The sequence below is a fragment of the Elephas maximus genome, chromosome 22 (genome assembly GCF_024166365.1).
Source record: "Elephas maximus indicus isolate mEleMax1 chromosome 22, mEleMax1 primary haplotype, whole genome shotgun sequence".
Classification (NCBI taxonomy): domain Eukaryota; kingdom Metazoa; phylum Chordata; class Mammalia; order Proboscidea; family Elephantidae; genus Elephas; species Elephas maximus.
In genome coordinates, this window is record NC_064840.1 from 39437321 (window position 1) to 39581499 (window position 144179).

Consider the following 144179-nt stretch of genomic DNA (forward strand, 5'->3'; position numbering starts at 1 on the left):
CCTTCCATAACACTTTCCCATAACCCACCCACCCTCATAGTACAACCACCCCCATAACACCCCATTCCTCCATGACTCACCACCCCATGACACAGCCACTCCTTCGTGATATACCCAATCCCTCTTTGATTGTTTCCTGGACTCCTGGGGGGGGGTATGGGAGCTCCCCATCACTTTCAACTGCCCTGGAAAATGACCCAGGCAGAGTAGAGCAGAGTCATCCCTGGAATCTGCAATAATTAGGAAGTTGGTGAAATTTCCCTAAATCAGCTCTTTCAAGTACTGATTTTTGTCCCCAAGGTCTAGGGGACATTGGATGAGAGCTTTCTAAGTGACAAATCCTTTTTATAAGTGTTTACAATAACCTTAGGACATAGAATTATTGTAATTTCATAAGAGAAAACTAAGGCATAGAGAATTTATGTAACTTGCCTGAAGTCACACAGAGGTTGAGCCAGGGATCTGATCCCAGGCAGAAGAGATTAGGGAACTCTGAGCCCTCCAGCTCTGATAGTCTAAGGACCCTTTCTGCAATGAAGCCTGGAACAGCTTCTTCTATTCATAAATGGTACCTGAACCCAGGAGGGAACTACGGTTTCACAACCAAGTAGGACAAAGCAAAGCCAGATCTAGACAACAAATCTCTGAAAGCCCAAGAGATTTTACCCAATTTTTTTCAAAACTCCAAAAATCCTAGGCTACCATACAACAGAGCCCTCTTCCTTTGCAGTCCTGCCAATGCTTTTGAGAGAGGTGAAGATGAGCCTGGGTTCATGGAAACTTTGTGTTGCAAAGATTAAGATTGGAAAAGTGATTGTCCCCGTCACTTTCGGAAACATAAAGTAACTCAGTATAGGTTAACTGAGCATTGTCAGGAGATTGCTTTAAAGAAGATTTGCAGTGAGCACATTCTGTAGGTTTTTTAGGTTCTCAGAAGCTGGTATGGATTGAATTGCATCATGATTCACAGTATTCCGTGATTGTCCACCATTTCATCATCTGATGTGATTTTCCTATGTGATTTTGTAAATCCTACCTCTATGATGTTAATGAGGTGGGATTAGTGACAGTTATTTTAATGAGGCAGGACTCAATCTACAAGATTAGGTTGTGTCTTGAGCCAATCTCTTTTGAGATATAAAAGAGAGAAGTGAGCACAGAGACATGGGAACCTCATACCACCAAGAAACAAGAGCCAGGAGGATAGCGTGTCTTTGGATCTGGGGTGCCCGCGCTGAGAAGCTCCTAGACCTGGGGAAGATTGATGACAAGGACTTTCTTCAGAGCCGGCAGAGTCAGAAAGCCTTCCCCTGGAGCTGACACCTTGAATTCAGACTTCTAGCCTCTTAGACTGTGAGAGAATAAATTTCTCTTTGTTAAAGCCACCATTTGTGGTATTCTTATTATAGCAGCACTAGATAACTGAGACAAGAAACCTTTGCAAATGGTTCTCCTACTCAGATGAAATATTTCCCAGCAGCCTTATTTACACTGGTTTGGCAAATCCCATTTTCTCAAGAAGAGTGCTACCTTGGCTTGTTAGAATTACAGATGGAGTTGAAAGAGACCTAAAATATCATCAAATCTTTCCTCTTAATTTTGCCAATGAGGGAACTGCGGTTCAGACATTGGCACCAATAATAATATCATTAATAATAATAATGATACCATAATTCTTGAGAACTCACTATGTGCTAAGCAGCCATCTAGGTGCTTGACTTCAATTTACTTGATACTTAAGGGCTTGACATGTATTTGACATCTTATTTACCCCCACGGATACTATCATTACACTTACTTTACAGATGATAAAGTGAGGCTGGCAAATGGCACAATTGAGGTTCCACGAAGACCTGCCAGGCCTCTGATTCCATAAACTGCCATTTCCACATGATCCACTGCCTCAGAAAGGCAGGAGACATAGCTTTTCAATTAATGGGGCTCAAGTTACTGTCGTTTGTGTGAGAGTTTCTTGGTCACCCCAGTGGAGAAGATCCATCACCACTGCCAAGAATGAGACGACAAAAAAGTCACTGCTGGAATGAGGGACACCTGGGGGAAAATCCGACATAGGTCCACCAGGACCTCCTGCTTTCCAGGTAAAATTTTGTGGACTAGCCATGTGCTTTGCAGCCACACAGCTCTGGGTCCAAATTCTGGTTCTGCCGCTAGTTTGACGGTGACCTTCATCACTTAATATTCCTGAATGTTTCTTCATCTGTGCAGTGGCCACCAGTACCTACCTACCTGTTAGAATGGTCTTAAACATTACAAAAAAAGCATGCCCACTACCTAGCACAGTGACTAACTAGCCTGTAGTAGGTACTCAGTTAATGGTAGGTACTGTTGCTGTCATTAGAGAAAGAAAAGAAGGTCTGAAGAACATCTATTATTGGATTTCATAGTTTTTGAGGGGCCACTAGTGGCCAGGAGTTATTCCTTCACTTCCCAATTAGGAAATGGGGCTGGGCTGAAAGGAGGTGCTTGGTTCACCCTTCAACAGTGCAAATTCCTCTTTAGCCAGTGGGTTGCTCTTGTTGGTGCGTGGTCCGCGACCTCCCACATCCGCCTTCTCTCCAGGTATTTAGTCCCTGCAAGTGCTTGTATACAGTGACGATAAACAGCATGATGGACTGTCCCAGGAGTGGCCGCCTCGGGTAGATGAAAGGCTTTGGTCAGGGCCTGGCCTGGCCTCTGCGGAGGGCTCTGATAACAGCCCGTGCAAGTAGGCAGCTGAGCCCTACCTGGGGGAGGGCGCTATTGGAAGAAGAAATGGACTAGAATTGGGGTTGGGGGAGTAGGTAAATGAGACCTAGCATCAGGAGGCCACTTGAAGCTCCAGGGCAGGACCCCACCTCCGGGGGTTAAGTCATCCATTCTCTGCCACCAGGCACAATTGCACCGAACAATCCATCACTGATGGGCTCGTCTGACTTTTTTCTTCTCCGGAGGCACTAATGCATTCTCATTCTGAAAGGTTCAAACAATACCGAAGGACAGAGTAAAATGCCAGCGTCCTCTCTATCAATCTCTTCCCCATTGCTCCCACCCACTCCCCTCCCTGGAAGCAACCCACAGCTCTGTTAGTGGATATCATTCCGGTCCCTTTTCTGCACATTTACATACATATAAATGTGTGGGTGTGCCATGAATATAAAATCTTGTGTGTGTGTGTGTGTGTGTGTGTGTGTGTGTGTGTGTGTGTAAGATCATGCCATAAGTATCCTTCTGCCTCTCCCCACCCCCCTCCCCACATACACTTTGTATATCTTGGACATGTTTCCATATCAGTACTTATAGATGTGCTCCATTCGTTTTAACGGCAGAATTTGTTGTCGTTATTAATTGCTGAAGAGTAGATTAAGACTCATGGCGACCGCATGTGTTGCAGAGTAGAACTGCTCTATAGCGTTTTCAAGACTGTGACCTCTTGGAAGCAGATCACCAGGACTCTCTTCTGAGACACCTCTGAATGGGTTGGAATCGCCAGCCTTTCAACTAGTAGTTGAGCCCTTAACTGTTTGAGCCACCCAGGGAATCCAATGGCAGAATAGTAGTCTATAAAATAAATATGCAATAATTTATTTAAATCTTCCGCATTGTTGTACTTTTAAGTTGTTTCTAATTTTTGTGATTACAAACGTGTTGCAGTGAAGATTATTACAATGAAGGCATGTTTTACTGTGGGCTAAATTTCTAGAAGTGCAATTTTTCTGGCAATGAATATGTACATCTAAACATCTAAAATTTTGAGTAGTACTACCAAAAAAGAAAAAAAAAAAAATTCTTCTAAAAAGGCTTTACTGAAGTGTGCTTACATCAATGATAGTAGCCATTTTCTCATCTCTTCCCCCAATATTGGATATTCTGTGTTATTACATCTTAATATCACCAATATTTGATATTAACAGTACTGCCATTTTGCCATGCCAATGGGCAAAAAAAATCCTGCGTTACTATTTAATTTACATTTGTCCAATTTCTGTATTTATTAGTCTGTGTTTCTCTTTCTGTGTAGTACCCATTCTTATCATTTGTCCATTTGTCTTTTGTGTTCTTGAGGAGCAGGAAGAACTCCTTAGGTTTTCTCCACAGTAATCCTTTGACTGTTTGTTACACAGGCACTGCAAATGTTTTCTCTGGTCTGACACTTACTTTTAACTTTATTTACAATGCCCTTCACTGAGGCTTTCCTCTGCAGGATTAGCAGCTATCCTATGATGTACTATGCTTTTAAATGCTTCCATCGTGTCTCTCCCACTCAAATCTGGTAAAAGTAATAATAACCAGTCCTAACCAGTCCTAACCAGTTGCTGTTGAGTCAATTCCGAATCATGGAGACCCCACATGTGTCAGAGTAGAACTGTGCTATATAGGGCTTTCAAGGTTGTGACCTTTTGGAAGTAGATTGACAGGCCTTTCTTCTGAGGTGCCTCTGGATGAATTTGAACCTCCAACCTTTCAGTTAGTAGCAGAGCACTTAAACATTTGCACAATCCAGGAACTCAAAAAATAGTTTATTGAATACCTTAGCATTCTGCTAAGGACTTGTTAGGCATCATGTCATCCATTACAGGCAAGGCCTCTGATTAGCACATGCAACTGACAAGTAGGGGAACAGGTTCAGGGAGTTGACCGACATGCAAGAGGTCACATGGCAGAACAGGACTAGAGCCCAAATCTGTCTGGCCCTGGTGCCCTGATCACTGTGCTCCAAGTTCTGTCAATCTCAACCAGCTTTTCTGATATGTGGAGAGAGGGTGAGATAGTGGCCTATCTCCATTTTACTCAGGTATTCAACAAATATCCATTAAGCACTTTCTGTGTACCTGGCCCTGTACTACAGTGTACAGTCTGGCCAAGCCGTTCTTTGTTTTGCTTTATTATTTGCTCACTCACTAGATAAATATCTTTGGATCATCTGGGATTCAGGAAGCACTGTATGTTTTTCTTAATCTCAGGTATGGTGTGTGGGGGTGAGGTGGTCCTGTTTTACGGCAGGGCTAGAAATCAGTAAGGTGATGTCATCAGATTACATGGGGAGGTAAGAAAGAAACAACACAATCAAGGAAGGACACCAACAATGAAAAATTTTGCAATTCTATGATTGAGTTTCTTCCCCAAATGCCCAGGTTTGGTTAATTACACATGCAGGCACATCCGTCTATGCACACACCCCACTCCTCACCCCACTCCAGAACTGTGGGCATGCATTCTATTTGCTCTCTGGAGAGCAGAGGGCCCTCAACCCAGCCCCTGCCTGTGCAAGGCCAGGTCCTGGAGGTTCATGAGAAAGGCCATTCACCATCCAGAGCAAAAAGCAGGGGGTTAATTTTAAATGAGAGCAGCAGAGTGACCTTGGCACAGGATGGGAAAGCTCCAAAAGATGCCCCCAGATGGTACGTTCCGCCTTCCAGAGACATCAGGTCGAAATTAGAGGACTCCTCTTGCCCTTCTACCTCCCTTCCTCCCAGGTGATTCTGTCAGCTCACAGGGCAGCAATCCCTTTTCGCCTCATCAGTCCTCAGTAATCTGCCTTCAGACCTGTTGAGACTGGCTCCTGTCAGCTCCTGTCAGCCTCTGCTGCCCACAGGGACTTGGTGGCCCAGGGAGCCAAGCTGCTGATTGGAAATAGAAGAGGGTGGAGTGGGGGTGGGTAGGGGGTACAGGGATTCTGGCAGGCAAGGTTCTCACACCAACTCCCAGGTGGCCCTGGGGAAGGTGTTGTCTGGCTTGGCTTCTGAGCATTTGGGAGAAAGGAGCCTTACATGTGTGGACACCCTACTCCATGTGGGACATTTTACCTGAAGCTTTAGATACATTGTCTCAGTTTATCCCCAACTTTTCTTTGTAGTAGGTATGATTGTGTCCATTTAAAAGATGATGAAACTGATGCTCAGAGAGATTAAATAACTTGCCAGGGTTTCCAAAGTCAGAAACTCTCCTGGGAGAGGAGTTTCTCCAGAATTGTGGGGAGGAGCTCAGACCTAGATGTAGACAGGCCTGGGTTTGCCTCCCAGTCTGGCCACTCCCTAGCTGTGTGACCTTGGCAGATGACTTTACCTCTCAGGGTCTCAGTTTTCTCATGTACAAAATGGGCATAATAAGAGAATCTACTTCTGAGTGTCATTGTGAGGACTAAGTGAGACTGTACACCTGAAGGGTAGCACAGTGCCTGGCATATAGCCAAGTTAGGTGACACTATTATTATTGTCACTAGTCTCCGTCTTTGTGAGCACAAGTGATACTTACATTTCTGTTGAATAGGGACAGATTTAAAAGCTCCTTGGGAGTAGGAGCCTTGTCTTATTCATTGCTGTATCTCTTCAGAGTCAAGTAAGGGCCTGATAGATCAGCAAGTCCCTTAGTGTGTCAGTTAGACTTTCTCAGTATGCACCTACCATCCTGCTCACAAACTAGTTTTCCCCGTTAATCTCCTGGACATTCCCTGATAGCTATTTTTAGGTCTTTGACATGTAAGGCAGAGTTGTTACCACATGAGTCATCAACAGAGGACCTGATCTCATGCATAGGGACCCTGAGGCCACTTCCCCTCCCCAAGAGCCCCTGTGACTGTCTAAAGTATGAGAATCCAATAAGCCTGGTGGCACATAACAATGGCAGATGTTTCTTTTCCTCACTCCTTTTCCACCAGGCTTTCACAAATCCAGTCATCCTCTCTGGACGATTTGCTTAACATTATGAAGAGGATTGCCCTGTAAGCAGACCCTGTGCAGGCTGTGTCCACTCTGTCCCTCAATGTCTCAAGAGCACTTTTCATCTCAGTGCCATTCACTGGGTCACTCAAGTGCTGAGCGCATAGCAGCAGCCCAGGATTAGTGTTCTGGCTCCTCCACTTTCTAGGGGTGTGAGGGTAAGCTGCAAAATCACCTTTTCTGCTTCCCTTCTCTCCAGAATGAAGATACACAAAGACGGTCGCACAACCAAGAGGTTACTGTGAGGAGCAACTGAGGCTGCACATGTAGAATCCCGTTGTAAGCTGTCAAGTGCCGTATCCATGCAAGATGCCATTCTTAGGAGTAATTGTTTTAAAGACTCTACTCTTACTCCATTAAATAAATGGCTGTTCTGGCATGGCTGGGGAATGGGGTTCTCCAGTGAACCAACTGATCTGATTGGGAGAGTTCTCAAATACAATTCTATTTACAGACAAACCTGGAATAAATTAACATCTGCTCACCAGGAAACCAAGGTGAGGTGGCATAGACAGAAGAAGAGCTTGGCCACGGACCTGGAGCTCTGGTCTCTGAAGCCAGCTTCCCCTGCCACCCTCTCCCCATGTGGCTATGTGTCCTTGGGCAAATCCTTTTCTAGGCCTCATTTTCCCGCTTGGAGGTGGAGGGAGATAATGGACTAGATAACCGATTTTCAAAAAAAATTAATGCCACACTCTGTTCTAAGAAACTCTTAAAAGGCAGTAGAATATGTAAAACATGTGAGAGGAACCGCTGCTTTTGAAGTGGGGTGGGGTGGGGCTTGAAGCCCACCTGCTAGTTCTCCCCACTCCTATCCTACTGTGAGCTTCTTACTCCTGAGGCTCTACCATAGAGTCCCTTAAGCTCTGAGGAGCACAGTTTGAAACATCTAGACCAGATTCTTTCTAGTAGAGTGGTTAAGAGGGGTGAGTCCTCATTCCACAATTTACCAGCTGTGTGGCCTTGGACAAGTTACTTACCCTCCTTTATGCTCCAGTTTCCTTATCTGTAAAATGAGGAAATAGGACTTACTTCTGAGGGTTGATACAGTCCTTGGCACTTTACATTCAATAAATATTTACTGGTTATTAAGGTCCTCTCCAGCTTTCTAATGTTCTAAACTTGGTAACAAGGTTTATTATTTCTTTAATAATTCAGAAGACTTTACCAGCTCAGCTTTGTGTGCAAAGTGCTGACAAGCCACGTGTCAGAGGCCCAGTTATCTGTTGCGTTCCCTGACCTGACTGTAGGCCATGGTGGCTGCTGCATTCTGCTCTTTCCCCTCCCTCTGCGGCTGGAGTGACCAGAACCAGACACAGTTCTTGCATGCCTCTCTTGATGTGATGGCTGTGTTCCTGGGATGCTGTGTGTTAAGCAAATCTTTGTGAATGTTTTCAGGTGGGGATCCATGCATGTGCCACCTATATCTACTTTTCCAGACCCTCAGACCCACCGAGGATGCCTGGTGAGAGCCTTGGTCAAGTTCCATGAGGCTCTGAGGCAGCACTGGGATAGACTTATCCATGGGGAAGACTGACAAGGTGGTTTTACAAACAATGTTCTGTAACACACGGGAACTAAGCATCACCACAGGGAGGCTCTTCCAAAAGATTATTACAAAAGAGGGTGGAATCTTTCCTTCCCCGGGGTTCTCCATGCAGTTGTGACTTCTCAGGGGTTCTGTGCCTCTGTCAGGCACAAGAAGCCCCCTTGTGGGAAGCAGCAGAACTGCAGAGGCCTCAGGCCTGAAGAAGCTTGTTACCAGTTCACCAGCCACACCTTCAAACTCCAGAAATACTAAGGGCATTTCAAAGAGGGCTGAGGTCTGGTGGGGACCAAAGTTGAAGAAATTTGTTATTACTATTAAAAGGACACCATGAGGCCTGGGGGGAAACTTGAGTTTTAGTTTTATATATTCCTAAAAGAATATATAGTGGAACCTTTTATAAAATATATCATTAAAGGCAGTGTTGTCTTTTGTATAAATCTTCATATGTGAGTTTGCTTAAAGGTGATATTCCAGCTTTGAAATCTTAGCTTTAGATCTTCCTCATTTGTAACTGGAAATTTTATTCACCCTAAATCATTCTTGTTTTGGAAACTAGTTAATTAATTACAAGAATACATTGACACCTACTATGTGCCTAACTCTGGGTGGGTATGGTAGAAGACATGAAAGAAGACATAATTGCTATGTTTAAGTGTTACTCTCTTTTTTCAAAGTACTGATATGATCTCTTTAAATCCTCAAAACAATCTGCAAGGGAAGCATTACCATCCCCTGTTTATAGAAGTGGAAAATGAGGCTCAGAGGAGTTGAGTTACTCACGCCAACACACAGCTAGAAAGTGAGGGGCAAACATAGGCCTTTGATTTCAAACTGTGTTCTCTTTTCACAATTCTGCCCTGAGGGTAGGAGGAGTATGAAAGCAGACAAAACAAAAATCATAGCGACAAATAGAGAACAGAGGGCCGAATGGCACAAATGCCTGAAACGGGCAAGATGTCACAGAGGAAACCCAGGCAAGGTAGTTGGAGGCTCTTGAATCAGGGTCTTTGGAGACCTTTCTTTGCGGGCTATAATAACGATAGTCAGAACTAACATTTCTGAGCATTTAATATCAGCCAGGCACTGTGTTAAATGCCTCATGTGCATTATTTCATTTAAGCCTCACAACAATCCTGAGATTTTTACAGATTTTTACAGATGAGGAAACTGAAGCTCAGAAGTTAAGGGTCTGAAGTCACACATGCTGTGAAAGAATTTGAAGCCAGGTCTATCCTACTCTGAAGACCTTACTATTATTTATGTCACAGTAATGCTGCAAGTGTGTACTGGCTCCAGGGACAACAAGAGGAAGGGAAAGCAACATTCCATTGCAGTCAAGAAGGGGCCTGGTCTCCCGAAGGCCGGTGCCCACACTCCTTGCCAGAGTGCTGGGTGAGGATAGCAGAAATTACGTATCCCAGATGTTTCAGGCATGGGTCCCTTCTCCAATGTCTTCACATGGTTGGGAGAGTACAGCCTCTAAGCCATAAAAATCTCCCTTCTAGCTCAGAAGACAAACTCCTAGAGCAGGAATGTTGCTACTTGTTGGTCTTCCAGGGAGCTGGGCCTCTTTGGCCCATTCATCCTCTATCTCGGTTTCCCTCTTTTTCCCCTCTCTACCTCTCTTGCCTTCCCAACCCCCCTCCGCCCCCCCTTCCCATGCTCATACTTTCTGGGTGGAAATAAGAAGGCTCTTTGTCCTTTTTAAACTTATTTATATGCCCAACAAAAGAAATCAGAAACTTTAAGTTCCAGTTCTGGAACCACTAAGGCAAGTGTGCCTCCTAGTGAGGAAAATACTCACTTGGACTTCAAGATTTGACTCTGGCCTCACCTTCCTCAGGAAAACTTGAGGAGTGGGAGGTGGAGGAGGGGAGTATTCGTGCCTTGCCTGAGAATGTGCCTCTGAAGACAGGTCTTGTGGGGTTTATTTCTAGTTTCTGGAGGTTGTCACTTGTATATCAGAGCTAGAAAGGACCACAGGCATCAGCTAGTCCTGGTGGAGCATCAAACTGGCAGGCTATAGTGTTAACAAGGGCTCTAGGTGATGAGGAGCAACCCTCCTGGGAATGCTACCTCCAAACCTCACGCAGTCTAACCCAGTGGTTCTCAACCCGAGCTGAACATTAAGTCCAGCTGGTACCCAGGCCCTACCCTAGACAAGTGTCAGTGATGTCCCAGCACTGGTATTTTAAAATGCAGCTCTCTCCCCTACCCCGTACTCTTGTAATTCTAATGTGCAGCCAAGATTGAAAACCATTGGTTTATGTTGACAATTGCCTACACTGGAATTTCAGGTGCTTATGAAAGATGGTTTCTAGATCCTGCCTCAGACCTACTGGATCAGAACCTCTGAGGAGTAGGTCTAAGAACTTGTATTGTAAAACAAGGATTCAAGGTGATTTTCATGAATAGTAAGGTTTGCAAAGCTCTAGATGACCCCTTCATCCTCAGAGGAAGGCAGAAGGGTCCTGGGAGGTGATGAGCCTGCCCCAGGTCTTGCAGCTATTGGACAGCAGGACAGGCCTAGGGCCCAAGTCTCAGAAGGCCCCTCTGGAGGCCCTCCCACCAGCTCTGGAGCAAGGGGAGGCCAAGGGTGGTGATGCCCAGGCCTGAGTTCCAGGCTTATAAGCCAGAAAGAGGGACTCATTCTTCCTTCTGTTGCTTATAGTCCCCTCTCCCCACAAGGAGCCTTTGGGTCCTCTCAGAGCCTCTGGGCAGGTCAGCTCAGCCCCTCCCAGCCATGAGCTTGGGTTTGTCTCTGTCTTGTGCATGGCCCCCACTGGCAGAGGCAGTCAATACTGGTGTCCTACAACCAAAAATCCAAACCTGGTGCCATCAATTTGATTCTGACTCACAGCAGCCCTATCAGACAGAGTAGAACTGCCCCATAGGGCTTCCAAGGTGGGGTTGGTGGATTAGAACTGCCAACCTTTTGGTTAGCAGCCCAGCTCTTAACCGCTGCGCCACCAGGGCTGATGTCCTATAGTCCTGCTTGATTCCCATAAGCTGCACCCCACTGCTTCAGGTTCTCGGCCAAGCAACCTAGTTCACAGAGATTCCCTTCTCCCAGCAACCTTGTCTGACCCGGAGGTCTGAGGGCATTGGGACTGAACTGTGTTCTTCTGAGAGACTAACCACCTCCATAAAGAAGCTTTAGTCCTGGAAGTGGACAGAGGCCCTGGAATTCTTTGGAGTCACCAATGCTTGGGGATTCCCTGCCTCTAGAGACCTCTATCTTCAGCATCCTTGACCAGCTGCAAGAAGACTTGTCTAAAACCGGATCTGAGTGGAGGCTCCAACTAGGAACTCATCAGGGAGGCTCACCTAGCTTGCTCCAACCTACCTTTCCAGACCCATCTCCTGAAACCTCACTCACTCCTCCTCCCAAGATCTCTGTGCTCTCCTATGCAGATGTTGTCCCTCTGTGAGCTTCTTTTACCCCAGCCCTCCCCTGCTCCCATACTCTTTAGCCACAGTCCTACCTAGGCACTTCTTGGGTTCATACTTAAATCCCACTACTTACTAGCTGTGTGACTTTGGGAATGCCTGGAACCTCTTTTTGCCTCTCTATATTTCCAACATCTTGTTGTGTTACCACAAGTATTAAAAAAACAAAAACAAAAGAAAAAATCAGTTGCCATCAAGTTGACCCCAACTCATGGCGACCCCAGGTGTGTCAGAATAGAATTGTGCTCTACAGGGTTTTCAATGGCTGATTTTTCAGAAGTAGATCACCAGGCCTTTCTTCCAAAGCACTTCTTGGTGGATTGGACCCTCCAACCCTTCGGCCAGCAGCTGAGAGTGGTAACTGTTTGCACCACCCAGGAACTCCTTCATAAGGATTCTAAACAAAAACCAAACCCATTGTCATTGAGTCAATTCCAATTCACAGCGGCCCTATAGGACAGAGCAGAACTACCCCACAGGGTTTCCAAGGAGTGGGTGGTGGACTCGAACTGCCAATCTTTTGGTTAGCAGCTGAGTTCTTAACTACTGTGTTACCAGGGCTCCTCACAAGGATTAGAGGAGTCAAAACACGAAAAGTGGAAGATGCCAGTGAATGTTCCTTAGTATTACCATCCCACGTCATCTGTTCTTTATGCACCTAGTCTCCAGAGACTTGGAGGGCAGAGAGCTTATTTCCAGCATCTTCACATGATGCAGCACACAACACTTGCTCCCATCATTAGTTTGGAAATGCTGAGCTAAGGATTCCCAGACTCAGACCCAGAGATTAAGCATTTCTGAGGTGAAGGCGCCACCTATTGGCCCAACTCAAAGGCCAGTGATGGTTCCATCTGTGCAGATGTATGGGAGATTCGGTGCTACTCGGGGATTCCCTGGCAGCATCATTCATGTATATCACATACATTATGTATGCAATGTTCAGGATCATCACCAGTAAAGGCACTGAAAATATCAGACTCACGTGACTTCATTACGAAAAGGTACCAAAGTGCTGAGAGCAGCCTAGGTCCGGTCTGTTTGCCCCTCCCAGAGCCAGAAACAGGTGGATGCTTCTCCTACCAGATGTCTTGGAGGACTCAGTACTGATCTTGAGGCTACTTCTGGAAGTAGCAAAAAGGGAGCCACATAAGGGAGGAGGTCCCCACAGTTCAGAGGAACAGGGACTCCTGGTCACTTGCGGCCCAACTTCTCAGTCTTGGTACCACTAGAGGGAAGCCTTTATGACAATCACTTAATAGTGTTTAGCACGTGCCAGGCACTTTTCTGGGTTAACTAATTTAATTCTTACATCAAATGTACAAGGTAGTCACTGTTACTGTTTGTCATGGATTGAATTCTGTTCCCCCCCCCCCCCAAATATGTGTCAACTTGGTTAGGCAATGATTCCCAGTATTGTGTGGTTGTCCTCCATTTTGTGATAGATGCAATTTTCCTATGTGTTGTAAATTCTAACCTCTGCCTGTGGTTAATGAGGTGAGATTAGGTTATGTTAAAGAGGATCAGGATGGGATGAAATACCTTTACCCAGGTCACATCCCTGATCCAATGTAAAGGAAGTTTCCCTGGGGTGTGGCCTGTAACCACTTTGTAATCTTACAAGAGATAAAAGTAAAGGGGAGTGAGGAGAGGGAGGGGACCTCATACCACCAAGAAAGCAGTGCCGGGAGCAGAGCATACCCTTTGGACCTGGGATTCCTGCACAGAGAAGCTCCTAGTCCAGGGGAAGATTGATAGCAAGGACTTTCCTCCAGAGCCGACAGAGAAAACTTTTCCGGGAGCTGACGCCCTGAATTTGGACTTCTAGCCTACTAGACTGAGAGAAAAAATAAGTTTCTCTTTGTTAAAGCCATCCACTTGTATTTCTGTTATAGCTGCACGAGAAAACTAAGACACCGTTCCTCCCTGTTTTACAAAAGAGGAAGCAGAGGTACAGAAAGGGTAAGTAACTTGCCCAAAGGCACATAGCCAGTGAACAGTGGAGCTGAGATTCAGATCCAGACAGTCTGGCTCCAAACTCAATGCTGTTACTGACCACTACTATGCCACCTCTACCCTCTAGTTTCCTCATCTGTGAAATGGGGATAATAATCCCTCCAGTGGTGTCACTAGGGTTGGTGTCATCCAGTGCGGCAACTCATGGTGTCACCCCCTTCTTAATTACCACAACATTCTAGCTAAAACACCAGAAAATTTGACAAAATCAGTGACTATAGCAGCAAGGAAAAGAGCCATGCTTGTAGCCAGACTGAAACCGTATGTTTTGAAGCATCACTGTAATTGAGTAATAAAGACAGCTCTGATCAGAGCACATTAGAAGGTTCAAAAGAAAATTAGCATAGTTTTAGTCTTGTAGGTATATTGATACATGTAAGCTGGGCTTACAAAAAAATTTTTTTATTGTTATAACTAACTACAGGGATTTTTAAAAAAATAAATAAATTTCTGCTGAAACACTGCACAAAAATTTCATAGACCGTCATTTTGGTGTAACACCCTCTGACAGTGCCACCCGGTGCAGTCCGCACCCCGCACCCCCTTAGTTACACCACTGAATCCCTTTGATTTTCAGGTTATCATGGGGCCTGAATAAGAGCCAGATGGGAATATGCGTAGGCAATTCTGTCTGCCCAAGGATTGTGGACCACCCCCCGGTCACTGGAAGCTCAGACCCAAGAGCACCCGAGGCTCTGGCTGCATCTCCTCCAGGTGAGCATCCCTCTGAGAGCTGGAGGACCAGGGCAGCTGGTGGGCGAACCTAGGGCTGGACTCATACTGCCGCTCGGTGGCCGTGTAGAAGTCCTGGAGCACCGACTGCAGGAACTCGAAGGTGGGCCGCTCCTCCCGCCGGCTCCTCCAGCACTTGCTGATGACGCCGCTGTACAGCTCGGGAGGGCACGAGTCCGGGCGTGGCATGCGGTAGCCCTGCTCCAGGCTGCGGATGACCTCCGGGTTGCTCATGCCTGGTTGGGAGGGGGAGAGAGCCAGCGTGAGCTGCTGGGGCAGCTCGGACGGGCCCCCCAAAAGAGGGTGGAGTCAGAACGACCCTTTGGGAGCACCATATTGAGGAAAGAGGGAGACGCACTCTTGTTAAAGGCACAGACCACTGTCTCCTCCTTTGCAAGACACCAGTTTGCTCCGCTGGCGTTGTCTTTTAAACATCCATCCATCCATCCATCCGCCCACTCACCCACCCACCCACCCAGCCATCCAGCCACCCACCCACCCAGCCATCCATCTGTTCAACCACCCACCCCATCCATCCACCTACCCACACACCCATCCATCCATCCATCCATCCATTTTTATTGCATGCATCTATTCAATCAACCGTGGTGGCGTAGTGGTTAAGTGCTACGGATGCTAACCAAAGGGTCGCAGTTCAAATCCGCCAGGCGCTCCTTGGAAACTCTACGGGGCAGTTCTGCTCTGTCCTACAAGGTCGGTACGAGTCGGAATCGACTCGACGGCACTGGGTTTGGTTTTTTGGTTTATTCAATCAACCAGATTTAGTCAACTTTGGAGAACAACTGGAAAAAACAGTTGCAGATGTTCTTCTGAATACAGGACAGTTCCTCAGTGGATGGGCCTGTGTTTTGATGACCTTTGATTCCTCAGGACCCAGGCAAAACCCCTTCTGATAGGGGGCTGGTGGACTGGGTGGTCTGGATTTGACGATTGTACTAGCTCTGAATGCGGCTTTTGGGAACACACTGTGCGGCCAAGGTATGACAACCTGTTCTCAACTGGGAATAAGCCAATGGGAGTAAACTTGAATTCAGACCCTGATCTTTAGCTTGATTCCAATTTTGAGGCTCATTGAGAGGAAGGGGACATAAGCCTGTTGCCAAGATTGATGTTGAGAAAAGGGGTAGAACCCTCCCCCGAGTGGTGTGCATACACAGGGTAGAGACCTCATTTTGACAAGTAGATGAATAGCCATGGGCACCAAGGAATGGTGTCATGGATTGAATTGTGAACCCCCAAATATGTGTCAACTTGGCTAGGCCATGTTTCAGTATTTTGTGGTTGTCCTCCATTTTGTGATCTGATTACCCTCCATTTTGTGATGTGTTGTAAATTCTAAACTCTGCTTGTGGTTACTCAGGCAGGATTAGGTTGTGTTAAAGAGGAGTAGGTTATGTTTGTTATGGTAATGAGACAGGATTAGGGTGGGATGCAACACCCATACTCAGGTCACAGCCCCGATCTGACATAAGGGGTGTTTTCTGGGGTATGGCCTGCATCACCTTTTATCTTACAAATCATAAAAGGAGAGAGAAGGCAGCAGATTGAGAGGGACCTCCTACCACCAAGAAAGAAAGGCTTGCAAGAGGCCCCCCGATGAGCAAAGCATTACTGAAGAAAAAGAACAAAGTGGAGGCCTCATACCACCTGATCTCAGAACCTACTATACAGTCAAGGTAGTCAAAACAGCCTAGTACTGGTCCAAAGACAGACACATAGACCAACTGAACAGAATCGAGAACCCAGATGTAAATCCATCCATCTATAAGAAGCTGATATTTGACAAAGTGCCAAAGTCCACTAAATGGGGAAAAGACAGTCTCTTTAACAAATGATGCTGGCATAACTGGACATCCATCTGTAAAAAAATGAAACAGGACCCATTCTTCACAGCGTACACAAAAACTAACTCAAAATGGATCAAAGACCTAAATATAAAACCTAAAACGATGAAGATTATGGAGAAAAATAAGGACAATGCTAAAAGACAAAACAAAACAAAACAAACCCATTGCCATCAAGTCGATTCTGACTCATAGCAGAGTAGTACTGCCTCATAGGGTTTCCAGGGAGTGGCTGGTGGATTCCAACTGCCAACCTTTTGGTTAGCAGCCGAATGCTTAACACTGTGCCACCAGGCACAATGCTAGGGGCCCTAATACACGGCATAAATTCAATACGAATCATAACTAACTGCACAAATACCAGAAGATAAGCTAGATAACTGACAGCACCTAAAAATTAAACAATTAGCTTATCAAAAGACTTCACCAAAAGAGTAAAAAAAGAACCTACAGACTGGGAAAATATTTTTGGCTATGACATATCTGACAAAGGTCTAATCTCTAAAATCTATGGGATACTTCAACACCTCAATAACAAAAAGAGAAAAACTCCAATGAAAAATTGGGCAAAGGATATGAACAGACACTTCACCAAAGAAGACATTCAGGCGGCTAATAGACACAAGAGGAAATGCTTGCATTTATTAGCCATTAACCAAAAACCACTGCAGTCAGGTCAATTCCGACTATAGGATAGAGTAGAACTGTTGAGTTTCCAGGGAGTGGCTGGTGGACTTGGACTTGCTGACCTTTTGGTTAGCAGCTGAGCTCTTAACCACTGCACCACCAGAGCTCCTATTAGCTATTGTTGTTGTTTGTTGTTTAGGTGCCATCAAGTCACTTCTGACTCATAGCCACCCTGTGCACAACAGAACGAAACACTGACGGGTCCTGTGCCACGCCCACAATTGTTATTATGCTTAAGCCTATTGTTGTAGCCGCTGCATCAATCCGTCTCATTTAGGGGCTTCCTGTTTTTTGTTGACCTTCTACTTTACCAAGCATGATGTCCTTCTCCAGGGACTGATCTCACCTGACATATCCGAAGTATGTAAGATGTAGTCTCGCCATCCTTGCTTCTAAGGAGCTTTCTGGTTGTATTTTTTCCAAGACACATTTGTTCGTTCTTTTGGCAGTCCGTGGTATGTATATTCAATATTCTTTGCCAACACCACAATTCAAAGGTGTCAATTCTTCTGTCTTCCTTATTCGTTGTCCAGCTTTCACATGCATATGATGAGATTGAAAATACCATGGCTTGGGTCAGGTGCACCTTAGTCTTCAAGGTGACATCTTTGCTTTTTAACAATTTAAAGAGGTCTTTTGCAGCAGATTTGCACAATGCAATGCATCTTTTGATTGTGGAGCCAAGTAAAATGAAATCCTTGACAACTTCAATCTTTTCTCCATTTATCGTGATGTTGCTTATTGGTCCAGTTGTGAGGACTTTTGTTTTCTTCATGTTGCGCTGCAATCCACACTGAAGGCTGTGGTCTTTATTCTTCATCAGTAACTGCTTCAAGTCCTCTTCACTTTCAGCAAGCAAGGTTGTGTCATCTGCATAACGCAGGTTGTTAATGAGTCTTCCACCAATCCTGATACCCCGTTCTTCATATAGTCCAGTTTCTCAGATTATTTGCTCAGCATACAGATTGAATATGTATGGTGAAAGGATACAGCCCTGATGCACACCTTTCCTGATTTTAAACCACGCAGTATCCCCTTGTTCTGTCCAAACAATTGCCTCTCGATGTATGTACAGGTTCCTCACGAGCACAATTAAGTGTTTCTGAGCTCCTATTCTCTGCAGTGTTATCCATAATTTATTATGATCCAGTGCCTTTGCATAGTCAATAAAACACTAGTAAACATCTTTCTGGTATTCTCTGCTTTCAGCCATTGCTTTCTGACATCAGCAGTGATATCCCTGGTTCCATGTTCTCTTCTGAATCCGGCTTGAATTTCCGGCAGTTCCCTGTCAATATACTGCTGTGGCCATTTCTGAATCATCTTCAGCAAAATTTTACTTGTATGTGATATTAATGCTATTGTTCCATAATTTCCACATTTGGTTGGATCCCCTTTCTTGGGAATAGGCATAAATATGGATCTCTTCCAGTCAGTTGGCCAGGTAACTGTCTTCCAAATTTCTTGGCATAGACGTGTGAGCACTTCCAGCACTGCATCCGTTTGTTGAAACATCTCAATTGATATTCCGTCAATTCATGGAAACTTTTTTTCACCAATGCCTTCAGTGCAGCTTGGACTTCTTCCTTCAGTACCGTCAGTTCCTGATCAAATACTACCTCTCGCAGTGGATGAACATTGACCAATTCTTTTTGGTATAATGACTCTGTGTATTCCTTCCATTTCTTTTGATGCTTCCTGCGTCGTTTAATATTTTTCCCATAGAATCCTTTAGTATTGCAACTCAAGGTTTGAATTTTTTCTTCAGTTCTTTCAGCTTGAGAAATACTGAGCATGTTCTTCCCTTTTGGTTTTCTACCTAGTTCTTTGTGCATGCCATTATAATACTTTGTCTTCTTGAGCTGCCCTTTGAAATCTTCTGTTCAGTTCTTCTACTTCATCATTTCTTCCTTTTGCTTTAGCTACTCAAAGTTCAAGAGCAAGTTTCAGGATCTCTTCTGACATCCACTTTGGTCTTTTCTTTCTTTTCTGTCTTTTCATGTATGATGTCATTCCACAACTCATCTGGTCTTTGGTCATTGGTGTTCAACAGGTCAAATCTATTTTTGAGATGGTCTGTAAATTCAGGTGGTATATATTCAAGGCCATACTTTGGCTCTCGTGGAGTTGTTCTAATGTTCTTCAGTTTCAACTTGAACTTGCATATGAGCAATTGACGGTCCGTTCCGCAGTTGGCCCCGGCCTTGTTCTGACTAACGACATTGAGCTTTTCCATCATCTCTTTCCACAGATGTGGTTGATTTGATTCCCGTGTATCCCACCTGGTGAGGTCCATGTGTATAGTTGCTGTTTATGTTGGTGAAAAAAGGTATTTGCAGTGAAGAAGTCATTGGTCTTGCAAAATTCTATCATGCGATCTCTGGCATCATTTCTATCACCAAGACCATATTTTCCAATTACCAATCCATTTTCTTTGTTTCCAGCTTTAGCATTCCAATCACCAGTAATTATCAATGCGTCCTGATTGTGTGTTCAATCAATGTCAGATTGCAGAAGTTGATAAAAATCTTCAATTTCTTCATTTTTGGTCTTAGTGGTTGGTGCATATTAGACGTTAGAGAAATGCAAATCAAAACTAAAGTGAGATACCATCTCACCCCAATATTACTGGCACAAAAAGAAAAAAAAGAATAGAAAATAACAAATGTTGGAGAGGTTGTGGGGAGATTGGAACTCTTATGCACTGCTGATGGGAGTGTAAAATGTCACAACCACTATGGAAAACGATATGGTGCTTCCTTTACCTAGGAATATATCCTAGAGATATAAGAGCCATCATGCAAATACATATATGCACACACATGTTCATTACAGCATTATTCACAACAGCAAAAAAGATGGAAGCAACCTAAGTGTCCATCAATAGATAAATGGATAAAAAAATTGTGGTACATACACACAATGAAATACTACACAACAACAGAGAAAATGATGAATTTTCCAAACATCTCACAACATGAATGAGCCTGGAGGGCATTATACTGAGCGAGATAAGTCAATCACAAAAGGACAAATATTGTATGAGACCGCTATTATAAAAACTCAAGAAAAGGTTAACATGCAGAAAGAAACACTCTTTGATGGTTAGGAGGGAGAGGAGGGCTGGGGAGGGGAAATCACTAACTAGGTAGTAGACAGGTGTTAAGTTTGGTGAAAGGAAAGACAACACACAATGGGGAAGTCGGCACAATTTGACCAAGGCAAAGCCATAGAAGCTTCCTAGACACATCCAAACACCTTGAGGGACCAAATTACCGGGGGTGAGGGCTGTCTCAGGGAACATCTAGGTCAATTGGCATAACAGAGTTCATAAAAAAAATATTCTACATCCTACTTTGGTGAGTAGATTCTGGGGTCTTAAAAACTTGAGTGGATGTCTAAAAAACATTTATGGTCCCATCACGTTCAGAGCAAAGGAGAATGAAGAAAACCAAAGACTCAAGGAAAATATTAGTCTAAAGGACTAATGGACCACGTGAACCACAGCCTCCACCAGCCTGATCCCAGAAGAACTAGATGGTTCCCAGCTACCACCACTGACTGCTATGAGAGGGACTACAGGGGAGGGCTCTGGAGAGAATAGAAGAAAAATGTAGAACAAAATTCCAATTCACAAAAAAAGACCAGATTTACTGATCTGATAGAGACTGGAGGAACTCCCTAGACTATGGCCCCCCAGGCACTCTGTTTACTCAGAACTGAAAACCCTTTCGAAGTCTACCGTTCAGCCAAAGAATTGACAGCTCTATAAAGCAAACAATAACATATGTGAGGAGCACGCTTCTTAGTTCAATCAAGTGTGTGAGACCAAATGGGCAACACTTGCCCAAAAGCAAAGACAAGAAGGCAGGAAGGGACAGGAAACCTGGATGAATGACATGGGGACCCTGAGGTGTAAAGAGAAAGGGGGAGAGTGCTGACACATTTCTGGGATTTCAACAAATGTCACAAAACAATTTGTGTACAAATTTTTTAATGATAAACTAATTAAGAAGAGCTGGGAGCAGAGTTTGTCCTTTGGATCTGAGGTCCCTGAGTTGAGAAACTCATAGACTGAGGGGAAGATTGGTACAAAGACCTTTCCCCAGAGCCAAGAGACAGACAAAGCCTTCCCCTAGAGCTGGTGCCCTGAATTTGGACTTCTAGCCTCCCAAACAGTGAGAGAATAAATTTCTGTTTGTTAAAGACATCCACTTGTAGTATTTCTGTTGTAGTAGCACTAGATAACTAAGACAGATGGGAATCTGCCATCAGAGCTGTCTCAGAGCAACAGGGACCATGGTGATATGCTGCAGGGTGCAGCTGCCTACCTGGGTATGGCACACATCCATAAGTGACAATTTCCATTAAGAGGATTCCAAATGACCACACGTCTGCTTTGATGGTGAACACTCCAAAGTGGATGGCTTCTGGGGCTGTCCACTTGATGGGGAACTTGGCACCTATGGGAATAGCCAGGAGCAGTTTTGTGAGGTGTTGACTGCACATCATCCTTCCCCCCTCCCCACACACCTCCACTCCCTGATCTTACTGACTTTCCATCCTGCCCCCACTGCACAGCCTTGCAGGACTTGGCTGGTGGGACTTGATAGAGATGTGTCCAAGGAGGTACTAAGGCACACTAAGAAACATGACTAGGCAAGTGTAGACACTGTTTTTCACCATGAAAGGATCATATGGACAACAAATACCACTCCCCTGAAGACCCTATGGAGCACAGTTCTACTCTGAAACACCTGTGGTCTCCATGAGTCTGAATCCACTCGATGGCAGCAGGTTCAGTTTTGGGTGGTCATCCTCTTGAGTGCTCTAAAAAGAGAGCAAATAGGCCTCACTGGGACAGAAGAGTCCTTTCCCACCTCATATGACCTTGTTTAGTAACATGGGACCCATAACTTGGACAAGTCATTTTAACTTGCCTGAGCCTGAGTTATTCCTCTCCTGCCAAATGGAAATGATGATACAAGACTTGCATACCTCCTAGGGTCATTGTGAGGAAGGAATTAAAATTCTACTGCCTAGGGGAAGCCCTGCTGATGGTGCTACCCCCCAGAGACCTCCTGCTTTGTAGATCCATGTCAACATCATGAGTAGACCACATAACTCAGTTCTTGATTGCCTCCCACTTTGCCTTGCTTTCTTGGTCTCCTCAGCCAGCCTGAAGTTCCCAGAGGAAACAAGCTATACCTATTCTCCTGAATCAACTGATTAATATACTCAACTATTAGTTGAACCATGGATAAATTTTTTGACCACTTCAGATTCTCTTGTGAAGGGGATTTTACCTCAGTTGTACCAACAAAATGAAACAGAAATGCTCAGTGAAAACTCTAATTCAGATATAAGGTTTTGTTGCCCAAGATTTGCAGCAGCGTTTTCCAAAATGTGTTGTATGAAACTCTTCTTCTGTGGGACATTAATAAGAGCTCAGTAGAAAAAAGGAGACCTGGCGGTGCAGTGGTTAAGTACTCAACTGCTAAATGAAAGGTTGGCGGTTTGAACCCACCAGTGGCTCTGCGGGAGCAAGATGTGGCAGTCTGCCTTAGAAACCCTATGGAGCTCAAATTAGTTTGGGAGATCCCAGGTAAAACAATGGCAAACTGTTTCTTTGCTGCAGGATTTCTCAGTGCCTTTAACATGCTGATGTTCACTGGGCATCTCCAGTCTCCAAGAGAGAATGAAGTATGTAGTATCTTCTAACCTACTTCATTACAGAACCATTCCTCAGTGGAACATCTTGAGGCACTATTGCTCTGCAGAACACATTTAGAGAAATGCTGATGTAGGTTGGAATAAGGCCAGAATTGTAAAAACCACACAGCTCTTAGATCTTTTTATATAGGACTCAAGGAAAAGCCAACTGGAGCTTTGAGGAGTTAGTGGAGGTAAGGTGTTCCTTGTGTTGGGGGTTCTGCTCACCCTCTTGGGCAATGTATTCACTGTCAATGATCCGGGCTAAGCCAAAGTCAGCAATTTTGCAGCACAGGGCCTCAGACACCAGGATGTTGGCTGCCCTCAAGTCACGGTGGATTGAATTCCTTTGCTCGATGTACGCCATTCCTTCTGCAATCTGAGGAAACAGGTCACACAGTGAAGAACAGTGTGATGTCTTCCACACAAGGACTGAGCCTACCTATCACCCCCTGCACAGTCCTTTTGGGGTGAGAGGAATGGCCTGCCCTGCCCTCTTTCATACCCAGCAGCCTGTCTGTAGAACCAACCTTTTCCCTCTTACAAAGATGGGAGAGGAAGGCTCAGGAGTATGTATTGGGGGGCGGTGGTGTTGCTGCTGGGGAAGTAGCACTTTCTTTGGTAGAGTAGAAATATGGCTTCAATTTCTCATCAACTGAATAAACCCCAGTCCCTCAGAAGGCCAGAATGGGAGGAACCCAGCCCCTTTTCATCAGAGACTCAAAGGCTCCCTGTAGCCCCTCACCATACCTCTCCTTCTCTTCTTTCAGGTAGCTGCCCACAAAGTGTCTGCAGGGGAGTGAGATAGCACAGTAAAGGCAGGAGAAAAGGAAAGTCTCTTGGGAGGGAGAAGGAAGAAAAGAAGGGGGGGCAGGAAGGAGACAGGAATGCAGGAAGGAAAGGAAAGAATTTCATCTCCTTGGAAAGTTGGAAGCACACTTCTTGGAACCAGGATTTGAAAACTCTGACCTCAAGCACATTGCTTGACCTCCCTGAGGGGTTACTGTCCTGATGTAGAACATGAGGGAAGCAGTCTCTAGGGCGTAGAGTTGAGGTGACGGTTGGATGAGATGACATGTGACAAAGAGCCCAGCCCAGCACCTGCCCCATGACAGGCACTCGGTGACCGTGAGCAGAATCTGAATAGAGTGAAAGATGTGGAGACCTGCTTCTGTTCCCTGGATCACCAACACTGCTCTTATGTTTCTTAGCCGAGGTACTTTATTCACTGCATTCCTAATGATGGATGAAGGAAATTAGGCAAAGAATAGAGCATCAATTTACCTCCACGGACCTTCAATAAGCCTGCATTGGAATTGATCCCACTTCTGGTTATGTTCCTAGTTGCATTGCTTTATTCATGCATCACTAAATTTATTAGCTACTTCATTCATTTATTTCTCCATTAAATTATGCAATCAATATCATTTATTAGTGAGGTGCTATGGGGAATATAAAGCTCTATAGTACTTATTCTGTTAATAAATATTTACTGAACAGTGACAGAAATTAAAAAAAAAGAAATTGAGTAGGGTCCAGATCTGCTTTCAAGGAGAAGAAAGTAACATGCACAAGGAGAATACTCAAGCTAAGTGCTCTGTATAAGTTTCCTGCCCAGGGAAAACTTAATAGAAATGACATCTGGCTTGGGTCATGAATGTTGATTAGGCCAGATGGAGAATAGAGTCAAGGCATGCTGGGCAGAGAGGACAGCCTAAGCAGAGGTTTAGGGGATGCAACGCATAGGGCATCGGGGAGCAGGGAACAATGCCATGGGACTGTAAAGTAGGACATATGGGGTTGTGGTTGGAGGGGCCTCCTGGGGCAGCCAGGGTGGCCTTGGAGAAAGGGCCTTGGGAGGCTTTGCATCTCATGCCACAGAGTAGGAAAAAGAGCCTGGAAGGACTTTGAGCTGGTGTGTGTGTTTGGGGGGCGGGGAGTCTCTGCGTGGTGCAAATGATTAATGCACTCAGCTACTAACCGAAAGGTTGGAGGCTCGAGTCCACCCAGAGGTACCTCAGAAGAAAGGACTGACAATCTACTTCTGAAAAATCAGTCACTGAAAACCCTGTGGAGCACAGCTGTACTCTGACACACATGGAATCATTGCAACTGGTTCTGGTTGGTGGTGAGGCATTACCATGATCAGAATGTGGTTTGGAAGCTGTTCACTTGGGAGGCCCTGAGGTTCTAATTTTCTGGTTTCCTAACACCCAGACTCTTGACCACATCTAGGTACTAAACTCAGATGGCTTTTCATATCTCTTGCCTCTGGGTGACCCAAGATTTCCCAGGCATTGTAGTGGGGATTGAATAAGAGACAGGCAAGAATGACAGAAGGAAAAGAAAGGAAAAAGAAGGCTTATCACTGTCACATGGTTTGAAACCAGTTACCAGTGTTAATTTTCTGAAACCATCTTACCACCTGCTCAGCCCCCCTGCTTACCTCAGTGGAAAAAAGGCTTGGTGACATCAAGCATTGATACTAATACCAGATAAAGCCAAATGAGGTGGGGAAGGGTGTGGGAGTGAGGCAGATTTCCTCGCCATAGCCGGATGTGTGTGCACGCGCACGTGTGTGTGTGTGTGTTGATGCATCTCTTAGGCTGACCGCAAACCAAAGTTTTCCTGCTGAGAGTCCCAGTATTAACACACACACACACTCAGGGTCATCAGATGAGTTTTCTTGCCAGTTAGAACCCTCAGCTAAAATTTGCTCCTCTCCACTTTGAACTTAACTCATGACGCCTGGGAAGCCTTGCACATGAACCCAAGGAACACACAGAGGATTAGTCCACGAGCTGAGAAGTTCTGATAATTGATATTCCCTGATGTTCAAAGAGGATTCTTTAGCTCCGAGAGAAGAAACAGTGTCCCTAGCACTTGTGTGTGGCTCATGCCTGCCCACCATGCTGGGGCCAAGTCCCAGGGTTGCAGCAGAACTTAGGGCTCCTGGGATCAATGTTTTCTGGATCACCTACTGCAGAAGGCATTTGTGGACACCATCTAAGAACCAAATGAGGTCACAACAAAACACATTTGCCTACTATGTTAAATGGAACTCTTGCTAACTTTCTGTGGCAAAGGAGACTGGGTATCCCACAATATCCGTGATCTCTTTCTTCCTTAGTCACATCTCATTCTATTATGGCTGCCCAGAATGAAGACTACATTTCATAGGCTCCCTTGCAGCTAGGTATGGCAACTTGACGTGGTGGCAAGTGGGATGTAAGAGGAAGTATAGTGGGTAACTTTAGGGATATGTTTCTAAATGGAGGAAGGTGGACTTTCTTTCCCCTTACATCTTCTTGTTGGCTGCAAAGAGGCTATGAAGGTAAAGCTTAAGCTGCCGTCTTGGACAATAAGATGACCTGCCAAGATATTCAGCAGGGTGGAAGAAATCTGGGTCCCTGGGGCCTCCGCTGGGCAGAGCTGTGTACCTGCCCCGGACTGCCCACCTCAGGGTGTTTATATACTTAAGCCATTATTAATTTGGGTTCTCTGTCCCTTGCAGCCCAAACTAAATCTAACTGGTACAATATCTAAATGGTTGATTATTTTGTTAAGCCACAGAGCACAGAGAAAAGGGCCTGGGGGTTCAGCTCTCTGGTTCTCTCTGCACTTGGTAGTTTACAAACCTGGGCCGACATGTCAATCAGTCTTGGGAGGGACAGTCTGCTACCTTCATCTGTCTTCAAGAAATCCAGAAGGCATCCTGAGAAGAGAGACGTTGCAACTCTACTTCTGCAAAATGATCCACCCCTGCTGTGCCAGCCTCTCCAGAAAGTAGGTGGTTGCTCTCTCAGATCGCTTGGTACACTGAGAAGGAACTTATCCACAGCTCCAGAGTGCCTTATACTTTATGAAGAGCCCAAACTCAATCCTTAGAGCACTCCAGGAGGCAGCTAATATGCTCCCGGCTGCCCAGGGGGTGTTAGGTCTCAGCCAAGTTGTCTGAAGTTGTACAGCCAGAGGAGCTGGAAATAGAACCTACTGATCTGACCCTAAATTTGGTGCTCTTTCCTGACATGACTTTCCCATGTTAATACCTTACTTGCTCCCTTGATACTTTGTTGACAGAGGTGTTTCCCTTAGCAAGAAAACACCAGAATGGAGAATTGTCTCTTGGGGGTTGATACAAGGGACAAATGCAGCTTCTCCACAGCATTAAAGAACTAGGAAGGAAGCTTGCCTGAAGTGCTGCTAAGAGATGACCAAGGTGGCCATTGTGACCCCCAGCATAGTCTCCCACAGTGGCCACCTTTCCAGAAAATTTTAAGGAAATATAGTAGCATAGTTATGGCTATAAGGAAGCAGTATGGAGTTAGGGCCATTAGAGAGGTGGGAAGGTCAAAGGTTGAGACCATAGTTAGGGGCTTATTTCCCCTCAACCTCTACCAAAGACACAAGCCTGATCCCGGGGTCACTACTCCCATGAGCACTTGGCTACACCACGACCTCAGAGGCCATCTAGCCCAATTTCTCTTTTCATGCATGTTGTAAAATGTTCACACAGTTGTAAAGGGTCCCGTGGCTCGTTAGTGTTAGAGCTGGAACTAGAACCCTATCTTCAGATGCCCAGCCTACTGCTCTTTTGACTTTGCAGTGCTCTGTCTTCCCCAGTAGGCATGAAATAAGGCTGGGCACGGAAGAGACACTCCAAAAATGTTGGTTGAACTATTCCTGAACTGAGGACAGAGCTCTATAAGAATTTACCCCTCTGTTTCTCTTCCTACTCCCATATACTTGCAACTCCCTACATCTGCCCATGGCACAGCCATCCCCCTGGAGATCCTCTGGCCAGCCAAATCCATGGCAGCTGGATCATACTCAGACTTCTACTCCCCCAAGCTTGGACGCTTCCCCTTGCCTCCCAGCTTCAGTAAAGGAATAAACTCCTGTGGAGTGTACCACCTCTGGCCATGTACTCGGTCACTATGTAGATGGGCTCCTTGGTGACCACGGCGTAGAGACGGACCAGTCTCTCATGCTGGAGGGTTTTCATCATGTTGGCCTCACCCAGAAAGGCTTCAGGAGACATAGTTCCCTCCTTCAAGGTCTTGATGGCCACCTTCACATTGTTTTTGTAATAACCTAAGCCCAGGGGAAGAGAGAGAATTAGGAAGCCATTAAGAAGGCTGACAGGTTGCTCAGAGGCAATTCCTGTAACCAAAATCTACAGAAAAGCTTCCAGGTGCTGTCTCTATTCTATAGATCAGGAGACTGAAGCCAGAGAGGCCCACTATGGAAGTAGTCCTGGGTTGAATGTGCAGATTCTGAAGGCAGGGGTAGGGGCCAGGCTTACGCTGTGTGAGATACCAAAGCTGTTTCAGGCTTTCTTGATATATTGGTGCCTCAGGCAGTCGAGGAATTTACCTTGCCTTTTTACTTCTTTGTCCCCATATGCAGGGCCTGGGCTACATCCTTCATGTAGCCTTGCTCTTACCCCTTTCACTATCCCCTACGTAATGAATCTCTTCTATCTCATAATAGTTTGATTATGGAAAAAAGCATTACGGCCTGTGGTAACATTATGAAGGAGGCAGAGGTGGCTTGTGGGTCTCATTAACTTCTTTCTATGCCTCTGTGGCATTCCTTTCTGCTCCTTAAACTACTTATATCTCCACACTCCCTCCTCACCCCATTCGGGCCCCCATTCACACCCTCCCAGCCTTAGTCAAGTTGGGAAGATGAATAACTTCTACTTTCCCTTCTCAGGGTAGCTGAACTTTAACAGGGACCCAACACCCCAGATAAAGAGTGGAGCCCTTGCTAGAGGCATCTCAGGCCTTGGCCATGTGGTGCTTGAGGGTATGGGGAGGCATCAGGATCCTATCCTGAAATCATGCCCCAGAGACATGGACCATTCCAGGAATAAAACAAAGCAGAATGTTTTACGTTCTGATAGTGCCAATGGTCAGCAGGGGAGCAGTCATCAAATACAATTTAAATGTGAAAATGTGGGCACCTGGGAGTTAAGTGACTTGGCCAGAGGCACTAATTGGCCAGTGGTTGGCCTTGAACAGACGCTTGAACTCCTAGTTCACTGTTCTTCCCTGTATAACATTATCTACATATAGAAGAGCCACAGCTAAGAAAAGTTAGCAATACATTCAAGTTCACACACAAGTCAATGGCAAAGCTAGCACTGGGCAGAAAAGAACAAAGGGGGGAACTAATTTAGGGGCGGAGAGAGCTGCATTCTATTCCTACTCCACCACCATGACTATGGGATAAATTATAGCAACTGTGGGCAAGTCACTTCAATGTTCTCTGCCTTGATGACTTCATCAGTAAAATGGGTATCTGAGCCTCTGTCCTTTCTTCCTCACAAGTCTTTATGCAAAAAGTATGATGTACTGTGCAAATACCAGGACTTTTGTCTTCAGTTGCCCCTTCTATATTTAAGGACGTAGGGTAGGGAGAGAGGCTTCTGGCATGCCATATACTTACCCATCCAGACTTCTCCAAACTGCCCGGATCCAAGTTTTCTGACCAGTTTGAGAGACTGCCGGGGAATTTCCCATTCATCCTGGACCCAGGGCTTCTGAGGAGCCAGGCTCACACAGGGCAGCATCAGCCTCTGGCACAAACCATTCCCGTTCTCTGCATTAGGGAAAAAAGAGATGGGGCTGGAAGTTACCAGAGCAACCAAAGATGCACACCTCTCCTAGTCATGTTGCCACTATCATCTCCCCTACCCCCACCTGTCAGCACACACACATTCAGCTCTTTTCATTAGTTTTGCATAAAGCAGTACATCTATCAATGACTTGCTCTCTCTAAGGACATTTAGATGTAAAATACTTGTCACTTTCCATGTGGTCGCATGTTGAGCTGTTAGATGGGATCAGGGTCACCAACATTGAATCATTATTCTGAGAGTTGCCAACTGCCTTAGGTCCAGCTTTGGGATAATCCTCCCTCCTTATGTGGCACAAATGATTCACATAATCTTGGGATCTTAGCGAGAGATAAAAGGGGTCCCTTGTCACAACCCTCCCTCTGCCACTTGGGATGCCTGCTCTTACTAGAATAGTGCTGCACCAGGTCTTGGAGCGAGGGAAAAGTAATGCTGGGAGAGATGTAATAGCCTCCTTCATCCAGCACTCGGATCTTATAGTGTTTGATCACCTCCCCCTGGGTGGTTACATCCTTCACAGACAGGGAAAAGGCACCTAGAGGGTTAATAAAACACACCCATAAGAAAAGTAAGATGAACTATTAGGATTGGTATTTGGGCTTCATTTCAATTCACTGAAAAAAGTTCCTCAAATTCTACTTTCCATTTTGGCCACTACCATTGTAAGTTTCCTCACCTGACCTCAGCCCTCCTGGAAGTCTTCCCTGTCGTCTTCACCTGACCCTGTCCTTGATATTGCCCCCAAAGCTTGCAAAACTCAGGTATGGAATCACAGAACTCCGGAGCAGGTGGGACAGCCTCTTAGTAATCACACAGGCCCTCCACTGGGGCACCTGGTCTCTCTGGACCCCTTTGCCACGAAATATTGAGAAATGTAGGGTCATTGTAGGGCCTAGAAGTTTAATTTATTTATTTTTGGGCTATACTCCCACATACAGTAGCAAATCACAACCTCAAGCACCCACGTCCTTGGAAGAAAGTATAATAAATGGTTTCCAGTATATCTGCTCATACTCTTTTGCTGCTTGTCCATTTATATTGTCATCTATGCTAATGTTTGCCTGGAGACAAGTGGTAGGAGAAGCCAAGGGTTAAGAACTAGGTGGCAAATTTTCATATTGAGAAACTTCTTTCATTATCTTGATGTTTTTATAAAATGCCTCTGTGCAGCTCTCTGGGTACCATGGATGCACTTCAAACTCTAATTTGAGAGATGAGGAAGCTGAGGCCTAGAAGGATGATGTTGCTTGCCAAAGGTTACTCTGCTAGTCAGTGGCAGGTTTGGGGACTGAGCTGAGGGCTCCCAGGTCCTTTCCTTGAGGATGAGCCTACCATGATCAATTCCACACTTTCCCACCAGGACTCAGGCTTGGACATCTCTTTTTCTGGGGTGTGGACACTCCATTTTGTTCTGTTGGTCTTAAGCCATCTTTCCTCTCCTGTCAGAACCACCACCCCTATTCAGACCCTTCTCCTGTCCTGTTTCTCTTAGCCAATGTGTCTTTCTCATCACCTACATGCAAAAGAGAATGCTGAGAGGCTGTCCGCTCAGTCAGTGAACCTTGCTGCTGCCACAGTCCATCCACATCCCTGGCCCCAGTCCAAATGCTGCAAACTATTCCCTCCCAAACCCCCTACCACCCCAGGTTGGTGCAATTGTGCCCTCCAGCCTATAAGGAACAAAAGAGCTTGGCTGTGGTGAGTTCCTTCATCCGTACCACTGTAGTGAGCAAAAGAACTTCTCTCCCCATTTCATAGGCTGCAAACTGAGCCAAGTGCCCAGCAATAAGCCAAGAAAACTTGGCTGGCCTCCACATAGTCATATTTTCTGTGAAGCTGCTTAAGCTTATAATTTAGGGTCCCTCACTTGCCTGGGCTCTTCTAAGATCTTATCTCTCATATTTGTTCCTACAGTTTTGTATTGCTCTTAAAGAGGGCCTCCAGAACCTCAGGTTCACAAAACCTGGATCCACCTGCCTCCATGGTCCATCTGGGCTGCGCTGTGCATACAGGGCTTGGCTCTCAGAAATTATGAGTTCTTAACATGGAAAGGACCACCTGCCTTTAGGTTGGTAAACTAGTTTGAGCTTCATGTGCAGTTGCCATACATCAACTGTGACTCATGGTGACCCCATGTATGTCAGAGTAGAACTGTGCCCCTCCATAGGGTTTTCAATAGCTAATTTTTAAGAAGTAGATGTCTTAGTCATCTAGTGCTGCTGTAACAGAAATACCACAAGTGGATGGCTTCCAAAAAGAGAAATTTATTCCCTCGCAGTCTAGTAGGCTACAAGTCCAAATTCAGGGCATCAGCTCCAGGGGAAGGCTTTCTCTTCTCTGTTGGCTCTGGAGGAAGCCCCTTGTCATCAATCTTTCCCTGGTTTAGGAGCTTCTCAGTGCAGTGGCTGCAGGTCCAAAGGACGCGTGGTTCTGGCTCTACTTTCTTGGTAGTATGAGGTCCCCGTGTCTCTCTGCTTACTTCTCTCTTGTATATCTCAAAAGAGATTGGCTTAAGACACCATGTGATCTTGTAGGTCTCATCAACATATCTGCTGCTTTTCCATCTCATTAACAAAATGGTGGAGGAAAGGGGCCCTCAGACCTCCATGTGGGGGAGGAAGGGGCTCTTTAAGAGTTGGCCTATCTCTTCCTATCTTCTTACCCCAGGGAGCTAGCCCAAGCTGAGAATTGGCCAGATGGAGCCAGGGTTGCAAGGCTGTTCAAGCAACATCACCCCTCACGCACATGCACATGCATACACATACATGTATGCGCACACACACGCACGCACACACGCACACACACACACACTCTCCTCAGCACTCCAAAACAAGACCTCTCAGTGTGCATCTCTAAGCTACAGCCAGTGGGTACAAGAGAGGGCCAGGAAGCGACACAGTAAAGGGAAGGAATGCTGCTCTCAGAAGCAGGGGTAGCAGGTTCATACACTGACACTTTGAGCTCCGATATTTACTCACTGTTGGCCTTGGGTGAGCTATTTCCTCTCTCTGGGTCTCAGTTTCCTCATCTTTCACATGGGGATGTTGTCCTAGTATTTCAGAGGTCTAAATCTTAAATCTAGTGCAAATGTGTACCAAAAGGCATACATAATAAGGTTCATATAGCAGTGTGTTTATAGTCTTAAATGGAAATAATCCAAGGTCTGTCAGCAGTAGAATGGATACATAAATTATGGAATACTTACACACTGGATTCTATATAGCAAGGAAAGTGAACAGACTAATAACATACTCAACAACATACGATTGTCACAATGTTGAATAAAAGAAGACACGCAAAAATAAAAACAGTATGACTCCATTTGCATAAAGCTAAAAAACAGAAAAAACACAACTGGGCTGTCCAGGCAGGGTCTATATTGAGAGACAGGCTTGGGGCCCAGAAGCTTTGAGGTTCTCTGGGCTGGTGTTCCCTCCATGGAAGTAGGGCCTCTGGTGTGGAATTACTGGGGGCAGTGGCGTAGCAAGGGGGGGCACACTATCCCCTGGGCACAAGTCCAAGGGAGCACCAGATGAGACACAGAATGACATTCCAGGGTGCCACAAATGTGAAAGATGTCTGACTGAGACAGCAAACAAGAGGGAGAAGGCGTTTCTGCTGACTCTTCACCTTTACTGCTATCAACACCTATTCATCTTGAAATTGAGGGGGGGTGCAATTTAGAGATTGCCCCTGGGTGCTCATCACCCTCACTAAACTCTCCTGCCTGGGAGACACACAGAGAAGAGGGTGTGTGGGCTACCATGCTTACCTTTATTTGTTTCATTCTCTCTAATAAGGAAAGAGCCAACCTTATTGATTGGAGCCAGAAGCTGCCTCTCAGCATCTTTCCGGCTAATTGATCTAAAGAACCACCTGGAAAAAGGAAAAGGCAGGTAAACCTCAAATAATGGCTGTGCTTCTTGGAATACTCTTATCCAAACCTCCCTCCTAAGCAATGCCTCTTTCACCAAGAAATCAAATATCTTAGTAAATTAAATGCCCCTCTGGCCCCTGTACCCCCTTCCATTTTTCTACCAGCATGTGGATTTACTGTTTTCTTTAAAAGAAAACGAGAACATTATTTGGGTGACTTTTGTTAATTTTGCTTTGGAAAAATGCACCTGAACACCTTCCCCACAAGGTACTCATTGTTGCCTCCTTAGGCTTGAATCTCTGAAACAAACTGCCAGAGACTCTCAGAGTAGGGGTTGCCACTATGTTCCCCACTTAGGATGCCCAGGCTGCACATGATTCTTCAGTATAGCAGTGCCACATTGTCCTGTACACTGTCCCAGACTCACATGGAAATGCTCACACTGGGGCACCAGGCAGGGCTGGGTGTGGGCAGACAAGAAACCCTCCCACAGCAGACATCACTGGAGGCCTTGGAAGACTGTTTGGTGATCACACCACCCACTGTTGGCTCTCAAGCCATCCTGACACATGGGAAAAGTCCCTGGGTGGTGCCAACAGTTAACATACTCAGCTTCTAACAAAAAGGTTGGAGGTTCAAGTTCATCCAGAGGCACCTTGAAAGAAAGTCCTGGTGTTCTACTTCTGAAAAATCAACCATTGAAAACCTCGGGGCACAGTTCTACTCAGACAGAGATGGGGTTGGCATGAGTCAGAGTCAACTCAATGGCAACTGGTTAACCCAAGGAAAGAGCAGTTCTCATTTTACAGATGGTAAGAGTGAGGTGCAGAGGAGGGAAGGAACTCCTTCAGTATCACACAGTGATTCAAACTCAGGAGTGTTGTTATCTGGGACCAGTAAATAATCCTTTGCCAGCAGTTTCAGTTCCCTGCCTTTTTTCTGCTCCCTCCCTCCTGGGTTCACAAGGGTTCACTTTTTAGCCCACTATTGATTCCACCTAAGAGTAACCTTCAGAGCAAAAGCAGTGATTACTACCTCTGCTTAGAAGGAGACTCAAGCTTGTCTACCTACTTTTCCACTTCCAGGGTCTCTACTCGGGCAACAAAGTTACTGGGCACATAGCCTTCTCTTCCAGTGATGAGTGATTTGGCCAACCACCAGTCTCCAGTTCTAAGAGGGAGAAGGGAGAAAACAGAAATAGGATAATGGCTCACATGGGCCTTTCCATGGGACAACTCACAGTCCTTCACAGTATGACTTCATCTCTGGGAGGCAGAGAATTCATGAAAATAGACAGTCTGGCAGATAAGATGTAACTTATCCAAATTGCTCACTGATGCGGTGGCTGTCTGGGTTATTTCTACTTTAGTGAGCATCCACAGACTAAAGGTACTCCTGGTCCAGGGCAGGAAGGGGGATGATGCAGTCTCTAGAGGGAAGAGTTTACCCAGACAGTCTGACAAACCCAAGAGGCACCTGTCTTCTAGTGAGTAGGCTTTCCTCTTGATAAAGGGGACAAAATTACAGATACTGTTTAGAATTTAGTGAGTGTGTTGGGACTGGCCTGGGAAAGACAAAAACAGGAGGAACTGGGCAGCTCATGTGTGGTCTAGAGGTTGGAGCTTTAATGCTCTTGGCCCAACACCACTGCACGACTTCAAAAACAAAATCAACCCCTCAGTGCTCTAAGGACAAATCCAGCATTTGGAAGGCAGCAGACTTTGGTGGAATTTCTGAGAAGGAACACTAGAAATAAGCTAAAGCTGATTTCACATGTGGAATCCTGTGTGAGACTTCTGTCCAGCAAGAGAGACAAAGATGGACATGACTGATGCAAATACAAGACTCTAATGGAGCAGCAAGCAAGTGCTGTAGGGGCAGATATGGGAGGCTTACACTGCCTGAGGGGTCAGGAAGGCTGCATGGAGGAGGTGACATTTGAGGTGGGTTTTGAAGGATAAGTAGGATTTTAACAGCAAAGCAGAGGATAGCAAATGGAAACTACCTCAGCAAAAGACTTTGGACAATATATGGAAGGAATACAATTAGGCCAAGTTGAAGAAAATGCTGGCCGATTGGGCTAGGGAACAGGACAATGAAGAGGATATTCTGGAGACAGCCATGGAGGGGGGGTGGGGTAAGGTGAGGTAGATGGATGGGTGGAAGTACTGCTGGGATGGACAGCTACAGAGGCCTCTGACTAAGGGGTGACATTAAGGAAACTTACTCCTTCAAGATCTGCAGCTTCTCTCCCTTCAGCATCTGTAGGTCCTGGTCGTCCACTGCGTTGTAATCATACAAAGCCACCACAAAATGCTCCTCTAGAATGCACAAGGAAAAGATGGCCACCACTTGAGCCTACTGAAGTGATGGCAGGAGTGGGATAAGTTTCTTTTCTGAGCCATCTTCTGGCTACTAGGAGAGTTAGGAACTAGCAGGGACAGAAGGGTAGCATGGTGCACCTTCTCACTCACCAATGCTGTATAGGAAATTCCTGTCAGGAAGACTGACCTCCTGACCTTGCTGTCTGCCACTCAGAGCCAACCCTGTCTTTCCTTCTGGACCCCACTTAAAAGCCCTGAGCACTGGACAGGGCTGTTGTGTACGGGAGTCAATAATCAGAAGATCTAGAAAGATCGGCAGCACTACACAGGTGTTGCTAGGCATCTGATGGCTGCAGACTTAAGTTTGGGGAAGCAGTGTTGGCTTATTCCTCATCCTGCCCTTTCCCTTCACCCTATCTCTGAGGCAAGTGAGCTTCTCCTTTTCTTTCCCTTCCCTATCTGCCCTATTTACTTCTCTCCCAAGGGACAGTAGTCCTGTAATTTGACAGCTTTAGTCCTAACCTTTCCATACAGTTGGAGTTGGAGTGCTTTTGACTGGCAGCACCTCTGGGCCTGTCTGGCCCTCTGACTTGCTGGTGGTGCCCTGGAATAGGTGGGTGAGGGCTCAGGAAATTGGCAAGTAGTCTTTCAAATGACCACTGCTAACAGGAGCGGGGGCTCTTCTGCACAGCTCTGCGGACCCAAAGGACACCACTTAACTTCTCTAGGAGAATATGGCCAGTGGTATAATCTTGGGCTAATCACCTCACCTCTGTGTGAAATAGGGGGTTGGAATAGATGATGGTGGTCCCTCTGGTTCTAATATTCAAGTTCTTGCTCCAAAATGAAATTAGTTTATTTTCTTGCCCTGGGCTTCTTTGCTGGAGATGTAAACCAAGACCCTTGATGGAAGTTAATGGTGATCACCAGCAGAACAAGGAAAACCACGTGAAGTCACTAACTGGCCACAGCTCTTTGCTCATGAGTTCCCTAGCCTCTGAGCTCTTTCAAGGGAGGACTCATATCTTACTCATTTTTACTCCTTCCTCAGTCCTTGAGCAGAGCCAGGCATATAGTAGTGCTCCATGTGTGCTGTGTGAATGAATTAATGAATGAGGCCCTGATTGTTGAAGACCGACCCTTCCAGTTGCTATGTATAAGCTGGGTCATGAGAAAGCTGGGGGATTAAAAGGTTGGGATCATGCTCTCTTGTAAGCTAATGCTGAACATCAGGTGAGTGGCCTCTAAGTGGGCTGAGTCTCAGCTGATGCATTGATCCCCTGGGTCAGGAAAAGTGAAGACATTCATTGGGTCACCATCAGATTAGAAGCTGGATACTGGGGTTGATGGGAGGGTGGTGTGGGTGGTTAGAGGGTTGGCAGGTAACCTTTTGAAAGTGGGCTGGGAAAGTGTTGGGAAACAAGATGGTACCCTCTACAGGGAACAAACTTAGGGCTGGGAGGTAATGACACATAGCAATTCGTTCTACCCTTTTGAGGTCAGGAGTTAGAATTTTTAAAGCTTGGGTTTGATATGATGTTTATATTTCCTATAACTCTTTACTTTTTGTTCTCTTTTATAGTTGTAAAGTCTTTTTTCTTTTTTTAATCCTATCTAGAAAATTGAGCTTGGAGGACAAGCACAGGAGGACCTCAAGGGGGCAGGTGAAGCCAGGCATAGAGCTAAGCCACTTCCCAGATTCCCCCCACCTAATCTTCACTTCTCTGACCACGGAGGGCCTTTTCCTTGTTTTATCTAGGAAGGCTGGAGGACCTCAAGGGGCAGGTGGAGCCAGGGATAGAGATGAGCCACTTCCCAGACTCCCCCCACCCAATCTTCACTTCTCTGACCACGGAGGGCCTTTGCCTTGTTTTATCTGGGAAGGCTGCTCTGACTCCACAAAGCATGGTCTGGGAGAGAGTGCGTATTGAGCCACAGCTTTTCAAACCACCCCTTTCTTACCTCGGTCCAGGTGCTTGTCTGCAGGTGGAGAAGCAAGATGATTAAAGACGACCTTGAGCAGAAACACTCTATGTTAGTCCAACACCCTGCATACTGGGCAAGGCCAAGTAAAATGAACCTGTTGAGCATGTCACCTAGATTCCTCTCGGGATCTTCTGTGTCCGACAAAGGCAGCCACATTTGGTATTTGCACAGGTAAATTCTACACATACCACAGCAATTCCCCAGGGTCTCAATGCCGCCCTCATACCCCTCCCTGCCCAGACCATACACCATCTCTGCACTGACCATAAGCATGATTAGAAGAAGAATATGTGGGGTGCCCCAACTTGCAAGAATGCTGGAAGCTGTTTGATAAGAGACAGTTGTGAAGTGGGGTGGAAAGCCCACGTTATAGATTAAAATCTAGATCTACCATCAAAAGGTAAAGTTGCAAAAGGGAATTTATTGGTGTGGGAAAATTTTTAAAAAAGAATGTTTCCCTAAAACTGAAGAAATATATTCCTAGGAATATAACATGTAGAGAAACTTTTGCATAGGTATACAAGAAGATATATACAAGAATGCACCTTGTTTTAATAACACATAAAAATATTTAAAAGATGCGGAGGCAGGACCAAGATGACACTTCCAGTGATCCCTCTTACAACAAAGACCTGAAAAACAAGTAAAATGATTATATTTATTACAAGCTAGGAGTCCTGAACATCAAAGGCAAAGTTAGAAAACAGACTAAGTGGCAGGTAGGGAGAGATGGTTCAGAAGCAGAGAGGAGTTACTGAACCTGAATCACCAGGAGCCCTCAGGCACCATTCCCTGAAGCGAACACGGCAGGGCTGGTGGTGGCATTCTGGACGCAGTTTCCTCAGGGAGAGACAGCCAGTTGCACAGCCTAATCACACCTCCAGAACCAAGTAAAAACGGCACTCTCGGCAGAAGCTAAGTACTTGTGTATATTTTACTGGACCCCCAGCCCCCAAACCAGCTTCAGTGGCTGTGGATTTCCCTGGGCCTGAGATAGGTCCTGCTGAGTATCCTGAGCCATTTCCAGCCTTGCAGAAGGAATAAATTCACAACTGGGGGAAAATATAATCTGCCAGCTCCACTAAGCTGGGGAGCTCAGGACAGAAGCGGCTCCCGTCCAGGCATAAATGGTCCATGGACTTTCAATGCCTTTCCCCCCTGCATGGACCTGTCTAAGCCTATTTCAGGAGAATAGGCCCTTGTTGGCAGACTGCAACTGTTTCAGCTGTGAGGTGGAAAGGTGGGTGTTTGAAGTTTGACACTGCTTTGCCTATTAAACAGGGTCCTCACCCACCCACATCAGGGGCCTAAGGACTGGTGGCTCCACCCATGTCACCTAGCCACCCACAACAGAGGTCCAAGGATAGCTGGTACCTCCCAGTACTTACAACTAAAAGCATTGTGTGCCCATGTTCCATCTGCAGAACCTACTTATCTGTGCTCTGTAGGGAACAGGGACTTGCTTTCCTCACAGATACTCAGGGAATGGTTGTCAGCCCCCTGCCTTGTTAAGAGCATGATCCCCTGCAGCAAGCAGGTACCTGTACCTACACAAATCACCCCAGTCCCTCTAAGACAGTAGGACAGAGCCTGTACCACACACTTGATGATCAGCTACCTGGACACCTGAGCTGAATCCACACAAGAAAAGTCAATGAACTCATAAGCTCATACACCTGACAACAGCCCTAGCTGTCTGGTGACAGGATGTTAGAGCTCCAAAGGCAAAAATAATCAAGCTTGCTCACTCAAGCAACCCATCTGGGCATATCAAAACAAAACAAAGCAAGAAGCTAGGATACAGTAAGCAAACATAAAATAAACTAATACAATAACTTATAGATGGCACAGAGACAACAGTTAATATCAACTCACATAAAGAAGCAGACCATGATCGTGTCAACAAACTCTCAGAACAAAGAATCAAGGAATCTTCTGGCTGAAGACGCTTTTCTGGAATTATCAGATGTAGAATACAAAAGATTAATAACAGAACTCTTCAAGACATCAGGAAGGAGATCAGAAAGAAGATCAGGCAAAACACAGAACAACCAAAGGAACACACAGATAAAGTAGTTGAAGAAATTAAAAAGGTTATTCAAAAATATAATGAAAAACTTAATAAGCTCTGAGAATCCATAGAAAGACAGCAAACAGAAATTCAGAAGATTAACAATAAAATCACAGAATTAGACAACTCAATAGAAACTCAGTAGAACTGAGCAAGTCGAAGGCAGAATTAGTGAGACTGAAAATAAAACACTTGGCATCAATATATTCAAAGAAAAATCAGATAAAAGGATTAAAAAAAAGAAGAAACCCTAAGAATCATGTGGGACTCTATCAAGAGAAATAACCTATGAGTAATTGGAGTAGCAGAACACGGAGGGATAACAGAAAATACAGAGAGAATTGTTGAAGATTTGTGGGCAGAAAACTTCCCTGATATTATGAAAGATGAGAAGATATCTATCCAAGATGCTCATTGAACTCCACATAAGGTAGATCTCAAAAGAAAGTCACCAAGACATAATCAAACTTGCCAAAACCAAAGATAAAGAGAGAATTTTAAGAGCAGTTAGGGATAAACCACAAAAGTCACCTACAAAGGAGAGTCATAAGAATAAGCTCTGACTACTCAGCAGAAACCATGCAGGCAAGAAGGCAATGGGATGACTTCTATAAAGCATTGAAGGAAAAAAAAATACCAGCCAAGAATCATATATCCAGCAAAACTGTCTCTCAAATATGAAGGTGAAATTAGGACATTTCCAGATAAACAGAAGTTTAGGGAATTCGTAAAAACCAAACCAAAACTACAAGAACTACTAAAGGAAATTCTCTGGTTAGAAAATCAATAATATCAGATATGAACCCAAGACTAGAACACAGGACAGAGCAACCAGATGTCAACCCAGATAGGGAAATCACAAAAATAAATCAAGATAAAAAAAAAAAACACTCAAAACCGGTAAACAGCAATGTCATTATGTAAAAAAGACAACACTAAAACAATAAAAAGGGACTAAGAAATGTAGTCATAGGTGTTTCATATGGAGAAGGAGACAAGGTGATATAAAGAAATACAAGCTAGGTTTAAACTTAGAAAAATAGAGTAAATATTAAAGTAACCACAAAATAAAATACAAAAAAAAAAAAAAAAGACCCTGCAGAAACAAAATCAACAACAACAAATAAGAGGAAAAAATATATATATATATTTTTATATAAACCACTCAGCACAAAAAATTAAGTGGAAAAAAGAAACCATCAACAACGCACAAAAAAAGACATCAAAATGACAGCACTAAACTCATACCTATCTATACTCACACTGCATGTAAAAGAACTAAATGCACAAATAAAGAGACAGAAAATAGCAGAATGGATTAAAAAAACAAGATCCATCTATATGCTGCCTGAAAGAGACACACCTTAGACTTAGAGACACAAACAAACTAAAACTCAAAGGATGGAAAAAAATATATTAAGCAAACAACAATCAAAAAAGAGCAGGAGTGGCAATATTAATTTCTAACTAAATGGACTTTAAAGTGAAATCCACCACAAAGGGCAAGGAAGAATAGTATGTAATGATTAAAGGGACAATGTACCAGGAGGATATAACCATCCTAAATATTTACACACCCAATGACAGAGCTGAAAGATACATAAAACATACTCTAACAGCATTGAAAATTGAGATAGACAGCTCCACAATTATATTAGGAGACTTCAACATACCATTTTTGGTGAAGGACAGAACATCCAGAAAGAAGCTCAATAAAGACATGGAAGATCTAAATGCCATAATCAACCACCTTGACTTCATAAACATATACAGAACACTCCACCCAACAGCAGCCAAGTATACCTTCTTTTCCAATCCACATGGAATATTCTCTAGAATAGGCCACGTATTAGGTCATAAGGCAAAGTTTAGCAGAAACCAAAACATCAAAAAATTACAAAGCTTCCTCTCTGACCATAAGGCTATAAAAGTAAAAATCAATAACAGAAAAAGCGGGGAAAAGAAATCAAACACTTGGAAACTGAACAATACCCAGCTCAAAAACAACTGGGTTATAGAAGAAATTAAGGATAGAGTAAAGAAATTCATAGGATCCAGTGAGAATGAAAACACTTTCTATCAGAACCTTTGGACACAGCTAAAGCAGTGCTCGGAGGTCAATTTATATCAATAAATGCAAACATCCAAAGAGAAGAAAGGGCCAAAATCAAAGAATTATTCCTACAACTTGAACAAATAGAAACAGAGTAACAACAACAACAACAAAAACCCCTCAGGCACCAGAGGAAAAAAAAAAAAATAAAAATTAGAGCAGAATTAAATGAAATAGAGAACAGAAAAACAATTGGAAGAGTTAACAAGACCAAAAGCTGATTCTTTGAAAAAATTAACAAAATTGATAAATCATTGGCCAAACCCACAAAAGAAAAAAAAGAGGGGAAGTAAATAACCTGAATAAAATGTGAGATGAATGATATCATAACAGACCCAACTGAAATTAAAAGAATCGTATCAGACTACTACGAAAAATTGTACTCTAACAAATTTGAAAACCTAGAAGAAATGGATGAATTTCTAGAAGCACACTACCTACCTAAACTAACAAAAACAGTGTTAGAACAGCTAAATAAACCCATAACAAAAGAAGATATTGAAAAGGTAATTTAAAAACTCCCAACAAAAAAAAGCCCTGGCCCAGATGGCTTCACTGGGGACTTCTAAAAAACTTTCAGAGAAGAGTTAACCCCACTACTCCTAAAGGTATTTCAGAGCTTAGAAAAGGATGGAATACTCCAAAACTCATTCTATGAAGCCAGCATATCCCTGATACCAAAACCAGGAGAGGACACCATAAAAAAAGAAAATTAAGACCTATGTCCCTCATGAACTTAGATGCAAAACTCCTCAACAAAATTCTAGCCAATAGAATTCAACAGCATATCAAAAAAATAATTCACCATGACCAAGTGGGATTCATACCAGGTATGCAGGGATGGTTCAACATTAGAAAAACAATTAATGTAATGCATCATATAAATAAAACAAAAGACAAAAACCACATCATCTTACCAATTGATGCAGAAAAGGCATTTGACAAAGTCCAACACTGATTCATGATAAAAACTCTCAGCAAAATAGGAACAGAAGAAAAATTCCTCAACATAATAAAGAGCATGCATACAAAGCCAACAGCCAACATCTTCCTAAACGGAGAGAGTCTGAAAGCATTCCCCTTGAAATCGGGAACCAGACAACAATGCCCTTTATCACCACTCTTATTCAACATTGTGCTGGAGGTCCTAGCCAGGGCAATTAGGGTCGATAAAAAAAATAAAGGGCATCCAGATTGGTAAGGAAGAAGTAAAAGTATCTCTATTTGCAGATGAGATGACCTTATACACAGAACACCCTAAAGAATCCTCAAGAGAACTACTGAACTAATAGAAGAGGTCAGCAGAGTATCAGGAAAGCAGATAAACATACAAAAAAATCAGTTGGACTCCTCTACACCAACAAAAAGAACATCAAAGAGGAAATCACCAAATCAACACCATTTACTTAGAAACAAATCTTACCAGACACATAAAAGACCTATACAAAGAAAACTACAAGACACTACTGCAAGAAGCCAAAAGAGACCTACATAAGTGGAAAAACATACCTAGCTCATGGACAGGAAGACTTAACATTGTAAAAATGTCTATTCTACCAAAAGCAACCTATAGATACAATGCAATTCTGATCCAAATTCCAATGACATTTTTTAACGAGTTGGAGAAACAAATCACCAACTTCATATGGAAGGAAAAGAAGCCCCAGATAAATAAAGCATTACTGAAAAAGAAGGACAAAGTGGGAGGTCTCACACTACAGATTTTAGAAACTATTATATCACCTTAGTAGTCAAAACAGCCTGGTACTGGTACAGCAACAGATACATAGACCAACGGAACAGAATTGAGAATCCAGACGTAAATCCATCCACATATGAGGAGCTGATATTTGACAAAGGCCCAAAGTCAATTAAACGGGGAAAAGAAAGTCTGTTTAACAAATGGTGCTGGCATAACTGGATATCCATTTGCAAAAAAAGAAACAAGATCCATACCTCACACCATGCACAAAAACAAACTCAAAATGGATCAAAGAGTAAATATAAAATCTAAAATGATAAAGATCATGGAAGAAAAAATAAGGACAATGGCATAAACAGTATGCAAAACATTACTAACAATGCACAAACACCAGAAGAGAAACTAGATAACTGGGAGCTCCTAAAAATCAAACACCTATGCTCATCCAAAGACTTCACCAAAAGAGTAAAAAGATTACCTACAGACTGGGAAAAAGTTTTCAGCTATGACATTTCCAATCAGCATCTGATCTCTAAAATCTACGTGATACCACAAAAACTCAACAACAAAAAGACAAATAACCCAATTAAAAAATGGGCAAAGGATGTGAACAGACACTTCACCAAAGAAGACATTCAGACAGGTAACAGATACATGAGGAATGCAAATCAAAACTACAATGAGATTCCATCTCACTCCAACAAGGCTGGCATTAATCCAAAAAACACAAAATAATAAATGTTGGAGAGGTTGTGGAGAGATTGAAACACTTATACACTGCTGGTGGGAATGTAAAATGTACAACCACTTTGGAAATTGATTTGACACTTCCTTAAAGAGCTAGAAATAGAACTACGATAGGATCCAGCAATCCCACTCCTTGGAATATATCCTAGAGAAATAAGAGCCTTTACATGAACAGATTAATGCACACCCATGTTCACTGCAGCACTTTTTACAATAGCAAAAAGATGGAAGCAACCAAGGTGCCCTTCAACTGATAAATGGGTAAATAAATTATGGTATAGTCACAGAATGGAATAATATGCATCGATAAAGAATGATGATGAATCCCTGAAACATTTCATAACACGGAGGAATCTGGAAGGCATTATGCTGAATGAAATTAGTCAGTTGCAAAAGGACAAATATTGTATGAGACCACTACTATAAGAACTTAAGAAATAGTTTAAACAGACAAGAAAATATTCTTTGATGGTTACGAGAGAGGGGTGGGAGGGAAGGAGAGGGGTATTCACTAATTAGATAGTAGACGAGAACTATTTTAGGTGAAGGGAAAGACAACACATAATATAAGAGAGTTCAGCACAACCGGACTAAACCAAAAGCAAAGAAGTTTCCTGAATAAACTGAATGCTTTGAAGGCCAGTGTAGCAGGGGCAGGGGTTTGGGGACCATGGTTTCAGGGGACTTTTAGGTCAATTTGCATAATAAAACCTATAAAGAAAACATTCTGCATCCAACTTTGGAAAGTGGCATCTGGGGTCTTAAACGTTAGCAAGCGGCCATCTAAGATGTATCAATTGGTCTCAACCCACTTGGAGCAAAGGAGAATGAAGAACACAAAGGACACAAGGTAATTAAGAGCCCAAGAGACAGAAAGGGCCACGTATACCAGAGACTACATCAGCCTGAGACCAGAAGAACTAGATGGTGCCCGGCTACAACCGATGACTGCCCTGACAGGCAACACAACAGAGAACCCCTGAGGGAGCAGGAAAGTAGTGGGATGCAGACCTCAAGTTCTCATAAAAAGATCAGACTTAGTGGTCTGACTGAGACTAGAAAGACCCCAGAGGTCATTGTCCCCATACCTCCTGTTAGCCCAAGACAGGAACCATTCCCAAAGCCAACTCTTCAGACAGGGATTAGACTGGACTATAGGACAGAAAATGATACTGGTGAGGAGTGAGCCTCTTGGATCAAGTAGACACATGAGACTATGTGGGCAGCTCCTGTCTTGTGGCAAGATGAGAAGGAAGAAGGGGGCAGGAGGTGGTTGAATGGACACAGGGAATACAGGGTGGAGAGAAGGAATGTGCTGTCTCATTACGAGAAGAGGAGCTAGGAGTACATAGCAAGGTGTGTATAACTTTTTGTATGAGAGACTGATTTGCAAGCTTTCACTTAAACTACAATAAAAATTAAAAACAAGAAAAAATATTTAAAAGATGTAAATAACCCTGATGAACAGTGTGAAGAGAATAGACAAAGTGAGGGATAGTCAGAGAATGAAATACCATGCAACTGTGGAAATGAATGAACTATAGCTGCGTGCATCAATTTGGATAAATCTCACAAACATAAAGTTGAGGTGAATATCAAGTCTCAGAAAAATACATGCTGCTTGAGCTAATTAATTTAAAGTTCAAAAAATGCAAATTTAGACTAAATATTGTTTAAGAATATACACATGTGATAAAATAAAAACACAAAGGCAAGGAATGATAAACACTTTTGTAACAATGGCGCCTAGGAGTGAAGGGGATGGCGGGACAGGGAGCAAAGTGCTTCAAAGAGCTAGTCACTTTCTATTTCTTCTGATGGCACAGGTATTCATTTTATTCTTATTCTAACTTGATGACCTATGTGTCACAAATATTCTATTGTTTGTGTTCTATGTTTATTGAACACAATTTTGAAGTAGCATTTTGCAAAATGGTATGTTTGGTATGATTCCATTAAAAATATAAACAAATAATACAAAAAATGTATTGAAAAAGGGTCAGGAGGCAGGAGCTCTGAAGTGCTAACTCTGGTTATGTCTGGGTAGTGGGATAATGAGTAATTATTTTTCTCTTAATTAATATACAATATGACTTTTTAAAGTTAAAAAAACCCAGGCTATGCTACTTATTAGCATGTAACTTTGGAAAGATTAATCTTCCTAAGTCCGAGTTTTCCCAATCCATCATTCATTCATTAACATATATCTAGTTGTTATGTAGGAGTGGCACAATGGCACAAATAGTTAAGCACTGGACTACTAACAGAAAGACTGGAGGTCCAAACCCCTCCCCAAAGGCACCTCAGAAGACAGGCCTGGTGATCTTCTTCCAAAAGGTCATACAGCCTTGAAAACCCTACGGGGCAGTTCTACTCTGCACACACGGGATTGCCATGAGTTGGAATTGACTCCACAATGTCTAACCACAAGTTGTTACATGCCGAGCCTGGTGCTAACTTGGGAAGCAGGTAGATAAAGTGCCTGGGCTTATCTATGAAATGGAATTAACAATCGCCACCCACGACAAGCCACTTGGACATACATGTGGAGATAGAGTGGCAGGAGAGGGGATGCCAGACATGACTCTCAACTACTCCAAAGCAAAAGGCGATAGGTAGGTCAGCAGTAGTGGCAGTGGAGGACATGAACAGTCATCTAAAAGTGCATGTTTGGGGAGAGCCCAGGCTGCCACAGGGTGCTAACTGCATTGTAAATAAACCAGAGCTGCATGATAGGAAAAATGAATCCCCTAGTGATAAAACTTTCTTTTTCTTTTGAAATTTTACTTTTTTTCTTTCTTTGGAAAGTTTTCCGTGTTTAAAATGCCTATGGCGTTCCGTGAAAATCCAAGGGTCTGCTCTGGAGGTGAGGAGAGACACCTTCCAACCCGTATGCTTCATAGCCCAGAGAGGAAGCTCTTTGAAATGCTGGTAACAATGCCACACAGAGGACAGTGCTATCCAGGAGCTTCTGGGTAGGGGTTGAGGCAAAAGATGTTGCTAAATGCCCCAAACCCTTCTCCAACACACCTTCTCCTCAACTGATCACTTTGATTTCTTTCCCCTGTCAAGGTTGCCCTTGGGAAATGAAAAATGGGCAAGAATTATTGGGGGCTAAAAAAAAATGGCAACAGTTTTTTTTTTTATAACCGTGTACCTGGTCCTGTGCTAAAAGCAATACACTATCTCGCTGCAACTTGTTAAAACCCTGTCAGGGAGGTACTTTTATTATATCCATTTTACAGATGCAGAAACTGAGGCAAAAAGAAGTTAAATGACTTACTTCAAAACATGCAATTAATAGATTGAAACTTGGGCACTCTGGCTCTAGAGCCCATGCTGCTAAACATTCTACTGCACTGCCACACTGCTGTGTGTTGGGAGAGTCGAAAGGGGCCTATTTGTAGGAGCCCTGAATTATCTAGAGATGGCACTGGGGCAGGGAGGAAGCATGCAGCAGACTCCAGGGAACCACATGTTCCATGCTTTCCCTCCTCCTCCTCTCCAGCTAGGAATGGGGCTGATCACTCACCAGGGGTGGCAGTGGTGGGGGAGCCTTGCTCTGGGTGCTGATCCTCACGGGGCTCCATCGGCCCTTATCCTTCTCCTTGACCTGCTTTTTGCTGCTCACCACTCCCATCCTGTTGGAGAGTAAATAGCAGATTGATGATGTAAGACAAGTAGGTCTTCAAATCTTCTGTACGGAAGAGCTCCCTAACCCCCTTTTTTTTCTTTTTATTTTTATAATTTTTATTGTGCTTTAAGTGAGTTTACAAGTCAAGTCAGTCTGTCACGTATAAGCTTATATACACCTTACTCCATACTCCCACTTACTCTCCCCCTAGTGAGTCAGCCCGCTCCCTCCTTCCAGTCTCTCCTTTTGTGACCCTTTTGCCGGTTTCTAACCCTCTCTACCCTCCCATCTTCCCTCCAGACAGGAGACGCCAACACAGTCTCAAGTGTCCACCTGATACAAGTAGCTCACTCTTCATCAGCATCTCTCTCCAACCCATTGTCCAGTCCCTCCCATGTCTGATGAGTTGTCTTCGGGAATGGTTCCTGTCCTGGGCCAACAGAAGGTTTGGGGACCATGACTGCTGGGATTCTTCTAGTCTCAGTCAGACCATTAAGTCTGGTCTTTTTATGAGAATTTGGGGTCTGCATCCCACTGTTCTCCTGCTCCCTCAGGGGTTCTCTGTTGTGCTCCCTGTCAGGGCAGTCATCGGTTGTGGCCAGGCACCATCTAGTTCTGGTCTCAGAGTGATGTAAGTCTCTGGTTCATGTGGCCCTTTCTGTCTCTTGGGCTCTTAGTTATCGTGCGACCTTGGTGTTCTTCATTCTCCTTTGATCCAGGTGGGTTGAGACTGATTGATGCATCTTAGATGGCTGCTTGTTAGCATTTAAGACCCCAGATGCCACACTTCAAAGTGGGATGCAGAATGTTTTCATAATAGAATTGTTTTGCCAATTGACTTAAAAGTCCCCTTAAGCCATAGTCCCCAAACCTCCACCCTTGCTCTGCTGACCTTCGAAGCCTTCAGTTTATCCCGGAAACTTCTTTGCTTTTGGTCTAGTCCAGTTGAGCTGACCTTCCTACTAACTAATCAGTAAATAACCCTCTCCCACCCTCCCTCCCTCCCCCCTCATAACCACAAAAGTGTGTGTTCTTCTCAGTTTATACTATTTCTCAAGATTTTATAATAGTGGTCTTATACAATATTTGTCCTTTTGCATCTGATTAATTTCACTCAGCATAATGTTCCCTAACCCCTTTTAAGGGGACCAATTGGGGGGGGTGGGAGTGGGGGCAATGAAGGCCTCAAAATCAGAACATGGATTTACAAGTGGTTGGGTGATCTAACCTTGCTTTTGTCTTTTTTCCAGAGCAGAGTGAAGCGCTCCAGGGAGAAGAAAGGACTGAATTTAGGACAAAGAGATCATCTGGCCTGAGGCAACTGCCAGAAACTGCTAGGGAGCATCCTAGTGCTCTGGGGACAATAGCCTTGGCAGGAGGCCATGTGTTTTTCTAGAAAGAACCTCACCAATGTCTCTGGCGGTCTGGGTTTTAGTCTTAATTTTGCTGGTGGCAGTGTTACTTGGAGGAGCCCTGGTTGCACAGTGGTTAAAGCATTTGGTTGCCAACCAGAAGGCTGGGGGTTCAAACCCACTTTGGGAAGAAAGATGTGTGAGTCCCCTTCCAGAAGATTTACAGCCTTGGAAACCTTATGGGGCAGTTCTACTCAGTCACATGTGGTCACTACAAGTTGCAATCATCTTGACAGCAGTGGGCTTCTTTCCTTAGCTTCACTTGGGAAAGTCATATTTCCTCTCTGAGCCAATGTGTGCTCCTTCATAAATGGCAAGGGCTTTGTTAGAGCATCTCAAGTTCTTTCCAGCTCAGATTTTCAGGTAAGAGGCTATAAATTCAGGGCAGACTGACACAGGCATCCAAGGCCTACTGTAGCTTCTCAGTAATATCCGGGATTCTTCTTCAGGGGTGGGAAAATATGGTAAAGATTTTTCTTGGGTAAAGAATCTTTAAGATCATCATCGTCATCATCACCTTCATCTCTGGAGCTACTGTTTAGGAAGTGCTCACTCTTTGCTGGGTACTTTATGAACTGTATCTCATATAATCTTTTCAATTCTATAAATTAAGTATATAAAAAAAAAACCAAACCCGTTGCCATTGAGTCAATCCTGAGTCATAGTGATCCTATAGGACAGAATGGAGCGGCCTCATAGAGTTTTTAAGGAGCAGCTGATGGATTCAAACCGCCAACATTTTGGTTAGCAGTCAATGTCTTAACCACTACAGCACTAGGGCTGCAAGTTAGTATAAAAAAAGTAGGTATTATTACTGTTCCAGTACTGAGGTTTGAGATGTTAAATAAATTTTTCATGGTCAAAGAACTGGGCAGTGGCAGAATGAGGTCTGGGGTCCAGTCAGTCTGACCATAGAGCCCCCATACTCTACTACCTCACAGCTGACCCATCCTCAAGACTGATAAATTTATAAAGCAAGAAGGGAACTCACCACTCTTGTATGAAGAGCCATGTTGTTAGTTAATGGTGATATTTTCACATCTCTGAAATTGGGATGTCTTGTAATTGATGGTCATTCACAGTGTAACTGGCAGCATCCCCCCCCTCATTTTAATGATATATGCTAGTCATCTAAATCATCCAGTAAGTGATGTCTTAGATTCAATGAGACACAATAATGCATTTCATCCAGAAAGTTTAAAGCAAGTACTTCATGTCATTTCTCCTCAAACAAATCTTGAAAAAAGAAAAGGCTTATAATAGTTTTGAATATAGGTCAGAGAACCACAGCAACAAATAATTCACAAGTATTTTTGAGTATGCCTTTATATAAAACATCTAATACTTTAAGTTTGTAAAGAACAATACTTTTTGTATTTAAGTAGTTCTTTCTTGTTACTTTAAACAGCTTTACCACCAAATTTTGGTGTCAAACTTCAAGCAACATTTCAATTTTCAGAGACTTCTGCATTTTGGAATTTTGGATAAGGGATTATGGGCCTATATTAGGAAAGGCTACTAAATTTTGTTGTTGTTACCTGCTGTTGAGTCAGCCCCCGACTCATGGTGACCCCACGCACAAGTGAAAGAAATGCTGCCTAGTCCTGCATCATCCCTAAGATTGGTTGCAGATGGGACTGTTGTGATATGTAGGGTTTTCATTAACATTTTTGGAAGTATGAGTCAGAATTGACTCAATGGCAACAGGTTTTCTTTTTGGAAGTAGATCACCAGGCCTTTCTTCCTAGTTGGTCTTAGTCTGGAAGCTCCACTGAAATGCATTCAGCATCACAGCAACACACAAGCTTCCACTGACAGACATGTGGTGGCTGGCATGAAGTGCATTGGCTCGAAATCAAACCTGGTCTTCTGCATGGAAGGCGAGAATTCTGCCACCGAACTACCACTGCCCCCTAATGAATTTTATCCAGTACTTATTAAAAAAAAAAAAAATTGATGTTGATTCTGACTCATAGAGACCCTATAGAGGACAGAGCAGAACTGTCACATAGGGTTTTCAAGGTTGTAAATCTTTATAGAAAAAGACTGCCACATCTTTCTTCCATGGAGCAGCTGGCGAATTTGAACTGCCAACCTTTTGGCTAGCAGCTGAGCTCTTTAACCACTGTGCAACCAGGGCTCCTAGTGCCTATTTAGCATCTATAATATGTTAATTCCTCCTTTAATTTGTTGGCGTAATGAATTATGTTGATAAAATTTCTCATGGAAACATTTTTGCATTCTTGGAATAAAGCTATTTTATTGAGGTGTATTATTCTTTGTGACGGCACTGGGTGGTATTCTTCGTGACACTTGGATGGACCATGCTTGCTAATATTTTATTTAGAATTAAAATCTGTATTTCCAACTGTGGTTTGTCTGTGAAGTGTTAGCATTAATATGATGCTGGCTTCATAAAATACATTGGGGAGATCTCTGGATCTTTTTCTTTTTTCTATGGTCTTGAATAGTTTAATAACATTGGAATTATCTGTTCTTTATAGTCTAGATAGAACTCAGCTGTTAAGTCGTCTGTTCCTGGGGCTCTTTTAGATAGTAGATCTTTAAATACACTTCCAATTTCTTCTATGGAAATTGATCTATTCATATTTTTTCTTCTCTTTGCATCCATTTTGATGATTTATATAATTTATAGATTTTCAATTTCCTTTACATATTTCAATTTGTTGCCACAAAGTTTTATGTAGTGTTGTCTTAAAATTGTTTTAATTTCTTCTCTTTATTGACTGACCTTCTGATTCCTTATATATATTGACTGTACTTTCAATTATAAGTACAATTTTTAATTGATAAAATTATCTTAAGGTTCACATGACTGTGTAAAGTCTGAATTTAGATTTAAGGTTATGAAAAAGAAGACTAATCAAGACAGCATAAAATTGGAATAGGAATAGACAAACAGTGGAACAGAATACTAAATATGCAACAGATTTTACTATATAAAAAAAATATAGGAAATACATATATGACAAAGGTGGTATTTTAATCTTGTGGAGAGTTGATTATTTTAATAAATGGTATTGGAAAAATGACTATCTATCTAGAAGAAAATACAACTGGACCCTACCTCATACCATATTAAGAAAATAAATTCCAGATGTACGGAAGAAAGAATACTAAAAAATGTAAAAATTAATTGGAAGAAAGTCTAGGAAACTATACATATGCTACACATATATACATAATTGTACATATAACAAAGAAAACAGCCGAAAGCTAAGAGAGAAAAAAAGACATACATAAATTATTAAACATTAAAAGTATTATATAGTAAAAAAAGCATTCATAAAGTCATTAGATAAGCAATATATTGTGGAAAGATTTGTAAAACATATGACAAACAAATATCTGTAATATACACAAAACCAAACCAAGCCCGTTACCACTGAGTCGATTCCAACTCATAGCGACCCTACAGGAAGAACAGAACTGCCCCACAGAGTTTCCAAGAAGTACCCGGTGGATTAGAACTGCCAAACTTTTCATGAGCTCTGTGTATACATATACATATAATATACACAGAACTCATGAAAATTGACAAGAAGTATGGGTCTAGCATGAAAAGACAATTCACTCAATAGAAAAATGGGTAAAGACTATAAATAAGTAGTTCACCCAGCTGAAATCTAAACAGCTAAATAAACCTATGAAAAATGTTCAAAATTCCTAGTAGCTGGAAAATGCAAAAGAAGATAATAAAAGGTGCTCTGGTGGTGCAGTGGTTAAGCACTGGGCTGCTGACCAAATGTCAGCGGTTCAAACCCACCAGCTGATCCATGGGAAAAAGATATGGTGATCTGCTTCCATAAAGATTACAGCCTTGGAAACCTTATGAGGCAGCTCTACTCTGTCCTATAGGGTCACTATTCCACTAATAAGATCGGGAAAAATATTTTAAAAATAATACCAATTACAGATGGTAAAACAACGGAAAAGTATGTTTTCCTTCATTTTTGGTAGAAAATTATTTTTTGTTATTTCATTTATTTTTCCTCCTTTTTTTTTCATTGTTGAACCCACATTCCTAAAACAGTGCCTGAGAGTAAGTGCTTAATAAATACTTATTGGAAAAATAAAATATGAAATATTATAGTGTTTTTGGAAAGCAATACAATTTGAAATTTAATTTATAACTCCACTTCTGGGAACCTCTAAGAGTAATAAAAAGCCGTTACAAAGGAATACATGAAATATAAAAATGCTTATTTTAGCATTAGTAGTAGCAGCAAAAAAAAAAAAAAAAAAAAAAGAACCTGGAAAGCAGTGTAACTGTCCACTAATTAGTGGTTGAATAAATTGCTGAATAAACCTATACTATTAAAAAAATACTATTAAAGTCTCTAAAATATTATACAACTATTAAAAAGAATGTGCCGGATCATAAGTGGTGAGGCTGAGAGGAATTTTTGCAACAGGCTGTTATGTGAGAAATGTTTGTTATATGACTGGATGAACACAGACAGAGGCTTGGTAAGGTGAACACCAAGTTGCTTACTTTGGTTATTGGTTGGGGTGGTAGAGGTAGAAAAGAGAGTTGGAAGATAGTAGGGGTGCTAAGCAAAAAAAAAAAAAAAAATTGTGTATGTGTGTGTAAATACAAAGCAGCTCCTAAAAAAGATATTTCATAAAATGTTAATATTGTTTATCTTGTGGGTGATAGGCTATCAGATGACTTTAGCTTTCTTTCTTGTAATTTTATATATTTCTTGAATTTTTTAATAGTAAAAAAAAGCATATATTATTTGTACAATAAGAAAAATAAAAAGAGAATGTGAACGGCTTTTCCAGCAGCAGAGGGGTCATCAGGTGTGGAGCCAGAGCCAGCCCCCAGATCCTGAGAATGGCCACAGAGGGCTGGCCCAGGTTGTCTGAGCCTCAGGCCTTTCCTGACCTCTCCCAGCCTCCCTGGCTCAAGGGAGTAGGGAGCAGCTGCAGAGTTTTCCTCATTGCACCCCTGCGCCTGCCCAAATGATGAGCCCTACTGTCTTCCTCAATCTGGTCAGCCACATTGCCTCTGATTTTAAACTTCCTGGGTAAATACTTATGTTCACTTAAACAACATCAGTGAACATTTAAGTAACTTTACAGAAAGGAAAATCTCAAAAATTATGTCACCCACTACTTTTACTTCCTTGTCCTTTGACTCATTAGTAGTGTATACACAGATGATTTTCCATGAGGATCCCTCTACCCAATGGTTCTGACTGGACTAGAGTTACTTAGGTGGCTGTGTAACAACTAGAGTTGTGACTGGGGCTCTGGCTGCTACGTCTTTGTGATATTTTAGTAGTTTCAGGTTGGGTGGAGCCGGGAAGTACAGAAGTCCATGCAAAAGCATTGGTCAGCCTGGGATGGCTCCTACTTGCCTTGCTGTGTTGAGCAGACACTGACCTCCTTTCCAGTGGTGAAAGATGGAAGGGTGTGAGTGTAAGTGTGTGTGTGAGAGACAGAGAGCTCATGTGCACGCTCATGTATGTGTCTGACTGTGTGTAGTGGGGGAGCTGCAGTTGTTAGAAGCCATTGAGTCTATTCTGACTCGTAGCAACCCCATTCGACAGAATAGAACCTCCCCACAGGATTTTCTAGGCTGTAAGTTTTACGGAACCAGATCACCAGGTCTTTCTCCCAAGGAGCCGATGGTGGGTTTGAACTACTAACATTTTGGTTAGCAGCGGAGAGCTTAATCGTTGTACCACCAGGGCTCCTTCAGTTGGGGAACTAGCAAGGGAGAAAGGGAAGGTGGAGGAGGGGAGTTCTATCCATTTATTTGAAATGGATTAGACCCCCTACACAGACCTTTACCAGGGCAGGAAGGTCAATGTCCCAGGGGAAATGTTCAAAGCCTGAAACAGCCTTGGCCAAAGAGGGAATGTCGTGGAGGTGCAAAAAAAAAAAAAAAAAAAAAACAGAGAGAGAAACTAGAAATCCTTTATTTAATTTGCCTAGCATTTCACAGGTCAAAAAGAACTTGACATATATGATCCCTTTGATATCAACGATAATATCTATAGGTTGCTTACAATTATCCTAATCTTACAAATGAAGAAAAGGGGCTAGGTGGCTTGCTAAGGTCACTCTGAAGGAGGCAGAGCCGGCTAGAACCCCAGAAGCCCAAGTCCAGAGCCACATCTGTCCCTGTGGAGGGAGCTGGAGGGTGTTGTCTATCCCCAATCTTCCTAAGGCAGGTACATGCCCTTCAGCCCACAGCTCAGGTTCAGCGTACACTGTACTATCCTCTGTGGGGGCGCTGCCTACCAAGGGCAGGTTACCCAATAAGCAAGGGAAGCACAGACTTACTTGTGTGAATTCACCAATCAGTAGTGAACAATTTAACATGGGTTTCTGTGAAATTGTTCACTACAGATTAGTAAGTAAGTACAAGTAAACCTGTGCTTACCTTGCTTAATGGGTAATCCATCCCTGTCAGGGATTGTAAATTTGAAAAGAAGCTTTGATTCTGTAGGAAGGTGCTGTGGGGTTGCGAGAGAGACAGACTAGAAGCAGAATCGTTGATGTGGTGAAAAAAATGTGAAATTGTTCACTACGGACATTCTGATAAGCAAGGTAAGCTGTGCTTACCTTGCCTATTAGATAATCTGTCCCTGCCACCTGCTCTGTCCAGAGGAGGAATCTCAGGTAGAGCTGCTATAGGCTGGGGATCTGGGAGCTCGTGCCACTCTGGACTTCTGGGAAGACTAGGCAGGCTTCTCCTCCTTACTCCCTGGTCCAGTGGGTGTTGTGGTTGTTTCAAGAACCTGGGTTCGAAATAAAATCACTAAGTGAATTTGGGCAAATCACTTAACATCTCTGAGTTTCACTTTCCTTATTTATAAGACAAGGAGATATGGAACGGTTCCTGTTTGGCACATAAAGCATTCCTGGAAAAACATACTCAAAGGTGAATGCCAAAAGTCAAATTATTGACTCTCCTGTCTGGAGTGAGGGGATCGGAGTTCTGCTTCTGCAGAGTTAGACTGTATTATAAAAATTTTCAATTATGTCTTGCCTATTTGGCAAATCTTCACAATAGGTTTTCAGCCTTTCATAGATGTATGTTAATTATGTACTTTTCCTGTTTCTATAGGCTTAATTCCAATGACTATCTATCTGTGTAAAATAAAGGGAAAATAAATGAAATTATTAAAACAATTGTGTAAACACTACTTACTACACAGACTGCCAGAACTGAACTGTTGGCAGATGAGCAGTAACCAGCACGGGATGGCTGGAAATGTTCATTTGCTACCTGATGCGTTTAAGTCCAAATTCAACATATGGAAAATATTTTTGGATGTTGACATGTAATGTACAAATGTATTTAAAAAACAAACAAAAGAAAACCAAATCAGTTGCTATTGAGTCAATTCTCATTCATGGTGACCCTATGTGTGTCAGAGTAGAATTGTGCTCCACAGGGTTTTTAATGCTTGTGATCTTTCAGAAGTAGATCACCAGGCTATTTTCTGAGTTACCTCTGGGTGGACTTTGAACCAGCAATGGTTTCGTTAGTAGCTGAGTGCTTAACCATTTGTATCACCCTGGGATTTTGAGCAAATATCTAGATTTTATAAAAGTCAAGGACTGACAGTTTGTATGCAATGCACACGATTGTCATGTGAATCTAACAAGATGTGGGTGATGAAGAAACAAAGAACATAGAAGGCACTAAATAAATACCATCTAAAGGATGGGTTGTGGAACTTGGGTGACTCTTTCCTTCCCCAGAGCTTCATGGTGCCCAGAGTTGGTCCTGGGATCCACTGGGCTTTCCTATCATTCCTTTTGGGGCTGAAAGCCATGTGGTAGGAGCCAGAGTGTGTGTTTGGTGGTGGTGCTGGGGGCAAGGTAAGGGCCAATGTGAAATAGCAAGTTATCGTGTGGCTCAGAGGAGTGTTTCACTTTCTGAGTCCCCCCGTCTGCACTAGCAGCTACACAAACCCAAGTATGGCATTTTAGAGGCAGAGGGATGATTTGGTTGAAAAAATATCTCACCATTAAATCAACCCTGGAATGGTTTCATGACAGAAAGGTCAGTTTTAATCTGGTTTATTTATTAAAATAACAGTTGCAATCATGTGTTGTTTCCCATGTGCAAACACTGACCCAGATGCCCTGCAGACACTGCCTTGTTTCAGTGAGGCCGCAGGGCACCATAGACAAGAATGAGTAGGCTTTTACCCTGGCTTTGCTACTTTCCACCTGCATGTCCTTGGGTAAATTACCTAACTCTGAGTCACAGGATAATAACGGTGCCCTAGAGCATTGTAAGGATTAAATTAGTTATAACATGCTAATAGAATATTTTAGAAAAATGGCTGTGTTTTAATAGTTCACTGTCTTAGTCATCCAGTGCTTCTATAACAGAAATACCACAAGTGGGTGGCTTTAACAAAGAGAAATTTATTTCCTCACAGTAAAGTAGGCTGAAAGTCCAAATTCAGGGCATCAGCTCCAGGGGAAGTCTTTCTCTCTCTGTCAGCATTCTCATCAATGTTCCCTTAGTGTGGGAGCATCGCAGCGCAGGAACCTCAGGTCCAAAGAACGCGCTCTGCTCCTGACACTGCCTTCTTGGTGGTATGTGGTCCCCACTCTCTGCTAGTTTTCCTTTCCTTTTATAAAAGGTGGTACAGACCACATCCCAGGGAAACTCTTTAGGTTGGATCAGGCATGTGACCTGGTAAGGGTGTTACAATCCTACCCTAATCCTCTTTAACATAAAATTACAGTCACAAAATGGAGGACAACCACAGAATACTGGGAATCATGGCCTAACGAAGTTAATACACACATTTTGGGGGGGGACATAATTCAATCTATGCCACTATTGTTCCACTTATACAAGTAATTTAGTAGTATATTATCAATACTAATTTCTTCAGTAACTCTGTGAGATAGGCATTACCACCGCTACCTTTCTAGAGATGAGACGGGGTTTGGAGAGATTACTAATTTGCGTAAGTCATCATGTAGCTAATAAACTGTACAGCCAGCCTCAAATCCAGTTCTGGCTGACTCCTAAGTCTGCTGTGATTGGCAGACCTTGCCATATTGTTAGCTGAAATATTTGCCTTTCTGACTTGAGCTGCCAGACACAGGGTTATAGACAGGTTGGGCAAATGACATATCTAGCACCCAAATATGGGGCGAGCCTATCGGCAAAGCTTATCATGGCCATCTCAGAGCACCATGTGAGACACCAGCTTCCCACCAGTGAGATTACTTATGGAGCATATTGCCATCATCCAGGCATTCTAGGTCCTAATCCCATACAAACCCACTAGTGCTTTACCCATTTCTCAGATGAGAAAAGTATAGTGATTGGCCTATGATTCTGAATTTAAAGAGGTCAAAGAACTTTGTTATTAATTTGACTGACTCTACCTTACCTTTTTTTTGCAGGGGAGTTTCATAGGAGTTGAGATGTGCTCCATTCTGCCTCCTGTAAAGCATATGAAGTCTGGCTGCACCATTTTTATGATGCTAAAATAGATCTGGGTTTAGGTGGTGCCAGTCTGATCCTTCGATGGTAAAGTTCCTTGTCAACATTTCAGCTAATGGTTTCATTTTAAAAAAAAGTTACTGTTGAGTCAATTCTGACTCATGGTGCTGACTCATGGTGACCCCATGTGTGTCAGAGTAGAGTTGTGCTCCACACGGTTTTCAGTGGCTGATTTTTCAGAAGTAGATCACCAGGCTTTTCTTCTGAGGTACCTCTGAGTAGACTCGAACCTCCAACCTATCAGTTAGCAACTAAGCACATTAATCATTTATACCATCTAGTTCCATTAAGGGTTTCAAGATACTGATTTTCTAATTCCATCATTCCTTGCACATCCGTTAGTTGAGAGATTTAGGGAGTAAAGGATGAGGAAGAGAGAACACCAGAAAAAATGTCATGCATAATTCCTTCAGGGTTGGGTAGTATTTGGACATAGAAAAATACTTGCTTTCCCAAAGACATGGAGATAGGAAACTTGTTCAGAAAACAAAGATAAGTTCCATTGACTGGATTGTAGGGTTCATGATAGAATTATTCAACAAATCACACTTAATTCCTTTTGCAGTAATTTTAAAAGCTAGTAAAATATTTGCCCAGCACCTAGCACAGGACCTAATAGGTAGCTGCTGCTCCTTAACTCCTGACTGAATGTGCTGAGCACGGGTGGTCCTCTGCAAAGGGGCCAGCTAGCAGTGACATTTGTGATTTGTGTGTGCCCTCGTTTGAAGTGGCTGCTAATTTAGGAACGGTGTAGAGGAGACACACATATGGCTATTTCACTTTTTTAAAGTGAAAATACTTCCACTGTGGAAATTCACCCCCATGTTAGTAAAGTTGATGGAAGAAAAAAGATTTTCAGATGGTAAACAGTTTAAGGGTGCTGAGCAAAACCTCAAGAAGGAAAATAGCATACTAGTGAAGCCGAGTCAAGTAAAAGACAGACATATATTTACTGAGTCACCTACATCTGATTCTGCTGGCATTGAAAAACTTGAAATTTATTAGGCAATAAAGGGGACAAGTGGCAACATGTCATTTTTAAAATTCTTGTGATAATTGCTAGCCTGAGGATAACACTTTTTTTAAAGGCACGATGTAAATTTAAATATTTTTTAAAAACCCTCATAGTAGTGATAATTATAGTACGTTGCTGATATGTCAAAATGTTAACCGGAGATGTATTTTGTTTGATGTAACTATGGGGCCTTTAATCTACTTTAATGTTTTTACATTTTTGTATTGTTTTCATTTAGAAAAATTAAATCATCAGTTCACTGCTTTTCAATGGAGTCAATTGTGATTCCTTAGCACAATAATTCTCAAACTTTAAACCAGTTGTCGTCAAGTTGGTTCTGACTCATGGCAACCTGATGTGTATCAAAGTAGAACTGTGCTCCTTTTTTCAGAAATGGCTGATTTTTCAGAAGTAGATCACTAGGGCTTCTTCCGAAGCACCTCTGTGTTGGCTCAAACTCCTGCTCTTTGGTTAGCAGCCGAGGTCTAACCATTGGCCCCACCCAGGGGTTCTTTCTCAAACTTTTCTCAAACCTTAAAAAAATGAGGAACCTGTACATAAATCAAGAGGCCATCTTTCAAATGGAACAAGGGAATACTGCAAGGTTTAAAGTCAGGAAAGGTGTGTGTCAGGGTTGTATCCTTTCACTATATCTATTCAATCTGTATGCTGAGCAAATAATTTGAGAAACTGGACTACATGAAGACTAATGTGGCATCAGGATTGGAGGAAGACTCATCAACAACCTGCTTTATACAGATGACACAACCTTGCTTGCTGAAAGTGAACAGAAGTTGAAGCACTTACTGGTGAAAATCAAAGACCACAGCCTTCAGTATGGATTACACCTTAACATAAAGAAAAAAAAATTCCTCACAGCTGGACAAATAAGAAACGTCATAATAAATGGAGAAAAGATTGAAGTTGTCAAGGATTTCATTTTACTCAAATCCACAATCAACACCCATGGAAGCAACAGTCAAGAAATCAAAATGTGCATTGCATTGGACAAATCTGCTGCAAAAGACCTCTTTAAAATGTTAAAATGCAAAGATGTCATCTTAAAGACTAAGGTGCACATGACCCAAGCTGTGGTGTTTTCAGTCACCTATTAATGCATGCAAAAGCTGGAATATGAATAAGGAAGACCCAAGCATTGACACCTTTGCACTACAGTGTTGGCAAAGAATATTGAATGGACTGCCAAAAGAATGAACAAATCTGTCTTGGAAGAATTACAACCAGAATTCTCAAACCTTAGTCTGCATTAAATCCAGCATGGGATTTGCAGAGTTCTGAGCCTCAGCCCCAGCAGTTCTGAGATATAGGTCCATGGTGTGACAGTGGGGTCTGCAGTTTTAACAAATGCCCCAGGTGATGCTGAGGAAGGCAGTTAATGACCCCATTCCCAAAGTCCCTTTCTTTTGTTTGCTATGGAATATGATTTGTAAAAAGGACTAAAAGATAGTCCTGCAGTGACATTAGATATTTCTTCCTGTGAGTCCATCACAAATAATGCTAGTAGATTTTATTGCCAATGATCCTCTTGTCTCTAAATGAAATGATTTTTTTCTGCCCTTTATACAAAAATTCCTTACATATTAATATATGTATGCATAGCTTTTGACATAAGGAAGTAAGTTGCTTTTTTGTAGTAACAACTAGCACCTCTATGGTACTGACCAGTTTACAAAGCATTTTCCCACACTGTATCTTATGAGGTTCGAAACAATCCTGTGAGTCAGAATCATCATCATCATCAACAGAGAGGAGACCAAAGAAGTGGTAAAGAAACTTTGAAGCATGGAACTGGAATTTCAATCATGTCTCTGACTTCAAAGCCTTATGCCTTTTTCACTGAGGCTCACAAAGTATCTTACCCCAGATACACAACTATCTGTTTTCATTACATGAATCTCTTTAAAAAAAAGGTACTCTCTATCATTCAGTCTTTTTGAGTCACCTTTCCAATGTTTATTAAGCACGAACCAGAGACGGAGTTTATATATATATATATATATATATATAGGAGGCTTGTGAAAAGCAGCAGCCTCTACTAGGTTTGAGGGTGCAGGAAAAATTTGGATTGAAAAAGCTGGCTCTATTATGCTTCTATTCACATGAAGAAAACCCTGGTGGCATAGTGGTTAAGTGCTATGGCTGCTAATCAAAAGGTTGGCAGTTCGAATCCAACAGGCATTCCTTGGAAACTCTATGGGGTAGCTCTATAGGGTCCTATAGGGTCGCTATGAGTCGGAATCGACTTGACGGCAATAGGTTTTTCCCATGAAATTTGGAAACTGAAGAAGAAGAAAACAAAACAAAACCAGGTCCTTGATCTTTGACATTTCTGGGTTAAATCAAAGTACTGAGTGGATCTAGAGGCATGGATATCCATCTAGAGAGAAACAGAGATTCAGAATTAACTTACAAAACTCTTTGTTATAGGATTCATTCATTATATGAAAGCAAGAATACTAATGATTGCTGCTTGCACTCAAGGCTAGGTACTATGCTATGTGCCTCACATGTATTATATCTAAGCTCTAACAATAAACATATTCCTTCCCATTTTACAGATGAAGAAATTGAGGCTCAGTGAGGTTAAAAGACTTGCTCAAGACCACATAGTAAGTCACAGAGCTGACAGTCTAAAACCAATTCAATCAACTCTGAAGTCTGTTTGGTTCTAATCTGTGGCAAAGTACGTGAGATAATGAAAATGTAGCACTTGTGATGACATCTATGAAGAATATGAAAATGACTCAACAATTATATATAAGTGATAAATAAGTAAAACTCCATTAGACTGGCAGGATTTTAGAATAGGATTAGGGTCTTGGAGATTTTCAAGTGATTCAAGTATTTATTATGACTGTCATAATTCTCATTCGGGATCAGTTTCATGATCTCAGGGCCAGGCAAACTTATATGTGTAAGTAACCTTAATGAAAGATGCTGAATAATAGATTAATCTCATATGGAGAAAGGCCTGTGGTGGTCTGCTATCTTCAGCCTTTCTTGGTCACTATTTTATCAGCAATTTGTATGCAGACATAAAAATCTTGCTTATTAAATTTTAAGACGATATTAAGAGAGAGGAAAGTGTAATAGAGCCAGAATTTTAAAATAGCCTTCAAGTTGGAAGGATTCCTTGAAACTAGCAAGTTGAATTAAAATAAGAGTAGAAAAGTATGCAATTTAGAATAAAAAATCGACCAGGGAGGTACATTGGAGAAAGGCCTGAAGCAATAGCAGTCTGTGAAAGACAGGACAGTGGCTGTAGTGGAAAGAGTACGCCTTGCTTTTGGGATCTCACAGAACTCATTTGAATCCTTGCATTGTCTCTTAATAGCTGTTTGACAAAGATAATGTGAATTAGTCACTCCAAGCCCCTATTTCCTGGAAATAATATGCCTATCTTGCAAAATTACTATAAGGAGTAAATCAAAACCAAACCAAACCCACTGGCGTCAAGTCGCTTCTGACTCGTAGCAACCCTAAAGGACAGAGTAAAACCACCCCATAGAGTTTCCAAGGAGCACTTGGTGGATTCAAACTGTCAACCTTTTGGTTAGCAGCTGTAGCATTTAACCACTTTACCACCAGGGTTCCCAGGGTTTCTAGGAGTAAAAATAGTCTATATAAGGTGCAGACATTTAATGGGTGCTTTGTAAGTCTGAAAAAGACTGAAGAGTACCAGTAGTTGATAAGTGTACAAATCTGGGTACCACCATAATCACCACCACCATCAACAATTTTGTCATTGTTAGTTGCCATTGTGTTGGCTCTGACTCATTACGTGTAACAGAATGAAATGTTGTCTGGTTCTGTGGCATCTTCACAATTGTTGATATATTTGAGTCCATTGTGCCAATCCATCTGACTGAGGGTTTCCCTCATTTTCACCAATCTCTACCAAACATGGTGTTCTTTTCTAGAGATTGGTCTTTCCAAATGAGGTGTCCAAAGTAAGCAAGATGAAGTCCTTGTTTCTAAGGAGCATTTTGGTTTTATTTCTTCTAAGGTTCATTTAGGAGCCCTGGTGGCACAGTGGTTGTGTGCTTGGCTGCTAATTGAAAGGTTGGTGGTTCAAACCCACCAGCAGCTCCACGGGAGAAAGATGTGCGAGTCTGCTTCTTTAAAGATTTACAGCCTTGGAAACCCTATGGGGCAGTTTTACCCTATCCCATAGGGTCACTGTAAGTTGAATCCTTCCTTCTTCAATATTCTTCACCAACAGTAAAAATAACTCAGTTCCTCTTCTGTCTTCCTTTTTCATTGTCCTGCTTTCGCATACATATGAGGCAATTAAAAAGACCACAGCTTTTCAATAGCCTCATCAAAGTGACATCTTTAGTTTTTAAAATTTTAAAGAGATCTCTTGCAACAGTTTTGCCCAATGCAATACATTGTTTGATTTCTTGCCTGCTGCTATCATGGCCATTGATTATTGTTGATCCAAGTGGAATGAAGTCATTGGCAGCTTCAATTTCTTCTTCATTTATCATGATGTTATTAGTGACAGTAGTAGGAGCTAGCGTGATTATTGGTGCCAGGCACTACACTCAGCATTACATACCTTATCTCACTTTTTCTAAAATCCAGCCTTGTTACCTTCTTATCTACTTCTCACACTTTCAGAAGAGCCCGCATATCTAACACAAAATGTACATTCAGGGAAGAGGCCTGCACGGCTGCAAAGGAAACCTACGTTAAATATCAATACAGAAAAATACAGTCCTTTATCCATAAATATGCACAGTCAACAAAGTGTCAAAAGAATTGGAAGAAAATGAACATTAAAGAGAAGAACCAAAATGAACAAACAGAACAGTTCAGGAGGAAGCAGAGATAGAGTGCAGAAAATAACTTTGAAAAAAAATCCCCAAATTAGTATCTGCAGAGAAGATGTAGAAGGTAATAGGAATAAGTTGATGAGAAAAAGAAATAATTGGGAAATAAAAAAGGAGTTTTAGCAAATTTTAAGTGCGGTTGAGAAATAATAAGATGGACATGGCTGAAGTTCAAGTTGGCAATCTGGAATGTAAATTTTAAAAAATCCTAGAAAATAGTGTAAAAAGATGAAAGTTTGAACAATTCATATAAAAGAAATTAATAAACAAGGAAAATAGCTCTACAGTTCCACCAAAAATCTAATAAGAGTTCCAGAAAAAAGAAAATAGATAAAAGGAAATAATAGCACAAATAATAAAAGAAAATTGAATGAATTAAAAATAAGTGTCTTAAAATTGAAAAAGCCCTCTGCTGACTGAAGAGATTTTTTTTTTTTAAAAAGACACATTTGATACAATTTCAGAACTCCAAGGATAAACAGAAAATCCTAAATTTTTTTTATAGAAAAAAATGTTTCCTACTAGGGAATCTGTATCAAATGAGCATTAGACTTGAAGCTAAATATTCCAACTAAAAGCAGAAATTATCAAATTGGATATGTCTACAAGAAACCCATTTTATATATAAGCACGCAAATAGGTTAAAAGTAAGGAGATGGAAAATTATATACCATGCAAAAAATAATCAAAAGAAAGTTGGAGAGGTTATAATATGTGAAACAGAGTAGACTTCAAAAGAAGAAATATCAACAGGGATAAAGAAGGACATTTCATAAAGATAAAGGGGTCCATTTGTCAAGAGAAAACAATCTTAGATGTGCATGCACCTAACCACAGAGCTTCAAAATGCATGAAGCTAAAACATAAATGAGAAGAGAAATCCTTCAACTCTCCTCTTTCAGTAAGTGATAGAACAAATGCTCAGAAAATCAGTAAGGATATAAAGACCTGAAAAACATTATCAACTAACTTGATCTTACTGACATTTTAGAACATTCCACCAAACAATGCCCCCCCCCAAAAGCAAATACCCATGGAACATTTACCAAGATAGACCACTGTGATCATTAGGGTTGTGTGTCAACTTGGCTGGGCCATGATTCTCAGTGGTTTGGCAGTTACGATGTAGTTTGGCAGTGGTATGATGATGTAGTCACTTCCATACGAGATTTGATATGTTATCACCTCCATGATGGGATCTGCTGTGAGTAGCCAATCAGTTGAAAAGGAGTTTCTGTGGGTGTGTAGCCTGCATTGAATGTAAGTGGACATTCTAGCTAGGCTTGTGACTTTTGCTTGCTCTGAATTCTGCAGCTGGCTCCTGTTTGTCTGACCTCCAATTCTTGGGACTTGAGCTAGCAGCTTACCTGTGGTCTTGCCTGCCAATCTTTGGACTCATCAGCCTTTGTAGGGTGTGAGCAAGAGCCCACCCCCTGTGGCTACATGAATCAGGAGAAGCCTCCAGCCTGATTCACGGATTTGGGATGTTCCAGCCTCTACAACCGCATCAGCCATTTCCTTTGTAAAAATCTCTGGTCACTATGAGTCAGAATTGACTGGATGGCAACAGGTTTTTTTTTTTTTTTTTTTCTTTTTTGGTATGCAGATATTTATATGCTTCACTGGTTTTTTGCTAAGACAACCTAAGACAGCCTAAGACAACCCCATTCTGGCCCATAAAACTAGTCCAGATAAAATTAAATTAGAAGTCAATAACAGAAAGATATCTGTAAAGTCCTCAAACATTTGGAAATTAAGCAACATAATTCTAAATAATCCATAGACTAAAGAAATAATCACAAGGGAAATTGGAAAACACTTGGGACTAAATAAAGCTAAACAAACAAAACAACAACAAAAAACAACAAAAGGACATTTTTGGGATCCAGCTACAGCATACTTAAAAGCATTTATAACATTAAATGCTTATATTAGAAAAGGAGATAGAGATAAATTAATGATCTAAGCCCACATCAGGGAACTAGAAAAAAAAAGCAAATTAAACCCAAAATAAGTAGAAGGAAGGAAATAATAAAAGTAAGGAATGAATGAAATAGGAGACAGACAATAGAGAAAAATCAATGAAACCAAAAGCTAGTTCTTTGAAAGCATCTATAAAATCTCTAGCTGAAATAATGACTGAGAGAGAACACAAATTACCAATATTAGGAATTACACAGAGGGAGGCACTATGACTCATTAAAATAATAATGAGGAAATATTATATCTTCATGGCAACAGATTTGAAAAGTTAGTTGAAAAGAAGAAATTTCTTGAAAAGTAGAGAACACCAAAGATCATTCAAGAAGAAATGGATAACCTGAATAGTCCTATTTCTATCAAGGTTTTGAATTCATAGTTAAAAATCTTCCCGCAAAGATAACTTGAGGCCCAAATGTCTTCACTAGTAAAATCTGTTATCTATTTAAGGAGGAAATAACACCATTTCCATATTAACTCATGCAGAAAATAGAAGAGAACACTTCCTAAGTCATTTTATGAGGCCAACATCACCAAAATCAGAAAAACATTTCAAGAAAATAGAGTATACCTCATGAATGTAGACGCAAAATATCTTTCTTAACAAATTTGTTATAAGTGAACATGTTTGTAAAAACTCATAATTGTACACTTAATATGGGTAAATTTTACTTAATGTTATTTATACTTCATTAAAGCTTTTTTTTTTTTTTTTTTAAAGAGCAGTTGGGAGTCATAGAAGGGTGTTGAGCTTTGCATATTCTTTGGTATGCTGAGTTTTGTAACATGATAGAAAAAGTTTATTTCTGTCTAGACATTGTAAATTAAACCTTACAGCCAATGCTGCATACATGTGCAAACACAAACACACACAAGGGAAAATAAATTACACTAGGGTGTACCCCAGAAAAATGAAAATAAAGTATCCCCCAAAAAGGATAGCATGAGATAAAAGAAATAGTGGCAGCTGTGAGTGACCCCAATTAAATCAGGGAAAATAAAACAGACTCAACTTAACCTTGATATTTGTTAATTCTCCCTCGATTGCAAATTCTAATGACAGAGTATATATTTCCTTTTCTTTGTATTTGATTACTGTACTTGATTCTATGCACAAAAAAATTACATAATACAATTTCATGCCTGGTTTTTAATATTTAAAAATATGAGTATTACCTATTGATGAAGTGCCTACACCCACTACTTTTGAGTCGATTTGGCACACACAGCAACCCTATAGGACAAAGTGAAAACTGTCCCGTAGGGTTTCCAAGGCTATAATCTTTACGGAAACAAACAACCACATCTTTCTCCAGTGAAGCAGCTGGTAGGTTCAAACCACAGACCTTTCCGTTAGCAGCTGAGCGCTTAGCCACTGTGCCACCAGGGCTCCTCTGATGAAGCATAGTAAAGGTAATACAGTAATAAAGCAGAATATAAATGTTCTAAGCCTTTTTAAAAAAATTTTTATTGTGCTTTAGGTGAAAGTTTACAGCTCAAGTTAGTTTCTCACTCAAAAATTTATACACATACTGTTTTGTGACATTGGTTGCAATCCCCACTATGTGACAGCACTCTCCTTCTTTCCACCCCAGGCTCCCTGTGTCCAGTCATTAGTTCCTGTCCCCTCCTGCCTTCTTTTCTTGCTTTTGAGCAGGAATTGCCCATGTGGTCTCCTGTATTGACTGAACTAAGAAGCGCGTTCCTCACCTGTGTTATCGTTTTATAGGCCTATCTAATCTTTGTTTGAAAAGTGGGCTTCGGGAGTGGTTTCAGTTCTGAGTTAGCACAGTGTCTGGGGTGTTCCACTAAGTCTGTCAGACCAGTAAGTCTGGTCTTTTTTTGTGAATTTGAATTTTGTTCTACATTTTTCTTCCTCTCTGTCTGGGACTCTCTGCTATGATACCGGTCAGAGCTGTCTAATTCTTCTGGGCTCAGTCTGGTGGAGGATCTGGTTCATGGGGTTCTTTAGTCTTTTGGGCTAATATTTTCCTTGTATCTTTGGTTTTCCTCATTCTCCTTTGCTCCAAGTGAGATGGGACCAATCGATGAATCCTAGACGGCCACTTGCAAGCTTTTAAGACTCCAAACGCTATTCACCAAAGCACGATGTAGAACATTTCCTTTATGAACTATGCTATATAAATTGACCCAGATATCCCCCAAGACTATGGTTGCCAGTCCTCAGCTCTAGCAACTCCATCCCTTGAAGTGTTTGGATGTACCTAGGAAACTTCTGTGACTTTGCTTTGGTCAGGTTATGCTGACTTCCCCTGTACTGTGTGTTGTCTTTCCCTTCACCAAAGTTGACACTGTCTACTATCTAGTTAGTGATTTCCCCTCCTTCTTCCTCCCCACCCTCATAACCATCAAAGATTGTTTTTTTCTGTGTGTAAACCTTTTCTTGAGTTCTTATAATAGTGGTCTCATACAATATTTGTCCTTTTGTGATTTACTTATTTCACTCAGCCTATGCCCTCAGATTCATCCATGTTGTGAGATATTTTGCAGATTCACCACTGGTCTTTATTGTTGCATAGTATTCTATTGTGTGTATGTACTATAATTTGTTTATCCATTCATCTGTTGATGGGCATTTTAGGTTTCCAACTTTTCACTGTCATGAATAGTGTTGCAATGAACATGGGAGTGCATATGTCTATTTCTGTAATGGTTCTTATTTCTCTAGGATATATTCCTAGAAGTGGAATTGCTAGATCATATGGTATTTCTATTTCTAGCTTTTTAAGGAGGTGCCATATTGTTTTCCATAGTGGTTGTACCATTTCACATTCCTACCAGCAGTGCATAAGAATTCCAATCTCCCCACAATCTCTTCAACATTTGTTATTTTTGTTTTTTTGATTTGTGCAAGTAATGTCGGGTGAGACGGTATCTCCTTGTAGTTTTTGCATTTCCCTTAAGGCTAACGATAGTATTTCTTCATGTGCCTATTAGCCGCCTGAATGTCTTCTTTGGTGAAGTGTCTGTTCATATCCTTTGTGCGTTTTTAAATTGTTTTATATGTCTTCTAATTGTTATGGTGTTGAAGTATAAATTTTTAGATATTAGACCATTGTCGGATATGCTGTAGCCATTTTTTTTTTTTCCCAGTCTTCAGGTTCTATTTTTACTTTTTTTGTGATGTCTTTTAATGAGCGTAGTGTTTAATTTTCAGGAGCTCCCAGTTATCTAGTTTCTCTTCTGGTGTTTGTGTATTGTCAGTTACGGTTTGTGTTCCATTTATACCATGTATTATGGGCCCTAGTATTGTCCCTGTTTCTTCCACAATCTTTATCATTTTACGTTCTATATTTAGGTCTTTGATCCATTTTTAGTTCAGTTTTATGTATGGTGTGAGGTATGGATCTCACTTCATTTTTTAACAAATGAACATTCAGTTATGCCAGCACCATTGTTGAAGATACTGTGTTTTTCCCATTTAATGGATATTGGCCCTTTGCCAAATATCAGCTTCTCATACATGGATGAATTTACATCTGGGTTCTGGATTCTGTTCCATTGCTCTATGTGTCTGTCATTGCACCAGTACCAGGCTGTTTTAACTACCTTGGCTGTATAATGGGTTCTATGATCAAGTAGTGTGAGGCCTCCCACTTTGTTCTTCTTCAATAATGCTTTACTTATCTGGGACCTCTTTCTTTTCCATATGTTTTGCCATCTTATTAAAGAAGGCGGTTAACAGTTTGGATTGGATTTGCATCATATCTGTACATCACTTTGGATAGTGTTGACATTTTCACAATGTCTTCCTATCTATGAGTGTGGTATGCTTTTCCACTTAAGTAGGTCTCTTTTGGTTGCTTGCAGTAGTGTTTTTTAGTTATCTTTGCATAGATCTTTTCTATCCCTGCTTAGATTTATTCCTAAGTACTTTATCTTCTTGGGGGCTATTGGAAATAGTATTGATTTGCTGATTTCTTTTTCAAAGTTCTCTTTGTTGGTGTAGAGGAATTCAACTGATTTTTGTATGTTAATCTTGTATTCTGCTACTTTGCTGAAATCTTCTATTAATTCCAATAGCTTTCTTGTGGATTCTTTGGGATTTTCTATGTATAAATCATGTTTTCTATGAATAGGGATAGTTTTACCTCTTCCTTAGCAATTTAGATGCCCTTTATTTCTTTTTCTTGCCTTATTGCTCTAGCTAGGACTTCCAGCATGATGTTGAATAAGAGTGGTGATAAAGGGCATCCTTGTCTGGTTCCTATTCTCAAGGGCAATGCTTATAGTCTGTTGAGAATGATGTTGTCTGTTAGTTTTGTTTAATATTGCAACATATCTAAGATGCCTAAGATGAAAATATAATTTATTCTCTTTTATTACGTGATTATTTCTCATGATCCAAGGTGTTTTTCCCTTTAGCAGTTGTCAATTTTCCATAAGTGCTTAACTTAGCAAAGATTCACAGGGGAAGCAAGAATAAGTGAAATTGAATTATGCCCCATCTTTTTCACCTTTAGGCATGCACATTTGAGCTTAGGGAGATTTAGGACAGGATTGCTGAGGAGAAAGGAAAGGAAACACTTTTAGGAAGTTAAAGTCACTCACTGGTGCCAAACAGTTTGCTTTCAGGAAATCAAAGGGCTGAAGTCTCCCACCTCATTCTGGTTGGTCTCTTCAATTTCAAAGTTTCTTAAGTCTTAAGCTATAGCATCTCAGTCTGAGAAATACAATTCTTCTCTTATGGGCAATGCAGGAGGAAAGAACAATTAACCAGTCACAAATATTTCTGTATCAGCTGATTCTATGCCATGAAATGCAAGGCTTGTGGGATCAATCTATTTAAAAAATACCAAATATTTCCTTTTGTTAAGAACCACAAATGGCCATAAAGAGTAAATAGTTTAATTTACAAGGACAGTGGGAGAAACATATTATGGATTGAATTGTGTCCCCCAAAACTATGAGTCGTAAATCCTAAGCTCTATGCCTGTGGTTATAATTACATTTGAAAATGGGTTGTCTTTGTTGTATTAATGAGACAAGATTAGTATAGGATGTGTTTTGAGTCAATCTCTTACAAGATATAAAAGGAGCAGGTTAAGCAAGCTGAGATGGGGAAAGTTAGACATGGAGCCACGTGGACACCTCCAAGGAACCAGGAAACAGAAGCTGAAAAGACAAGGATCTTCTCCCAGAGCCAACAGAAAAAGACAGCCTTCCCCTAAAGCCCATGCCGTGAATTTGGACTTCTAGTCTCCTAAACTGTGAGAAAATTAATTTCCGTTTGTTAAAGCCATCTACTTGTGGTATTTCTGTTGTAGCAGCACTAGATAACTAAAACAGATGACATTTATAACAAAAGTCAGTTATTCTAAATACTGATTATTTATTGATCATTAACCAATATTTTGGAGCCAACAAAGCATAAAATAAAACCTCTTACGTTAACACACTAGCAATTAGTTTTGGTTAAAGAAGTAAAAATAGAAGAACCCTCTTAATGATGAGGCGGGAGGCACCTCAGAAGACAAGCCTGGCAATTTGCTTCTGAAAGGCCACAGCCTTGAAAACCCATGGAGCAGTTCTGCTCTGCATATGTGGGGTCACCATGAGTCAGAATTGTTGACAACAACAATGAGGCATTTTGGCATACTGATTCTGCGCACAGACACTGCAGTGAAACAGATTAGAGTTCAAATTCCAGGTTCCCTACATATTGGCTATACCTCCTTTGTCAAGTACTCCTGAGCCTCAGTTTCCTCATCCTTAAAATGGAGATATGTTTTGCATATCATTACTGGACCTCTGTATGTAGACATAGATATTTAAATTTTTTTCATTTCAACGCTAGGCTCCCAAAAGAGGCAGAGAAGAGAGCTAGCTGAGTTGTCTTGAACACTTTGAAGTGTAGTCCCTTTTGAGAATCTGATGAAACCTACAGCTACTACACTATTCTCAGAAAATACACTTGTACACGTACATACCAAATTTTGCACCCTGTTTCAGGACCCCCCTAAAGCCCCACATAATTCATAGAACTCTGACTGAGATCTTCTGGTTTAAACTCTAGGAAAATGAGGCCAAGGCCATAGCTTTGTTTGCTTATGAGTCATTTCATTTTACAGAAAGGAAAGTGTATTCTGTGGCCAAAGACCACATCAGTAACCCTGGCCAGTAAATATGGTTATCAGGGAGCTAGATGAGAGAGTTAGAAAGACTCAGGGCCACTATCACTGCTAAACCCAACCCGGTGCCATTGAGTCGATTCCGACTCATAGCGACCCTACAGGACAGAGTAGAACTGCCCCATAGAATTTCCAAGGAGCCCCTGGTAGATTCGGACTGTCGACCCTTTGGTTAGCAGCCGTAGCACTTAACCACTACGCCACCAGGGTTTCCACTTATCACTACTACTTGAGTGCAATTCAGAGTCCATCCCATTCCACCCCAGGAACAATCATTTCATCTTTGAATATAATTGTCATTCCTTGGTGGTATTAGGAAAGAACAGCCTCCAGCTGCACAGTGTAGCTCAGAAGTGCTTTTCAAGTAGCATGTCGTTTCGTTTTCAAGCATAGTCCTCTAGTGGTAAAATAAATAAATAAAAACAAAGACGCAAACTAAATGTCCAACTGAAATGGTTAAAAAGCAATAACACAATGAAACAGTAGGCAATCTCTAAAACGATCTTTGTGAAGGTCATGTAGTTTAGTTACAGTAAAGATGCTTATGTTATAATGAAAAAGAAAGGAAAAAACGAAACAAAACAAAAGCAGAATCCCTTATGATCCCAGCAATAAAAAACCATGCCTCATATGAACAAAGACCAGTAGCTCTAATGTAAAAATGTTACTTTAGCTGAATTATTGATGGCTTGTTTTCTTTTTTCAATTTTTTTTGTTTTATATAATTTTTACAGTTTTAAAGTAAGGAGACAAATGATAAAACTGTAAAATATCAGCTTGTTCTTCCAAATGGCTGTGGCTAATCTCCCTCCTCTAACCAGCCAGCTCTTTCTGTGGCTTCTCTCATGATTAGGCTAAGGGGAGGCAAGCCTGGAGCTGTGGCAGACTGGGTCAGAGCTCCCCCAGGCCCAGACAACCACAAAACACATGTCTGAATGATTTAAAAGAGTAGGGAGATCACAATAATCATTTCCAGCTCGTGGCCTGGTTCCTATCAGAATTTGCCCTGCTCAGATCCTCAGCATCCTAGTCTGGCTGACTGAGAGACTGGCTCATGCTAGCAGGGCAAGGCATTTCCAGGTCTAAATCTATCTAAGCCTCTGATTTTTGGATTCGTGTCATCCATGAATAAGCTGATGTGGAGTCAGAAGTAAGTGACCTGTTAGTGGTTGGATGGCTGGGCTTTCTGCTAGTATGTGTTGATGCTAGAGGCATGTCAAGGTGCACTGGCATTCCCATGAGTGCTGTGTGGTCAGCTACTCCCAGAGACCAGCAGGAGCCACAAGGAGAACATTATTGAAAAGTTTCCTGCAGCTTAACCTGAGGGAGGTTTAGCCATTTCCAAAGTCCAGAGGTCACTGTGACCTTCTTAATGCCTAGATCAGTGCCGCAATCATTACTATGAAGCTCCCTAAGTAAAAGCAGTGCAAGCTACATCACAGCTCTAACCTCAGAGGCCCAGTTCACTTTCCCTAGGCCATGCTTCTAACTGCCTCACTCTTGTCTTGAGGCTCCAGCACTTGCAGCTGGAAGAATATGAATAGTAAGAGCAGCTGGAGGGGCTGCATTCTGCACACAGCTGCATTTCCTCCCCACAACACCCAGCAGACAGAAAGGCTTTTGTGAAAATCCTGTGAAACCCTCTCGTCCTTCAGCGCCTCTATGAAGACTTCTCTGGCCGCTGGATAAATTAACGGCTCCCTTCTCTGCAGGCCCCAAAGCACATTGTGGAACTTTTGGGAAAACTCCCATCACAGTCTGATTTGTGTAGGAATGATGTGTTTATGGGTCTGACTTGAATCGGCTGTCTCTTTGGAGCCTAGCACGGTGTCTAGCATATACACAACACTTAATGATGGACTACTGACAATCCCAGGGAACAGAGGGGAGAAGACTGATCCCAAAGGTACCTCAAATGTAGAATTGACAGATGTGGAAAACAATGGAGGAATCAAAGGCAATATCAAGGCTTGAGCTACTGGGTAGGCAGGAAGATGTTCATTAAAAAAGGAAAAACCGAAGGTTAGAATGTACCAAATTGTTGCTGTTAGGTAGGTGCTGTTGAGTCGGTTCCAACTCATAGCGACCCTGTGTACAACAGAATGTACCAACTTAGACCACAGAAAAAGAAAAGAAACATACTCTGGAAACCATTTCTTCAGGCACATTTGGTGCCAGAGCCTTCTAGCCGAACAGAAGCTTCCTTAGTCATAGACTTTCCCAGATGCCTTCCAGTCACCTAAGACATGGTGCCTTTGTGAGCATGCTCAGAGCGCCTCTGTTCTTGGCTCTCTATTTCCACTAGGTTGCTGTTCATATGTCTTCAAGCTATGGAAGATTTCATGGCATGCGTTTAGCCCTCATCTCAGTGAAGGGCTTCTCTGGCCTTACTATAGTACCTGGGGCAGGGCTCTGCACATAGCAAGTGGGTAAGGAAGACTGACTAATGGAGAGTTAAGGAGCACTGGCTTTGGAGTCAGAATCTCGGCTCTGCCCTTCACTAGCCCTGGGGCCTTGGGCAGGTTCCTGATAACTCCATCACAGGATTGTTGTGGAGATTATGCACCTAGTACTTTTGTTGGCACAGACTCTCTTCTCCCTCTCTTCTTGTTTCTTCTCCATCCTGGGCTCAGGCTTCTCCTCTAATTTGAAGTCACTGTCCTGTCTTGCTAGTTCCATCTGCACACCTCATCCTGGTTGATCTTTGGCACCTTCTCAGCTTTATCTCCACATGGCTGTTATGTCTCCCTCTCCAACCCCCCAAACCCTCATCTCTGCCCACAGGGATTCTCCCATCAGCCATTCCTCAATTCCAAGTGCTCAGCTGGCCTCCTTGGTGTAACGAGGTTCCTGGCCCTTTAAAGTTCCTCCAGAGGATTGACTTATCCAGCCCTTCCTCTTCAAACTCCCAGTGCCTGGCAGTGTGGGTGGTATCTTCACCTCCAGTCAGGGCAGCCTTCACCTCCTTTAGGCCAGGGCCCCGTCCCTCAGCAGGGCCTACTGGTGCCCACCTGCAGATCTACAGTCTTCATTCCCAGGGACAGGTTTTCACTACAGGTAAGAAGGCAAGAATAGCTGAAACAATGGGCTCAAACATACCAATGGTCATGAAGATGGTGCAGGATCAGGAAGAAAGTTTTGTTTTATTATATACGAGGTCACCATGTGTCAGGTCTTTGCACATGTCATTATAATATTGTATTATTATTATTGCAATACCGAAGGATTCTATGGGCAAAATACTGAATGACGCAGAAAGCAACAAAAGAAGATGGAAGGAATACACAGAGTCACTGTACCAAACAGAATTGGCTGATGTTCCAATTTCAGGAGGTAGCACATGATCAAGAATCGGTAGTATTAAGGGAAGAAGTCCAAGCTGCACTGAAGACATTGGCGAAAAACAAGGAATACCAACTGAGATGTTGCAACAAACAGATGCAGTGCTGGAAGTGCTCACTCATCCATGCCAAGACATTTGGAAGACAGCTACCTGGCCAACCAACTGGTATAGATCTATATTTATACCTGTTCAACTGAATGCAGAAATTATCGAACAATATCATTAATATCACATGCAAGTAAAATTTTGCTGAAGATCATTCAAAAGCAGCTGCAGCACTATATTGACAGGGAGCTGCCAGAAAATCAAACCAGATTCAGAAAAGTACATGGAAAGAGAGATATCATTGCTGATGTCAGATGGATCCTGGCTGAAAGCAAAGAATACCAGACAGATGTTAACCTGTGTTTTATTGACTATGCAAAGGCATTCAACTGTGTGGATCATAACAAATTATGGAGAACATTGCGAAGAATGAGAATTTCAGAACACTTAATTGTGCCCATGAGGAAGCTCTACAGAGATCAAGTGGCAGTCATTTGAACAGAACAAGGGGATACCGTGTAGTTTAAAGTCAGGAAAGGTGTGAGTCAGTGTTGTATCCCTTTGCCGTACTTAGTCGATCTGTGTGCTGAGCAAATAATCCGAGAAGCTAGACTATATGAAGAAGAACGGGGAATCAGGATCGGAGGATGACTCATTAACAACCTGTTATGCAGATGACACAACCTTACTCTCTGAAAGTGAAGAGGACTTGAAGCACTTACTGATGAAGATGGAAGACGACAGCCTTCAGTATGGATTACAATTCAACAAAAAGAAAACAAAAATCCTCACAACTGGACCAATAAGCTATATCATGATAAACGGAGAAAAGATCAAAGTCATCAAGGATTTCATTTTACTTGGATCCACAATCAACGCTCATGGATGCAGCAGTCAAGAAATCAGATGACGTATTACATTGGGCAAGTCTGCTGCAAAAGACCTCTTTAAAGTGTTAAAAAGCAAAGATGTCACTTTAAAGACTAAAGTATTCCTGACCCAAGCCATAGTGTTTTCAATCGCCTCATATGCATGTGAAAGCTGGACAATGAATAAGAAGACTGAGGAAGAATTGACCGCTTTGAATTACAGTGTTGGTGAAGAATGTTGAATATACCATGGACTGCTAAAAGAATGAACAAATCTGTCTTGGAAGAAGTACAGCCAGAATGCCCCTTAGAAGTGAGGATGGCAAGACTTCGTTTCACATATTTTGGACATGTCATCAGGAGGGATCAGTTCCTGGAGAAGGACATCATGCTTGGTAAAGTAGAGGGTCCGTGAAAAAGACAAAGGCCCTCAACGAGACGGTTTGACACAGTGGTTGCAACAATGGCCTCCAGCACAGCAATGATTGTGAAGATGATGCAGGAACATGCAGTGTTTCGTTCTGATGTACATAGGGCCTCTATGAGTTAGAAGTGACTCGAGAGCACCTAAAAACAACAAAATGTGTCAGAGCCAACTTGATGGCAACTAACAACAAGAAGAAAGCAGAGTGGAGAGAACTGACATAAGAAGGCTGAGACATTAGGACCTTCAAGTATAAATAGTCCTCCAGGGGACTGGGCTTTTCAGGCAGAGAGAAGGGTGTGCAAAAGCTCTGAGGTGTAATGGAGCTCCAGAGACTAAGTAGTCTGAGACAGGTGGGCCCAAGGTACCTGGAAAGGGATACTGGGACAGAAGCTGGAAAAGGAGACCCAGACTATCTGTCTCTGGAGGACTTGCTAGGACTGGAGTGGAAGGGCCTGAAGGCAGAAAGATTAGTTCAGAGGATATGTAAATTATCTAGTCTAGGGTAGAAAAATCAGTTGCAGTCTAGTTGACTCTGACTCATGGGACCCTGTGAGTAGAACTGTGCTCCACAGGGTTTTCAATAGCTGATTTTTTGAAAGTAGATCACCAGGCCTTTCTTCCTAGGTACCTCTGTATGGATTCAAACCACAAATATTTGGCTAATAGTGAGTGCTTAATTGTGCCACCCATAGGCTCCAGTCTAGGATAAGGAGGATTTGAACTAAGATAATGGAGATTTAGGGATACATTTAAGAAAGGAGGGGACACATATTATCACAGTATAATCACTCAGGAAAACTAAACTAAGGCTGTGGTCAGGTTCTCCACTTAGATAAAAGTATTCTAGTCTTTAGAAAGATTCCTGCTTTCCCCACACTTCAGGTTTCTTATGTAGGGAATACAGCCTTCTCCCAGACATGCCAGAGCAATTAGTCACTCATAGCAGGGGAAGGGGGTAAAAGATGAGGCAGGAATCTCAAGGAATTCAGATCCAGTCTCTCCTGTGTTGATTCAGGCAAAGGAATGCCAACTACCACCTGAGAGGGAGAGAGGCAAAATGGAGAATCTCCTTATGATGTCCAGTTTCTTATGATGTTCTGTTTCTTTGTGTTATGGATTGAATTGTGTCCCCCAAAGATGGCTGTTGTAAATCCTCACCCATATTTACCTGTGATATAATTCCATTTGGGAATAAAGCTTTCTTTGTTATGCTAATGAGGCCATATCAGTGTAGGGTATGTTTTAAGCCAATCACTTTAGAGAATATAAAAAGGGCAGATCAGGCACAGAAGCAAGCAAGCACCTGTTGCCATCACCATCAATTTGATTCCGACTTATAGTGATCCTATAGAACAGAGTAGAACTGCCCATAGAATTTCCAAGGCTGTTTTTTTTTTTTTTTAGTCCTAGTCCTGGTGGCACGGTGGATAAGTGCTTGGCTGCTAACCAAAAGGTCAGTGGTTCGAACCTACCAGCCACTCTAGAGGAGAAAGACGTGTCAATCTGCTCCATTAAAGTTTACAGACAAGAAAACCCCACGAGGCAGTTTTACTTTGTCCTATAGGGTTGCTATGAGTTGGAATTGACCCGATGGCACACAACAGTCTTTATGGAAGCAGACTGCCATATCTTTCCCCTGTTGGTAGGTTTGAACTGCCAGCCTTCTGGTTAGTATCTGAGTGCTTAACCACTGCACCACCAGGGCTTCTCAAGGAAGCACCTTGTTGTTAGGTGCCGTCAAGTCTGTTCTGATTCATAGTGACCCTATGTGCAGCAGAGGAAACACTGCCCTGTCTGCACCATCCTCAAATCGTTGCTATGTGTAAGCCCATTGTCCCAGCCACTGTCAATCCATCTCCTGGAGGGTCTTCCTCTTTTTCACTGACCCTCTACTTTACCAAGCATGATGTCCTTCTCCAGGGACTGATCCCTGTCCAAAATGCATCTTGCCATCCTCACTTCTAAGGAGCATTCTGGCTATACTTCTTTCAAGACAGGTTTGCTCATTCTTTTGGCAATCCATGGTATATTCAATATTCTTCACTAACACCATAATTTGAAGCCATCAATTCTTAAGTCTTATTCATCGACCAGCTTTCATATGCATATGAGGCGATTGAAAATACCATGACTTGGGTCAGGCTCACCTTACTCCTCAGGGTGACATCTTTGCTTTTTAACACACTTGAAGGAGGTCTTTTGCAACAGATTTGTCCACTGTAACATGTCATCTGATTTTTTTTTTTAGTTTTTATTGTGCTTTAAGTGAAAGTTTACAAATCAAGTCAGTCTCTCACACAAAAACTTATATGTGCCTTGCTACACACTCCCAATTTCTCTCCCCCTAATGAGACAACCCACTCCCTCCCTCCACTCTCTTTTCGTGTTCATTTCACCAGCTTCTAACCCCCTCTACCCTCTTATCTCCCCTCCAGGGAGGAGATGCCAACATAGTCTCAAGTGTCCACCAGATCCAAGAAGCTCACTCCTCACCAGCATCCCTCTCCATCCCATTGTCCAGTCCAATCCATGTCTGAAGAATTGGCTTTGGGAATGGATCCTGTCCTGGGCCAACAGAAGGTATTGGGGCCATGACCACCGGGGTCCCTCTAGTCTCAGTAAGACCATTAAGTCTGGTCTTTTTATGAGAATTTGGGGTCTGCATCCTACGGCTCTCCTGCTCCCTCAGGGGTTCTCTGTTGCATTCCCTGTCAGGGCAGTCAACAGTTGTAGCTGGGCACCATCTAGCTCTTCTGGTCTCAGGATGATGTAGTCTTTGGTTCATGTGGCCCTTTCTGTCTCTTGGGCTCGTAATTACCTTGTGTCCTTGATTCTCCTTTGATCCAGATGGGTTGACACCAATTGATGGCCGCTTGCTAGTATGTTTAAGACCCCAGACGCCTCTTTCCAAGGTGGGATGCAGAATGTTTTCTTAATAGATTTTATTATGCCAATTGACTTAGACGTACCCTAAAACCATGGTACCCAAACCCCTGCCCCTCTATGCTGGGCTTCAAAGCATTCAGTTTATTCCAGAAACTTCTTTGCTTTTCATTTAGTCAAGTTGTGCTGACCTCCCCTGTATTGTGTGTTGTCTTCCCCGTCACCTAAAGAAGTTCTAATCTACTATCTAATTAGTGACTACCCCCTTCCACCCTCCCTCCCTCCCCCCTCTCGTAACCATCAAAGAATATTTTCTTCTCTGTTTAAACTATTTCTTGAGTTCTTACAATAGTGGTCTTATACAATATTTGTCCTTTTGCAACTGACTAATTTCACTCAGCATAATGGTTTTCAAATGCCTCCACGTCATGAAATGTTTCACAGATTCATCACTGCTCTTTATCAATGCGTAGTATTCCATTGTGTGAATATACCATAATTTATTTATCCGTTCATACATTGATGGGCACCTTGGTTGCTTCCATCTTTTTGCTGTTGTAAACAGTGCTGCAATGAACATGGGTGTGCATATATCTGTTCGTGTAAAGGCTCTTATTTCTCTAGGATACATTCCAAGGAGTGGGATTGCTGGGTCATATGATAGTTCTATTTCTAGCTTTCTAAGGAAGTTCCAAATCGATTTTCAAAGTGGTTGTAACATTTTACATTCCCACCAGCAGTGTATTAGTGTTCCAATCTCTCCATAGCCTCTCTAACATTTATTGTTTTGTGTTTTTTGGATTAATGCCAGCCTTGTTGGAGTGAGATGAAATCTCATTGTAGTTTTGATTTGCATTTCTCTAATGGCTGATGATCGTGAGCGTTTCCTCATGTATCTGTTAGCTACCTGAATGTCTTCTTTAGTGAAGTGTCTGTTCATATATCTTGCCGAAGTTTTTAGTGGGTTATTTGTCTCTTTGCAGTTGAGTTTTTGCAGTATCATGTAGATTTTAGAGATCAGGCTCTGATCAGAAATGTCATAGCTGAAAACCGTTTCCCAATCTGTAGGTAATCTTTTGACTCATTTGGTGAAGTCTTCGGATGAGCATAGGTGTTTGATTTTTAGGAGCTCCCAGTTATCTAGTTTTTTTTCTGCATTGTTAATAATGTTTTGTATACTGTTTATGCCATGTATTAGGGCTCCTAACGTTGTCCCTATTTTTTCTTCCATAACCTTTATCATTTTAGATTTTATATTTAGGTTTTTAATCCATTTTGAGCTTGTTTTTGTGCATGGAATGAGGTTTGGGTCTTGTTACATTTTTTTGCAGATGGATATCCAGTTATGCCAGCACCATTTGTTAAAAAGACTACCTTTTCCCCGTTTAACTGTTTTGGGGCCTTTGTCAAATATCAGCTGCTTATATGTGCATGGATTTATGTTCGGATTCTCAATTCTGTTCCATTGGTCTATGTATCTGTTGTCGTACCAGTACCAGGATGCTTTGACTACTGTGGCAGTATAATAGGTTCTAAAATCAGGTAGAGTAAGGCCTCCCACTTTGTTCTTCTTTTTCAGTAATGCTTTACCTATCTGGAGCCTCTTTCCCTTCTATATGAAGTTGGTGATTTGTTTCTCCATCTCATTAAAGAATGTCATTGGAATTTGGATCAGAATTGCATTAAATCTATAGATTGCTTTTGGTAGAATAGACATTTTTATAATGTTAATCTTCCTATGCATGAGCAAGGTATGTTTTTCCACTTATGTAGGTCTCTTTTGGTTTCTTGCAGAAGTGTATTGTAGTTCTCTTTGTATAAGTCTTGTACCTCTCTGGTAAGATTTATTCCTAAGTATTTTATCTTCTTGGGGGCTACTGTGAATGGTATTGATTTGGTGATTTTTGATGTTCTTTTTGTTGGTGTAGAGGAATCCAACTGATTTTTGTATGTTTATCTTGTAACCTGATACTCTGCTGAACTCTTCTATTAGTTTCAGTAGTTTTCTGGAGGATTCCTTAGGGTTTCCTGTGTATAAGATCATGTCATCTGCAAATAGAGATACTTTTACTTCTTCCTTGCCAATCTGCATGCCCTTTATTTCTTTGTTTTGCCAATTGCTCTGGCTAGGACCTCCAACACAATGTTGAATAAGTGTGGTGCTAAAGGGCATTCTTGTCTGGTTCCTGTTCTCAAGGGGAGTGTTTTCAGGCTCTCTCCATTTAGGCTGTTTGCTTTGTATAAATGCCCTGTATTATGTTGAGGAATTTTCTTTCTATTCCTATTTTGATAAGAGCTTTTATCATGAATGGCTGTTGAACTTTGTCAAATGCCTTTTCTGCAACAATTGATAAAATCATGTGATTCTTGTCTTTTGTTTTATTTATGTGGTGAATTACATGAACTGTTTTTCTAATGTTGAACCACCCCTGCATAACTGGTATGGATCCCACTTGGTCATCGTGAATTATTTTTTTGATATGTTGTTGAATTCTATTGGCTAGAATTTTGTTGAGGATTTTTGCATCTACCTTCATGAGGGATATAGGTCTATAATTTTCTTTTCTTGTGGTGTCTTTCTTTACCTGGTTTTGGTATAAGGGATATGGTGGCTTCATAGAATGAGTTTGGGAGTATTCCGTCCTTTTCTATGCTCTGAAATACCTTTAGTAGTAGTGCTGTTAACTGTTCTCTGAAAGTTTGGTAAAACTGCAGTGAATCCGTCAAGGCCACGGCTTTTTTTTGTTGGGAGTTTTTTGATTATCTTTTCAATCTCTTCTTTTGTTATGGGTCTATTTAGTTGTTCTATCTCTGTTTGTGTTAGTTTAGGTAGGTAGTGTGTTTCTAGGAATTCATCCATTTCTTCTAGGTTTTCAAATTTGTTAGAGTACAATTTTTCATAATAATCTGTTATGATTCTTTTAATTTCAGTTGGATCTGTTGTAGTATTGCCCATCTTATTTCTTATTTGGGTTATTTGCTTCCTCTCCTGGTTTCCTTTTGCCAGTTTGGCCAGTGGTTTATCAATTTTGTTGTTTTTTTCAAAAAATCAGCTTTTGGTCTTGTTAATTCTTTCAATTGTTTTTGTGTTTTCTATTTCATTTAGTTCAGCTCTAATTTTTATTATTTGTTTTCTTCTGGTGCCTGAGGGTTTCTTTTGTTGCTCTCTTTCTATTTGTTCAAGTTATAGGGATAATTCTTTGACTCTGGCCCTTTCTTCTTTTTGGATGTGTGCATTTATGGATATAAACTGGCTTCTGAGCACCACTTTTGCTGTGTTCCAAAGGTTGTGATAGGAAGTGTTTTCATTCTGATTGGACTCTATGAATTTCTTTATGCCATCCTTTATATCTTCTATAATCCAGTCTTTTTTGAGCAGGGTATTGTTCAGTTTCCAAGTGTTTGATTTCTTTTCCCTGATTTTTCTCTTATTTATTTCCACTTTTATGACCTTATGGTCAGAGAAGATGCTTTGTAATATTTCAATGTTTTGGGTTCTGCTAAGGCTTGTGTTATGACCTAGTATGTGGTCTATTCTAGAGAATGTTCCATGTGCACTAGAAAAGAAAGTATACTTGGTTGGTGTTGGGTGGAGTGTTCTGTATATGTCTATGAGGCCAAGTTGGTTGATTGTGGCATTTAGATCTTACCTGTCTTTATTGAGCTTCTTTCTGGATGTCCTGTCCTTCACCAAATGTGGTGTGTTGAAGTCTCCTACTGTAATTGTGGAGCTGTTTATCTCACTGTCCAATGCTGACAGAGTTTGTTTTATGTATCTTGCAGCCCTGTCATTGGGTGCATAAATATTTAATATGGTTAAATCTTCTTGGTGTATTGTCCCTTTAATCATTATATAGTGTCCTTCCTTATCCTTTCTGATGGATTTAAGTTTAAAGTCTATTTTGTCGGAAATTAACATTGCCACTCCTGCTCTTTTTTGATTGTTGTTTGCTTGATATATTTTTTCCATCCTTTAAGTTTTAGTTTGTTTGTGTCTCTAAGTCTAAGGTGTGTCTCTTGAAGGCAGCATATAGACGGATCTTGTTTTTTAATCCATTCTGCCACCCTCTCTCTCTTTATTGGTGCGTTTAGTCCATTTACATTCAGGGTAATTATGGATGGGTATGAATTTTTTTTTTTTTTAGTGCTGTCATTTTGATGTCTTTTTTTGTGTGTTGTTGAGAGTTTCTTTTTCCTACTTAATGTTATGTGTTGAGTAGATTATTTTTATTTATTATCTTTTCCTTATATTCATTGTTGTTGATTTTGTTTCTGCTGAGCCTGTTTTTTTCTTGTATTTTATTTGGATGACTAGGATAGTTTGTCTCCTTCATGGTTGCCTTATTATTCACTGCTATTTTTCTAAATTTAAACCTAACTTTTATTTCTTTGTATCGCCGTATCTTCCTTTCCGTATGGAAGGTCTATGATTCCATTTCTTAGTCCCTCTTTATTGTTTTAATGTTGTCTTCTTTTATATAATAATATCACTGTTACCCTGTTTTGAGTTTTCTTTTTTTTAACCTTGCTTTTTTTTTTTGATTTCCCTGTCTGGGTTGACTTCTGATTGCTCTGCCCCGTGTTCTAGTCTTGGGTTGATACCTGATATTATTGATTTTCTAACCAAAGAACTCCCTGTAGTATTTCTTGTAGTTTTGGTTTGGTTTTTACGAATTCCCTAAACTTCTGTTTATCTGGGAATGTCCTAATTTCACCTCCATATTTAAGAGACAGTTTTGCTGGATATATGATTTTTGGCTGATAATTTTTTTCCTTCACTTTTTTAAATACGTCATCCCATTGCCTTCTTGCCTGCATGGTTTCTGGCAAGTAGTCCAAGCTTATTCTTATTGGCTCTCCTTTGTAGGTGACTTTTCGTTTATCCGTAGCTGCTCTTAAAACTCTCTCTTTATCTTTGGTTTTGGCAAGTTTGATTATAATATGTCTTGGTGACTTTCTTTTAACATCTACCTTACGTGGGGTTTGATGAGCATCTTGGATAGATATCTTCTCATCTTTTACGATATCAAGGAAGTTTTCTGCCAACAAATCTTCAACAATTTTCTCTGTATTTTCTGTTATCCCTCCCTGTTCTGCTACTCCAGTCACTCATAGGTTATTTCTCTTGATAAAGTCCCACATGATTCTTAAGATTTCTTCATTTTGTAAAATTCTTTTATCTGATTTTTCTTCAAATATGTTAGTGCCAAGTGATTTATCTTCAAGTTCAGAAATTCTAGCCTCCACTTGCTCAATTCTGCTCCTCTGACTTTCTATTAAGTTGTCTACTTCTGTAATTTTATTGTTAATCTTCTGAATTTCTGATTGCTGCCTGTCTATGGATTTTTCCAGCTTATTCAATTTTTTATTATGTTCCTGAATAATCTTTCTAATTTCTTCAATTGCTTTATCTGTGTGTTCCTTGGCTTATTGTACATATTGCCTCATTTCCTTCCTGATGTCTTGAAGAGTTCCATATATTAAACTTCTGTATTCTGCCTCTGGTAATTCCAGGAATGCACTTTCATCTAGAAGATCCCTGGATTCTTTGTTTTGAGAGCCCGTTGAGGTGATCATGGTCTGTTTCTTTATGTGACTTGATATTGACTGTTGTCTCCAAGCCATCTATAAGTTATTATATTAGTTTGTGTTTGTTTGCTGTGTTGTAGCTTCTTGCTTTGTTTTGTTTTGATATGCCCAAATGGGTTGCTTGAGTGAGCTAGCTTGATTATTTTCGCCTTTGGAGCTCTGGTGTCCTGTCCCCAGACGGCTAGAGCTGTTATTAGATATATCAGTCTAGGGGCCCATTCACTTTTGTTGTATGAATTCAGCTCAGGTGTCTAGGTAGCTGATCAGCAAGTATGTGGAACAGGCCCTGTCATACAGTCTTAGTGGGGCAGGGGTGATTGGTGTAGGTACCGGTGTCTGGTTGCAGCAGGGGTCACGCTGTGAACAAGGCAGAGGGCTGAGAAACGATCCCCGAGTGTCTCTGAGGAAATCACATCCCTGTTCCCTAGAGCGTGCAGGTGGGTGGGTTCTGCAGATGGACCGTGGGCACCCAATGTTTTTGGTTGTAAAGACTGGGAGGTACCAGTTATCCTTGGTCCCCTGTCATGGGTGGATGGGTGACCTGAGTGGAGCCATCAGTCCTTAGGCCCCTGATGTGGTTAGGTGAGGATCTTGTTTAATAGGCAAAGCAATGTCAAATGTCAAACACCCACCTCTCCACTGCACAGCTGAAACAGTTGGAGTCTGCCAACAAGGGCCTAATCTCCTGAAATAGGCCCACACAGGTCCACGCAGAGGGGAAAGGTGCTCATAGTCCACAGACTTTTTATGCCTGGAGAGGAGCTGCTTTTGTCCTGAGCTCCCCAAGTTAGTGGAGCTGGCAAATTATCTTTTCCCCCAAAGGCAAGCTTTTTCCTTCTCCAAGGCTAGAAGGATGGCTCTAGGTGCTCAATAGTGCCTATCTCAGGCCCAGGGAATTCAGCCTCTGAAGATGGCTTGGGGGTGGGGGGAGGCGCATTAAAATATACACAAGTACTTACCTTTTGCTGAGAGCGCCGTTCTTGTCTTGTTCCGGAGTTGTGAGTAGCCTGTGTGGCTGGCTGCTTCTCCCTAAGGAAACTGCAGCCAAACGCTAGTACCAGCCCGCTACCATGGCTCTGGGAATGGTGCCTGAGGGCTCCCTGTGATTCAGGTCCAGTAACTTCTCTCAACTTCTGAACCATCCCTTCCTCCCCCTGCCCCTCTGTTTGTTTTCTAAGCTTGCCTTTTATGCTCAGGGCTCCTAGCTTGTCATAAATATAGTCATTTCACTTGTTCTTTTGGGTCTTTGTTGAAAGAGGGCTCGCCGCAAGCGTCTGTCTATTTTGCCATCTTCGCTTCTCCTCGTCATCTGATTTCTTCTCTGCTGCTTCCATGGGCATTGACTGTGGATCCAAGTAAAATGAAATCCTTGACAACGTCAGTCTTTTCTCCATTTATCATGGTGTTGCTTATTGGCCCAGTTGTGAAGATTTTTGTTTTATTTTTGTTAAACTGTAATCCACAGTGAAGGCTCTAGTCTTTCATCTACATCAGTAAGTGCTTCAAGTTCTCTTCAGTTTCAGCAAACAAGGTTGTGTCACCTGCATATCCCAGGTTGTTAATGAGTCTTCCTCCAATCCTGATGCTGCATTCTTCATATAGTTCAGTTTCTCTGGTTGTTTTCTCAGCATACAGATTGAATAAATATGGTGAAAGGATACAACCCTGATACGCACCTTCCTGATTTTAAACCATGGAGAATCTCGTTGTTCTGTTTGAACAACTGCCTTTTGGTCTATGTACAGGTTCGTCATTAGCCCAATTAAGTGTTCTGGGATTCCCATTCTTTGCCATGTTCCCTATAACATGTTATGATTCGCACAGTTGATCTTCTTTGCATAGTCAATGAAGCACAGCTAAACATCTTATTGGTATTTTCTGCTTTCAGTCAGGATCCATCTGACATCAGCAATGATATCCCTCATTCCAAGTCCTCTTCTGAATCCAGCTTGAATTTCTGGCCATTCCCTGTTGATGTACTGCTGCAACCACTCTTGAATGCTCTTCGGTATAATTTTACTTGCATGTGATATTAATGATATTGTTTGAAAACTTCTGCATTCTGTTGGATCACCTTTCTTTGGAATAGGTATGAACATGGAACTCTTCCAGTTGGTTGGCCAGGTAGCTGTCTTCTATATTTCTTGGGATAGATGAGTAAGCACTTCCAGTGCTGCATCCATTTGTTGAAACATCTTAACTGGCAATCTGTCAATTCCTGGAGACTGATTTTTTGCTAATGCCTTCGGTGCAGCTTGGACTTCTTCCTTTAATATCACCAGTTCTTGATCCTGTGCTGCCTCCAGAAATGATTGAACATCAACCAATTCTTTTTGGTACAGTAACTCTGTGAATTCTTTCCATCTTCTTTTGATGCTTCCTGCATCATTCAATATTTTGTCATACAATCCTTCAATATTGCAACTTGAGGCTTCAATTTTTTCTTTAATTTTTTCAGCTTGAGAAATGCTGAGTGTGTTCTTCTGTTTTGGTTTTCTAACTCCAGGTCTTTGCACATTTCATTGTAATACTTTACTTTGTCTTCCTGAGCCACGCTTTGAAATTTTCCGTTCAGCACTTCGTCATTTCTTCCTTTTGCTTTAGCCGCTGTATGTTCAAGAGCAAGTTTCGGAGTCTCTTCCAATATTCATTTTGGTCTTCTTTTTCTTTTCTGTCTTTTTAATGACCTTTTGCTTTTTTCATGTATATGTCCTTAATGTCATCCCACAACTCGGTCTTGAGCCATTAGTGTTCAGTGCATTAAATCTATTTTTGAGTTGGCCTCTAAATCCAGTGGGATATGCTCAAGGTCGTACTTTGGCTCTTGTGGACTTGTTTTAATTTTCTTCAGCCTCAAGCAAGCACAGATGAAGGAAAACTGATATCAGGCCAAATGAAATTATCAAGGAGCCAAGGAACAGAAGTTGAAAAGAGACAAGGACCTTTCCCTAGAGCCAGTGGAGAGAGAGAGCCTTCCCTAGAGCAGGTACCCTGAACTTGGATGTTAGCCTCCTAAACTGAGAAAAAATAAATTTCTGTTAATTAAAGCCATGCTGTGGTATTTCTGGTACAGCAGCACTAAGAAACTAAGACACTCTGTTAATGTTACTATGTCTCTATCTCCCCCAATACCACCCCGGTCCCCATTTGAGTCACCAGGTACAAACACACTCTGCTGGGTACACTCTTCCTTTTCAAGACCCATTATGAGTAGGAGAAGACAGAGTATCTTGCCATTTGACAACAGGAAACTTTGGATAATAGAAATAAAGAGGAAAAACTTCGGGAAGGATTGTGCTTCTCCAATTGTATTTCTACAAGATGGATAAAGTTTGAGAATCTCTTTATAGCACAAAATTTATTTGTTCATTTTGTTGCAGTGGTATTTGTTGCTGTTATTGTTAGCCGCATAGAGTTGGCCCAGACTCATGGTGACACCATGCACAATGGAGGAAAACACTGCCTGGTCTTTCCATCCCCATGATCAGTTGCAGATTGAACCGTTGTGATCCATAGGGATTTCAATGGCTGAGTTTTGGAAGTAGATCACCAGGCCTTTCCTCTTAGTCCATTTTATTTGTTGTAGTAGGTGGCTTTGTTGTTTTTGATAGGGGTAAGTGTGTTTGTGTGTGTGTGTGTGTGCACGTGCACACACACGGACCCATGCACCCTACATCAGTAAATCCCAGTCTGGTATATGGCTGCAGGGATGCCTCTGTTTTGTTTTTCTAATTACAGACCCCCTAAGACAGGCTCCCAAATGAACCTATTTACCCCAAATACCACATACTAGTGCAACTCCTTTGTACTCAGTGTGAAAACTGCAACCATTCCCTTTTCAGGTCTAATCTAACCTGGGGAGTGGGGGCAAGGGACACCATTCTCAGTCACTATGACCATTCCTCAAATACCAAATCACCATCATCAAAAACATTTTTTGAGCACTTTTTCTGGTGGGTCCTGGCTACTAGCCACAACCACCAGCAATTAACGAAAAGTATTTAGACATTTGTTGTTGTTAGTTGTTGTGGAGTTTACTCTGTCTCAAGGTGGTTCCATACGTGCAGAGTATAACTGTTCCATAGAGTTTTGAGGGCTTTTGGAAGCAGATCGCCAGGACTGTCTTCCAGGACTGTCTTTCAAGGCGCCTCTGGGAGCATTCAAACCATCATGTTTTTGCTAGTAGTAGAGTGCTTAACTGTTTGCATCACCCAGGGACTCCATTTGACCATTAAGATTCATAAAAGATTTTAAACACAAAAGGTATTTGGCAGCATTATACGTATGGACAAAACCAGCTCTTAAAGGCTCATATTTCTCCTTTGTTCTTTATTTTATTTTATGCCTTTTTCTTTACTCATTTGCCGGCAGATTACCAATCAACAAGAGAAAGGAGACGAAATGTGAAAAACATAAATTTTCTTACATGTAGGCAGGCTTTTTATGTCAGCTTTGACAGTCCAAAAATAAACAGGAGGAGTGGAGTCAGGAAGAGGGTGGAGTACACATAGGAAGAGAGTGACTTTATGTGAAGGCAGCAAGCAGGGGAACCCATTTTAAAACAGAAGGTTTCATGCCACTGAAAATGACTGCTGCAGAATCACAGAACCCACTGCAATCTTCCACTTAACCTCCTTAAAAAGTCTCATGGAGACAGATTTTAAACCCTTTCCTGCTTCACAAAGAACTGTGACCTTTCTGTGATGCAACGACTATTGTGCAATCAAATTCCTAAAGGCCAGGACCCAGACTTTAGAGGGAGGTCAGGAAGACACCAATCATAGGCATAGTCCCTCATCTCTGGGCCAGAGCCTCTTTGGTGGTATTATTTTTTCTTTCTTTTGGCTAGTTCTCAGAAGGCACGTGTCTTGGTGAGAATGTGGAGAGAAGGAGCCTGGGAAGATTCATTTGCTCTGGAGGGGAGGATGAGAGCTGGTCCCTTTCATTGACAGCCCAGGGCAGGAAGCAGCTTCAGCTGAGTTGAGCCCTCTTTCCCCCTCTGCACCTGCAAATAGGGCCACTAGGCCTGGTCATCAAGAGGAGATACAAACAGGTCTCAGACAGTTGCCAATAAAGAGCAGTCTTTGCTTACTTCAAACGCTGTTCCAGTCCATTCTGGGAAACATCTTGGCCTTGTTCCTTGAGCTGACATAGGTTGGAACATGCATGCTTCCTGGGCACAGGATGGAGCAGGAAGGCGAATCCCACATTGACTTAAGAGCACCTTTCTCCACTGGGGACTTAATAGAAGTCAACACTTTCAGTGCCTGCAGGCTTAAATCTTCCCTGTTAAGAGCTAGGTCTCACGCTGGTCACAATAGGTGTAGGATTATGATGGCTGTGGGAAAAGAGTTCTCCATACAGTTCTGTGGACCCTCTCCACTTTCCCTGCCACCAAGCACACAGCAGGACCACCAGGTACCTGGGCCTCCTTGCTCAGGCTCAGGACTCAGGAGAGCCCAGGATGCAGGGGATTTTCCACTCCTGCTTGCTCAGCAAAGCCAAGAACAGAGCAGACCCTTATCTACAGTTCGGCATAAAGATAATTTTGCCTGTCAGGCAATGGTGTGCTGGGGCCATTTGCACCAGTTCAAAAGAGTCAGTTGTTAAATTTTCCAGAATTTTATGAGCCAGTTGTTAAATACAACCATTATTAACAATTAAATGATGTAACATTACAATTAAATAAGTTATATTAAAAACAAAGGAAACAAATATGCAAACCTCATCAATTCCTCATTTTTCTTTTCTTTTTTTTAACTGAACTTTAGATGAAGGTTCACAGAACAAACTAGATTCTCATCAAACAGTGCACATGTTGTTGTACAACATTGGTTAACAACCCCATGACATGTCAACAGTCTCCCTTCTCAACCTTGGGTTCCCTATTACCAGCTGTCCTGTTCCCTCCTGCCTTCTGGTCCCTGCCCCAGGGCTAGTGCGCCCCTTTATACTTGTTTTGTTCCATGCGACTGTTCAATCTTTGGCTGAAGGATGAACCTCAGGAGTGGCCTCATTACTGAGTTGAAAGAGTGTCCAGGGGCCATACTCTCAGGGTTTCCCCAGTCTCTGTGAGGCCAGCAAGTCTGGTCTTTCTTTTTGAGTTAGAATTTTGTTCTACATTTTTCTCCAGCTCTGTCTGGGACCCTCTATTGTGATCACTGTCAGAGCAGTCAGTGGTGGTAGCCAGGCACCATCTAGTTGTACCGGACTCAGTCTGGTGGGGGCTGTGGTAGATGTTTGCATTAGTCCTTTGGACTAATCTTTCCCTTTTGTCTTTAGTTTTCTTCACTCTTCCTTGCTCCTGAAAGGGTGAGACCAGTGGAGTATCCTAGATGGCCACTCACAAGGTTTTAAGACCCCATATGCTACTTACCAAAGTAGAATGTAGAACATATTTTTTATAAACTCTGTTAATGCCAATTGAGCTAGATGTTCCCTGAGACCATGGTCCCCACAGCCCTCAGCCCAGCAATTCAGTCCCTCAGGAAGTTTGGATGTGTCTATGGAGCTACCATGGCCTTGCCTTGTACAGGTTGTGCTGGCTTCCCCAGTATTGTGTACTGTATTACCCTGCACCAAAGTTATCACTTATCTATTGACTGTTAAGTGTTTTTCCATCCCCACCCCTCCCCTTCCTCATAACCATCAAAGGTTGTTTCTTTTTGTATTTAACCTTTTCAGGAGTTTTTACAGTAGTAGTCTCATATAATATTTTTCCTTTTGTGACTGACATATTTCCCTAAGCATAACGCCCTCCAGGTTCATCCATGTTATGAGATGCTTCACAGATTCGTCATCGTTCTTCAGCATTGCTTAGTAAATAATACTTCATTATGTGTATGTACCACAGCTTGTTCATCCATTCATCTGTTGATGGGCATCTAGGCTCTTTCCACCTTTTAGCAGTGAACATGGGTGTACAAATATCTATTTGTGTGACAACTTTTATTTCTCTAGGATATATTCCTAGGAGTGGGATTACTGGATCAAATGGTATTTCTATTTCTAGCTTTCTAAGGAAGCAAGATATCATTTTCCAAAAAGGTCATATCATTTTGCATTCCCACCAACACTGCTTAAGAGTTCTGATCTTCCCCCATCCTCTCCAACATTTGTTATTTTCTGTTTCATTGATTCGTGCCAGTAATGCTGGGGTGAGATGGTATTTCATTGTGGTTTTGATTTGCATTTCTCTGATGGCTACAGATCGTAAGCATTTCCTCATGTGTCTGTTGGCTCCTTGAATATCTTCTTTGGTGAAGTGTCTGTTCATTTCCTTTGCCTATTTTTTGATTGGATTATTTGCCTTTTTATTGTGGAATTTTTGGATTTTCTTCTAGATTTTAGAGATTAGAACTTTGTCTGATTTGTAATAGGTGAAATTTTTTTCCAAGTCTGTAGTTTCTCTTTTTAGTCTCTTTGTGAAGTTGTTTGGTGAGCATAAGTGTTTAATTTTTAGAAGATCCCAGCTATCCAGCTTATCTTCTGGAGCTTGTGTGTTGTTGGTTGTGATTTGTATCCTGTTAATGCCATGTATTAGGGCCTGTAGTGTTGATCCTACTTTTTCTTCTATGAACTTCGTGGTTTTTGGCTTTATATTTAGGTTTTTGATCCCCTTTGAGTTAGTTTTTGTATATGGTGTGAGGTATGGGTCCTGTTTCATTTTTTTGCAGACAGACATCCAGTTTTACCAGCACCGTTTGTTAAAATGACTGTCTTTTCTCTTATACACAGAAAACCCTAAAAAAAAAAAAAAAAGGAATCCTCCAGAAAACTACTGAAAGTAATGGAAAAGTTCAGCAGAGTATCAGGATACAAGGTAAACATACAAAAATCAGTTGGATTCCTCACCAACAAAAAGAACACTGAAGAGCAAACCACCAAATCAATACCATTTACAGTAGCCCCCAAGAAGATAAAATACTTAGGAATAAATCTTACCAGAGATGTAAAAGACTTATACAAAGAGAACAACAATACACTTCTGCAAGAAACCAAAAGAAACCTACATAAGTGGAAAAACATACCTTGCTCATGGGTAGGAAGACTTAACATTATAAAAATGTCTATTCTACCAAAAGCAATCTATAGATTTAATGCAATTCCAATCCAAACTCCAATGACATTCTTTAATGAGATGGAGAAACAAATCACCAACTTCATATGGAAGGGAAAGAGGCCCCAGATAAGTAAAGCATTACTGAAAAAGAAGAACAAAGTGGGAGGCCTTACTCTACCTGATTTTAGAACCTATTATACTGCCACAGTCAAAACAGCTGGGTACTGGTACAACAACAGATACATAAGCCAATGGAAGAGAATTGGAAATCCAGACATAAATCCATCCACATATGAGCAGTTGATATTTGACAAAGGCCCCAAAACAGTTAAATGGGAAAAGACATCCTTTGATTTTTTAAATAAATTTGCATCTTTGATTCTAAGTTGTGTTTCTTGTAGACAGCATATTGATGGATCCTGTTTTTTAATCCATTCTGCCACTCTGTGTCTCTTTATGGGTATGTTTAGGCCATTTACATTCAGTGTAATTATTGATAAAAAAAAATTATTGATAGGTTTGAGTTTATTGCTGTAATTTTGTAGTGCTTTTTTTTTTTCTTTTTCTTTTTCGTTTTCTTTGTTCCTCTTACTCTCCTCTGCTGAGTTCCTTTTGTTTTTGGATTTCTTTTTCATTTCTTTTGTTTTTGTTTTTATTGAGACTTTATGTTTTTCTTCTTTATTTTGATGAGTAGGTTTGTTAACTTTCTTTCTGGTTACCTTGAAATTTATACTTCTCTTTCTAGGTGTGAACAAGTCTATTATTACTTGGGGTCGCCTTGCCTTCCTTTCCTATACCTACACCTTTTGTTTCCTCTTTTATTGTTCTGATGTTGTTATTTACAGATTAACCTTTCTGGTTCCCTGTTGCAATTGTTTTGGTGGATAGCTCTTGAGAGTTCATTTCCTAGGTTGGTATTTGGCTGGTGCAATCTCGTGTCCTAGATTCAGGCTGTGGTCTGATGGTGTATGTTTTCAGATTGAAGGACTCCCTTTAATAATTCTTGTAAGTTTGATTTGGTTTTTACATATTCCCTTAATTTCTGTTTATCTGGAAATGTCCTAACTTCACCATCATATTTGAACAAGAGTTTTGCAGGACATATTATTCTTGGTTGGCAATTTTTTTCTTTCAAGGTTTTATATATGTTATCCCATTGCCTTCTTGCCTGCATGGTTTCTACCAAATAATCAGAGTTTAGTCCTATTGTTTCTCCTCTGTATGTGACTTTAGTTTTTCTCAAGCTGCTCTCAGGATTTTTTCTTTGTCTTTGGTTTTAGGGAGTGTAATTATGATATGCCTTGGTGTTTTTCTTTTCAGTTCTATCCTACATGGAGTTCATTGAGCTTCCTGGATGGTCAGCTTTTCATCATTCATGATACTAGGGAAGCTTTCTGTCAGCAATTCTTCAGTGATCCTCTGTGTTTTTTCCATTTTCTCTCCCTATTCTGGAACTCTGACCACTCAAAAATTTTTGCTTTCCATTTTATCCCACATAGTTCTCAGGGTTTCTTCATCTTTCTTCTTTCTTTTTTTCTGGTTTTTCCTCAAACAGAGTTTTATCCAAGTGTTTGTCTTCAATTTCGCTGATTCTTCCTGTCATCATTTCAAACCTGCTCCTCAGCCCTTCTATGACACTGTCCATTTCTGAAATCTTGTTGTTTATCTTTTGGATTTCTAATTGTTGTTTTTGAATGATTTCTAGTAGTGAATTTATTTTGGGGTTTTGTTCCTGTATTATTTTCCTGAATTGTTCTGCTCTTTGGTCCATATTTTCCATGAATTTGACTGCCTTTTCCACAAATTTGTCTATTTTTTCCTCCTGTTTGCTTTTTGCTTCAACTCTTGGATTGCTCTGAATATTAAAGATTTGAATTCCCTATCAGGTAGTTCTAGTGCCTTTTCTTCCACAGGAAAGTCATCTGGTGTTTTATTTTGGACACCCACTGGAACCATCCTGTCCTTTTTTTTATATGTCTGCTGTCTTTGGGACATTCAGTAGTTATTTTCTTCATTTCCTGACTATAGATTTGTTTGTTTTATCTTGCTTTTTTGTTTTATTTGTTATGTCTGACCAGGCAGGCTGTGCCTTCTTTGTTGTTTACTTGTCTGTAGTTCTGGTACTTTTCACCTCCTTGTCCAATGGGCAGGACCAACCATTCAGCTATGGTGCAGCAGGGCAGATCCAGCTGAAGGGGAGGGGCTGAGATGGGTTGTTTGTGGCATGTACTGAGACCAACAGGGTGGGCCAGGAATCGGTGGTGGGCAGGTTCCAGTAGGCCATGCCTGTGCTGCTCAGGGTGTGATGCTCAGTGCATGGCACAGGTAGGGAGGAAAGAGGGGGGAGGTTGTGGTGTGCGGAGCTAATAGGGGTATGGGAAAGAAGAGAGAGAGGAGAGAGAAACAGGAACCAAAAACTAACAAGCAAGCAAATAAAGAAAAAAAAAAGGAGTGCTAAGCAAGCTTGCCATTCGAGTAGATAGATGAGAAACCAAGAAATGGAGAAAAGCAAGAAGAAAAGAAAGAAAAAGGGAAAAAGAAAGGAAAACTAACTAGATAAAAATTTGGAAAAGAAAAGCCCCAGGAGTCCTAGAGTCCCACCCGTGGGGCTGCTAAGACTGGGGACATGGCTCTCAGGCTATGCAGTATAGCCTGGCTAGAGGGGGTATAGATGTCACACAGCACCAGGTATTCAGGAGACAGGAAAAGAAGATAAGCATACAGAGATGAGAAATGGAGAAAGTGAGAAAGGGAAAAAGAGAGAGAGACAAAAAAAAGCAAAAGAAAGAAATGCCCCCAGGGATCCCACCTATGCAGCTGCACAGATTGGGGGAGTGGCTCCTAAGCCATGCAGTGCACCCTGGCTAGAAGGGGTTCCCAAGCTGTGAAAAGAAAAAGAAAACACACAAAGCAAAACAAAAGAGAACAAAGCAAAACAAGGGGAAAAAAAGCCCCATGGATCCCACCAGCATGGTGTCACAGGCTGGGGGAGTGTTTCCCAGGTCGAGCGTGGCTTCACAGCCTTTCAAGAAAAAGCAAAGATGGCACACAGTGCCAGGTGTTCCAGAGAGAGGAGGGGGAAGTGGTAGGAGGCTCAGAAAAAACCAAGGAGACAGAAAGAACCAACACCAGCTCAGGGCCCCAGCCAGTGTGGGCAGGGAGAATCCAAGCAACCTGAGGCCAAAGCAGTTGCCTCTTGCCCCAGAGACTGAGGCTGGCGGGAAGCAGAGGAGGCCGAGGTGGGGGCGGGGGGGGGGGAGGAAGAAAGAGGGGCTAGGAAAGCATATATCCCTTGTTACTTGTGCCCTGTCTCCTGCTGGGAACTCCGTGAAGCTGCTTTCCTGTACTCCCTGTCTGTCGGTCTCTGACATGGGTGGGGCTAATCCAGGCGGGATGGACACTGCACTTCCCGGCAGGCTGAGCCACCACAGCCAGCCAGGAAGCTCAGAGGTAGAGCAGCGGGGAGAGAATGGGGTGTGGGAAAGTGTGTATCACTGGTTGTCGGGTACTCTGTCTCCCGCTGGGAGGTCCGTGAAGCTGCTTTCCCATGCTCCCTGTCTGCCGATCCGGCAGGAGTCCGAGATGGCGGATCCATGCTGCATTAGGTGATGGGGCCTTCAGCACGTATCTCTCCTTGCTGTCTGTCCTCTGTCAGTTTCTTATTCCTTTTGGTGGTTGGCTGAGTTCTTTATTTCTTCATTTGACACTTCAGGTTCCAGGAATGACGTTTGTCTCTGTTTTAATTAGTTTTTTGGGTCTTTGCTGTGGAGCTGTGGCATGGTGCTTCTATCTATGGTGCCACGTTGATTGGAAGTCCAATTCCCTATTTTTCTATATTTTACTGTTTTCTATGCTAGAGTTTTTTTTATTGTATGTGTCTGGTGGGAATACTATATACCCAGAACCCAGTGCCATCCAGTCGATTCCGACTCATAGTGACCTTATAGGATAGGGTAGAACTGACCCTTGGAGTTTCCAAGGAGCGCTTGGCGGATTTGAACTGCCAACCTTTTGCTTAGCAGCCGTTAGCAGTTAACTACTACACCACCAGGGTTTCCAGGAATACTATATAATGGATGCTATTGTGCATCTCTTCCCAACTTTATGTTAACGATGTTGTGTTGGTAGTTTGAAATTGGCCAAGGTGGGAGTATTTACATCACAGAAATAGGTAAATGCTACAAATCTGGGCTTGATTTTTTTTTTTTTTTTGGACTTAAGAAAGTGATGGAGAAAATGTTAATGCAGATTAAATTTAAACATGTGTCCTGTCTGTAGCTGCCACACTATGAATAACACAAAAGAATTGAGGGGATTTTTTTTAGTATTTTTAAAAATTATTATCCAATTTTGCAAGGAAGTTATTCACATCATTGACTAATGAGCATAGCTCTGATATACATCTTCGTTGTTTCATTTTGGTCTTACTCTTTAACTTATATGAAAATATAAATCAGTGTTTATACCAACACTACCCTTGATCATCAATAGCAATCCATTGGCTATGGAAGCAACCGATTGGCAAAAGTCAATGAAAATATTCTACGAGAATAAATTTGCTATACCTAATTTATAATACAGAATATTGTGTATTTTCTTTTTTGTAAATTCTGTGATGTATGCCCTTTGTATCAGTAAAATTATTATGTAGGGAGATCCCGGTTTGATTTCCAGCCAATGCACCTAATGCACAGCCACAGACATCCAGACTAAGATAGCCTAGGAAGAAAGGGCTGGTGATTTACTTCCAAAACTCAGCCAATAAAAATCCTAGAGATCACAACGGTTTGAACCAAAGTGATCATGGGGATGGTGTACATATTGTGTTGCACATGGGGTCACCGCGAGTTGGGGGCTGGCTCAATGGCAGCTATCAGTGACATATGTGTATATTTTTCCCTCAGAAAGTTGGTTGTTAAATGTTTACCAGTATGTCTTTGCTCTCAGTATATGAGATACCTATCATGACCTAACTCATTCCCCTTGCCCCAATCGGTGCCAGAGAGATCATTAGATAGATAGATACCACAAAATAGAAATGATTATTTTTCCACATTAATTTGGAGAAGAACGAGAGTTCAGTCTTTCTCAAGAAGCCACCAAAATGAAATTGTGAGAAAGGTTGTTATTTTTATCCTATCTTCATGAACAATATTTTTTAAGAAAATTGTTTTTTTTAATCTAATTTTTCCATAGAAGTAGAAGAAATAAAACAAATCTTAAAACAATTATGTATAATGTTTGTAGCAATACAACACAGAATATTTGTAAAAATAAGCAGTTGAAACTTAGGCTATTTTTAGATCCACGATAAATTCCAGCTATACAATCCACCATAGGTTGGCCCCCTTGGTAAGGAAATAAGGAATTTCTCTGTGTTTTGGACATGGAAAGTACTAATTCTTATTGCACACCCACACAATGCAACAGGCTCTTTTAGAAATGCTGTGCTGTATTTGTTTTTACCTATTCATTTCCTATGTTTTAAAAAAGATTTCAGGCTACTTATAAAAAAATAAACACCAAACATACAATAGAAGAGACAAATAGGCAAAGAAATCAGACCAAAGGATAAGGTAGGACAGAAAAACAAAATGGGGCATACAGCTGGTACACAGAAATACAGACCATGAGGTATTGTACAATTGCTAAAGGTTAGGTGCAAATTTGGCTCTAAGTTTCCTGGAATCCAGAGCGTAGGATAGAAAATTATCAGTTTGAAGAGTCACAGCGTCCGTAAGGCATCCATTTCTAGAGAGAAGAGTGGATTTTCCTGATTTGGAGTCTCAGAGAAATTCTCTCATGGCTCCTTGCAGAGGAGGCCCTGGGTAAAATGGTGGGCAATGGTCTCAACAGGATCTCAGCAATAAATTCCATAGTGAGTGTCCTTTCTCTATTTCTCACAACAGCCTTCAGCATAACCCAAGGATGGTGTGCCCAGGCCAAGAAAGGATTACCCAAACCTGATTCAGTAAACATGATTTCAAGAATAGCCCAAGTATTCAGCTCCAAACACAACTCTCTGATTACTAGCTCGATCCAGTGGAAAAATCCAAACTCTAGATTCACATTTCTCAATCTTATTAAATTCATTTCCTCTTTTGAGAAAATAAAATTATGGTCTCCTGTTTTGAGATTCCAAAATAAATATTGTGAGTAAAAATAAAGAAATTATCATGTTCAACATGGCTTTCAGACTACAAGCACTCCCCTGGTGATGCTTATATACCCTATTATGAATTGGCAGAGGGGATGTGACAGGAAAGGTACTTCAGGCCCAGATGTAACAAAAACTCTTTAGTTTTGATTTTCATCTCAGTGTCGTGATTTTCATCTAAATAATTCTTTCTTCTTTCTCATCTGCTTCTGAAGCATTTCTCTAATCTGTATGTGGCATCACCTTTGAACAAAGACACACCTACTCTGCTGAGGCCTGGTGGTGGAGGTAAGGAGAGGTAGGGGTTTAGCCCTGTCTCTCTGATATCTCTAGAAACACCTGAACCTTACAAGCAAGGATATTGGCTGCTGATGTCCTGGTACCCACTGCTGCAGTCTCTAGGACCAGGGTTATCACTCAAACAAGTGCTAGCTCTTTGAGTGCCTATTCCATATCCCTGAGGCCAAAGCTTCACTCAACAGGAACTGTTTTCCAGCAGCTCTTATCTTTTAGCTTACAGATGTTTGTCTGGCCACAGATTCTGTGTGGTTGGTTGAACATAGAGGATGGCAGATTACATCCTGGTGGGAGGCATACTCCATGTGGGGTCTGGGCCCTCACTTGCCTCCATTCTTGGCCTGCTTCCTTACTGCAGAAGGGTCAGGTTTGGGTGGTTAAGCATGTGTGTGGGGACCAAGGGCCTGCACCAGCACAGTGGGCTTTATCTCCTAGCAGAGAGCTCAAAATGTGTGCTATGTGAAAAAATAAATGAATGATAAGAAATATCCATGAAGGGAGAAAAAAAAAAGCTATCCAGGAATAAGATGGGGGCTGGGAGAGAGAATGGTTAAAAATGCAAATGGCCTGCTATGCTCTTCTGGAATGTTCAGAGAGAGGACCACTGGGCCTCAAATGTCACATTTCCCAATAATGCTCAGATTTTGACCATTTCTGCTGCAGGGCAGGATAAGTATAATTTTAAAATTTTAAACTTTTTATTTTGGAATAATTTTAGACATAACAGAAAGTTACAAAGATAGTACAGAGAGTTCCCATATGCTCTTCACACAGTTTCCCCTACTGTAAACATCTTACCTAACCACAACACATTTGTCAAAATTAAGACATTAATATTGGTACAACACTATTAACTAAATTATAATTTTTATTCATATTTTACCAGTTTTTCCACTAATGTCTTTTTTTTTTTCTGTTCCAGGATCCCATGCAGGACACCACATTGCATTTAGCTGCCATGCCTCCTTAGCTTCCTGTGACTTCTCAGTCTTTCTTGTTTTTCATGACTTTCACAGTTTAAAGGTCAAGTACTTTGTATAATGTCCCTCAGTTTGGGTTTGTCTGATGTTTAGACGGGGGTTATGGGTTTGGGGAAGAATACCACATCATTCTAATCAATCGAATGCAACATCACTTTCAAATCGCATCATTATCAGGAGTTACACAATAGTAACATGACTTATCACTGGTGATGTTAACCTTGATCATTTGGTTAAGGTAGTGTCTGCCAGGCTTCTCCACTATAAGGTTATAATTTTTCCTTTCCATATTTTATTCTAAATCCGGTCTATACCCCAGAGGAGAGGAATTAAGCTCTACCTCCTGAATAGAGGAGTATGTACTTATACAGAATTCCATATAACTATACAAGCACAGTTACCACAAATCTTTATTTCCTTGGTAATGTGAATAGTTGAGGGTGACATCAATGACCAATTACAAAATGACTGGAAAGTTGTCAAAGCCTGAGAATTAAAAAAAATTATCTCAAAATATGTTATCAACTGTTGTTTCCTTTCACAGTTGGCCTTTCTTGGTTAAACAGACTTCTTAGCCAAAAAGGTCATCATTAAATCTATTTCATCACCCCACCCCCGGATGTCTGAAAAATGAAACAACCTCATTAAAAAACAAAACAAATAAAACAAAAACCAACAACCATAACAACCCAATTGTTTACCTTGAGCCTGGCCCTCCGAAAAGTTAGGGCTAACCCTCCATCATGTGTGCAACCTTCTGTTGTAGAGAGGTTGAGTAATTGCCTCAAGCCCCACAGCTGGTAATTGGCAGAGCCAAGATTCTGCAGTCTCTCTGTTCCACAGTCTATGTCCTTCCCTTCCTCTGTAGCACATTCACTGCTTTTTCCAGCTTAGGAATCCCATGAAGCAGAATCTGCCCTATATAGAAGAATTTTTATGAATAAACAAAAAAGCTCCCTAAAATAAAAATGAACAAATGATGGGGCAATTCATTCACCACTGTGGCACTGTTCATGCTAATTCCTTCTTTCTCCATCCCTAATACCCATAGCAATGTTCTTGCTAGGCTGTCCTAGCTGTAGGCCTTACAGCACAATTTGCACAACTTAAAGAATTAAGAGGGTCCACAAACTGGAAGGTTCAGGGCCTTACCTTAGCAGTGCTTCAGTGACTCTTCACCATAGCTTTTCAAATCTTGATGCCCTTCAAGGGGAAGGGCTTTCTAGTGAGCAACTCCTGATGCAATCCTAAAGAAAAAGCGCATCCCCAGATGAATTCTTCTCATCTCAATCAGTGTGCATAGCCCGTTGTTTCCTGCTGACAGTGGTGACAGGCAGAGATGGCAGCCTCCCCGTCTCTGATCAGAGCTTCGCAGTCAGCTGCCTCCAAGCAACAAGCTCAGTGCTCAAAACGATCCCTGCCTCTCCAGCTGAGAGTTTCCAAAGTTTCTATGGGTCTCACTGGGTACCTTGGGTCACTCTGCCCAAGAAAAGCTCCTGAGGAAAAGCAACCAGCAGCAGACCTTTTCCTGGCCCTGAGCCAAGTTGGTCAGGCTGCTCCTCTGCCACCAGATAGTTTCCTCATGGGGTTTTGGTTTAACAATGCAGCTGGTGTTTTTCCTGCCCAGGGTCTTGCAGAGTTAGCAAACCTTCAGAGTTAGCAAACCTCTGCTGTTAGTCATGGTGACCCCATGCACAATGCAACAGAACACTGCTCCATCCTGTGCCGTTCCCATGATTGCTTGTAGATTGAACCACAGTGATCCACATGGCCTCCACTGTCTGATTATTGGAAGTAGATCGCCAGGCCATTCTTCCTAGTCTGTCTTAGTCTGGAAGCTCCGCTAAAACCTGTTCTACATCATAGCAACACACAAGCTTCCACTGAGAGGCCAGTGGTGGCTGTGCATGAAGTGCATTGGCTGAGAATCAATCCCAGGTTTCCCACATGGAAGGTGAGAATTCTATCAATTACCACTGTACCCTCAAGCTTTTTCTACAAGGTATTTATCTATCTCTGCCTTTCAGACAAATGCTGCCAGGCATCATGGAAAAAGGTTATGCTCTGCCAGTCTCTCCGCCTTATTGGTTTTGTTTTACCTTTTAAATGATGCTAATATTATCTATCTCATAGCATGCTGTGAGCATTAAATGGTAGGATGCGTGTGAATGGTGGGCACAGAATTATCTCTCAATAAATGCTAATTGCTCATTTTTTTATACCACTTGTATACGTTTCCCAGTGCTGCCATAACAATATACCACAAACTGGGTGGTTTAAAACAACAGAAAATTATTCTTTCACAGTTCCAGAGGCTAAAAGTCTGGATTCAGGATGTTAGCAAGCCCATGCTCTCTCTGAAATCTCTAGTGGAGGATCATTCCTTGTCTCTTCCAACTCCTCGTAGCCCCAGGCACATCTTGGTTTGTGACAGCATAACTCCAGTCCGTCTTCATATGACCATTTTGCCTCTATGTCTGCCTCTTTGGGTCTTTTCTCTTTTTAGAAGGACCCCAGTCATACTGGATTAAGGCCCACCCTACTCTAGTATGATTTCATATTAATTTGGCCAATTAACTAAGTTACACCTCTAAAACTATTTCCAAACATGGTCAAAATCACAGGTTCTGGGGCTTAGGACATATCTTTTCAGAGGATACAATTCAACCCATAACACCACTCTAGCCAATAGCTGACTTTGATCTCAGAGCCTCTTCAATTGTGTCATTTCACTTGGCTATGAGAACTCAAAGAAGCAGGCAACAATGGAGGTGATGGGGAAAGGGACCCAACATTTACAATGTGAGATCAACAAGACTGAGAAGGGAGCTGAGATGACTTAGGAGACTTGCTGTCCAGCTAAACACTGTGAGCCACTGGACAACTGCTTTCTAATCCAACTGGAGCAAAGAAACCAGTTGGTGGGTTCTTCTCCCTTTCTGTCCCAGGAATCTTGAGGGTGTGTGTGGGAGTCAAACATGCCTGCTTTTCCTCCTGGCCTTGTGGCCTTGGACCACAGTCCAGAATCTCAGCTTCCTCATGGAGTTCCTTCCCTCAGATTTTAAGACCAAGACAATAATACATTGTGGGTTTCTGGTAAGAAAAAATTTTTGACAAATGCTCAGAGCAATAGTAACAGCAACATAGAATTCTTGGGTTTTAAGGCACCTTGGAAACAATCAGCTTCATTACACCAAAGGGTTTTTGTGAGAATAAATGAATTAAAGTATATAAAGTACGTATTACAATATTTAGCATATTTAAAAAAAAACCTACTTGTCAAGTCAACTCTGACTCATGGCAGCCCCATATGTGTCAGAGTAGAACTGTGCTCCACAGGGTTTTCAATGGCTGATTTTTTGGAAGTAGATTACCAGGTTTGTTTTCTGAGGGGACTCTGGGTAGACTCCAACTACCAATCTTTTGGTTAGCAGCTAAGCAATTAACTGTTTGCACCACCCAGGGAATTTGTTTCTGTAAAGATTTTTTTAAAAATCCCAAACCCATTATAGTTGAGTCAATTCTGACTCATAGTGACCCTATAGACTGCTACATACTTCTCCCGCTGAGTGGCTGGTGGGTTCGAACAGTCGACCTTTCAGTTAATAGCCACGTGCTTAACCGATGTACCATCAGGCTCCTCCTGTAAAGATTACAGCTTCAAAACCCTATGGGGGAGTTATACTTTATCCTATAGGGTCCTTATGAGTTGGAATTGACCCAACGGCAATGCGTTTGTTTTTTTTGTAAGCTCTAAATAATGTTTAAAGTTTAATGTTAATATACCAGTATTAATATATCTAACCTAAGTCCCAAATCTAACCTTTAAAACTTCTTTATCTTTTTCCGTCTATGGTAGCTAAGTGCTCAGAACAGAGTCCAGAACACTGGGTATTTTCCTATGTGGCAGCTATTATTAATTTATTATTATAGACATCTGCTGACACCCAATATTTGGACCTAAGCATCAAACACAACTTTAAAGAAGCCCCAAACTTCTTAAACTTATGATTCAAAAAGATATCGATACCAGATTCATTTAACATAACACATTTTCTGGAAACCTTCTCTGTGCAATCACAACACTAGAGGCTGCAGACACAGATATAAACAAACATGGTTTTTCTCTTAGGGGCTCAGCCTAAGGGGACTTGGGGAAGAGGGTCTAGGAAACACAGTTACACTGGGATATGGTAAGTGCCCAGGATAGCACAAATTATTTTCTTGACTACTAACCTAAAGTTTGGCAGTTCAAATCCATCCAGTGACTCTGTAGGAGAAAGGCCTGGTGATCTGCTTCTGTAAAGATTACAGCCAAGAAAATCCTATGGAGCAGTTCTACTCTGTAACACATGGGGTTGCCATCAGTTGACTTGACAGCAATTGGTTTGGTTTTTGGTTTGGTATTATAGTGCAGCCACAGAAGCCTCCAGAAGCCACAGCATTAGCACAGAGGAGGGAGAAATGAACTCTTTCACTCAAGGGAGATGGCTTAGAATGTGGCTTGTGACAAAGAGTTCTGTAAACTCTCAGAGGCAGATACCTGGGCTGAACATTTACTGACAAGGATCCTATGATGTTGCTTGAATTGCCACTAATGTTTTATCAGTGTTCCCTGAACACACGGCTTTTGGACTTTTATATACTTCAACCTGAGGACATAGAGAAGGTAGTGGGGCACAGGTAATCCTGCTTCCTAAGGATGAAATTCCATTTCCCTCTGGCTCTGGCTCTGGCTCAACTATTCAAGGTTGGAAGCAGAAGGGGTGTGAGAGTGGTCTGGGAAAGAAACCTCACCTTTATGTCCACCACCCCCAATGACAGGGGATGGAAAAAATAAAAACAAAACCAAAACGGATCCCAGCAGTCACTCAGAAAAGAACAAGGAAATGGCCTTGCTCTTGGGTCCCGGATGTGGGGGCAGAAGTGAAAGCTAATTTCAGCCATCTTCACTCACACAGAGTGACAGAGTCCATGCGACAGGTGACAGGCGAGGGGAGGTAGGAAAGGACCCAAGGGAGCAGGTGTGAAGCAGTGAGATGTGTTAGGGGGCTACAGGTGTTTCTTGTCAGAGAACTCTGTTAGAGAACTTCTGAGAGGCCTCTCGGGGCTGGACGAGACTCAGCCCCCGGCTATGAGACTCTCAGTTCAGTGTTCAGCCTCACTGGCTCCCCATTTATTTTTGCACATTTGAGGTGACTTATGCAAAATTCACAGCTCTCCTTTCATGTCCCTACATCAGCCTCCTCACATCAGTTCATCTCTGATCAAAGTCAAAAGCTGTAGGTGATAGAATATTTGAGTGGAAGAAACATTGAAGTAATCCAGCCCAAGATTCACTTAAGGAATGGTGTCATGAGAAAGTTGGGCAAGTTGACTCTGAAGAAGAGAAGTATAAAACTATACAAAATAGTCTAAAGCAACCGTTTCAGTGATTTGGAAAATGCTCAAAGGCAGACAACAAATTGACAAGTGTTTTAATCTTAATCTGCTACCACAGAGATTAGCCCTGAAAATCATAGCTTGAGTCGAGGGAATAGTGGACTTGGTTTGAGGACTGTCAGTGAAACCAGCAGCAGCTTTGCCAGCTGGAGGTGGCAGATCAATCCAGGGTGGGGAAGTGAAAACCTGCAGTTGAACAGGTTAAAAACTGTGGTCTCAGTCTTAGGAAATGAAAAACCGCAGCTTTACTGGCTTCAGTATGTAGCCTTAGTTTGTGGTGGGCAGATGATGAGCCAGAAACTTAATGAGAGATTCTGGAGATGACAGTCATGAAAACCTGAGAAAATAAAGCCTCCATCCAGTCCTGGCTGACTGCTAAAAGATGCATGAGTAGGAGCAAAAAGTGAAAGCCAAGGAAGACCTGAGGACCTGCTGTGGCTTTGAGCTTGTTCCTCTCGGGTGGCAGAGGGTTGAAGATTTACCTGTTCAAGGTGTCTGAGTAAACCTCTGCCCGAATCATTTTCTGACTACTTTAAACAATGCAGGAACAGAGAAGATTCCTTAGAGACCAAGGTCCAATCTCTGCATTTGTCTTTACATAGTCATTGTCTTAGTTTCCTAGTGCTGCTGTAACAGAAATACCACAAAGTGGGTGGTTTTAAAGAACAGAAATTTATTTTCTCACAGTTCAGGAGGCTGAAAGTCCAAATTCAGGGCACTGGTTATAGCGGAAGCCTCTCTCTCTGTTGGCTCTGGGGGAAGGTCCTTCTCTCAGCTTCTGTAGTTTCCGTGTTCCTCGGTTTCTTGGTAATCTTCACATGGCATCTATCTTCTTCCATTTGTGCTTGCTTTTCTCTATGTCTTTTAGACTGATCTTTATATATATATATATATAACTCCAAAGTGATTAGGTTTAGGACACACTCTACACTGATATGATCTCATTATCATAACCAAGAAAACCCTATTTTCAAACGAGATTACATCCACAGGTATCAGGATTAGGATTCCAACACATATTTTGAAGGGACACAATTCAGTCTGTGATGGTCATCATCCTCCTGTGTCTGTCTATCTGTCTCTGGATCTCTTGTCTTTTTATAAGGACATCAGTCACGTTACATTAGTGCCCGCTGTACTCCAATATGACCTCATGTTAACTAATTACATCTGCAAAGACCCTATTTCAAAATAAGGTCAATTTCACAGATACAGAGGGTTAAAAAATAAACAAAACAAACTCATTGCCATTGAGTCGATTTTTGCTTTTTTCTTTTTAGCACACCAGAGTTAAGAATAAGTATTAGGAAAAAAAGCATCTAACAAATCAGACAGAAACCAAACGAACAGAAGAAACACACACACACAAAAAACAAAACGAAACCAAAAAACAAACCAACTTGGAGAAAACAACCTATCTGGGAAAAGGACAACTTCAGAATAATGATTATTGATATTATCAGACACTTAATAGATAACGCTGAACCATGAGACACACAAACAAGATGCTTTTTAAAAAAGGAACATTCAGAGATGCTAAAAAAGGGTCACAAGAATTCATAGGAAAAGAAATGGAAAGGTTGGAAGATAAAACTGAAGAAACCTCAAACAAATAGAGCAAAAAGAAAAAAGAGATGGAAATTAAAGAGAAAAGAAATGACAATTAAAGGACCATTCTAGAAGGTCCGACTTCTAAATAATAAGTTTCACAAATATAGAAGGAAGGAAATTAAAAAAGAACTAGTTAAATAAAAGTTCTCATGTTTGAAAGACATATAGTTCCACACTGAAAAGGACCCTTGGGTGTTTAGCACACTGGATAAAAATAAACCTATACCAAGGCAATGCATCATGAAATTTCAGAGCAATGAAGCAAAGAGAATATTCACAAGCTTCCAGACAGAAAACAGGTAACAGAGGATCAATAATCAAAATATGTTTGAGCTTCTCGAAGTAACACTGGAAGCCGGAAATAATGGAACAATATCTTCAAAATTCTAAAAGTTATTTTCAACCTGGAATTCTGTATTAAGCCAAACTATTAATTAGGGATGAGAATAAAATAAAGACATTTAAGACATGAAAGATTTCAAAGCATTTGTTCCATGTCCCCAGGCTACTGAAAGATGTGTGTTATCAAAACAAGGAAATAAACCAACAAAGGCCTGGGATCTAGGAAACAGAACACTCAATATGAGGAAGGTGAAGGGGATTCCCAAGAAGATGGTGAAGGGAAATTCTGAGATGATGGCTGTGCAGCAGCCTAGAGAGCAACCAGTCCACACTGGAGAAAGTCAGAGGGCTTACGGTGGTGGTATTTTTTCCAGAAGGTGATACGATACCATACAACCTAATGTGTTTGAATGTATGGAGAAGAGATTTACATAATTAGGAGCAACTTTGGCAGTTGAATTAGTGCTGAACACATAGATACTTAAACAAATGAAAAAAACAAGTCAGTTATATTCAGGGAAAACTTAATATTATGTTTGAAAGAAAAGCATGGAGTACTATATGGCTCAGCTGTGAATAGACTTTATACAGTGAAATTTCTGAAAGCTGGAACTTGAGGGGACTATCTTATTTTTCCGGGTCTTACAATTTTCCATCGTTGACAGGGTACAGCCTTTCCACTTTTCTATCACTCTTTATTAGTGAAAAATATTTGAGTTTTCCTTCTCTGATGGACTTCTGCCTTATGCAGGCCCTGGCTTTGGCAGGTTTTATTGTATAATCATAATGATACAAACACTGAATACTGATCTACTAAAAATAATTACATAGCTACACTGGGAAGATGATGAATTAGATGTATGTGCTGGAAAGGGTGAAAACAGAGCTAAATTCATTTCATAGTAGGAAGTAAAAGTATTATGCCTAAAACTGAAAAATCAAGAAGTAGCAATCTCAGCATGTGAATTGGTGAAATGGAGACAAATATATCAAAAGTATCAGCTGAAATACCATTACTAATTTTTTTTATCAGCTGAAATACCATTACTAAACGTTTTGATCAAAGATTTTATGGAAGAATCCTGTTCGAAAGGGAGCAAAAATGAAACAGAATTTCAATTCTCGTGGAATCCAGACTTTATGGATCCATTGAGTCTGGATGAACCCTGAAGCTACTGCCCTGAGATAATCTTTAACCCTGAAAACATAAACCAAAAATACTCTTTGAGGCCTTCTTTAAAACAGTAGTCGAGCTTAATTAGTAAACAATGCCTGCCGTGAACATTATTGTGGTTGTTATTGTTGTTATGTGCCATCAAGGTGGTTCTAGATCACAGCAACCCTATGTACAACAGATTGAAACACTGCGTGGTCCTGCTCCACTCTTACAATGCTTGTTATGTTTGAGGCCATTGTTGCAGTCACTGTGTCAGTTCGTCTTGTTGAGGGCCTTCCTCTTTTTCACTGACTGTCTACTTTACCAAGCATGATGTCCTACTCCAGGGACTGGTCCCTTCTGATAACATGATAGGATGTCTTGCCACCCTTGCTTCTAAGAAGCATTCTGGGTGTTCTTCTTCCAAGACAGATTTGTTTGTTTTTCTGGCAGTTCATGGTATATTCAATATTCTTGGCTAACACCATAATTCATAGGCATCAATTCTTCTTTGGTCTTCCTTGTGCATTGCCCAGCTTCAGCATGCATATGAGGTAATTGAAAATATCATTGCTGAGTCAGAACACCTTAGTTCTTAAAGTTCTTAGTTATTGAAGTTCTTAATTCTTAAAGTCCTTAGCTCTTAAAGTTCTTAGTTCTTTATTTTTTAACACTTGAAAGAGTCTTTTGCAGTAGATTTGCCCAATGCAAAGTCATTTGATTTTTTGACTGCTGCTTCCATGTGCACTGATTGTGGATCCAAGTAAAATGAAATCCTTGACAACTTCAGTCTTTTCTCTGTTTACCATGATGCTGCTTATTGATCCAGTTGTGAGGATTTTTGTTTTCTTTATGTTGGGTGCATTCTGTATTAAAGGCTATAGTCTTTGATCTTCATCAGTAAATGCTTCAAGTCCTCTTCACTTTTAACAAGCAAGGTTGTGTCATCTGCATAACACAGGTTATTAATGAGCCTTCCTGTACTCTGGATGACACTTTCTTCTTCAGGTAGTCCAATTTTTCTGATTATTTGCTCAGCATACACATTAAATATGTGAAAGGATACAACCCTGAAGCACACCTTTTCAGATTTTAAACCATGCGGTATCCCCTTGGGTTCTGTCTTAGTCATCCAGTGCTGCCATAAAAGAAATACCAAAAGTATTTAATTAACAAGGAGAGATTTATTTTCTCACAGTCTATTAGGTTACAAGTCCAAATCCAGGGGGTCGGCTCCAGGGGAAGGCTTCCTTTCTCTGTCGGCTCTGGAGGAAGGCCCTTGTCTTCAAAGGAAGGCCTTGTCATCCAAAGACTTCACCAAAAGAGTAAAAAGACTACCTACAGACTGGGAAAAACTTTTTGGCTATGACATTTCTGATCAACGCCTGATCTCTAAAAATCTACATGATACTGCAAAAACTCGACTACAAAAAGACAAATAACCCAATTAAAAAATGGGCAATAGATATGAATAGACACTTCACTAAATAAGACATTCAGGTAGCTAACAGATACATGAGGAAACGTTCACAATCATTAGCCATTAGAGAAATGCAGATCAAAACTACAATGAGATTTCATTTCACTCCAACAAGGCTGTCATTAACCCAAAAAACACAAAATAATAAATGTTGGAGAGGCTGTGGAGAGATTTATGCACTGCTGGTGGGAATGTCAAATGGTACAACCACTTTGGAAATCGATTCGACGCTTCCTTAAAAAGGTAGAAATAGAACTACCATATGATCCAGCAATCCCACTCCTTGGAATATATCCTAGAGAAATAAGAGCCTTTACATGAACAGAAACATGCACACCCATGTTTATTGCAGCACTGTTTATAATAGCAAAAAGATAGGAGCAACCAAGGTGTCCATCGATGGATGAATGGATAAATAAATTATGGTATATTCACAGAATGGAATAGTACCCATCAATAAAGAACAGTGAGGAATCTGTGAAACATTTCATAACATGGGGGATCCTGGAAGGCATTATGCTGAGTAAATTAGTCAGTTGCAAAAGGACAAATATTGTATAAGACCACCATTATAAGAACTTGAGAAATAGTTTAAACTGAGTAGAAAACATTCTTTTGTGGTTATGAGAGGGGGGAGGGAGGGAGAGTGGAAGAGGGGCATTTGCTAATTAGACAGTCGATAAGAACTACTTTAGGTGAAGGAAAATACAGCACACAATACAGGGACGTTCAGCACAATTGGAGTAAACCAAAAGCAAAGAAGTCTCCTGAATAAACTGAATGTTTTGAAGGCCAGCGTAGCAGGGGCAGGAGTCTGGGGACCATGGTTCCAGGGGACATTTAAGTCAATTGGCATAATAAAATCTATTAAGAAAACATTGTGCATCCCACTTTGAAGAGTGGCATCTGGGGTCTTAAATGCTAGCAAGCAGCCATCGAAGATGCATCAATTGGTCCCAACCCACCTGGATCAAAGGAGAATGAAGAACACCAAGGGCACAAGGCGATTACGAGCCCAAGAGACAGAAAAGGCCACATGAACCAGCGACTACATCATCCTGAGACCAGGAGAACCAGATGGTGCCTGGCTACAACCGATGACTGCCCTGACAGGGAACACAGTAGAGAGCCCCTGAGGGAGCAGGAGAGCAGTGGGATGCAGACCCCAAATTCTCATAAAAAGACCAGACTTAATGGTCTGACTGAGACTGGAAGGACCCCAGTGGTCATGGCCCCCAGACTTTCTGTTGGCCCAGGACAAGAACCATTCCCAAAGCCAATTCTTCAGACAGGGATTGGACTGGACAATGGGATGGAGAGGGATGCTGGTGAGGAGTGAGCAACTTTGAACAGGTGGACACTTGAGACTATGTTGACATCTCCTTTCTGTGGGGGGAGATGAGAGGGTAGAGGGGGTTAGAAGCTGGTGAAAGGGACACAAAAAGAGAGAGTGGATGGAGAGAGCGGGCTTTCTCATTAAGGGGAGAGCAATTGGGAGTATGTAGCAAGGTGTATATGGGTTTTTGTGTGAGAGGCTGACTTGATTTGTAAGCTTTCACTTAAAGCACAATAAAAAAAACAAACCTATGGAGCATAGTTCCACTCTGACACACATGGGGTTGCCATATCCTGAGCACTCTGTTAACCTGTTGGTGTTGAGTCAATTCTGACTCATAGCAACCCCATAGGGCAGAGTAGAATTGCCTCATAGGGCTCCCAAGGCTATAATTTCTGCCGAAGCAGGCTGCCACATCTTTTTCTCCAAGGAGTGGCTACAACTTGAACAAATAGAGAACAGCAAAAGAAGCCCACAGCTACAAAAATAAAGGAAATAAAAAAGATTATAGCAGAACTAAATGAAATAGAGAATAGACAAACAATAGAAAGAATCAACAAAACCAAAAGTTGGTTCTATGAAAGGATCAAGAAAATTGACAAATCACACTGGCCAAACTGACAAAAGAAAAACAGGAGAGGCAGCAAATAACTCAAGTAAGAAATGACATGGGGAACATTACAACAGGCCTAACTGAAATAAAAAAGGTCATAACAGATTACTACAAACACTGTACTCCAACAAATTTGAAAACCTAGAGGAAATGGACAAATTTCTAGAAACACACCACCTACATAAACTAACGCAAACAGAAATAGAAAATCTGAACAGACCCAAAACAAGAGAAGAGATTGACACGGCAATTAAAAAAAAAAAAAAAACTCCCAACAAAAATAAAGTCCTGGCCCAGATGGCTTCACTGGAGAACTCTACCAAACATTCAGAGAAGAGCTTGCACCAGCGCTACAATTTCAGAACATTGAAAAGGTAGGGATACTTCCAAATTCATTCTATAAAATGGGCAAAACCCTGATACCAAAACTAGGCAAAGATGTCACAGAAAAAAAAAATTACAGACCAATATCTCCATGAATATAAACGTAAAAATTCCCAACAAAATTCTAGCCAATAGAATTCAGCACCATACAAAAAAAATAATACACTACAACCAAGTGGGATTCATATCAGGTATGCAAAGATGGTTCAATATTAGAAAACCAATGTAATCCACCACATAAATAAAAGAATCACATGGTCATCTCAATCAACACAGAAAAGGCATTTGATAAAGTTCAACATCCATTCCTGATTAAAAAAAGTCTCAATAAGATAGAAATAGGAGGGAAATTTGTCAACATAATAAAGGGAATCTACAAAAACCAACAGCCAACATCTTTCTCAATGAACAGAGGATGAAAATAATCTCCTTGAGAATGGGAGCAAGACAAAGATGCCCTTTATCACCACTCCTATTTAACATTGTGCTGGGAGTCCTAGCTAGAGCAATAAGGCAAGAAAAAAAAAGGGGGGGGGGCATCCAAATTAGTAAAGAAGAAGTAAAACCCTCCTTATTTGCAGATGATATGATACTGTATGTAGAAAACACAAAATACTCTGTGAGAAAACTACCGAAACTAATAGAAAGATTCAGCAGATTAGCAGGATACAAGACAAACATACAAAAATCAGTTGGATTTCTATACACCAATAAAGAGAAGGATGAAAAGGAAATCAGGAAAACAATACCATTTACAAGAGCACCTAAAAAAAATAAAATACTTTGGAATAAATCTAACCAGGCATGTAAAAGACCTACACAAAGAAAACTACAAAACACTACTGTAAGAAACCAAAAGAGACCTACATAAATGGAAAAACATACCATGCACATGGATAGGTAGACTCAACATTGTAAAAATGTCAATTCTACCCAAAAAAAAAAAAAAAAAAAAACCCAAAGGAATCTACAAATACAAAGCAATGCCAATCTGAATACCAACAGCATTCTTCAACAAGATGGAAAAACTAATCGTTAACTTTGTATAGAAAGAGACAAGGCCCCAGATAAGTAAAGTATTATTGAAGAACAAAGTAGGAGGCCTTGCATTACCTGACCTCAGAACCTACTACCCAGCTATGGTTGTCAAAACAGCCTAGTACTTGTACAGAGACAGACACATTGACCACTGGAACAGAATCGAGAACTCAGATGTAAAGCCACCTACTACCTGATGTTTGATGAAGGCCCAAGGTCCACCAAATGGGGAAAAAACAGTCTTTTTAACAAATGGTGCTGGCAAAACTGGATGTCCATAGGGAAAAAAATGAAAAAGGACCCATACCTCACACCATACACAAAAACTAATTCAAAATGGATCAAGGACCTAAATATAAAACCAAAAACTATAAAGATCATGGAAGAAAAAATAGGGGCAACACTAAGGGCCCTAGTATGAGACATAAACAGCATACAAACCATAATTAACAATACAGAAACACCGTAAGATAAGCTAGATAAATGGGATTTCCTAAAAATTAAACACTTATGCTTATCAAAAGACTTCACCAAATGAGTAAAAAGAGAACCTACAGACCGGGAAAAATTTTTTTGGCTATAATATCTCCAGCAAATGTCTGATCCCTAAAATCTATAGGAAAATCTAACATCTCTGCATTAAGTACAGAAATAATCCAATTAAAAAATGGGCAAATGATACAAACAGACATTTCACCAAAGAAGATATTCAGGCAGATAACAGACACATGAGAAAATGCTCATCGTGATCACTAGCTATTAGAGACATGAAAACCAAAACTACAATGAGATACCATCTCACCCTGACATTATTGACATGAATCAGAAAAAAACCAAAACAAAACAAAACAGAAAATAACAAATGTTGGAGAGATTACGGGGATATTGGAACTCTTACGAACTGCTGGTGGGAATGCAAAATGGTAAAATCATTTTGAAAAACAATACCGTGCTTCCTTAAAAAGGTAAAAATAGAAATACCATATGATCCAACAATCCCACTCCTAGTAATATATCCTAGAGAAATACGAGCCATCACATGAATAGACATATACACACCCATATTCATTGCAGCATTAGTCACAATAGCAAAAAGATGGAAACTATGTAAGCGGCCATCAACAGGTGAATGGATAACTAAACTATAGCACATACACATGATGGAATACTACTAAAGAACAATGACGAATCTGTGAATCATCTCACAACATGGATGAATCTTAGAGGTATTATGTTGAATGAAATAAGTCAATTACAAAAGGACAAACACTGTAGGAGACCACTATTATAAAAACTCATGAAAATGTTTCCACACAGAAAGAAGCAACTTTTGATGTTGTCTTAACTACTGCTGCCATAAAAGAAATACCACAAGTGGTGGCTTCAACAAATAGAAATTTATTTTCTCACATTTTAGGAGGTTAAAGGCTGAAATCAGAGTGCCAGCTCCAGGGGAAGGCTTTCTGTCTTTGCCAGATCTGCAGGAAGCTCCTTGTCATCAGTCTTTCCCTGGTCTCAAAGCTTATCAGCGCAGGGATCCTGGGTCCAAAGGACGCGCATTTCCCGGTTCTTCTTGCTTGGTGGTAATGAGGTCCACCCTCTCTCTGCTGGCTTCTGTCATACCTCAGAAGAGACTGACTCAAGGTACAGCCTAATCTTGTTGAATGAGTCCCGCCTCATTAACATAACTGCCTCTAATCCTGCCTCATTCACATCGTAGAGGTAGGATTTACAACACATAGGAAAATCACATCAGATGACAAAATGGCGGACAATCACACAATACCGGGAATGGTGGCCTAACCAAGATGACACACACTTTTAGGGGACACAATTCAATCCATAACAGATGGTTACAAGTGAAGGGAGGAGTCGGGAGGGAAAAACACCAACTGGATAGTAGATAAATGGTAACTTTGGTGAAGAGTAAGACAGTACACAATACTGGGAAAGTTAGCACAACTTGACCAGGGCAAAGTCATAGAAGCTTCACAGACACATCCAAACACCCTGAGAGACTGAGCTACTAGGCTGAGGGCTGGTGACCATGGCCTAGGGGGACGTCAAGCTGAATTGGTGTAACATAGTCTATGAAGAAAATGTTCTACATCCAACCGTGGTGAGTAGTGTCTGATGTCTTAAAAGCCTGCGAGTGACCATCTAAGATACTTCTACTGGTCCCCTAGCTGGAGCAAAGGAGAATGAAGAATACTGAAGACACAAGGGAAATTTTGTCCAAAGCACTAATGGACTACAACTACCACAACTTCCACCAGACTGAGCCCGGCTACCACCACTGACTGCTCTGGCAGAGATCACAGTAGGGAGTTCCAGCACAGCAGGAGAAAAATGTAGACAAAAAATTCAAATTCACCAAAAAAAAAAAAAAAAAAATGGCCAGGCTTGCTGGTCTGACAGAGACTGGAGAGTCCCCAACAGTATGGCCCCCAGACACAGTTTTAACTCAGTACTGAAGTCATTCCTGTGATTCACTCTTTACCGAAGGATTAGACAGGTCTATAGGGCCAACAATAACATACGTGAGGGACGCGCTCCATAGTTCAATCACGTTTACGAGACTAATGGGCACACCACCCTGAAAGCAAAGACAAGAAGGCAGGAAGGGACAGGAAAACTGGACGAGTGGAAATAGGGAAACTGGGGTGGAGAGTGTTGGCAAGCAATGTCACAAAACAATTTGTTTATTAACTGTTTGATGAGAAACTAATTTGCTCTGTAAACTTTCACCTCAACCACAATTTAAAAAAATAACAACAACAACAAGAACAAAAAATCAGAAGAGCTTCACATAAAAAAAAAAACAAAAACAAAAACCTGGGAGATTATATTTTAAAATCAAGACTCCTCGAGACTGGCAATATGGGCTGTGTGTTACCACATGGCTGTAATCGGGAAGCTGTGCAGTGGCCCCCCCTTCCACTGGAGCCTTCACCACAGCCTCCAATAACGAAAGGCCATCTTGTAGTTGCTTTTTACCCTTGTGCTGCACTGTTGCTTTATTTGCTATGAGGTTGTTGTTGTTCACTGCTGTAGAGTCGGCCTCCAACTCATGGCCACTGTATGCATAATAGGATTGGACTGTTGCGATCAGGGTTTTCACTGGCTGATTTTCAGAAGTAGGTGACCAAACCTTTCTTTCTAGTCTGTCTGGAAGCTCCACTGAAACTTGCTCAGCATTATAGCAACACACAAGCCTCCACTGACAGATGAGTGAGTGGTGGCCACACATCAAGTGCATTGACCCGGGAATCAAACCCCGGTCTCCCGCTTAGAAGGTGAGAATGCTACCACTGAACCACCACTGCCCTCTTTATTTGCTACTGTTGGGCTAATAAAAAAAATAGAAAAGCTAAATCATTCTTTTTCCCATCCTTCTATCGCAAGTGGGACAATGAAAGACAGAAGAGGCTACTCCTTTTCCTAGGTCTACTTCCCTCACTCATGTCAACTTCCAGGCCACTGGGGACTTAGTCTTCCACCTCTAATCTAGTCCAACCTCCTTCTTTTGTAGACGATGAAGAAACTAAGCTTAGAGAGAAAAAGGGCTTTACATAGGGTAATTTAGTCTGATCCAAACGCCTAAATACTAATTAGTCCATGTTTCTGTTGTATCCACTGCCTCATGATAAAAACCAGATGTCATAGAAAGCCTTTCCATGTATTTGTACGTCCTTTCCCAACTGGGAACCTGAGGGTGAGTTGGTGTTTAAAGGTTCCATTCCTGAAGTCCCTCTTAAAAGTCCTTGGGCTCCATCTCCATGGAGAGTAGAAAGACAGCGGGCTATTGTGTCAGAAAAACTTAATGCTGGTTCTACCACCTACTAATGTGATCTTAGTCAAATTTCTTAAGTCCCCTAAAGTTTCATTTTCTCCTTTGTAAAATGGGGTAGTAATATCTATTCTGATGTAGGATCATTATTAGGAATAAACGTGAACATTTGCACAAAAGCATGACACACAGGCAGAGTTCCCATTCCCTCTCCACACCCTGACAAAGAAGCATATGCAAACATCAAGAGTCTCTATTATCATGACCACCCCCTAAATGCTCACACCCTAAAAGTAGCCCCATGGTGACTCTTCTTTGGTGTGTGGCCACAGGTTCTATTTATACAGTCCTTCCAAAACTGCTTTCTGACAAAGGTTTGACAAAGATGATGCTCCCTGGTCATGGGGCGGAAGAGGGTTAGAAGATGGAGGCACATGACCAGGGTCTGGCCAATCATAATATCCCATCTCTCTGGCAACAGGGATTGGCCTATGGCGTGGTCTTGTGGCCCAAACATGGCCAACTAGAGCCCTTCTTGGGACTGCCATGCCAATAATAGTAATAACAGGTAACATTTTGTTCACTCTTACTAAGGCCAACCCATGTTTTAAGCTCTTACGGGTACTATCAACATTAGTTCTTAAACAATTTTATGAGATAGTTTATTTTACTATTCCAAGAGAGGTTAAATATCTTGCCTAAAGTCACAAGGATAGTAAAAGGCTGAGGCAGGATTGATACCCATAGAGTCTCACTCCAGAGCCTACATTCTCTGCTGAGGTAAACAAGCTGGAGCTTCTCCCCACGAGGAGAAGGCCTGTCTATAGTCAGAGTCAAATGATGTTGCCTCAAGAATGAGGCAGAAACACATCATATTTGAAAATCACCCTCCATACTGTAACATTCGTGACCTCTATTCTCTCTTGTAGTGGAAACCACATTTGGAGCTGGACTCTGAGGACCCATCTAAATTCCAGAGGACAAGCTGTGCCCTGCTGGGGCCCTTGGGCAGGTCAAAGTTCACTTGCCCACCTGAAAAACTCCAAGGCCACTTCTGGGGCTGAGGTGAAGAGTCCAGCTCAGGCTAACAGCCCTGAGCCTCTCCCTGTCCAGCCATCCTTCCCCAACAGTCAACAACTCCAAGGCCATCAGGGGACAGCAGTGAAAGGAACTTGTACAGTTTTCTCATCACCACCCCAAAATACCTGCACTTTAGTCCTCATGATACAGGCTACCCTAGACAAGCTACATAGAAAGCATCTCTGTCTGAAGACAGTGCTCATCTATTTGTGCCTCAGGATTCAAATTCTACACAACTTTCAGGGCAATATGGTCTCCTGTGGGGCTTTGGAGTCAGAACGACCTAGGTTTAAAACCTGCTCTTCCACTTCCAGATGTGTGCCCATGGGAAAGTTCCCTAACTTCTGTTAGCCTCAACTGTATCAATTGCAAATGAAGATAATAATATCTACCAAACAGAGTTGCCCTGGGATTTAAAAATGAGATGATATTGAAACAGGTTCTGATATTGGGCAAGAAGCAGCTCCTCACTATGGGTCATTACCATTTAATACAACTTGGAAACAATGGAGTTATCTCTGTGGCGCTGATGGACTAATTTGTTTCTTTATTCCAGAGCTCACTGACCCTGCTTATCACCAGAACAAAATCCCATAATTTTCAGGCCCCTGATACAAGGAAGAGAGCTGCCATGTAGAATCCTTGGTGCACCTGTTTCCCAGGAGCCAGCATCCTCTTTTACTTTCTAAAGCTCCTTCAGGAAAAGAAGCCATCTCCTACCAGAGAGAGTGCCTCACACCAAGATCCAAAGTCCTTGTCTAGGCCTCTAACCTGACATATTTCTGACTACTGAAAAAAAATCAAAAAAATCCCAACAACTCCATCAGTAATGTCTTTGGATTGGGACATTGTCCCTTTGCTCCTAATGACACTTATCAGAGAATAAGATGTCAGTGTCACAGATACCTCAAGGAAAATTAGTCTGCTGGTTGCTTTTGTGTTCTTGTTAGGTGCCACCAAGTAGATTACAACTCATAGCCACCCCATGTGACATAATAGAACTGCCCCATAGGGTTTTCGAGGCTGTAACACACTGGGTGGATTCGAGCCGCCAACCTTTCCATTAGCAACTGAGTGCTTGCACCACCAGGGCTCCCTGGCTACTTTCCTACTTGTTAGCTAGCTGGGAGCTGTGCTCCTGGGCCCAGGATATAACGTGCTGATTTTGAGCTGAGAAGTGGAAAGATCCCAGAGCCACCTGCAGAGGAAGTTCAGGGGCACCACAGGGAACTTGAGGTATGTGTGTGGAGGGGGATGTTTGACTGCATTTTAAAGGGAATGGGGAAGGTGAGAGATGCATAAAGAGGACTAGTGATGCTCATCCACACCTCTGCTTAGTGTAAGCCCCTCATGTACACTCTATAGCTTTGCAACAAGCTCCAACATGGTGTGTCATCCCATCTCTACTGTATGGCATGTTGGAGTCTCAGACTTAAGATGTTCAAACTTGATTTTCCCTCCGAAATCCTTTTCTTCCCCAATTCAATGAATAAATGCCATCATTGACTCAGTTGCTCAATTCAAAAAGCGCTTTTTTTCCCCTGTCCCCCAATGTGTAAGTCCTTTCGGCTCCACCTCCAAAATTGTCTAGAATCTGCCCACTTATCTCCATCTCCATTGCTACAGTTTGCCTGGACAAATGCCTTCTATGACCACTTTTAATTAACTTCTTTATCTCCATTACTCTTCATCGAATCACCCTGTTTTATTTTCTTGGTTAAAAAAAACAAAACAAAACCCCATTGCCATCAAGCTGATTCTGACTCATAGCAACCCTACAGAACAGAGTAGAACTGCCCCATAGGGTTTCCAAGGAGCAGCTGGTGGATTGAAAACTTTCGGCTTTTTGGTTAGCAGCCAAGCTCTTAACCACTGGGCCACCAGGTTTGGTTTACTTGATTGTTATTGCTTTGAAACCTGGTGGCCCAGTGGTTAAGAGCTACAGCTGCTAACCAAAAGGTCGGCAGTTCAAATCCACTAGATGCTCCTTGAAAATCCTATGGGGCAGTTCTACTCCGTCCTTTAGGGTTGCTAGGGGTTGGAATTGTCTCAACAGCAACAAGGTTTTTTTTTTTTTTTTTTTTTTTTCGATCTTTGCTTACTAGAATATAGGTGAACGGCATAAGAAATGCCTTGCCTTTATTGTTCATCACCGTATCCCCAGCACCTCAAACAGTTCTTAGCACATAGAAGATACTCAATAATAGTTATTGAATGAATCTTTACATCCATATATTAATGTCCCCATCTTACAGGATTAAGAGAAGTAAAGAGATTTGATCAAGGCCACAAAAAAGCGAGCAGTAACACCAGGACTAGATCCCAGGTCTTTTGATACTCATTCCATTTCTTCTTTCTCTCCAACACTCTGCCTTTTAGAAAAACTTCCCAGACTTCCATTCCACAATCCCACTAATGACTGGTTTTTTTTTTTTTCATAACTTTTATTAAGCTTCAAGTGAACGTTTACAAATCCAATCAGTCTGTCACATATAAGTTTACATACATCTCACTCCCTACTCCCACTTGCTCTCCCCCTCTTGAGTCAGCCCTTTCAGTCTCTCCTTTCTTGACAATTTTGCCAGCTTCCCTCCCTCTCTACCCTCCCATCCCCCCTCCAGTCAAGAGTTGCCAACACAATCTCAAGTGTCCACCTGATATAATTAGTTCACTCTTCATCAGCATCTCTCTCCCCCCAGCTGACCAGTCCCTTTCATGTCTGATGAGTTGTCTTCGGGGATGGTTCCTGTCCTGTGCCAACAGAAGGTCTGGGGAGCATGGCCGCCGGGATTCCTCTAGTCTCAGTCAGACCATTAAGTTTCGTCTTTTTATGAGAATTTGGGGTCTGTATCCCACTGATCTCCTGCTCCCTCAGGGGTTCTCTGCTGTGCTCCCTGTCAGGGCAGTCATCGATTGTGGCCGGGCACCAACTAGTTCTTCTGGTCTCAGGATGATGTAGGTCTCTGGTTCATGTGGCCCTTTCTGTCTCTTGGGCTCTTAGTTGTCGTGTGGCCTTGGTGTTCTTCATTTTCCTTTGCTCCAGGTGGGTTGAGACCAATTGATGCATCTTAGATGGCCGCTTGTTAGCATTTAAGACCCCAGACGCCACATTTCAAAGTGGGATGCAGAATGATTTCATAATAGAATTATTTTGCCAATTGACTTAGAAGTCCCCGCAAACCATGTTCCCCAGACCCCCGCGCTTGCTCCGCTGACCTTTGAAGCTTTCATTTTATCCCGGAAACTTCTTTGCTTTTGGTCCAGTCCAATTGAGCTGACCTTCCATGTATTGAGTGTTGTCTTTCCCTTCACCTAAAGCAGTTCTTATCTACTGATTAATCAATAAAAAACCCTCTCCCACCCTCCCTCCCTCCCCCCCTCGTAACCACAAAAGTATGTGTTCTTCTCAGGTTTACTATTTCTCAAGATCTTATAATAGTGGTCTTATACAATATTTGTCCTTTTGCCTCTGACTAATTTCGCTCAGCATAATGCCTTCCAGGTTCCTCCATGTTATGAAATGTTTCACAGATTCGTCACTGTTTTTTATCGATGCGTAGTATTCAATTGTGTGAATATACCACAATTTATTTACCCATTCATCCGTTGATGGACACCTTGGTTGCTTCCAACTTTTTGCTATTGTATACAGAGCTGCAATAAACATGGGTGTGCATATATCTGTTTGTATGAAGGCTCTTGTATCTCTAGGGTATATTCCCAGGAGTGGGATTTCTGAGTTGTATGGTAGTTCTATTTCTAACTGTTTAAGATAACGCCAGATAGATTTCCAAAGTGGTTGTACCATTTTACATTCCCACCAGCAGTGTATGAGAGTTCCAATCTCTCCGCAGCCTCTCCAACATTTATTATTTTGTGTTTTTTGGATTAATGCCAGCCTTGTTGGTGTGAGGTGGAATCTCATCGTAGTTTTAATTTGCATTTCTCTAATGGCTAATGATCGAGAGCATTTTCTCATGTATCTGTTGGCTGCCTGAATATCTTCTTTAGTGAAATGTGTGTTCATATCCTTTGCCCACTTCTTGATTGGGTTGTTTGTCTTTTTGTGGTTGAGTTTTGACAGAATCATGTAGATTTTAGAAATCAGGCGCTGGTCGGAGATGTCATAGCTGAAAATTCTTTCCCAATCTGTAGGTGGTCTTTTTACTCTTTTGGAGAAGTCTTTAGATGAGCATAGGTGTTTGATTTTTAGGAGCTCCCAGTTATCGGGTTTCTCTTCATCATTTTTGGTAATGTTTTGTACTCTGTTTATGCCTTGTATTAGGGCTCCTAGGGTTCTGCCAATTTTTTCTTCCATGATCTTTATCGTTTTAGTCTTTATGTTTAGGTCTTTGATCCACTTGGAGTTAGTTTTTGTGCATGGTGTGAGGTATGGGTCCTGTTTTATTTTTTTGCAAATGGATATCCAGTTATGCCAGCACCATTTGTTAAAAAGGCTATCTTTTCCCCAATTAATTGACACTGGTCCTTTGTCAAATATCAGCTGCTCATACGTGGATGGATCTATGTCTGGGTTCTCAATTCTGTTCCATTGGTCTATGTGCCTGTTGTTGTACCAGTACCAGGCTGTTTTGACTACTGTGGCTGTATAATAGGTTCTGAAGTCAGGTTAAGTGAGGCCTCCCACTTTCTTCTTCTTTTTCAGTAGTGCTTTGCTTATCCGGGGCTTCTTTCCCTTCCATATGAAATTGGTGATTTGTTTCTCTATCCCCTTAAAATATGACATTGGAATTTGGATCGGAAGTGCGTTAAATGTATAGATGGCTTTTGGTAGAATAGACATTTTTACTATGTTAAGTCTTCCTATCCATGAGCAAGGTATGTTTTTCCACTTAAGTATGTCCTTTTGAATTTCTTGTAGTAGAGCTTTGTAGTTTTCTTTGTATAGGTCTTTTACATCCTTGGTAAGATTTATTCCTAAGTATCTTATCTTCTTGGGGGCTACTGTGAATGGTATTGATTTGGTTATTTCCTCTTCAGTGTTCTTTTTGTTGATGTAGAGGAATCCAAGTGATTTTTGTATGTTTATTTTATAACCTGAGACTCTGCCAAACTCTTCTATTAGTTTCAGTAGTTTTCTGGAGGATTCCTTAGGGTTTTCTGTGTATATAATCATGTCATCTGCAAATAGTGATAACTTTACTTCTTCCTTGCCAATCCAGATACCTTTTATTTCTTTGTCTAGCCTAATTGCCCTGGCTAGGACTTCTAGCATGATGTTGAATAAGAGTGGTGATAAAGGGCATCCTTGTCTGGTTCCCGTTCTCAAGGGAAATGCTTTCAGGTTCTCTCCATTTAGAGTGATATTGGCTGTTGGCTTTGCATAGATGCCCTTTATTATGTTGAGGAATTTTCCTTCAATTCCTATTTTGGTCAGAGTTTTTATCATAAATGGGTGTTGGACTTTGTCAAATGCCTTTTCTGCATCAATTGATAAGATCATGTGGTTTTTGTCTTTTGTTTTATTTATGTGATGGATTACATTAATGGTTTTTCTGATATTAAACCAGCCTTGCATACCTGGTATAAATCCCACTTGATCAGGGTGAATTATTTTTTTGATGTGTTGTTGGATTCTATTGGCTAGAATTTTGTTGAGGATTTTTGCATCAATGTTCGTGAGGGATATAGGTCTATAATTTTCTTTTTTTTGTTATGTCTTTACCTGGTTTTGGTATCAGGGAGATGGTGGCTTCATAGAATGAGTTGGGTAGTATTCCGTCATTTTCTATGCTTTGGAATACCTTCAGAAGTAGTGGTGTTAACTCTTCTCTGAAAGTTTGGTAGAACTCTGCAGTGAAGCCGTCCGGGCCAGGGCTTTTTTTTGTTGGGAGTTTTTTGATTACCATTTCAATCTCTTTTTTTGTTATGGGTCTATTTAGTTGTTCTACTTCTGAATGTGTTAGTTTAGGTAGGTAGTGTTTTTCCAGGAATTCATCCATTTCTTCTAGGTTTTCAAATTTGTTAGAGTACAATTTTTCGTAATAATCTGAAATGATTCTTTTAATTTCATTTGGTTCTGTTGTGATGTGGTCCTTCTCGTTTCTTATTCGGGTTATTTGTTTCCTTTCCTGTATTTCTTTAGTCAGTCTAGCCAATGATTTATCAATTTTGTTGATTTTTTCAAAGAACCAGCTTTTGGCTTTGTTAATTCTTTCAATTGTTTTTCTGTTCTCTAATTCATTTAGTTCAGCTCTAATTTTTATTATTTGTTTTCTTCTGGTGCCTGATGGATTCTTTTGTTGCTCAGTTTCTATTTGGTCAAGTTGTAGGGACAGTTCTCTGCTTTTGGCTCTTTCTTCTTTTTGTATGTGTGCATTTATTGATATAAATTGGCCTCTGAGCACTGCTTTTGCTGTGTCCCAGAGGTTTTGATAGGAAGTATTTTCATTCTCGTTGCTTTCTATGAATTTCCTTATTCCCTCCTTGATGTCTTCTATAACCCAGTCTTTTTTCAGGAGGGTATTGTTCATTTTCCAAGTATTTGATTTCTTATCCCTAGTTTTTCTGTTATTGATCTCTAGTTTTATTGCCTTGTGGTCTGAGAAGATGCTTTGTAATATTTCGATGTTTTGGACTCTGCAAAGGTTTGTTTTATGACCTAATATGTGGTCTATTCTAGAGAATGTTCCATGTGCGGTAGAAAAAAAAGTATACTTTGCAGCAGTTGGGTGGAGAGTTCTGTATAAGTCAATGAGGTCAAGTTGGTTGATTGTTGTAATTAGATCTTCCGTGTCTCTATTGAGCTTCTTACTGGATGTCCTGTCCTTCTCCGAAAGTGGTGTGTTGAAGTCTCCTACTATAATTGTGGAGGTATCTATCTCACTTTTCAATTCTTTTAAAATTTGATTTATGTATCTTGCAGCCCTGTCATTGGGTGCATAAATATTTAATATGGTTATGTCTTCCTGATCAATTGTCCCTTTTATCATTATATAGTGTCCTTCTTTATCCTTTGTGGTGGATTTAAGTCTAAAGTCTATTTTGTCAGAAATTAATATTGCTACTCCTCTTCTTTTTTGCTTATTGTTTGCTTGATATACTTTTTTCCATCCTTTGAGTTTTAGTTTGTTTGTGTCTCTAAGTCTAAGGTGTGTCTCTTGTAGGCAGCATATAGATGGATCGTGTTTCTTTATCCAGTCTGTGACTCTCTGTCTCTTTATTGGTGCATTTAGTCCATTTACATTCAGGGTAATTATAGATAAGTAAGTTTTTAGTGCTGTCATTTTGATACCTTTTTATGTGTGTTGTTGACAATTTCATTTTTCCACATACTTTTTTGTGCTGAGGCGTTTTTCTTAGTAAATTGTGAGATCCTCATTTTCATAGTGTTTGACTTTATGCTAGTTGAGTCGTTACGTTTTTCTTGGCTTTTATCTTGAGTTTTAGAGTTGTTATACCTTTTTGTGGTTACCTGATTATTTACCCCTATTTTTCTAAGTAAAAACCTAACTTGTATTGTTCTATATCGCCTTGTATCACTCTCCATATGGCAGTTCTATGCCTCCTGTATTTAGTCCCTCTTTTGATTATTGTGATCTTTTACCTATTGAGTTCCATGATTCCCTGTTATGTGTATTTTTTTTTTTTAATTAATCTTAATTTGTTTGTTTTTGTGATTTCCCTATTTGAGTTGATATCAGGACGTTCTGTTTTGTGGCCTTGTGTTGTGTTGATATCTGATATTATTGGTTCTCTGACCAAACAATATCCTTCAGTATTTCTTGTAGCTTTGGTTTGGTTTTTGCAAATTCTCTAAACTTGTGTTTGTCTGTAAAAATCTTAATTTCGCCTTCATATTTCAGAGAGAGTTTTGCTGGATATATGATCCTTGGCTGGCAGTTTTTCTCGTTCAGTGTTCTGTATATGTCGTCCCATTCCCTTCTTGCCTGCATGGTTTCTGCTGAGTAGTCTGAACTTATTCTTATTGATTCTCCCTTGAAGGAAACCTTTCTTTTCTCCCTGGCTGCTTTTAAAATTTTCTGTTTATCTTTGGTTTTGGTGAGTTTGATGATAATATGTCTTGGTGTTTTTCTTTTTGGGTCAATCTTAAATGGGGTTCGATGAGCATCTTGGATAGCTATCCTTTCGTCTTTCATGATGTCAGGGAAGTTTTCTGTCAGGAGTTCTTCAACTATTTTGTCTGTGTTTTCTGTCCCCCCTCCCTGTTCTGGGACTCCAATCACCCGCAGGTTATCCTTCTTGATAGAGTCCCACATAATTTTTAGGGTTTCTTCATTTTTTTTAATTCTTTTATTTGATTTTTTTTCAGCTATATTGGTATGGATTCCCTGGTCCTCCAGATGTCCCAGTCTGCATTCTAATTGCTCAAGTTTTCTCCTCTGACTTCCTATTGCGCTGTCTAATTCTGTAATTTTATTGTTAATCTTTTGGATTTCTACATGTTGTCTCTCTATGGATTCTTGCAACTTATTAATTTTTCCACTATGTTCTTGCATAATCTTTTTGAGTTCTTCAACAGTTTTATCGGTGTGTTCCTTGGCTTTTTCTGCATTTATCCTAATTTCATTTGTGATATCTTTAAGCATTCTGTAAATTAGTTTTTTATATTCTGTATCTGATAATTCCAGGATTGTATCTTCATTTGGGAAAGATTTTGATTCTTTTGTTTGGGGGCTTGGAGAAGCTGTCATGGTCTGCTTCTTTAAGTGGTTTGATATGGATTGTTGTCTCCGAGCCATCACTGGGAAACTAGTTTTTCCAGAAAATCTGCTAAAAAAAAATGCAGTCAGATCCCTATCAGAGTTCTCCCTCTGGCTCAGGCTATTCGGATGTTAATGAAGCCGCCTGGGGAGGGTGGGGGAGGGAACAGAGAGATAGGAGAGTAGCACCTCAGAATATAGCCAGAGTTGCTTGTCTTGCTTGGAATGACTATTATATCTGAGACTCCCGCGGGCGTGTCGCCTACGTGTGCTGGCTGTGTGGAGATTGCCCCTGGGGGGTCTGGCCCGCTGGAGTCACGGTCAGATCATCCGCTTCCAGCCACACGCCCAGCGTCAAGTCTCCCCTACTGGGACGGTGCACTCTCGACTCCAAAATCAGTCGCTGCCTCCCGGGGACTTCTCGTCCCTCCAGCCGCGTGGCCGTGCCGCCTTCGCGAACCAGTTGGGCCGCCTCCCAGGGTTAGTTCAGATGGGTGGAGCAGCTCCCCATGCTTGTGCCGTGACCCAGTGTCCCGGCTGGGATGCTGATCTCCCCACTCCAATACCAGTCGCTGCCTCCCGGGGACTTCTCCTATCGGCTGCATCCCACGCCGCCCGCGCGACCCGGCTGGGCCCCTTCCCGGGGTTAGTTCAGGGGGGTGGAGCAGTTCTCCGTGTTTATGCCGTACCTGCGTCCAGTCCAAATCCCGGCGGGACGGTTACCCAGCTGGGACACTGCTCTTCCTGCTCCAAGACCAGTCACTGCCTTCCGGGGACTTCTCCTACCGGCTGCGTCCCACGCTGCCCGTGGAACCGGCTGGTCCCCCTCCCGGGGTTAGTTCATGGGGGTGGAGCAGCTCTCTGTGCTCGTGCCGTACCTGACTGGTACGCTGGCTCCAGGCTCTGGAAACAATCGCTGCTTCCCCGTATTAGTTCGTTCTCCGTCTCTAAGTCTGTGTTTGTTGTTCAGGGTTTGTAGATTGTTATGTATGTGATCGATTCACTTGTTTTTCCGTGTCTTTGTTGTAAGAGGGATCCGAGGTAGCGTCTGCCTAGTCCGCCATCTTGGCTCCGCCCTCCCCTAATGACTGGTTTTTGATAAGAGCAGAGGTTCTGGGAGCTTCAGGCCCTGAAGCCTGAGCTGCCACAAATCAAACCTTCTCAGTGATTTAAAGAGAGGTCAGCAGCATCTAGAGCTCCCTGGACCCCCAGAAGGCGACGCTGGTCTGGTGAGGTCTACCCCTGGTGAGTAATGGCTAAGTCAGTGGAAGCTCTTTCAGGACTCAGTTCCCAGGAGGGCCCTGGCCTAACCCAGGCCAGGAGAAGAAGCTGAGACTGACCCAGGGTCACGTGATGGGAAATATACTAAGTCCCAGGAGGATTCCAGAAGACCTGAGAACTTCAAAAATCATTTGGCTCAGGTCCCAAATAGCTCCCCCCACCACCTAAAATACTTTATCTTTTCATTAACAGATTGCCTGGGTACTTAGTTCCACAAAAGACTGCAATCTAACTAAAAAGATACACAGTTAAAATCCATGAAAATAAAACATTTTAAAGTAAATAGGGGAAAATGAGTCAAAGAGAAAATAAGAGTAGAGGAGTAAGATGGAGCCAGGAGTGAGGTCAGTAGGCACAAAACCCACCAGGAAGGTCTCTTTACTTGCTAAGGGTGACCACACATTTGGCTCTGAGTTTTCTAGCACTCAAAGTAAAAAGCAAAGCACAATGGTTCATAAATCACAGCGCCCAAAAGACAAAAACAAACCAGCTGCTCAGAAGCCCAGTTCTTCTTGAGGCTGAAGCCACAAAAAAGTTTATTCATGGTTTCCCAGTTGTCCAGTGCGACCTCTTGGGAGGGCGATGCATACTAGTACACAACCTCCCCAACCTATCCTTAGAAAAGCTCAGGGAGGAGGTGCATTGGCTGTTTCCTGTGGAACACCATAGAATGGCCTGGCTCATGCCAAGGGGTGGTGAGGCCCAGGAGAAACAGAATAGGCAGAGGAATCAACAGGTTCCCATTTGAAATCCCTTTTAGCCTTGAGCACTTGGGGAAAGAGGCCAGGGACAAGTTGTTTTAACTCTCTGGGCTTCAGTGTCCTCATAATGTAAAAACAGAATAACACTCTCACAGAATTGCTACAAGGATTAGCAAAATTATATGACTGCTAATACATTATAAAAACTACAAAACCAAGCCTATTGCCACTGAGTCAGTTCCAACTCATAGTACCCTATAAAGCTATAATAATTAAAACACTGTGGCATTGGCTGAAGAATAGATGACTAGAACTGAACAGAATGGCCCATGCGTATATTGAACTAAAGTGTGTTAAAGTGATGGTGTTTTAAACCAATGGAGAAAGGATAAATAGCTCAATAAATGATGTTGGAACACGTGGGCATCCACATAGGAAAAAAAAATTATATACTCAACCTCTGTGGTAACTAGAGAAATGAAAGTTAATAATCAGATACCATTTTCTCTTATAGCAATTAAAAAAATAAAAGTTAGTGACAAATTCAGGATTTAGTTAGATTAATGGGTAAACAGGTACTGCTGGTAGGAACGTATGTTGTTCCAGTCCCTCTACGGAGGGAAATTTGTAAGGATCTAGTAAAACTGACAATGCACAGACTCAATCACTCAGCAATTTCACTTCTAGGAACCAACATTAGAGAAGCACAAGTAGGCAAGGATATTATGGCAGCACTGCTTGCTAATGGAAATGACTGAAATGTCAGTTTAGTGAGAGAGTGGATCATTGAAATGTACTGCTTTATGTGATGGAAAACTCTACTGTAGTTCAAGAAGTAGCTTAGATCTAAGTGTAACAACATCAAAAATCTACTGATGATGGAAAAAGCAAATCATGCAGAATTATACCTTTAGGAAAAAAAATACAAATAAACAGAATTAAACTATGTATTTTGTGTTGTGTGTGTGCACTTTATATACACATGTATATAAAACAGTGGCCTAAGAAAATATACCTCTAACTCATAATAGTGTTTATCTTTGGGGAGAAAGGGAGAGAAGAAATACTGGAGCGAAGTGGGTGCTGGTCAAAAGAGATTTTAGCCTTGTCAACTAACAACAACAACAATATAAAGTTCTGAAGTCTCTGGGTGGTGCAAACAGTTTGATTTCAGCAACTAACCTAAAGGTTGGTGCTTCAAATCCACCCACCAGTGCTGTGGATTACAGCCATTGAAAACCCTATGGAGTGCAGCTCTACTCTGACACACATGAGGTCGCCATGAGTTGGAATCAACTCAATGGCATTGGGTTTGATTTTTTTTGTTTGTTTTATAATGTTTTAATTTATTTTAAGAAGAATCAATTCTCTTACAGCTAACATAAATTTTAAAACACACTGTATGGAAAAGCATAGAGGAAATATGCTGAAGTATTAATAACAGTTAATTACACGTGCTGGGAATATCAATGATTGTCATTTACTTTTGTTTATTTTTCAAAATTTCCACAACCAAAAAGAAAATGGCCCCAATTTAAAAAATCTAAATACATAGTTATAATATTATAAACATATATATATATATATATATGTTGAGCGTATGGAAGCAGCAGTCAAGAAGTCAAACAACATATTGCTTTGGGCAAATCTGCTGGAAATCTCTTTAAAGTGTTAAAAAAGCAAAGGTGTCACTTTGAGGATTAAGGTGAGCCTGACCCCATATGCATGTGAAAGCTGGACAATGAATAAGGAAGACCAAAGAAGAATTGATGCATTTGAATTACGGTGTTGGCAAAGAATATTGAATATACCATGGACTGCCAGAAGAACAAACAAATCTGTCTTGGAAGAAGTACAGCCAGAATGCTCCTCAGAAGCAAGGATGGCAAGACTTCATCTCACGTGCTTTGGACATGCTATCAGGAGGAACCAGTTCTTGGAGAAAGACATCGTGCTTGGTAAAGCAGAGGGTCAGCAAAAAAGAGGAAGGCCCTCAATGGATGGACTGACACAGTGGCTACAACAATAGGCTCAAGGATAACGATTGTGGGGATGGCACAGGACTGGGCAGTGTTTTGTTCTGTTGTAACTGGGGTTGCTATGAGTTGGAACTGACTTGATGGCACCTAACAACAACAGCATTAAGGGCCTGGTGAACTGCCTGGTCTGTGTTAATTAATAGTAGTTACTGGGATATGTGGGGAGAGCGTATTTGCTGTGTCACACACACACACACACACACACACACACAAAACCTGTAGCCATCAAGTCAACCCCAACTCATGGCATCCTCATGTGTCATAAAACCTTTGCCATTCAGTCGATTTTGATTCACAGCAACCCTACAGGACAGAATAGAACTACCGCCATAGGGTTTCCAAGGACCGGCTGGTGGATTTCAACTGCTGATCTTTTGGTTAAGAGCTGTAGCACTTAACCATTGTGCCACCAGGGTCTGAAATTTCCCAGTTAGAGTCATCATGGTAAAGAATCCCTTTCTTTTTAAAAGTAGACATCCTAAGAGGGTCCAGAAAACAAGTGCTTTTACTACCGAGAGTATTTTTAAATCAGATTTCTTCCCTTCATGGTAGCCAAGCCAGCTCTCCCAGAAGCAAGGAAAGCTCTACGGGTGTCTAAGTGCAAGGAGTAGGAGCCGGTAAAAAAAGAGAAAGACAAGCAATTCTCAAGTAGAGAGAACCCTATATGTGTGTGTGGGAGAAGGGGTAGTGGAAAGGGGGCTCCATGAGGCTTTGAGAAGGAAGCGTTGATCAGTCCATGGGTGACCAACCTCAAGAGCGGGACTGAATGAGGTAGGCTACCAGGATGTAAGGTAGGTGCTCAAAAAAAAAGAAGAATAAAAAGAGGAGGAGAGAGAATCAGAGAAGTATGCAGAGAAGGAAGGAGATAGGAAAGGACTTCTCCTGGTAGAGTAGAGGCCAAGATAAAGGGGAGTGGGGGAGGGGAAAGGGCATGTCTAATGCCAACTCTTCCCCTAAGTCATAAGTTTTCAGCCCCTTCCCCACTCCCTGGCGGGGATGACGGAAGCTCTGCTCCCCTCAGCTACCCAGACCCAGGTGAAAAGCAATCTTTTGTCCTTGACTGCCTCAGGGAATTAGCTCTGTAGTGAGCAGAGGGGACCCTGGGGTTCGGCAGGGCAGGGCCCAGAGTAAGTGGTGAGGTGCAGGGGCCATTCTGGCTTTTCAGATCCAGGCTCCCATGGCCTACCTCTCCTCACAGGCCTCCCAAGGGGTATAGGTAGCACTGCTTTTATCTCAAAGCACTCTTCCTTCCCACTTCCCCATTTCTTTCCACAATCCCTGGCCTTGACCTCAGCCCTGGCCCCAACACTCCAGCCCAAAGCACTGTCTCTCAAACAGGACTCATGAGGAGAGAGGTTCAGGCCTATACAGGGCCTCTAAATTTTCATTTTCCTTTCTCAAGCCATCAGGAGTTAACCAACTCACCACAGGAATTATTTCAAGGTCCAGGATGCTGTTGGACACACTGTTTTCCCTTTCTCTGGGTCACACTCATTTCCAGATACTCAGTTACAAACATCACAGCCTCCAGGCCTTGGAGAGAGGTGGGGCAAATATGGAATTTTCCCAAGTTGTCAAAACTACTGAACTGAAAGCATTTTAATGTGCCCTGCTCCAGAGCTCAGGGCTGAAGACTGCATGAGGATTAATCTGAGAGCTCATGCCTTGGCAGGGACACATGTTTGCTGCCCATACTCAGTGTTGGAGGGGACATGGTGCGTTTCCAAACAGCCAGCTTCCCAAGATTTGGAAGCACTTTGTGACGTGACCTTTCTCTAGCTTCAGCTGCTCTATCTGTAGAAAGGACATATTAAATTTGCCCCTTGCTGATTTCCTGAAAGAGGAAATGAAATATCTACTACCCCCTTTAAGCTTCTCAGAAATTAAGAAAGGCCCATTAAAAACAGGGGATATATTCATTCCTTGCTTTCTGTAAATCTATTTGGGGATGCCAGCAACAGGCGAAACATATCCAAGTTGAAATAAGGGAGCCCCATCAAGCTCCCTCAGTGCTTCCTTTAGCTTTTTCTTCCCTGCTTCATTCCTAGGGTGGGAAGGACAAACCACCGAGCTCACAAACTTCCCACCCCACAATCATAGAACATTCCCGGCATCCTTCAGGTAGCTCGTATCCCTCCCATTCTTTCTTTAGCAGAGAAAACTCAGCCGAGGGTTTATGAGAATGTGTATGGCTCACTCATTCATTTATTTGTTCACTTATACGAGCACCAGTGATTAGGTACTCTGCGTGTTCCAGCCCTGTCTTGGAATGTGTGAATGAGTTAGGTCCCCACCCTGATTTCAAACAAATTGTAATCTATTAAGAGAGACAGAGACAGAAAGATCAGTGGCCACAAGGGTAGATGTTAGAATAGCAGTTTGCCCCAGGAGTTACCAAAGCAAAAACCAAACCCAGTGCCTTTGAGTCGACTCTGACTCATAGCGACCCTATAGAACAGAGTAGAGCTGCCCCACAGAGTTTCCAAGGAGTGTCTGGGAGATTCAAACTGCCGACCCTTTGGTTAGCAGCCGTAGCACTTAACCACTACTCCACCAGAGTTAGGGAAGCATAAATGAAGGACATTGGTTCCAGTTAGGGGCGTGGATGTCAAGGAAAGTTTCAAGGGGAATTCCCCTTTAGCTGAGCCTTGAAGAAGGGGTAGGAGTTTGCAGAAGAATGAAGACAGGAAGGGAACTCTGGGCAGGGGGGTAGTACTAATACATTTATGAAAAGATTAGTGAATACATAGTCTCTAATCTTTTCATAAATGTATTAAAGACAGATGAGCAAATTTATTAAATATTTCTCTACTCACCTTTAACACTTAAGATAACCAAAACCCAACGCTATCAAGTCAATTCTGACTCATAGTGACCCTATAGGACAGAGTAGAACTGCTCCATAGGATTTCTAAGGGTGTAATCTTTATGGAAACAGACTGCCACATCTTTCTCTGGAGGAGTGGCTGGTCAGTTGAAACCACTGACCTTTTGGTGAGTAGCCAGGCACTTATCACTGTGTCACCAATTAAATAGATACAGTTATCTAGCCCAGAACATAGTATCTACCAGGTACTGGGTATATTTGTGTGAGTATACTTGTGTGTGAGTGCATTTTAAAAATCTAATGGTTCTTCTGATGGCAAGAAGGCTTTTGTAGAGAGAGACTCAGAAGGAGTATAATGCTTAAAAGTTTGGATTTTAACTGTATTTTATTTTAAACTTGGCCTCTGGCTGATTTCTCTCAGGGTCATTTTGGTTTCTTTTAGACTTTGAGATCTCACAGACCTGAGCCGTTTACCTAGGGGGACCTTAGGGCAAGAAGGTATATTGGTGGGTGGACGGTGGTTGAGAGAATTTATGTAGTCCCTCCAATGTGTTGTACACTTCCAATTGCCAATACATCATTTCCCCACTTAGGAAATTTCAAAGACAATCCAATCCCTTCAATGCAGTGAGGCCTGATCTGCAAGGAGGCAGAAATGCCTGTGGAGGTAAACTGGCTCAGAAAACCTGAGATCAGATCCTAGGAGAACAGGAAGAGAGTTCCCCTGTGCAGGAAAAAGACACTCTTTGCAGAGAGACAGTCATTGAAGGGCTGTCCTGAGGCTGGGGATGCACTGAAGGTTAGGGCTAGAGGATGGCAGCAGGTATACTAGACAGAGCCACCCTGTTCTCCCCAGACTTCTTCCAGCTAGACTGTCCAAGCCTGCTTGGAACAAGGCCTCTATGAGGAAGGCTGAGAAGAAGAATCAGGGTATTTGTTTATTTTGACAGTGTCCTGTTACTTTATACAGGCCCCTGACTCCCAGACACTGGACTAGTGGACACCAGGCTAGTGAGGAAGAATGGGAAGCGTTCTACTCTATCTCTGAACAATCTCTGCTTACTCCTTCTCTCTCTCTCTGCCTCCCTCCCTCCCTTGCATAAATCTGTGGCATTATCCAAAACAACCATTTTCAAGGAGGACTGATTCTCTTTGCTAAACATTTTAATGAGATTGTGAAACATTAACCTGACAATGTTCATCAGTGGGTCCAGCAGAAGTGATTTCTGTGCATGTTCATCAGTCTGTTATCTACATCTTGGTTTCTCCTGTCCTTGACTGAATTAAGTAAGTCTACCCATCTTCTCTATGTACCTTTGTCTATTTTAAGTCCCTGAGTGGCAAAAATGATTTGTGCTCAGCTACTAACCAAAAGGTTGGTGGTTCAAATCCACCCAGTGGCACTGCAGAAGAAATGACTAATGATTTATTTCCATAAGATCACAGTTAATTGAAAATCCTATGGAAAGTAGTTCTACTCTGAAACACTTGGGATCGCCGTGAGTCAGGATCAACCCAACAGCCATGGGTTTTGTCTACTTTATTCTCCCTTTCTGTCTCCACTTCTCAATGCACCAGAACTAAAGCCTGGGTGATAAGATGTTAATGACAGCTGATCTTTGCAGAAGTGGTTTGCTGCATTCCCGGCTGGGAAGTGCTCCTGTCTCTGTGGCCTGAAAACTGAGGCAGAACTAAGGGGCATGTTTGTCTGATCCGTGATGCTCTCTTTAGTTTTGCTGGTGTCAAATTCCAAACCTCACGTTCAGAGGGGACAACCAAGGCAGCTAAGATATTCCAGAATCCTGCCAACTTAACATGTTCATGCTGTGTGTTAAACTAGAATGAGAAAAAGGTATATCCCCTTTTAGGTAGAACACAAGCTAAGAATCAGTTGGCATGCAGACATAATAAGACACACTGTTTATTGTGTGCCTGTACAGAGCCATATATTATGTCGGATATTTTGTATGCATTCATCCTAATCCTCACAACAACCTTAGTGATAGGTATTGTTACCCTCAATGTGTAGATGAGGAAACTGAGGCACAAAAGGGTAAGTTATTTGCCCAAAGGAATCCAATAGCAAGTGGCAGAGCCAGGACTAGAACAAAGGCCCCTGAAGCTTGCTCTCTGCACTGCAGTACACTTCCTCCCCTGCTTGCTGGCCATGATGGGGAGATGCAAGTGTGTGTTTCCTGTTTGCTTTGACATCTATGGGGGCTGTAGATTTGAGTTGATTTTAGGAGAACAGTTAAGTGTAGCAGAGACTCTGTTTCCAGTTATCTCCTTGTGATAGAATTCCTGAGAAGAGGCTGAATATGGAGATCCACAGTCCTATTTCCCCAGTCCTCTCACCCCACTGTTCTCTGCATGATGAATGGCAAGAACTTTGTATCTTTTTGCAACCTAGTCTTGATCATGATTCTAAAGCCTGTGCTTATGGTCTTTCTTGGGGCTAGGTTTGACTTCTTCCCTGTATGTTACATTTTCTACTTCTGACATCCACCCTTGGCCTCCATATTATCAGGGGTTAGCTGGTAGAGGAATCCCTGGGAGGTGCAAATGGTTAAGCATTTGGCTGCTAATTGAAAGGTTGGAGGTTCTAGTCCACCCAGAGGCTCCTCGGAAGGAGCCCAAGCCCATTGCCGCCAAGCTGATTCTGAGAAGGGCCTGGTGATCTACTTCTATTAAATCAGTGATTGAAAACCCTATGGAGTACAGTTCTACCAGTATTGACACACATGCGGTCACCATGAATCAGAATCGACTTGACAGCAACTAGTTTTGGGCTGGTAGAAATGAAAAGAATAAACTCGTCTTGCCCTCTCTATGGTGGCACTAATATTGCTGTTGGCTCAGCTACTAGGGGGGCTATTGAGTTCATGAAGCAATTGGGCATCCCTTTCCTCACTTCCATAGTATCAGAGTTCTACTACAGGTCCTCTACTTCCTCCTTCTGCCCACCGGTCCAGAGCCACCTATTCTGAGTTTAAAGAGCAGGGCAGAGAACAAGCAGATTCTACCCCAGAAGGGAGTGAAGTCTTGCTCATGAATGAATGTTTCACTTGCTAACTCTCATCAGAGGCCTCAGGGCAAGCCCAACCATCTGCTTCTCTCAGTCTCACTGGCCTTGACCTCTTAGCCTAGACTTGCAGTTATCTACCAGATTCTCCTACTTTACAATTTCTGGTTCTGCCTCCTCCCAATGGCCAGCATGATACATTCTCTTCTGTGGGTGCAGAGTATCATGGAATCAGAGGATGCCAGAGCTGGTAATCACTCATTCTACCAGAAGGAAACCAGTCCAACAAAAGAAAGTAATTTGACAAAGACCTAATTAGTAAAAGAACTGGGACTGAAACCTCCATCTCCTGGCTGTTTCCATCATTCAAAGGAGCCAGGCTTCTTGGGTGAGATAATGCTTAAAATAATGTCTAGAAGGTTCTCCCATGGAGATCAGGTTTGCTGCACTGTTATTGTTGGTGACTTCACTCCTGCTTTTCTTCAAATGCTGCTTATGCACACAGAAGCCTCCTTCAATTTACCACCAAAGATGTGCTGGTTCTGGGCCTGGACATGTATTCTGCAGCATCTTACTAGATGATGTTTCTAAATGTCCACAAGAGAAAAGAACAAACTCTACAGGAGATGCCCAGAGGCTATGCTGAAGATGATAGCAATAGCTCATGTTTGTACAGGGCTTTATAGCGTACAGTGGATAGTGTCATTTCCTTCTTAAACAAACCAGGAAGACAGGTATCATAAGCAGGTCCACCCTAACATTCGAGAGGCCCAAAGCAAAAGTACAAATGGAGGCCAATATACCATGTGTCTAAATAATTAAAACCTACAAATCAAGCTAACAAACTGTGAAATAGTATATTTTTTACTCCTGCCTTGACAAATACACATTTATAACAACTTTCAAGGCCAATTTCAAACCCTTGGACTCCTGGAACATTGAGCAGCAGGGGGACCAGGTCTCAGCCCCCACTCATGACCCACGCTCTTTCTTCTCCCACTCAGAGACCTTGTGCCTAGGCATGTGGATACCCTAGCCTGTGAGTCCAACCTTCACTGAAACCCCAAGACCAGGAAAGAGGTCTACATAAATCTGAAAGTGGGCTTGAGGTCATTTGAGTAAGAAATCCCTGGTCCTGGGCAGTTAGAGCAGGACGTAGAAGAGAAGGAGTGAGCTCAGAGTGGGCATGTCCCCTGGGCCCACAGCCAACTTACCTGGGTGAGGGTCAGAGTAGGGATCTCCAAATCACAGGGCCCAAGGAAGGCCCTCTTGGCTGTGTCAAGGGCAGCACTGATTATGATTATTTCCATTTTATAGATGAAGTAACTGAAGTTCAGAAAACTTAAATGACTTCTTATAGGCCTTCAATAGTAACCAGAAGAGCCAGGACTTGAACCTGGGACTGACTGACTCTAGATCCCTTGCTTTTACCCTTCACCATGCTACTTTCCCCCATGTCCATCATCACCAGGAAAAAAGGCAGTAAGCATCATTTTCTTACACCCACCCACTGCCATAGGTCTGGACTTCCATCATCTGTGGTAGGCAAAAATGAAACACCCTTTTCGTTGGTCTTCTTGCCTCCTGTCCTGTTCCTCCTCCAGCAACCCATTCATTGTCTCTAAGATACAAATACCACAATGCATGCACTTTCTTAATCTTATTGCCTTTAGGATCCCATCTAAATGTCTTCCCTGTGCCCACCACACATTCTTGCTCTCTTCACATCAGCCATGCTGAACATCTTTCTGTTTTGCTTAAATGTCACACTCTCTTTCAAATGCTATTCCCTCTCCTGCCACACACACCCCCGCCAACCCTCTCCCAACATTTCTCCTATCCAGCTCCCACTCATCCTTTTTATCTGGGCTTAGATGTCACTTGTCATCTCCCCCAGGAAGCCCTTTCTGACTCCAGTACTAAGGTGGATGCCATGCTGAAATATAATGATTGCTTGGCTACCAATCTTTCTATACTAATGAGTTACTTGCACTGTATCCCCCATAGCTAGTGCTGGGTGGCACGGAGTAAGTCGCCATAAATGTTTATTGAACAAATGAGTTCTCTACAGGATGGGAAGTCTGGCCCCATCACCTTTCTAGCTTGAGTCAGAATCTCCCTCTTCTGAAGAGTCATTAACATTAAACACGTTGCCAACATCAATGCCCAACTGCAAATACTTCCTGGTTCCTCTTGAAACACTGGGCCCACTGATGGAAAAGTCTTTTCCGAAGGCAAGTGGTAAGAGCTAGTGAACTCTGGCCCAGGCTGAGAGTTTGAATTGTTTCATGGAGTGCAGGACTGGGGTGTCCTTCTCTCATCCAATGAATATGCGTCAGTTTTTAAGTACTGTGAAGGATAAAAGGAGCCCTGGTGGCATGATAGTTAAACACTTGGCTGCTAACTGAAAGGTCAGCTGTTCGAATCCACCAAAATCTCAGCAGGAGAAAAGACCTGGCAATCTGCCCGTTCCCATAAATATTACGGCCTAGAAAGCCCTATGGTGCAGTTCTACTCTGTCCTAGAGGATCGCTATGAGTCAGAAGAGACGATGGCACACAACAACAACGACATGAAAGATACACCGGAGCCCTAGAAATGGAGCTTGCCTTCAAGTAACCTAAAAATTTCCATGGGAAAAAGTGAGACTAATTTTAGTGCCTGATTTGTGCCTGGGAGTGCCATGAAGAGAGAGACCCATTCCAGTTATGTAGTCTGTGCATTCCTTCAAGGGAAAGGTAAAGTCCTTACAAGGACCTATAGGATTTGCCCCCAGCTTCCCTGCCTCATTACCTCTCCAATGTTATCCCCTACAACTCTCCTCACCATCCTCACCCCTACGCCTGATTCCTGCACTCCAGCCACACCAGCCTCCTTGCTGTTCCTTGATCAGGCATGTTCCAGCTTGGGACCTTTACACGGGCTGTTCCCTCCATCTGGAACATGCGCCCCCCAGATACCTCATGACTAACTCCTTCATCTCCTTCAAGTCTTTGTTCAAAAGTTACCTTATTAATGAGGTCATCCCTGCCTATCCTATTCAAGATTTCGCTCTGCCCTCCTCTTCTATTACTTCCTGTTTTACACTGTTATTTTCCTATAACACAGGGTGTCTTAGTCATCTAATAATTCTGTAACAGAAATATGACAAGTGGATGGCTTTAACAAAGAGAAATTTGTTCTCTCACAGTCTAGTAGGCTAGAAGCCTGAATTCAGGGCATCAACTCCAGGAGAAGCCTTTCTCTCTCTGTTGGCTCTGGAGGAAGGTCCTTGTCAATCTTCCCCTGGTCGAGGAGCTTCTCAGGCACAGGGGCCCTGAGTTCAAAGGACACACTGTGCTCCCAATGCTGTTTTCTTGGTGGTATGAGCTCCCCCACTCTCTGCTTGCTTGTCTTTCCTCTTACCACTTGTAAGATAAAAGATGGTGCAGGCCATGCCCCAGGGAAACTCCCTTTACATTGGATAAGGGATGTGACTTCAGTAAGGGTGTTACAATCCCACCCTAATCCTCTTTAACATAATCAATCTTAACTCATTAGCCACAGGCAAAGATTAGAATTTACAACATATAGGAAAATTATAATCACAAAATGGAGGACAACCACACAATACTGGGAATCATGACTTAGCCAAATTGATACACATATTTTTTGGGGACACAATTCAATCTATGACACACAGTATTGTTTATTTATATAGTATATTTATTGTTCATCATCTGCCTTCCCTGCTAGCATATTAGCTCTTAAGGACAAGAGTTTTTATTTAAATTATTCACTGGCATTTCCCAAGAGCCTAGCATTTGTCTGGCATTTGTTGTTGTTCAGTGCCAACAAGACCAGTCAGTTCTAATTCATAGTGACCCCATGTAAAACAGAATAAAACACTGCCAGATTCTGCACCATCCTCTCATCATTGTTATGTTTGAGCCTATTGTTGCAGCCACCATGTCAATCCATCTCGTTGGGGGCCTTCCTCTTTTTCCCTGTCCTCTGCTTTACCAATCATGATGTCCTTCTCCAGTGACTGGTTCCTCCTGATGACATGTCCAAAGTACAGAGGAAGTCTTGCCATCCTTGCTTCTAAGGAGCATTCTGGCTGTACCTCCAAGACAGATTTTTTGGTTCTTCTGGCAGTCCTTGGTATATTCAAGATTCTTTGCCAACACCATAATTCAAAGGCATCATCTGGTATTTAAAAAAAAAAAATTTTTTTTTTTTAATAAACATTTATTGAATGAATGATAGATGAATTTGAGAGACTTTGAAAGGTGGTAGGTATTTTGAATCAGAATTTTAAAATATTAAAAGTAATAATTTCTCCTTTTCCCCACCTCACTTGTCATAGGCTGCAAGTGAGAAGGTGGCAGGTGGGAAGAAAAACTCCAGATCTCTACAATGGTTCCTGAATTGCTTGAGTTTGTGTGGAAGGAGGCCCCACTCCCAGCTTTATGAGTACAGGTATGTCGTAGTTATCTAGAGCAGCTGTAACAGAAATTTATTTTCTCACAGTATAGGAGGCTAGAAGTCCGAATTCAGGGTGCCAGCTGTAGGGGAAGTCTTTCCCTGTTGGCCCTGAAGGAAGGTCCTTGTCTCTTCTGAGCTTCTGCTCCTGAGCAATCTTCATGTATCTTGGCATCTCTCTTCCCCAGTCTCTGCTGATCTCCAAGCTTCTCCAGGGATGGTCCTTTACTTTTCTTGGAGGTCAACACATGGAGCACCTTGGAGGACAACAGATGTAGCTCCTTTGGCCTGTTTCCTGCCTATAGAACTCCAAGAGGCAGACAGCATTCTTTTCTTTCGTTTTTTGTCTGTCCCCCTCAGTCTAAGCTGATGGGTTTTCTGCTGTAGTGGTTGGTTAGATCCATCAGTCATAGGCTTAATCTCTTTACCAAAAATTATGTAGCCACGTTCTTGGTGAGCATTCTAGGACACATGTCCTTAGCTTGTACAACAGAATTTTCCAAATCTTTAAGTTCTGGTTCCATTTTGCACAGTTCATTTTAAGTTCATCTCTTTCCTCTCAAATTTTACTATAAGCAGCAAGGAGAAATGACACAGTCCCTTTAAGATCTTGCTTAGAAATCTCATTGGCCAGATATGCAAGTTCATCACTTACAAGTTCTACCTTCCACCAAACATTTAAACATAATTCAGGCAAGCTCTTTGTCACTGCATAAAAAAGCATCACCCTTCCTCCATTGTCCAATCACATGTTCATCATTTTCTTTTGAACCCTCACCAGGAGCACATTTAATGTCCACTTTTCTATCAACATTCTGTTGCTGGTGCCATATATATTCTCTAAGATGATGGAGGCTTTCTCTATAGCTCTCCTCGCTCCCTTCTGAGCCCTCATCAGAATTGCCTTTGACTTCCATAATTCTATCAGCAGTCTCTTCAAGACAACCTATGCTTTTACTCTTAGGCATCTTAAAACTCTTCCATCCTCTACCTATCGCCAAATTCCAAAATCGTTTCCACATTTTAGATATCTGTTAGAGCAGCACCCCTCTTTTTATAGCAAATGTCTTAGGCTGGGTTCTTGAGAGGAGCAAAGCCAGTGAAGTGTATTATGTATACATCTATGAACAAATATATAAATATATATATAAAAAGATTTGTTTCAAGGAACCGGCTTACATAGTTGTGGAGACTGGCAAGTCTCAAAGCCGTGGGTCAGACATCAAGCCAGAGGCTTCTCCTGACTCATGTGGTTTCAGGAGCTGACAAAGCCAAAATTGGCAGGTCAGAAGGTAGGCTGCTGGCTCATGGGGCTGCAGGAGCTGGCAAATTCCAAAATTTGCAGGTCAGATGGTTGGGCGCTGGCTCAGGTCCTAAGAACTGGAGGTTAGAGGATGACAAGTTGGATGCAGGATTCAGAGAGGGTAAGCTTTGCCAGAACATTTATATATATTGGATCAAGGCTACACTCCCAAGGAAAT

The 144179-nt window shown here is 41.9% G+C and overlaps 1 protein-coding gene across 4 annotated transcripts; it reads right to left on the reverse strand.

Annotated features, from left to right (window-relative positions):
- Positions 1 to 14076: 14076 nt before the first annotated feature.
- On the reverse strand, positions 14077 to 103391 carry BLK (BLK proto-oncogene, Src family tyrosine kinase). 4 transcript variants are annotated; one of them, XM_049866430.1, is made up of 14 exons: positions 102561 to 103391; positions 102110 to 102326; positions 47720 to 47828; positions 37531 to 37582; positions 35472 to 35565; positions 34316 to 34414; positions 33140 to 33243; positions 29756 to 29902; positions 29178 to 29330; positions 27639 to 27818; positions 26363 to 26439; positions 22953 to 23103; positions 21344 to 21475; positions 14077 to 14696 (listed from the first exon to the last, which is right to left on the reverse strand). In XM_049866430.1, the coding sequence occupies exons 3-14, from the start codon at positions 47825 to 47827 to the stop codon at positions 14389 to 14391; spliced, it is 1605 nt and encodes a 534-aa protein (XP_049722387.1). In that variant the 5' UTR covers position 47828; positions 102110 to 102326; positions 102561 to 103391; the 3' UTR covers positions 14077 to 14388. The 4 variants fall into 4 exon arrangements, with proteins under 4 accessions (XP_049722387.1, XP_049722388.1, XP_049722389.1 ...); XM_049866431.1 differs by lacking the exon at positions 102110 to 102326; XM_049866432.1 differs by lacking the exon at positions 34316 to 34414.
- Positions 103392 to 144179: the final 40788 nt, after the last annotated feature.

Coding starts and splice junctions, on each gene's coding strand:
- BLK (XM_049866431.1), bottom strand. CDS start 47,827: ATGGGAGTGGTGAGCAGCAAAAAGCAGGTCAAGGAGAAGGATAAGGGC. Junction 35,566..37,530: donor AGACAAGCACCTGGACCGAG/GTAAGAAAGGGG, acceptor TGTGCATTCTAG/AGGAGCATTTTGTGGTGGCT. Junction 21,476..22,952: donor TGAATACATTGCCCAAGAGG/GTGAGCAGAACC, acceptor CTATTCCCATAG/GTGCCAAGTTCCCCATCAAG.